This window comes from Dasypus novemcinctus, chromosome 18 (assembly GCF_030445035.2).
Source record: "Dasypus novemcinctus isolate mDasNov1 chromosome 18, mDasNov1.1.hap2, whole genome shotgun sequence".
In the NCBI taxonomy this organism is placed as follows: Eukaryota; Metazoa; Chordata; class Mammalia; order Cingulata; family Dasypodidae; genus Dasypus; species Dasypus novemcinctus.
The window spans coordinates 87,151,496-87,295,674 of NC_080690.1; the positions used below are offsets into that span (position 1 = coordinate 87,151,496).

At 41.8% G+C, this 144,179-nt stretch overlaps 1 protein-coding gene, 1 long non-coding RNA gene, 1 other non-coding gene and 2 pseudogenes across 3 annotated transcripts; 3 read left to right on the forward strand and 2 right to left on the reverse strand.

The window, feature by feature from the left end:
* Positions 1 to 19,076: 19,076 nt before the first annotated feature.
* On the reverse strand, positions 19,077 to 39,977 carry ZNF329 (zinc finger protein 329). Its single transcript, XM_004484717.3, has 2 exons — positions 39,875 to 39,977; positions 19,077 to 24,218 (listed from the first exon to the last, which is right to left on the reverse strand). The coding sequence occupies exon 2, from the start codon at positions 24,208 to 24,210 to the stop codon at positions 22,582 to 22,584; it is 1,629 nt and encodes a 542-aa protein (XP_004484774.1). The 5' UTR covers positions 24,211 to 24,218; positions 39,875 to 39,977; the 3' UTR covers positions 19,077 to 22,581.
* LOC101442407 (sorting nexin-5 pseudogene) lies at positions 33,676 to 34,842 on the forward strand (annotated as a pseudogene).
* Positions 39,978 to 40,705: 728 nt separating the features above from the next.
* Positions 40,706 to 98,865, reverse strand: LOC131274226 (uncharacterized). The gene is made up of 3 exons (XR_009181433.2): positions 97,952 to 98,865; positions 48,008 to 48,137; positions 40,706 to 42,982 (listed from the first exon to the last, which is right to left on the reverse strand). It is a non-coding gene; the product is annotated as an uncharacterized lncRNA (long non-coding RNA).
* LOC111762226 (U6 spliceosomal RNA) lies at positions 52,239 to 52,344 on the forward strand. Its single transcript, XR_002795394.2, has one exon. It is a non-coding gene; the product is annotated as a U6 spliceosomal RNA (small nuclear RNA).
* Positions 98,866 to 128,315: 29,450 nt separating the features above from the next.
* Positions 128,316 to 128,763, forward strand: LOC101443303 (ribosomal protein uL24-like pseudogene; annotated as a pseudogene).
* The last annotated feature ends 15,416 nt before the right edge of the window (positions 128,764 to 144,179 follow it).

Here is a 144,179-nt window from a genome sequence, read left to right on the forward strand (position 1 = left end):
CAATTGGTAAGCTGACACATAGAGGAATTGCACTGAAAGTACTTGGTGGAAACTAGAAAAAGAAAAGGGAGGTCAAGACAGGGCAACGCGCATATTGCGAAGGAGGTGCTGATATTCATAGTTTTGTTAAATGCCCAATCATTTGAATTATTAAAGGCCCATGCTCCATTAGAAATAGTTGCATTCATTACTATGAATGGGTGAAGATCTAAGCATGCGTTTGCACCACAAAGAGTCCATCGTCCAAAAGCTGTATGTTTAGCAGTGATAGGATCACGGTGAAAATGCTTTTGTCCATATATAGGAAGGGATGGGCTGGACGCCCAAAGGTATTTTGTAATGGGGTCTGGTCTGCTCCAAGAAATACAGTTGTCCCAGTTATTTTCTGGGGACAGCATGGTACGATAAGGTGGACTACTAGTTGGGAGGAAGGGGCATCTAGTCCAAGGGAGAGTTTTGGGAGTTGCAGTATTATTGACATTGCATGGATATCTGTTGCCCCAAGTGGTGAGGGGAAAGAAACCTGAAACTGCTTTGAAGGAGCCATGGCGATAAGAATTGTTACTAGACTTATTTTGATAGAAGTCACCAGTTTCGTAGTGAAGTAATTGAACTTGTTGTGGGAAGTCAGAGGAATTACAAGTGGTGTTTGTTCCCTGGGGATAGGATGCCACAGAGATATTTAGGGTGGTAAATATAAGAGTTTTGGGGCTCATGACATTAACATTAGAACTCCAGTTGGTTTGGAGGACCTCTGTTTTTATGCAGGGGAGTCCAATAGTGCAATTATTGGTAAGAATGGCAGGAAATTGAAGCGAGTCAGCATCTAGAGAGGGGAGTTTCTGATAGTGGCCCAAAGCTCTTCGCTGGAGGTACCATGGAGCTGTAACATGAAATAAAAAAAAGAAAAATAGGGGTTTAGCTGCACTCCGGAAATAGGAGAGGTGTGGTTCGGTTCTGTTTCGAGGCGTCTGGTCGTTATGAGATGACATCATTCTTGTCCGCTGGTCGCCAAGACCGGCTAGGGACCCAGATTGGCTGTTCTACAGTTTCTGGAAAGACAAGCATATCCTTGTCCTTTGGTTAATAGGGGATGAGGTCCCTTCCAGGTATTTGTAAGTAGATCTTTCCATCTAACTAATTGTAAGGGGGTGGGGGCATTTCTTAGTCCTCCCCAGTGTCGGATGGCTGGGGTGCAACGTTCACTGTCAAATGTGAGAAAATCTATAGTAATTAAGGCTTTGTTTAGTATATCTTGGGGAGTGTCTCGGGGATATTCTCCCTTTAATTTTTTAATTTGTTGTTTGAGTGTGGAATGAGTGCATTCTATGACAGCTTGACCTTGGGGATTGTATGGGATACCTGTTTTGTGTGTGATGCGCCATGAGGCACAGAAATCTTGGAAAATTTTGGAAGAATAGCAAGGTCCGTTATCAGTTTTTATGGTCCATGGTATGCCCATTAGATTAATAGCCTGAAGACAGGCAGTAATGACATGTTTTGCTTTTTCTCCTGTAAGGGCAGTGGCGAAGGTGAATTTGGAAAAGGTGTCCACTATGACATGAAGAAATTTATTGTGGCCAAAAGTAGGAACATGAGTAACGTCCATTTGCCAAATAGCGTTTGGACAGAGACCGCGAGGATTTACTCCTTGGGGTTGAAGAGGGCCTATGGGGAGGAGAGGGCCACATTGTTTACATGTGCGGGTGAGGTGTTTGCACTGCTGTTGTGTCAATGAGGGGAAGAGCTGATGGAGAGAATGAGCAGACATGTGAAACTTTGCATGAAGGGCTCTAGCTTGGTCTAGATCTGTGATTACTAATCTTATTATGAGCAAGGAGTCTGCCAAGGCATTACCACTGGCAAGAGGTCCTGGGAGCCCAGTATGGGAACGAATATGTTGAATGAACCAGGGATGCTTGCGATTTTCAAGAAGAGATTTTAAGGAGAGCATCAAATCATCTTGGATGGTTGTTTTATTTTTAAAGACAGCATGTGACAGTGCACGGATAGTATTGGCTGCATATGCACTGTTGGTGAAGATATGGATGGGAATGGACTGATGGTGTAGGAAAGCCAGGAAGAGGGTATATATTTCTCCCTGTTGGACAGACCTAGTATGTCGCTCAACATGGATAGAATCTGAAGTACTGGGGGTTTTTACAACTATAGAACTATGAGTTTTATTAGCATCTGTAAAGATTACAACAGCGTGAAGAATGGGAAAAGTTGTAGTGAAGGAGTGAGAGGAGAGAACAAAGGGAAGGAGAGTCATGGCAGTGATAAGTTTGTCTTTTGGCAGGTGGTTGTCAAGGTGACCTGTGAATCCTGATATGAGAATTTGCATATTTAAATCAGTTTGAATAAGATGTTGTATCTGTTCGTGAGTGAAAGTAGGACTAAAAGGTCAGGTTCAAGGCCGTATAACTGAAGAGCTGTTTTTCTGAGTTTCCTTCCAAGGATGCATATGGTATTACAATGAGAAGTAATTTTGCCCATATGACTAAGGGATAAATGTACCCAAAAGAGGGGGGAGTTTTGGTATAAAAGACCAGTGTGGTGGAAACAGACTTGGCCCAGTGGTTAGGGCATCCGTCTACCACATGGGAGGTCCACGGTTCAAACCCCGGGCCTCCTTGACCCATGTGGAGCTGGCCCATGCACAGTGCTGATGCATGCAAGGAGTGCCATGCCACGCAGGGGTGCCCCCGCATAGGGGAGCCCCACGTGCAAGTAGTGCAACCCGTAAGGAGAGCCGCCCAGCACGAAAAGAAAGTGCAGCCTGCCCAGGAATGGCACTGCCCACACTTCCCGTGCAGCTGACGACAACAGAAGTGGACAAAGAAACAAGACGCAGCAAATAGACACAGAGAACAGACAACTGGGGGAGGGGGGGAATTAAATAAATAAATAAATCTTAAAAAAAAAAAAAAGACCAGTGTGTGTCCCAGGGGTATTGATGATCAGAACAAGATGCGGGAGGTCAGGCTGAAAACAGGCTAGGCTGAGATTTTTCATTTTGTCATTCAAGAGTTTGAGACAGTTGCGTTCCTTTTCACTGATAGTACAACTACTGGAGGGATCAGAGTCACCCTCCAGGAGGTTGAAAAGAGGTTTAAGTTCATGGGTGGTCAGGTTTAGGTGTGGACATAGCCAACTGATATTGCCACACAAACGTTGGAGTGCAGTAAGGGTACATTTTTGTGGCAGTTGTAATACAGGAATGGCAGGTTGGATAACCTTTGTAATGGTATAGCCTAAAAAGGTATAGGGTGGATATTTCTGCACTTTCTCAGATGATATAGTGAGACCTAGTTGTTTGAAGTTGTACAGAAGAGATTGCAAACATTTTTGTAGATGAATCAAGTCTGCATGAGCAATAAGAATATCATCCATATAGTGAACAACCTCACAAAAGGGTAAAAGAGGATGAGTGTCTTCACTAACAAACATTTGGCATATAGCAGAACTGTTTTTCATTCCCTGCAGGAGGACTTTCCATTGAAAATGTCATTGAGGGACTGCATTATTTGTAACAGGCACAGAAAAGGCAAAGTATTGACAGTCATCCTCATGAAGAGGGATGGAAAAGAAACAGTCTTTAAGATCTACCGCAATGATGCGATGATCGCACGTGATGGCTGATGGATGAGGAAGGCCCGGTTGAGGAGAGCCAGTTTTTGTCATTTGAGCATTAATGTTTCTAAGGTCATGTAATAGCCTCCATTTGCCAGATTTTTCTTTAATTACAAAGACAGGTGAGTTATGAGGACTGGTGGAGGGTTCAATATGCTGTAAATTTATTTGTTCTTGCACAAGGACTTCCAATTATTACTAATTTAGTTCAAGGCAGTGGTCACTGGTCTGACCATATAGGTTCTTGAGTTTTCCAAATAAGTTTGATAGATGCAGGTTTATTGATGGTGAATAATGGTGGAAGACCAGTGGCCTTTATGCTTGGGGGTGCTCCTGAGAGGATGTAGAAAAGATGGCTCCTAGCTTTGGAAGAACATCACGCCCCCACAGAGTTTGTGTGATACTTGACAAGACAAGGGAATGGAACGTTCCTGTCCTACCGCCTGGGTCGGTCCATGGAGGGGATCCACAAATTGATGTGAGGGTCTTAATCCCCCTACACCTTGGACCAAAGGGCCTGGTTTAAGCTGCCAGGAAGGGTCAGTGTCAGACGGGCTAAGAACTGACAAATCTGCGCCCATGTTGATTTGTCCTGTAATGGGCTTTACTTGAACAGTAAGGGTGAGGAAAGCTTTTCCTTGCATAATGGGAATTGTCCAAAATATGGTAGGTGAAGTTTCCTCTCTTATTTGCGGGGCTGAGAGGTGCCCCTCACCTCGTTTAAAGGTGGGAGAGGATTGCCCTGAAAATCGGTTTTTGAGCAACAATCTCTTTTCCAATGCAAGCCCTTATGGCATCTAGGACAGATTGATGGAGGAGTGTTTGATGGTCTAGATATTTTGGATTCTGGACAGTCCCTGGTGAAGTGGCCAGTCCTATGGCACTGGTAACAAGTTCTATTTTGTGTTTGGAGGCTCAACTGATCAGCTAAGGCCGGGGCAAGAATTGTCGCAGAGTTGGTGGTAGCTGCTATAGCAGATGCGGAGGTAGAGCCAATATCTCTACAAATAAGGACCCAATCATCAGGGGATTTATTGCGAATGGGCGTAATTGTTTGTCGACACTCAGTGTTTGCGCCTTCCCAAAGGAGATCTTTTAAGAGAGCATCTGCTGCAGCAGCATGGGAAACTTTTCTATCTACTGTTTCTTTGACTCGACTATAAAAGTCAGAGAAATGTTCATTAGGACTCTGTAAGAGTTTGGCAAGGTGTACAGGTTTACCCTGTGGATTGAGTTTGTGAAAAGCAGATTTGGCTATGGTCAGACACTGATCAAAATATGGGGCAGGACATGTGGCTTGGATTGTGGGGAGGGCCCATTGCCCTTCTCCTTTCAAGGTGTCAGGAGGGATCGTGGTAAGGTTGTTGGTGAGATTACAGGCACCAACTGTCTCAGCCTCATCATAGTAGAGTGCTTCCCAAGTAACATAATCCCCAGGAGTTAAAATAGCATGGACAAGACTCTTCCAATCAGCAGCACAATTATGTTCAAGGGAGAGATTATCTAGTAACATCTGTGCATAGGGGCTGTTAAGGCCATCCTCTTGGACAGCTGTGTGGAGATTAGATATAGTTTTATGATCCCATGGATACCAGTTATAGGGGGCAGCTTCTGAAGGGCCAAAATTCACAGGGAAGGCATGCACCAGCAGATAAGGAGGATGAATGGGAGTGGTTGGGGAAAAAGGGGAAGCTAGAGGAGGAGGGGTGGAATGCATGGGGAAAGGGGAAGTAGAGGAGAAAATGGCAGACAAGGATGAAGCAGAAGGTGAAATGGCAGACGTGGGTAGATTAGGTGGATTAGGCTTAGGCCTAGAGAGAAATGGACAGAGGCCACAAGGTGGCAGCCTGTCTGGCTTCAAAGAGATAAGTTCCTTTTCTTCCTCAAAGGAGGAAGCAGGGCTTTGGTGGGAAGATGCATCAGCAGGAGTAGAAGGAGGAGCTGGTGGTTTCAAAGAGGAAGGGCTGAGCTGTTTTTCATGGGAACGATCAGCCAAGGAGAGGGGAGACTGTAAAGGGAGAGCAGCAGGAGATGGAGAAGAGAGGGAATCAGTATTGGAAGCTGGATTAACAAGTGGAGGATATAGAGGTTCAAGATGAGGAGGTTCACATGGTGGGGCAGGAGTAGAGAGAGAAGAGGCTAGATCTTTGAGGGGAATGGGGGAAGGTTTTTCTAGAGGGGCGCCAGTAAGACAGGCATGGACAGCTAAAAGGGCAGGAATAAGACCAAGGGGAAAGGTCTTACCCTCATGGACTTCAGCTGAGCGAACGCGCTTAAGCAGCTGTGCCCATGTGGCAGGATCCCAAATTGTGGCTGTAGAAAGCCATGGATTAAAATGTACAACAATACTGATTGTGTTCCTTTTCAGATATTTTGATGTGTCAGCTCGCTAAAAGGGTGTGCAGTGCACGGGCTTGAGGGGCCTTCTCAGGTGAGGAAATATTCCCCATACTGAGGGTCACCTTACCGACTGCAACAAGAGTCATACTCCATGACTCGCTGTGAGATCGTCTGGAAGCTGGATGCCCCATGTTGGGCGCCAGCTGTCATTGATGGGGTCTGGCCAGCAGACCCCCTCAGCTGGATGGGTAAGGATGGCAGAGCAAGGAAACACACACAGTGACTGCTCTGGAGATGCAGGCTGGTGGTGCAGGTCTGGTTTATTGAGGAAGTGCAACAACTTTTATGGGTGGCTGGGGGGAAGCTAGGCATCATGCAAGCACCCAATTGGTTATGCTAATTCAGCGAGGCTGGTTGGCTCATGGGATCTTGTTGCTGAGGACTGGGGAAGAATTAGGAGTGGCTCACAGTTGTTTACTGCGAGGCTCGGTGCCATCTTTAAGGAGTGGCACCTACAGCTCACTCACACATCCCTAGTATAACTGATAAATCTTTGTTGATTATAATATATAGTTAATCTAATCCACATTTTTGTTAATGGTGGCCCACCAGAACAAGAATGATTCAAATCCTGCAGCTACCTGATTTCTAGCTTTAATTTCATCTGGGACTCCCTGGGGAACTCCTGTACTATCTAGATAAATTCAATCATCAAATGAACCAAGTAAACCCCTTTTCTTTCTCTTTCCCTGGTTTTATGTTTCTTCCTCTTTTTCAAATGCCAGGGTGAATGGGATGGTCAAGTGAACCAGAGCACAGCTTCCTCCCCACTTCTCAGGTAACACCGGTCAGAGGATACCCTTTCTGCAGTCCCACTGAAGGTCTGCTCAGGATATGGCCAAACTGGAGAAATTGCCAGTACTATCCTCACTTGCGGTGGCTTGCTCGGTCGGTAGAGGTGGGGTCTGGCTGCGGACGAGGGGTTGGTCCAGCTCTGGACGAGGGGTCGGTCCCACTTGGGATGAGGGGTCGGTCCCACCTGGGACGAGGGGTCGGTCCAGCAGCAGACGAGGGATCGGTCTCACAAGGGGTTGCGCGGTTCGGCTGACGGGGTCGCCCGGCGAAGCCGGCGACGAAGGGGTCACCCGGCGAAGCTGACGATGAAGGGGTCGCCTGGCGAAGCAGGCGACAAAGGGGTCACCTGGAGAAGCAGGCAACGAACTGGGGACAAGGGAGGCCAGGCCCTTGTCGGGGGCTCTCATGACTGGAGGGCGCACGGCAGAAGAACTACCGTGGAGACAAGGTAAACACGCAAGTCCACTTTATTGAGGGAGAGGCAACAGTTTTATAGGGGCTGGGGAAGGCTGATTGGTCGAAGCCACGCCCTGTTCTGATTGGTTGCCGGCGAAAGGTCAGTGGGTGGTACTGGAAGGGGGAGGGGTGGTGATTAGGGATTGGCTGTCGCTGTTGCTGGGGGAAGGGGCAGGGTTTAGGGATTGGTGGCTGCTGTTGCTGGGGTGGAGGGCAGACTTGAGTTTCCTGCCCACGCCTGGTTGTTGCTGCTGTTGGGGGAGGGGAAAAGGGCAGACTGGAATTTTCCGCCCTGCGCCTGCGCAGGAAGAAAGAAGAAGAAGGGTGCCGCCCTACAGGCATCGTGTGGCGCCATCCGGGAGGAGGGCGGCCGCGGAAGCATGGCTGCCGAGAAGGGGAGACCCGAGGGCACTCTGCGCCCATGCCGAGCTCCCTTCAGGGGTGGTGGTGAGTCCGACCAGCCACCCTATTATGGGGGCAGTGGCTTGGCCTGCCACGGCTGCTCCCCTGCCAGGCCAGCAAACCACACTTCAGCCCGAGGGGTGACCGCACTCACTCATGTTCCATACTCGTGTACCCAAGACCATGGTCCCAAGGTCCTGGAGCTGTTTTCCTCATCTAGACAGACAGGCAGAGGGACTTCCTGGACCAAGGCAGGAAGCAAGTATGGCTTTGATATTTTCCTTTTTGACAGGAGAGAAGAGAGAGAACAACATATTACAATTTTCACCAGGAGTAGCATTCTGGATGAGAAGCACCATGCACTTAAACTCCCTTTCATGCTCTTCCATACCTAACAGAAAGGGCACGGTATAAGCAGTGAGCCAGCCTGTTCCACAGGCATAACAGTTGCCTTTGTTCAGACTCTGGACTGTACATTTGACCCATTCTACCCAGAAATTTGCATCCCTGTATCCTGTCTCTAATTCTGTGGTCTGCTTAAATCTTCTGTCTTAAGCATCCTGCTTTGGGATCATTCTGCATCGGAGAAATGGCCTTTGGTGGGTTTTCCCTTGGTCTTTCTGAAGTGTTAGCTGGAGGGGACATTGTTGACATATCCACAGGGGGAGGAAGGATTCAAATACAGAACCTCTGCAGAGGGTCTTTACCTGTAACATCCACCCCCATCCCACAGACTCTGTCAGGGGAAGAATAATGGTTGTTTTTGCTAAATCCGTCTGCCTTTCTAATGGCTATTACCACCAGGTTACCCTGGAGGAGGTTTTTGCAGTCTGGTGGGCTATTACCTTTATAAAAGGCTATCTTGTCCTCTACTGGTTTCCAGTAAGTATGACCTCCTCCATTCCCAGCGGTCCACCCCTTGTACTCAGTAGTCCACCACACAAAGCTCCAATCAAGATGGGGGGGAGGTTGAGATAACCTCTTGTTGACTTTGGGCATAGATATTTACTTCACCCACTCAGCCACCACTGCTGTCCTAAATCTCCACACCTTATCACTTGGCAGGCATCAAACTGCATGGTCTGGGACTCTAGGCCTTCAGTTACATTTACTATCAATTTAACGAGGCTTGTCATGACCTGAATCTGAAACATCATAGTCAGTGTAATTATTCTAATTTTCAGAAACTTTAAATCCCTCATCTACTAGTCTATTAAGGCACTAGACAATGTGGATATAGGTAATAGCCTTCCCTCTAAGTGGAGGGATATTTACCACAAAGTTCACTAATATAGAGTCCAACCAGTCCCTTCCATTTTCTGATATAACCTCCCAACTATTGCCTTCTCAGAGTGATCCTTAAAGGATCCAAAGTTGGAGTTATCTCCCAGGACTCAGAAGGTGTTGTTGGGTATTTATCACCCAGGTCAGGTATTGGTCCTTTTACCCGAGAGTAGTGGGTCCAGCCTTTTTCTGCTGTCCAGACTGCAGTCTCAGTTGTCAACAAGACTTGATAGGGCCCTTCCCAGGTAGGCTGAAGTTTGGACTCTTTCCACGATTGGATTAGGACCCAACTGCCAGGTTGTTGATGGGCAGTGAATTCAAGAAGTGGGGTCTGGGCCATGATGCCTGAAGGATGACAAAGTAGAGGACAAATCCAGTATATAATTCTTAAGGAAGAGATCCTTTGACTCTAAGGAAGGAAGGTCTCCAATCCTCCTAGGAAAAGGCAAGCCAAAAAGCATTTCATAAGGAGAGATTCCCAATTCTTTCCTAGGGGCAGTTCTAAACCTTAATAGGGCTATGGGTAAGCACTTAATCCAGGGTTACTTTGTTTCTAAAACAAATTTAGAAAGATGCTTCTTTAAAGTCTGATTCACTCTCCCTGAAGATGGTGGGTGCCAAGGTGTATGGAAGTTCCATGTAACACCTAGCTCTGCATAATATTCTGGATACACGGGAGGTAAAGTGGCTACCATTGTCTGAGTCTATATTTTCCAGTAACCCATAATGAGGAATAATTTGAGGATAATTTTAGAAGTTCTAGATTCTATAGCTAAGGCCAGAGGATATGCCTCCACCCATTCTGTCAGGTGATCTGCAATAAACAAAACATACTTTAGCCAACTCATCGGTGGCATTTCCATGTAGTCAACCTGAATACTCCGGAATGGCCTGAGGCCCGTCTCCTGTCCCCCTTGTTCTTGCTTTCTTAAGACTTTCTTATTAACCTTTTGGCAAATTATACATTGATCACTTATTTGTTTAGCTACAGTATAAAGGCACACACATCTAAAATACTTAAGAACCAGATCACACATGGCCTGTACCCCACGCCCCCATGACTCCCTTGGTGTAAGACTGCTAATACCTCTCTCATCGCTTGTTTAGTCAACATTTGCCTATCATCTGGGAGGAGTCATCTCCCTTGATCATCTAGGGTCGCTCTTAACTGCTCCAGCTCTTTCACCTCCTTTTCAGAGAATGTGGGGACTCTGAACTCTTTGGGCATGGAGGATATTAAGATCATCAACTTCAAAGGGCAACTAAGAGAGGCTTCCCTAGCCTCTTCATCAGCTAACCTATTGCCCTTTGCTTCAAATGTATGACTTTTCTGATGTCTGTTTATATGCACCATTGATATTTCCCTGGGTAAAAGCAGATTGGCCAATACTTGTTTTATTACCTCCCCATGGACCAACCCTTTTCCTTTGCTGTTAGTCAATCCCCTTTCTTTCCAAATTTTTCCAAAGGTGTGGCCTACCCCATAGGCATACTTGGAGTCAGTGTAGACTGTACCATCTTTTTCCTCTAATAATTTGAGGGCTTGGTTTAATGCATAGAGTTTGCAGGCTTGAGCTTACCTGTCATTGGGCAATCGGCCAGTTTCTTTCACCTCACAAGTTAGTCCATCCACAATTGCACAGCCATTGTGCCTCCTTCCTTCTAGGACTCTGGAAGACATGTTTATGAATAATTTTTCTCCCGAGTGCAGGGGAAGGTCCCTGAGGTCAGATCAGACTCGATACTGATAATCAGGTCTAAACAATCATGCTCAGGAGCCTCCATTTGGTCAGGTCCCTTCCAAAGGAAGGAGCCAGGTTTAGGCTATGGTCTGTTGTCAATACCAAGTCATTTTTTTCCACTAGGATAGCCTCATACTTCAGAATTCAGGAGTCGGTCAACCACCTTCCTGCTTTCTGAGACAGAATAGTTCTGACCTGATGAGGGGTGCTAACAACTAAGGCTCCTCTGAAAGTCAGCTTCCTGCTCTTTTCTAGCAGGACAGCAGTTGCCACCACAGCTTGAAAGCAGCCCGGCCATCCCCTGGAGACAGGATCCAGGATTTTGGAAAGGAAGCTTACAGGTCTCCTTTGACCTCCCCAGATTTGGGTCAGAACCCCAAAGGCTGTCCCTTTGTCTACTGTAACAAACAGGTGGAAAGGTTTCTCAAGGCAAGGGAAGGCTAGAACTGGGACCTGCACCATTGCTCATTTGAGCCCCTCTAAGGTCCCTATTTTCCATTCTTTACATTTTAATTTGTCAGGCTCTTCTTCCAACAGTTTTTGATGTAACTCCTTAGTTTGGGATGCGTAAGTCTATCCATAGTCTACAATACCCTACTAATCCCAAGAATTTCCTTAGTTCTCTTTTTGTCCAGGTCAGAGGTAATTCAATTATTGCCTGAGTTTTCTCTGGATTTTTAATTTTTATTTATTTATTTTTATTTCCCTCCCCTTCCCCACCCCACTGCCACCATTGTCTGCTCTCTGTCTGTTCTGTGTCCACTTGTATTCTTTTTTTTAAAAGATTTTAAAAATTTATTTCTCTCCCCACCCCCCCAGTTGTCTGCTCTCTGTGTCCATTCACTGTGTGTTCTTCTGTGACTGCTTCTATCATTATCAGCGGCACCAGGAATCTGTGTTTCTTTTTGTTGCATCATCTTGTTGTGTCAGCTTTCCATGTGTGCGGTACCATTCTTGGGCAGACTGCACTTTCTTCCTCACTGGGCAGCTCTCCTTATGGGGCACACTCCTTGTGTGTGGGGCTTCCCTATATGGGGGACACCCCTGCATGGCAGGGCACTCCTTGCACGCATCAGCACTGTGCATGGGCCAGCTGCACATGGGTCAAGGAGACCCAGGGTTTGAACCACGGATCTCCCATGTGGTAGGCAGATGCCTTATCCATTGGACCAAGTCCCTTTCTCCTGCTTGTATTCTTGATAGCAGCACCAGGAATCTGTGTCTTTTTTTGTTGCATCATCTTGCTGCATCAGCTCTGTGTGTGTGTGTCACCATTCCTGGGCAGGCTATGCTTTTTCACATGGGGCTCTCCTTGCAGGGCACACTCCTTGCACGTGGGGCTCCGCTATGCGGGAGACACCCCTGTGTGGCACAGCACTCCTTGTGTGCAGCAGCACTGTGCATGGGCCAGCTCACCACAAGAGTCAGGAGGCCCTGAGTTTGAACCCTGGACCTCCCATGTGGTAGGCAGATGCTTTATCAGTTGAGCCTAATCTGCTTCCCTCTCTGGATTTATCTTCCTCTTCCCCCCACTAATGAGATGGTCCAGGTACTTGACTTCCTTTTCTACAAATTGTAACTTACTCTTTGATACCCTTAACCCTTGAGCTCCCAAAAAGTTCAATAGGTTCTTTGTGGTTTGGGCCACCATCTGCCTTTCTTCACCTGACACTAGTAGATCATCTACATATTGTAAAAGGACTATTTCAGATGGACTTGAAACTTTCTCCAATACTTTCTCTAACTCTTGCCCAAAGAGGTTGGGGGATTCTGTGAAGCCCTGGGGTAGGACAGTCCATCTGTACAGCTGCCTCCTTCCCATGAAGGAATGCTCCCATTCAAATGTAAACAAATCTCTACTTTCTGGGACAAGGGGACAAGCCCAAAAGGCATCCTTTAGATCTACTACACTAAACCATTTATGATGATAGGGGACCTTACTGAGGGTGTAAGGGTTAGGAACTACAGGGTGCCGAACTTGGACAATTTGGTTAATGGCTCTCAGGTCCTGCACCATCCTCCAACGACCGTCCAATTTTTGAACAGGTAAAATAGGAGAATTAAAGGGGGACATAGAGGTTTCTAAGAGCCCATCTCGAATAAGACCCTCAATGACGGGTTGAAGTCCCTGTCTCCCTCTCAGGGGAATGGGATACTTTTTCTGACAAACAACCTCCCCTTCCTTTTTCAATTTGATCATAATAGGAGGAATCTGCATTCCTTCACCCACACCTCCTCCTTGATATCCTTTTCATCTTCTTCAGTAAGTTGGGCTAAAGCCACTTCTATCTGCCCATCCTTCACTCCCAACTCCAGCTGCATAAGTATTATCAGGTCCCTTCCCAACAAATTACTCCCAGCTTCTGGGATGTACAACAGAGGGTTCAGAATTTGAGTACAGGTAGGCTCAAGAATGGAAACTTTAAACCCCTCCCCCCCAAGGCTGTGAGGGAACTACCAGAGTTTGCTTCCCATCAGGAAGTGGTTCACAGAAGATTGAGCTGCTCCAGTGTTCACCAAAAATTTAATTTCCTCTTGATATGGGCCCACCTTTAGATTTACTAGAGGCTCTCGGTGGACCCTTGATATTAGGAGCCTCTGACTCCCCTAGTCCTCAAAATTCATCAGGGGTATGACCCAACCTTCTTTCTTTAAATTTGGACACTCCCTCTTAAAATAAACAGGTTTCCCACAGTAATAACACCCTGCAGAGTCCTGCACTCTCTTAGCTCCTTTATCCCAGCTAACTCAGCCTACTCCCCTTTCTCTTCTCTGCCTTCCTTCTCCTGTCTCATCATGACTTTGGCCTTCTGCTTCTGCTCTCCCCCCTCCATTCTCACAAACACCTTATAAGACTCTCTCAGTAACTCTGCCAGTGGCTTATCCATCCATCCATTTTCTGGATCTTTTTCTGAATGCCTGGCCAAGACCCCTTTACATAGCTGAACTTTAGCATTCCCAGGGTCATCAGGGTCCATTCCTGAATATTTCCTCATCTGGTCCCCTGATCTTTGCAGGTAAGCAGAGGGAGTCTCATCTTTTTATTTTTTAAAGATTTATTTATTTCTCTCCTCTCTCCCCCCCACCCCGGTTGTCTGTTCTCTGTGTCTATTTGCGTCTTTTTCTTTGTCTGCTTCTGTTGTTGTCAGTGGCACAGGAATCTGTGTTTCTTTTGTTGTGTCATCTTGCTATGTCAGCTCTCCATGTGTGCGGTGCCATTCTTGGGCAGGCTGCACTTTCCTTCACACTGGGCAGCTCTCCTTACAGGGTACACTCCTTGTGCATGGGGCTCCCTATACGGGGGACACCCCTCCGTGGCATGGCACTCCTTGTGCGCATTAGTTCTGCACATGGGCCAGCTCTACATGGGTCAAGGAGGCCCGGGGTTTGAACCATGGACCTCCCATGTGGTAGATGGATGCCCTAACCACTGGGCCAAGTCCACTGCCTCATCTTTTTCTTTTTTTTTTTTTTTTTTTTTTAAAGATTTATTTATTTATTTATTTATTTATTTAATTCCCCTCCCCCGGTTGTCTGTTTTCTGTGTCCTTTTGCTGCGTCTTGTTTCTTTGTCCGCTTCTGTTGTCGTCAGCGGCACGGGAAGTGTGGGCGGCGCCATTCCTCTGCAGGCTGCTCCCTCCTTTGCGCTGGGCAGCTCTCCTTATGGGTGCACTCCTTGCGCGTGGGGCTCCCCTACGCGGGGGACACCCCTGTGTGGCAGGGCACTCCTTGCGCGCATCAGCACTGCGCATGGGCCAGCTCCACACCGGTCAAGGAGGCCCGGGGCTTGAACCGCGAACCTCCCATGTGGTAGACGGACGCCCTAACCACTGGGCCAAAGTCCGTTTCCCCTCATCTTTTTCTTGATTCACCTCAAAGGCCTTATTTAAAATTTGGGATTTAGACTTGGCCAATTTTATCCCCTGTATAATGAGGTCTCTAAGATCCTTCATTTGTGCTCTATCACCCTGATCATTATTATCCCAGTTAGGGTCTACATTAGGGAACTTTTGCTCAGCTGCCTTTACCCCTTGTCCTGGTGGGTGCTGCCTTTCCTACTCTTTCATAGCCACCCTCCTTACCATGCCCCTTTCTTCTCCTATCAAGAGGATACTCATTATAGGCATAAGTTCAGACCACGTATAGAGACTTGTGCCTAGGAATTGATCCACTTGCTTAGCCAGCCCTGCTGGATCTTGCGTTAATGACTTCATCTCCTTAAAGTTTCTGACTTCTGTACTTGTCAGTGGGGTATTTACATACCTGATTTCTTCTGGCCCAATTGGTACTTCTCTCAAGGGGTAAAGAGGCTCAATGGGATTATGTTCCCTCACCCTCTTTTCTTTGGAGGCCTTGGAGAAGGAAAATTTCTGTATATCCTTCCTACATTGTTCCAATTCCTTCCTTAACTGCTGCTGAGTCATAACCATTGGGGCAGTGGGCACCGATTGGCTCTCTGGCTCGCTGGGGTCTCGGTTGGGTTCTGTTGGACCTTCCGAGTTCCTGCCCTGGGAGGGGAGGGGAAACATAGTGGGGAGGAAGGCTCAATAGGAGGTCCCAGGTTTTAGCTTCTTCAGACTTAGTTGCTAGGTCTGGAGTCTTGGCTTTCATGGGATAGAGAATGTTCTCTCTTCCCTTCACCAGCACATGGCAGAGTCAGACCCCTCCTTGGAAAATCATTTTTTTTCATTAACATAAAGTACAAGGTCAGCACAGAGTCAATCCTCAACTGCCCCATATTTTGGCCAAAATACATCAGGCAGTAAAATGCTTTCTTTGGCCCAAATACAACAGCAATATTTAATCTTTTTTTTTAATCCTTTCCCTTAGTCCAATCATTATCAGTCCAATATATCAACATCCTCCCTAACAGACTATCTGGAGGAATGTCCCTGGGGGACTTAACAGGTAACCCCCTTCCTTTTTTCCTGGCTGGCCAACTGCCCCTATTCCCCATTCTGAGTCTTGTCTGGGTTTCTTTCTCTCAAACCTTTTTGCTTCGCCCATCTCCACCCTTTTCCCTTGCAGAAGGGAAACGTGAATTGAAACCCCACACTCGCTTCCTGCAGTATGTTGCACATCTTAGGTACACACAAGCAACCCCAGACTCAATAGAACTTCCCCACCAAGGCAATACTTAGTAGTCCCCTTTCCTTACCTTGGCCCATGCACAGGGTTTCCTGGTAATTGAGAGGCAGGTTTTCCCTTCCCCTTTTCTCATCCACAATCAGCAGATCCAAGAAGCATCTGGTCTCAGGTCCTTCCAGTTGCCAAGGCAGGCCCCCAGTGGTGGAGTCTGAGACCACTCAATCAGTGGGGCACACCTTCCCCTCAACTGCCCCAGGAGTCCCCCTCCAAAGCTTTGGATGCTGGACAAGCCCCCAAGATTATTAGAAAGAACGCTGCACCTAAAGAAAACAAAAACTCACCTGATTGTGGAGGAGAAAAGAATGAAATTAAGAACAGGCGCTCCACCTGGACAAAATGGCCAGCAGGCCAAACAAGAAACAGTGATATTTATACCCTAAACCTAACACACGGGTCCCTCCCATTCCCCATTGATTGGGTACTTCGGGGGTTACAGCCTATCCAAGAAATCGAACTAACTTTCCTGGTTCCCGTTCTGATTCCCAGCTCTCATGTTCCCTACACTCCCACTGGCTGGGCAGACTTGGTGCCACTTTCACTCCTGGCCCCACCCCCAGCACTCACCTTTGGCTTTCCCTGCTCTAGCCCCGCCCCCAGCACTCACCATTGGCCCTCCCTCATTTCGGTGCCACTTTTCAAATTCTTGGCACACCAAAGTCACTGGAACCCCTACCCTCTCCCCTCGAACAGCATAGCTGGCTCCAGCTTCCCTTTGTGAAAATTAAACTTGACCCTTTCCCACACAGGGAATTTTTGTTTGTTGTTGGACCTGATCCACATCTTGACCATGGTGATGATTACACAATGGTATATTTGTCAAAACTTATGGCACTATTCACTAAAAGGGTTTTTACTGTCAGTGAATTATACCTCAATCGATAAACCTGACTGGAGAAAGGGAAAAAAAAGTCTTACGAGACTCCTTCATACCAACAAAACGTTCACAGAAGGATTTGTATTAAACATGGTGGTAAGTTATGAGTATTTCCACACATTTCCCTATGGGGCATGAGAGCATATTTGGAGCTTCCACATACATTTTCAGGCTCTAGACCTTTTTTTTAGGAGGTATGTGGATTGAACCTGGGACCTTGCATGTGTGAAGCAGTCCTCAACCATGGAATTACACCCTCTCTGCAAGACCTTCAGGATGTGAAAAATACTTTTTTTTTTTACATATAAATTTTTATTTTTTTAATGTTACATTAAAAAATATGAGGTCCCCATATACCCCCCACCCCTCTCGCCCCACTCCTCTACCCATAACAACCTCCTCCTCCATAATGAGACATTCATTGCATTTGGTGAATACATCTCTGAGCACCACTGCACCTCATGGTCAATGGTCCACACCATAGCCCACACTCTCCCACAGTCCACCTAGTGGGCCATGGGAGAACATACAATGTCTGGTAACTGTCCCTGCAGCACCACTCAGGACAACTCCAACCCCCCAAAATGCCCCCACATCACATCTCTTCCTCCCACTCACTACCCAGCAGCCACCATGGCCACTTTCTCCACACCAATGCCACATTTTCTTCGATTACTAATCACAATAGTTCATGAATAGAATATCAGTAAGTCCACTCTAATCCATTCTCTATTCCTCCATCCTCTGGACCCTAGAATGGCCATGTCCACTCCACATATATATCAAGATGGGGCTTAGATTCCACATGAATGCTGGGTGCAATGCTCCTGCTTTCAGTTGTAGGCATTCTTGGCTCCCTGGTGTGGTGGTTGACCTTCTTCAGCTCCATGTTAGCTGAGTGGAGTAAGTCCAATAAACCAGAGTGTAGAAGCTGCAAGTCTGTTGAGGCCAATGGCCTGGCTATCACATGGTCAGTCCAGAGATTCAGGTCCCTTGGGTATACATTAAACCCCAGTGCCAACTACAGTTCTGGTATAAGTAATAGGAGAGGCTTGTGGACAAAGATCAGATCTGAGTCCAGCTCCATCACATAGAAACACAAACTCCAAAGTAGGGCCAACTGACATGTCACTGAATTCCATCTGCCATGACCATAGAACCTGTGGGTCTCTGCAGCCCTCAGAAGAACCAATACCTGGGGTTGCATCTACTTTTTTCTGTTTCTGGGACTCTGCTCAGGTGTGCATAAGGGCAACCCCTCTGATAACCTCCTGGCTCTTTTTGGAGACTCATAGCCATATAAACTCATTTGTCCTTTCCAATTTCCATTTATTCAGGTCAAAAAGCAAAAAATACCTTTCTTTTGACTAACCAAGGGGACCAGAGGTGGGAGTAGAGGACTGTCTCTTCCTTTTCTAAAATTTCAATAATGGCTGTTCTTTAATAAGACATTATCCATGATATAGAATTTGGGACTGTATAGGTACTCTACATAAGGGCACCCAACTGAGGCAAGCCATGTCCACTCTTAAAAAATTAGGGACCACCAGAAGGTTGAGTGGTGGTGGTGGGGCTTGTTTTTAAAAAGCTGATTTATTAAAATGCCAGGAAAGGGAATAGGTACCAAGTACTTCACAGAGGTTTGAAAGAACTAGAAAGTATATTAGCTTTTTATGGCTGCTGTAACAAATTACCATAAAGTAAGTGGCTTAAAATAACATAAATTTATTCTCTTACAGTTCTGGAGAACAGAAGTCTGAAATCAGTTTCCCTAAGTTTAAGTCAAGGTGTCAATAGGGCTGGTCCCCCCTGGAGAATTCATTTTGTCTTCTAGGGAAGAACCTTTTCCAGCTTCTAGAAGCTGCTAATATTCCTTGGCTTGTGGCCCTTTCCACCATCTTCAAAGTCCCCATCACTTGAATTTCTGCTCCCACTGTCACACCTCCTATGACCTTCTTCTTTTTTAAGTTTTATTGTGGTAACATAAAACATAAGCACTTTTAAGTATACAATGTAATGGTATTAATTACATTCACAATGTTGTTCTACCATTAACAAAATTCTTCTTCACCCCCCAAAAAACTGCACCCATTAAGAATAATTCCCTCTCCCCCCACCCCATGACCCTGGTAACCAGTAATCCACTTTCTGTGTACTTGCATATTATACGTATTTCAGATAAGTGAAAACTTTTAGGTCTGGCTTATTTCACTCAACATGATACCTTCAACATTCATCCATGTCATAGCTTTATCAGAACTTCATTGCTTTTTTTGGCTGAGTAATACCCCATTTGTCTTAGTCTGCCAGAGCTGCTATGACAAATAACAATCAATGGGTTGGCTTAAACAATGGTAATTTATTGTCTCGAGGTTTTGGAGGTTAGATATCCCAAACTGAGGCCTCGACAAGCCCTGCTAAAGTCTATAACATTTTGTTGTTGGCTTGCTGTAATCCATGTGGTTCTGTAGCTTTCATCTCACAAATTTTTCTGATTTCTGTGTCTGAACTTCCTCTCTAAGTTATAAGGCCTACTGTCATACAGATTAAGGCCCACCCTGATTGTTTGGCTTCTTCGAAAATAGGATCTTTGTTTACCCTATTCTCAAATAAGACTAAACCTTAATAGCACCTTCAAAGATCCTGTTTCCTTGGGATTCTCTGCCCCATCATGAGGCAATCTCCCTCTCCTTGTGACTGCTTGTTTCCACAGTCTTCCGGCTCCTCCCTGTGGCCTCCTCTAACTTCTGGTTTCTTCTCTTGATAAGGTTTCCAGTAATGTGGATTAAGACCCACCCTGATTCAGCTGGCCACACTTTAACTAAAACTAACATTTTCAAAGGGTTCTATTTACAAATGGGCTCACATCCACAGGAATGCAGAGTAAGAACATGTCTTTTGAGCAGGTGAATAATCCAATCTGCCAGTCTGTAAGGGGCCAGTGCCCCAAGTCTTTTATAGTCCATTGGTCTCTCACAGTCTCAGCTGTTAAGAGCTGGTGTGCATGACACCCAGCTCTTGGCATTGTTGTCTCCAAAGCAAGGGTTGCGACAAGTGCAGTTTTCCTTCTGGCAGAGCCCCAAATGGTCTGTTTTTCCAGTCTTGATATGGAAGTTTTTCCAAGCTTGATATGGGCTGACAATGGTCCTGCTGGAATCTCAGGAAGAAGTAGCCTATAAGAGCACAAGATTCCCAGAAGAGGAAAAGAACAGTCAAGACTTTCCTTTAATGTATCTGTTAGTTTTCTATTACTGCCATAACAAATCACCACAACCGTAGCAGCTTAAGACACAAATGTATTACCTCACAGTCCTATACATCAGAAGTCTGGGTAGGTTCAGCTACAGTCAAAGTGTTACACAGCCTGGGATCCTTTCTAGAGGCTCTGAGGAAGAATTCACTTCAAACCTCATTCAAGTATTAGGCAAAAAATTTTTCATGCTGAGTTAAGGCTGAGGTTCCATTTTCTTGCTGGCTGTCAGCTAGTGTCATTCTGAAATTCTAGAAGCCACCAACATCTGACTCATAGTACCCTCCATTATCAAAGTCAGCAATGGTACACTGAGACCTTCTCATGCTTTGATTTGCTCTGCTTCCTCTTGCTGCATCTGACTCAACGGGAGAAAGTACTTTGCTTTTAAGTGTTGATGTGATTAGACTGGCCCACCTCTCTATACCATGTTCCAATCATGACAGGGCCTCACAATCCCAACTGCTGAGGCTACTGTGGATCACATCTAGAACCCAGTTCACATCTCGGTTTCCTCTTCAGTCAGGAGTTTTCATCCTTTGTAATTTAATCCTTTTCATTATAAAAGTGATTTCAGCTCATCTGAGAAAACTATTAAAAGAGAAAGAGCAAGAAGAAAACCAATTCACACAAAATCCCATGGACTAACTCTGATTTTATGGTTGACACACTTCTTTGGTGTGTTTCACCTCTGGCTACAACTGGTCTGGAGATGAGCCCCTGCCCTGGAATCTGAAAGGTAGAACCAAGAGCTAAAGATACCACCAGCCAACATTCACACCAAGAAACAAGTACAATTTACTTTAAAGGCGCGATCACCAAAAGAGAATGCCTAGCCCTGCCCCAGTGTGGGGCAGTTCACTGTATGTGTGTGCCATGTGATATATGTATTAGAGACACAGATGGATAATTTATAAACAAGTACACGTATCCTGGGAATGTGAGGTAATTTTTTTGAATGGTGGGATTTGTTCTTTTAAAAGCATAGTTAAGAAGCACATACATCTCAACCTCAAGGCCACACTGAGGACACAGGCTGGGCCAGTACTACTGATAATGTGCCATCTTCTTTCTCATCCCCACTCTTCTTCCTCTCCTACCTCTTTCTGGCTTGCACATTTAGGGAGAGGTCAGGCCATTTACAGAGAAGGGGTGCACTTGGGGAGGAATGGATTTGGTGGGGTGGACAAACTTAACAACATTCCTTCAGTTAACAGTGCCTTGGAAGAGATCACATGGCAAGCAGTAAAAAGATTGAAATTAAGCATTATACTTTCTCAAGGATATTCCCTTTTGAGGAACTGAAAAACATGTGGGTTAAGGATGATACCTTCCCAAGAACCTTCCCTCTTGAGGAACTAGAGGTTCAGAATTCTGGGCTTTGATTCTGTCCTAATGAACCCATCCATCCTGACAACTGGCCTGTGGCTCTGATCTAGCCCATATGGTCAAGGAGGTTCAAAGAAACCCAAATTTCATCTCTTTTTGACTTTACTTTTTTATTCATCATCAAATTATTGTAGTAATACTGTATGATTTCCAAGAGGAAAAAAACACACACAATTCCAGATGTCTAAGAAAATCACCGTACTGAGTTTGCTGTCATCCACTTCCGATCTACATGCATATGTGAACACTTCTTTACATGCCTGGAATGATAGCAAACCTTATATTTTGTGACTTCTCTTTGTTGCCTGCCATATTATAAAGTATTTTCAATGTGGCAACAAATTCTTTATAACTATGGTTGAGAGTAGCTGCACCAAAAAAATTAGTAGTGTGCTAAATGAACAAGAAAGAGAGGATGATAATGTAAACATAATGACTTGATATTTTTTTCTTTCAACAACTAAAGTAACACGTTACATTCTTGGCAGCAGTCCTTTCTATCTTAGTACAAACCTACTTTAGTCTTTCTTAAGAGGACTGACTTCACTGGTTATTCACAACCAACTTCCTTGTCCACTTGCCCCTTCTAAAATGAGTCAGTTAACATTCTGGCAGGGTTATAACACAGGCAGACACTGTACAGAAATACATTCAAACAGTTAAATCTGTGTTTTTGTGGGATTTCTCATCAGTATGCTTTCACTGATACAGAAAAAACAGTAAGAGCTCTTGCCAAAAGCTTCTCTTACCAACTACACTTACAAGGTTAGATTCTAGAAAGAGTTTGCTTATGTACAATAAGATGAAAACTCCCTGTTGAAGAATTATTCATGAATATCTCAATGAAGACATTCACAGGTTTTTTTCCAGTTTAAGCACTTGGATGCAGAAGTGGGTAGGTATCTCCAAGGAAGTATCTTCCTCATGTTCACAGATTTTATTCCAGTGTATGCACTGTCAGTTTGGTGGTACAGGCTGAATCATTCCTGAAGCCTTTTCCACACTTATTACCACCCTATGTTCTTCCCAGGACTTCCCTAATCCTAATGTACAGACTAACAATGCAGCTAAGCAATGCCTCACATTCATCAATTCACCAAACAGCTTAAGGATTTCTTTCCTACTGACCACGGAAGAGTTAAACCTGAAGACAAGCCTCCTTCATGTTAGTTTTTGACAAGTTAAGAGAGTATGGCCCATGTTCATTAGGTTTCTACGAGTTTCTCTCCAGAGTGTGTTCTTTGATGTCGGATAAGGGATGAGTTCCGCCTGAACATTTTCCCACACTGTGGACACTGGCTGGGCCTGTCTCTGTTATGGAGTTTCTGGTGTACTGCCAGGTGAGAGTTCTGCTTGAAGGACTTTCCACACTCTGGACACTGGTATGGGGTCTCTTTAGTGTGAATTCTCTGATGCTTGGTCAGACAGGAACTATCTCTGAAAGCTTTGCCACACTGATTACATTCATAGGGCTTCTCTCCAGTGTGGGTCCTCTGATGCCGAATGAGGCCAGCAATGTTTCTGAAAAGTTTTTGACACTGGTTGCAGCCATAGGGCTTCTCACCAGTATGAATCCTCTGGTGCCTGATGAGGTAAGCACTTTCAATGAAAGTTTTCCCACACTCTTTACATTCATAGGGTTTCTCTCCAGAATGGATTTTTTGATGTACAATGAGGTGCGAGTTGCGGTTAAAGGATTTTCCACACTCTGCACATTCAAAGGGTTTCTCTCCAGTGTGAGTCCTTTCATGCTGGGTGAGGTATGAGCCATCTCGGAAGGCCTTTCCACATTTGCCACATTCATAGGGCTTCTCCCCAGTGTGGATTCTGAGATGCACAGTGAGGTGAGAGATGTCAGTAAAGGGTTTCCCACACTCATTACATCTGTACGGTTTTTCCCCTGTATGAGTTCTTTGATGCAAAATAAGGGATGAATTTCGGTTGAAGGTTTTTCCACATTCTAGACATTCGTAAGGTTTCTCCCCAGTGTGAATTCTCTGGTGCTGTGTCAGAGCTGACCCATCACTGAAGGCTTTCCCACATTTATTGCATTTATAAGGTTTCTCTCCAGTATGGATTCTCTGATGCACAATTAGGTTGTAGTTCTTGGAGAAGGATTTTCCACACTCATTACAGGTGTAAGGTTTCTCTCCAGTGTGAGTTCGGTGATGCAAAACAAGAGAAGAGTTCCGTTTGAAACATTTGCCACATTCAGTACATTTATATGGTTTCTCTCCAGAATGACTCCTCCTGTTTTCATTAAGAGATGAACTTACAGCAAAGATGTCCCCAAAGTCTTTACCTTCATAGAGTTTCTTGCTTCTTTTCATTATTTTCTGTTCACCAAAGGAAGTAAAATGGTTGAAAGATTTAACATTTTCAGGGTATTTATAGGGCTTTTCACTTGTTTGATTTCTTCCAAGTTGAATAACTTCCATGGAATGGCTGAAGGCTTTTCCACAGGCATTATTTTCTCCAGTTCTCTTAGCTGCATATCTTTTCTGACAACTAAGTAAGGCTGGGTTACAATCCAAACTTTTAACGTCTGAGTTGTGTACATGAAAACCATTTGTTGTGGGAATTCTCTGAGATGGTGGAAGGACTGAACCCACGCTCAAATGCTCCACAAACCCAGGATATTCACAAATTGTTTCCTGAGCCTTTGGCTTCTCCTGAGATACAGCTGTTTGCCTCAAATGTCCCTCCCAGTTCTCAGAGTCCCAATTGTTGCCAAGAGGGGAAAAATGGGGACCTTTCCTCATAAATCCTTCCATTTCCATGTCATACAATAGTTCTTCCTCAGGAATATTCTGAGCTGTCATTTCCAGTCTCATGTCCCAGGCTGGAAAGAAAGAAAAGACAGATTTAAGTAAAATAAGCTATTAGGAGAAGAAGAATGGAAAATGATGACTACCCAGGTTATGTGGGTGCATATTTTTCCTTTCTTTTTTCCAAATTCACATCTGGAGGCAGAGTGTGAGAGAGGGATGGAGCCAAGAACAGGCTCAAAAAATAGCCACATAATGTTTTCATGCTTCTAGAGATTGAATTACAGTGTCTGGTCCAGAAAAAAGAAAGGACAGGGGGAATGATATTTGAGGGAAATATCACCAAAATGATTGGCCTGAGATGTGGGAGATCAGTAACCAGATGTCATCACTCACAGTGGAACATCATCTCAGTAGGCACATTCTTGTCTCCATTACCCACTGCTCAAACTGACACCCAGTCCATCTTTCTAAATCCCTGATTTCACACCAAAAATATGATAGCAATGAACAAGCAGTTCTCATCTCCGCTCTGTAGTCAGAGTTCTGCCTTCATGTATGGGAGATGGCAAGTCATGGTGATCTGAAAGTTCTGGGTCTGAGTCCCAGATAAGCCAATGACCACACTGCAGTGTTATGAGAATTAGATCATGTCTGAGGAGGTCTCCAAGACTAGAAAACGACTGGCACTCTAAAGAATTGCCACTATCATCATCATCAATTTTTTGTCATACCATCATCTCAAATATTCTTTGACTTCATAATATTAAGTCACTGAACACCAGAGCACCATTCTTCTCCCTCTTGTCATCTCTTCAACTTCTCCTGGCCACACACAATCACTTCTGTTCTGCCATCATCCATGTACATTACACTATAGACCATCCTTAGCTCAACATCCTAATTCTCAGTGCCTCCTAGGGTCTACTCACAGTCCTGAGGTTGGCAAAGCAATCTTTGGACATCCAAAAGGAAGGAAAATGGTTGAAAGATTTAAAATTTTCAGCTAGATTGCCCTGGCAATCCAGTCCTGTGGTCTACTCTTGACTAATCAGACCAGGGGCCCAGTTCTCATCTGGACATTCCATCCCAATCCTCTGTTCTCAACTCCACTGGCCACAGAGCTCTATACTGGGGCACACCCCTGAGGATGCAGTTTCAGAATTCCAACAATGGAGACTTCAAACCAATTTACTTGAGTTCTGGAAAACTGGATAAGTACTCCTGAAAGAACAGTCAACAACAGAAAATGACCTTGTAATGAGAAGTTGCAGAAGGGAGAGACTTTCTCGTGGAAAATGTTGAAAAACACTTCGGTTATGGAAATACTAAACGACTTTGATGCATCAGCTCTATCCCCCTCAGCTAAGGCCTCCTTACACTTTTCAGCCTGTTTAGCCATCTCATAGTTCCAAATGGCTTTCCCTGACTCACTGTCTTGTTAAATTGTGCTAATGGTTGTAGTTATAGTATCTAACGTGAGTCAAGTATTTCCTTGGCACAGACACTAGTAACATTTTCTGTTCATATAGAACTCCATGGTACCACTGACTCAGAAACCATTACTCTCCTTGTTTTACACATGAAGAAACTAAGGCTCCGAGCAGGTGAGCAATGCAACATAGTGAACAATTTGCAAGCAGCAAAGGTTGCCATCACCACTGCATAACCCCTTCCTGTGCAGTCTCACAGGTGATCTCTGAGCTGAACCTTCAAGTGTTTTCTTAGACAACACAACACCCTCTGGCTTAACCCTATGTTCTGGTAAAATGGTGACTGCTTCTCACACTGCAATTAGATCTCAGCAGGCACCTGAGTGGCTCTGCAGATTGCTCACTCAAGTCTTTATTGCTTATCAAGTCTTGGCCTGGCAAAGGACACTGATGGGAAAGACTCCCTTCCTGCCCCAGAGTGCCTCATCTCATTGATGAAAAAGACATCCTGGAGCAGGCAAGGAAGGCTGTGTACTGTGAAAAGGTGGGCAGCACTTGGAGAAGCTACAAGCAATGTGTCACCAGAGGTTCCAATGTAAGAAAGAGTTGATCCCACCAAGAAAAGCCCAGGCTCAGATGGCTTCAGTGGTGAATTCTATGAAACATGTAAAGAGAAAATAACACCACTTCTATACAATCTTTCCTAGAGAACAGAGAGAAGGGAACTCTTCTCAACTCATAAGACCAAGATTACGCTGATACCAAAACCAGACAAAGAAATCATACACACACAAAAAAAACAACTATAAACCAAAATTCTTTATGAATATAGATGCAGAAATCTGCAGCAAAATACCAGCAACAGGAATACAGCAACATATAAGAAGAATTCTACACCATGACCAAGTGGTTTTATCCCAGGAATGCAAGGTTGGTTCAACATATGAAAATTAATCAATGTAATACACCCTACTAATAGAAATAAAGGACAAAACTACATAATAATCTCAAGAGAAGCAGAAAAATCATTTGACAAAATCTAACACCCTTTCAGGATTAAAACACTCTGGAAACTAGGAATAGAAGGGAACTTCCTCACTTAATAAAAACATCTAAGAAAAAAAAACAATTCTTTCCCCCTAAGATCAGAAACAAGACAAGGATGCCCACTCTTGCTCTTGGGGTCCCTCCTCCTTGCTGGAGGAAGCATACCTCCAGGCACCCTGGAGAAAACTCTGTGGAAGTTGAGCACACTTGTGCCCCAGAAATGTCACTACTCCATTTATATTCTGAAGAAACTCTCACTCTCAGTATAAGGGTACAAGTATGACAACAACCTCCATGCAGCCTTTAATGGTGATGCTGGGAATCAGTTGAAGACCTGTCAGTAGCAGAACAGATGGATAAGATGTGGTCTATTTACACAATAGAATACAATGCAGTAGCTATAACAAATGAAAATCTGATATAAGAGATGATACTACTTAGAGAAATTTTGAAAACACAGAAAACATTCTGGAATTTAAAATATAGAAATAGGGGAGAAGGTGTAGTTCAGTAGTTGAACACCTGCTTCAAATGTATGAGGTCCCGAGTTCAATCTCTGGTACTTCCTAAGGAGGTGAGGGGTGAATTTATATATATTTTTAAATGCAGCTCAAGCATTTGGGTGCCCACCTATCACATCGAGGCCCTACCACATCGGTGGTTCTGGGTTCGGTTCCCAGTGCCTCCTAAAGAAGATGAGCAAAACAGCAAGCTGACATGATGGGCTGGCACAGCAAGCTGACACAACAAGATGATGCAACAAAGAGAATCAATGAGGAAACACACTGAGAGACACAAAAAGTGGGAGAGGAGGTGGCTCAAACCATTGGGTACCTCCCTCTCACATGGGAGGCCCAGTTTCGGTTCCTGGTTCCTCCTAAAAAGAAGATGAGCACACAATGAACAGACACAGAGAGCAGACAGTGTGCGCAAAACAACAAGGGGTGGGGGGAATAAATAAAAACTTTAAAAAAATGTGTTTAAGCTAGTTGCACCATGTAGAGATATGCATGGAGCCTGAAGGGCTGGTTTCTATTTTGAAATTTTCTGAGCATTTGCTTGAGTCATTATACCTATAGATTCTTTCTGGATGTTACAAGCCCAGGGATTGAGAATATTAAAAAAAATTTTTTTTTTCCTAACTCCAGAAGGGAGAATATATATATATGTACATATGTGTGTATATATATACATATATATATATGTATGTATATGTATATGTATGTATATATACAAATATCTGCTTGTATGTGTGTCACAGATGTGACTGGGGGCTTTTTTGTTTTTTTATACTTTTAAAAACTAAAGTTATTCACAAAGAATGTTACATTAAAAAAACGTAAGAGGTTCCCATATAACCCACTCCCCACACCTAACTGGAGGCTTTTGGAGACCCAGGTCCCAAGCTGCTCTGGGGCCAGGACTGGGAGCTGAGGAAGTAGGAGGGAGCCATAATTGCTTCTCCATATTCTTTCATCTATTTACATTTTTGAAGCCATCTGCATGTTATTTTTTCCAAAACTGGAAAATGATTAAAAGAAATCAAAGTAGAAACCAGGTTCCTGGCAAAACACTTCAAACAGGAGGCAGAGGAAGATCCAAGTGGCTCTGCTCTAGGTCCTGAGGGTACCTGCCAAGTAGGGCCCCTAATGGCATTCTGGGTGACCATCCTGCCATTCCAGGAATCTCTAGACCCCGCCATCCTCCAGGGAGGCCTTTTGGGGGATTCTGGGCAGTAAAAGCAGAAGGGACCCACAATTCCAGCCACACAGAAAACAGAGCCTGGAGATTTCTATCCCTCACCCCTGCAGAGCTGGGTGCAACACCTGCACACCTACAGAGACCAGCTGCAACACCTGTACACCTGCCATATGGCTGTTGGTGGGAATCAGGGATCATCTCCACCCAGGTGTCCAGTAAATTCTTTAGGAGGTAGCAGTAAAGACTCAGAAACCAGGAAGTCAGGCTGCCCTTGCTGTGATATATGCAGCCAGTTTCCAGGAAAGGGCTGGTTCTTGTCACATGTGAGATCACTACTGAGGACACCCCTAGGATTGCCCAGAGAGGCATCAACCTGCCAGAGGTAAGGGGCCTGATGGGGTTGCAGAACACAAAGTGTCACATTAGGATCTGAGCTGAGTTTATGAACTTGGAAGATGATTTTCTGCATCTTTGAACTGGGGATACTGACTGAGTCCCTGGTCTGCAGCCAAGTTGTCTGATGCTCTGAAAACCCTGATGACCAAAGTCCATCTGACTCTCTGGGTGGGACCCTGTATTAGGGTATTTACAGGTCAGGATTCCTTTTGCCTGCCACAGCTGCCTGTTACTCAGAGGTGGGCACTGCAGGGACAGCTCCCTCTACAGAGCACACAGCAATAAGAGTACAATAGGGGTTAAGAGTGGTCACTGCAGGCTACCCACCCAGCCCAGAGCCACCACCACCCACTGGCCAGGGGACTCCTGCAAGCTGCCTAACTCCTCTAAGTCTCAGGTTTCTGCTCTGTAAAATAGGCGAGCACCTATTTTGTTAGTTCAGTTGTGCAAAGTGCTGAGCACACAGGGAGTGCTCCCTAACCACAGGTATGCTCTGCCACTGTGGGAAAGTTCCAGGCAGCCCACCAATTGGCAGTACCAGGAAGGTCCCCTCTGGACCTCCAATCAGCAAGTGGCTTTCCTGGAGGCCCCAGACACCCACAGGGTCAGCAACATTTGCCAGCAATGGATCCTAACTAAATCGTGAGAAAATGGAACAGTTTAAAGAGAAAAGGGAGAATCATGAACTCTACTAAGAAACAAGGAAGATAATAAGGATCAGAAAGGAAGAAACATTGTCATTAAGTGCAAAGGCTGACTTCCTACTCAGACACCAGGGAATTAAGCACCTGGCTGTAAGGAAAGGGCAAGCCAAGGACCTCCAAGTTCCCTCCCAGGCCTGAATTTGAATGAATTTATGAGCATCACTTATAAAAATAAAATCCTGCCACAACAAAAGCAAAGGTCATGGTTCAATTGGCAGTGTCACTATTTTTCACCAAGTCAAAGTAAAATTTAACACACAAGCCATTAAGATGTCTTGGAAACCAAGAATTTATGATTGGTTTATAAGCAGTGAGAATTTTCTAGTGTCTTGCAGTAGTGACTGACTGTTTTAGTCTGGTTTTCAATTGTCCATCTGTTGTAGGCAGGCTCTGAGATGGCCCCAGTGATTCCTGCCTCATGGCACTTACAGCCCCCTGGGTTAGGCTTACTAACTCTCTTTGGATGTACAGATTATGACTGTAGTTACATGTTACTTCCACGACGAGATAATAAAGACTCTGGTTTCCTTTTCAAGAATGCTTGCTTGTCCTCTCCTCTCTCAGATCTCACTCTGGAGAAGCCGGTTGCCAGGTCGTGCAAGCAGCCTTATAGAGAGACCCATGCAGAAGGAACTCAAGCCTCCTTCCAACAGCCATGTGAGGAAGTTTGGGAGAGGATTCTGAAGCCCCTTTGGATGACTGCAGCACTGCTGACAACGTCACTGCAATATCATGGGAGACTTTGAAGCAGAACCATTCAGCTAAGTCTCTTTTGGATTCCTGGTGCTCAGAAACTGTGTGAAATACTAAAATATCTGTTGTTTTAAGCTGCTAAGTTTGGGGGTGATTTTTATACAGCAATAGGGCATTATTAGGTCCACAGAACCCCAGCTACATACCCACCCACATTTAAGCTTTCAAGACTGGCACTAGTGATGCTAAGGCCAGACTCTGTCCAGTGTTGGACAGGGGAAAGTATCACTCAGCCTGACCAGTGGCTCTCAACCTTGGCAGTACTCCTCCTGGGGGCAGCTGGAAATCTAAAGAGCTTGTCACAAAGACGGGAAGGGGTGGGGGATATGGGGGCACTGCTAACATCTGATGGGCTTGGGTTGGGGATGCTGGATTTGCTACCATGCTTGGGAACACCCCACATGATGTTTGAACAGCCTGCAGACCAAAGTCCCTAGGTGTTTACCTGGGGTCCTTTAAGACAGAATGATACTAAATATACTGCAAGTTAGGGAAAAGTCCCGTTTGTTCAGAAGGAAGCGTACAGGCAATGACAATACTATCCAGGATTCATGGAGTCATCCCCACTCTCTCCTCCCTGACACTAGCTATTACACTAGCGCCCTCAGCTGACCAAGTTCTGGTGCCACAGTGAGGCTACTGCCAAAATAACAGACGATGACAAGTATACAGAAGACATTAGGACCTATTTAGGCAAAATTAGAGCATTCTGTGCAGGAATCTCACTGATTTTTATTGTTTTGGGTTTTTTTAAAATCTCATATTGTTACTGTAGCAGTTTGGTATTATTTATGAATTCCAAAGACAGATATTAGGTTATGTTTGTAAACTGGTCTGTTCCTCTGGATATACTAGATTATATTAACTTCAGAGGTTTCACTTTTACTTGATTAAATTATGATTAGCGCTCTGATTGGGCCACATCGGTAGGGGGTGGGGACTCACAGAGAAAACTACATGGTAAAGGACTCAGTTGGAGTTTTCGCATGCTGGGACCCTGGGAAGTAAATACAGAGAAGCCAATATGTGAAAGCTCGGATAGACATGGCCAAGGCCCAGGGAAGAGAGACAAGCTGTTCACCTGATAGTCTTCAGCTGACCTTGTGGAGAGAACAGAGCAGCTGCACCCGAGAGAAATGATCCCCAGGAGAGAGACAAGCCTTATCCCAGCATACAGCTGATATTGGAAAAAGCTGGGAACATGGAGCCTTAGGAGGATGAGGAAGCCTGAACCCTTACAGGCGTCAGCAGCCATCTTGCTCCAACATGTGGCAAAGGACTTTGGTAAGAGAAGTAACTTACGCTTCATGTCTGGGAACTGTAAGCCTCTACCCGAAATAAATACCCTTTATAAAAGTCAACAGACTTCTGGTATTTTGCATCAGCACCCCTTTGGCTAACTAATACAACTACCACCCTCCTATATAGTTATATATTTTCAGCAGAAGAATGGCAAGAAAATTATGTTGTAAAAACTCCACATTGCTGTTCATGTATTTTGGGGGTTCTGTTTTTCCCCCCAATCTTTCTCTGTGCCTGCCTCCAGACATCCACCATAATATTTCTTTGAGGCCCCCAGTATTACACAGTCTTTCACCAACCTCTCCTCCTCTTCTCCATTGCCAGCAGAGGAGGTAGCCTCCAAGACCTTTTACACGCTGACTGTTGCTCATCACATGCTAGGACTTCAAAACTGGAGAACAGTTTTCTCTGCCAAAACACCCCAATGCTGTGCCAGGTCATAAAACAGAGAGTGACTGACCTCCACCCATAAATGGGACCCAGTTCATCCATACAGGATGCTCTGCCTTACTATTTAGGTGCTCAGAACCTGCTCCTACCAAGGGACAACCTCTCTCCCTTTGGTCCTATTGAATCCTCCTGGTTTGTGTCCACTCACTCCAACACTCACTGTTAGAGAAGCATCCACCCATACCTCGCCTTGTTCAGTTTCACTGAAGATAACAAATTCTGACTGTCCTATTTCTCTTACTCCAAACTTAAGAGTTTTCAGCACTTGATTACTTCATTGTGTCTTTTACGTTAGCTGTACCCAAGCATTTAAATACAGGAATATGTATTAAGATTTTTCTTTTCATTGATTCTTTACATTACACGTACAGCCTTATAATTTTTAAAATTATACGAGGAAGAGGATTTGGCTCAACTGACAGAGCATCCGCCTACCACATGGGACGTCCAGGGTTCATGCACAGGGCCTCCTGGCCCATGTGGTGAGCTGGCCCACAGTGCCAATGCGCACTGGGAGTGCCGTGCCATGCAGGGGTGTCCCCCACATGGGGGAGCCCCATGCACAGGGAGTGCACCCTGTAGGGAGAGCAACCCCACGTAAAAAGAGTGCAGCCTGCCCAGGAGTGGCGCCGCATGCACAGAGAGCTGATGCAGCAAAAAGAGACACAGATTCCTGGTGCCGCTGACGAGAATGCAGGCAGACACAGAGGAGCACACAGAGAATGGACACATAGAACAGACAACTGGGGGCAGGGGAGGGGAGAGAAATAAATTAAAAATAAATAAATCTTTAAAAATTAAAGTAAAATAAAATTATATGGATATTTAATGTTATCTATAAAATTCCGCTCAGGAGGAGTTGGTAAAAGGGACATTGTAAAATACTGGTTAAAAAACTGGGATAATTATACAGAAATTAACTCAAAATAGATCATAGACCTAATATAAAGAGCTAAAACTATAAAGCTCTTAAAACATTGAAATTATGGCTTTACATTAGGCAAAGCCTTCTAAGATATTATTACACCAAAAGCATAAGCAACAAAAGAGAAATAAATTGGACTTCATCATCAAAATTAAAAACTGATGTTTCTAAGGATGGCACCCAAGAAAATGAAAAGACAACCCAGAGATTAGGAGAAATTATTTGCAAATCATATACCTGATAAGGGCCTGGTATTTAGAATATATAAAGAACTCTTAAAACTCAGCAATAAAAAGACAAATAACCCAATTAAAAATGGGCAAAGGACTTGAACTGACATTTCTCTAAAAATGATACATAAATGGCCAATGAGCACATGAAAAGATGCTCAATATAATTGGTTATTAGGTAAATGCAAATAAAAATCACAATGAAATATCACTTCATATCCTGCAAGGTGACTAAATCAATTTCACTCCTCATTTTATAACCAAAGAATTAACTCACACATGCACATGAATGTTCATAGTATTTATTCAAAATGCCCAAAAAAGTAGAAACAACCCAAAGCCTGTCAATTAATGAATGAACAGACAAGCTGTGGTACATCCATAAAATGGATAACTATTCAGCCTTAAACAGGACTGAGGGCTGCTGGAATGGTGGCAATCCTGAGGCCTCACACTGCTCTAGGATCAAGGCATTGTGCAGAGGCAGTGTGGAAGCCACCCGAGAGGACCCCAGTGGGGGTGGCAGTGGCTGTGGCAGCAACCCAGCCTTTTCTTTCATGGCACAGCCCCTGCTCAAGGCCCATGTTGCCATGGCCACAGTTCCCAAGTTGCTGCTGCAGGAGGAGGATGCGGCAAGCTGAGATCTGTGTCTGTGGACCTGAATGTCAATCCCTCGTTTCAGATTGATACACCTGACACAATCAGTAAAAGAGGTGAGGTCAAATTTACAGTCCACACCAAGACCACACTGTCCACATTTCAGAGTCCAAAGTTTTCTTTATGTGGCAACATGAATGAAGACTTTGTCTGACTACATGATACTCTTACTGAAACAACAGATTATGCTGTACTTCATATTCTACCTGCTTCCACAAAACCCAACTTTGATGGCCCTTGGGAGAAGATGCAGAACCTGAGAGAGGGTGAAGGGTCTATGAGCAAAAAAGAACTTGCCAAAATGAAGCAAGAACTGGAAGCTGAATATATCACTGTCCTTAAGAAGATGATATCCTCCCATGAAGTCTTTCTTCAGCAGCTTTCTTCTTACCCTGTTCTCAATAAAGATCACAACTTTCATGTTTTGCTGGAATATAATCAGGATCTAAGTGTTAGGCAGAGAAATACCACAGAAATGTATAGTGAAAGTCCTGATGAAGTCCTTTTTTCCTGGAGTTGAGGTGAATGACTTTTTTGAGCAAGAGAAAAATTTCTTTATTAACTATTATAATAGGATCAAGGATTTGTGTGCAAAATTTGACAAAATGACCAGATTTCATAAAGACTGTATTCATGCTGCAGCCTGCTTGTATGGTCTGGCTTTAGAAGAGGTCCACCACCCCACTCCCAGACATGAAGAAGTACCTTTTAAAGTTTGCTAAACTATTTGAAATCTAGGAAAGTAGAGCATCCAGTTTCATTGGATGAAGATTTTTAAAGCTCACAAAGCTCCTCCAGTGCTCAACATAAAGGCTGCTATGGATCTCATATACAGATGGCAACAAAGCCCTCACTGACTACAGAAACTCAAGCAAAGCTCTAGATAAGGCACAGCTAAGATGCAGTCACCAGCAGGAGTGCTGCCAGAAATGTGAACAGCTTATTGAATCTGCAAAAAAGAAGAAATGACCAATTTCAAATGGAAGAGAGTGGCAGCATTTATAAAGAATCTAACTGAAATGTCTGAACTGGAAATAAAACATGCCAGGAACAATGACCCCCTCTTGCAAAGCTGCTTTGACTTATTCAAGAACAACTGATCCGCCTTTATCCTAAATGAAGTAAAGAAAATGAACATGAAAGCCAGCATCACTTGCACTTAAATCACTAGTCATGGATGTTTACCAATTTTTACTTTAGTTTAAAATTTTGTGAATATTTTGATTTCTAAGAAATCTTAACATTAAACCATATTGATTTAAAACTATTCTTGGGAAGCGGACTTGGCCCAGTGGTTAGGGCGTCCGTCTACCACATGGGAGGTCCACGGTTCAAACCCCGGGCCTCTTGATCCGTGTGGAGCTGGCCCATGTACAGTGCTGATGCGCACAAGGAGTGCCCTGCCACGCAGGGGTGTCCCCCGTGTAGGGGAGCCCCATGCGCAAGGAGTGCGCCCTGTAAGGAGAGCCACCCAGCGCAAAAGAAAGTGCAGCCTGACCAGGAATGGCACTGCACACAGAGAGCTGACACAACAAGATGACGCAACAAAAAGAAACACAGATTCCCGTGCAGCTGACAACGACAGAAGCGGACAAAGAAGAACACGCAGCAAATAGACACAGAGAACAGACAACTGGGGTGGGGTGGGGGGAATACAATAAATAAATAAATCTTTTAAAAAAATTTAAAACTCTTCTTGTTATGGTACCTGGACAAAACCAATTTTTTCCTTAGGCATTTAATACCTCAAAGAGGACAGAATCTAAGTACCAGGTTTTCCTGTCATTTGTCTTTAGTTATTAAGAAACAGTACAGAAAACATGTGCCTTCTGGAAACAAGAATAAGAAATTGCCTGGCACATGTTAGTCTATGTTGTGTGTCTATGTCCCCAAAAACCAAATACCTTAGGGTAAAGGGCAGTCACAACAAATTATTCAGCTCCTTGTTCAGGTAACAGATATTCTATTCCTTAACTAGCATTTTTTTCTTGCCTGTTAATCTCATAGTTCTGTAGTCACCTCAAATGTTTGTACTATAACGAAAGTAAGAACATCTTATCTGTCTTTATACAACTTTTGCAACTCCATATTTTGTAGCTGGGATAAAAATATTTGAATGAGATAAAGAAAATAGCATACACGCACACACACACAAAAGATATTTGAGGAGAGAAGTAGCTAAGGGCAGAGAAACAATATGGCCTACTTTAGAAAATGGCCAGATGTACATTCGGAACAATGTAAGCACCTCCCTAACTGGTAGTGGAGGCATATATGTGTTTAGGCTTTTGGCTTTTATAAATTATATAATAAAATGATGAATCATGCTTAAAAAAAAAGAGCAAAATACTGATACATGCTATATAATACAGATGAACCTTGAAAACATGCTAAGTGAAAGAAACCAGGCAAAAAAGGTCACATATGTATGATCCCATTTATATGAAATGTCCAGAATAGGCAAATCCAGAGATAGAAAGTAGATTAGTTGCTAAGGATACTGACAACTAATGGGAATAGGGTTTCTTTCTGGGGTGATGAAAATGTTCTAAAGTTGATGAATTGATGGTGGATCATTGCACAATCTTGTGAATATGCTAAAATCCACTGAATTGCATACTTTAAATGGGTGAATTATATCTCAATAAAGCTGTTATTTTTTTTAAAAAGCAGGCCTTAAGTCTGTCAGGGTCAGAACTACTGGTCTGACACTGTTCTGGCACTTTAAGACTTCATGAGAACTAAGTTTTTTAGGATGTGCTAAATGTGTGTCTAATTCCACTCTGGGGTACTCACTCCAGGCAGGCTTTACCCCCAGTCCCTGCTGAGAGATCCACTCCAGCCCACTGCCCTACATGCACAATTGTCCTGGTTACCCAACATCAGTAATGTAAAGCTGCAGTCACCTGTCACCCTCCACACAGTTCCCACCATCTCTGTGGACCACCTTTGAGTGCACTTACTGGATTGTTCAAGTGATGTACTTCTTTACCAAGAGTTCTCACCAACTTTAGCCCTGTTCTAATACAGTCACTGATGTGATTACCAAGTGTGACAATCTGACTCCATCTTTGATGTTTCACTGCTGACAGCTTTCAAGCTCCCGCCCATTGTTCACCTACCTCACCTGTGGGCAAGCTGGTGAGAAAGCCTGGGAGCTCCCTCATTTGGCACTGATAGGAAGTTCAAACCATACAAGCCCCAGCCCCACCTTCTAATCACAATAAAAGCTGAGCCAATCTCCTTCCACAACTCTGTCCAGCCATTTTTGGATCAGCTTGGGATCTGCCTTGCTTTCCCCAGAAAGTCTCGTTATGTTAGTAATAAACTTTTTCATATACTTTTTGGGGTATGAAAGTCTTGATATCCAAACCAAATTTTGAGGTGGGTGGGTGGGGTCCATCCTGTGTCTGCAAGATGGTCACACCATCTAGTCATACATTTTCTACTTCACATTAAAGCAAATATACATATTTATTTAGTTATTTACTTAATTGCTTATTTAATTGGCAGGTTCAACAAGGTTAATGGATGCCCTGGGTGATAAACACATCTGGGCAGGAGTTTGGGTTTGTTCACAATGTAGCTCAGGCACCCAGCACAAAGCTTGCATTGTAAGTGGTGCAAAAACATTTGCTGAATGAATAAATGAATATCAATACACAAAACCAGTTCCTTTCTAAAGCAATAATCAATTGGAAAATGTTTTTTAAAATACCATACAAAATAGAAAATAGACTTCAGGAATGCACAGCTTAGAGAACAAGATTTACAGAAAACAGGACAAGAAAAAGAGGCCCAAGTTCTGAACAGTTTCAGAAAAGTTTCCTTCTGCCTCCATGTTCCAATAACAGAATTTGCCTGACAAATTCCACTTCCTTTATTGGGTGGGAGGGGGCCTATACAGTCCCAAAGCCCCTCCCCTCAAACAGTTTGGAATACGTGTTTTTACTTTGTATTGCTTAATTAGCGAACTGTTACAGATAAAGCTCTTTTCTATTTGTAGTAGCAATCCTTTTGACAATGAAGAGAACTTTAAAAGTTTACTGACGATGGGGGAGTGGCTGTAGCTCAGTAGTTGAGCACCTGCTTCCCATGTACCAGGTCCCGAGTTCAAACTCCTATACTACTTTAAAAAAAAAGTTTATTGAGGACCTCCAAGGACAGCTGTGTTAAGTGGGGAGGGACCCAGTACATGCATGAGGTCCCAATATTAAAACCAAAACAGCTCTCAACAGACTAACCTATAAGGTCAATGCCATCCCAACTCAAAAGCTCAAATTTTACCAGAACATGACAAACATTCTAAAATGTGCATGTAAGAGGAAAGCGTCTGGGATACCCAAAACAACTCTTCAACAAAACAAAGAGGAAGGAAGGAAGAGGAGCTGGACTTTGCTCTGCCAAAAACAGGACCCTTCCTAAAGTTCTGGTAATCAAGTAGCCCAGTGCAGCTGGGGCAAGAACACAGTACCAAAGAGACTCAGGGAGCATATGGGAGTTTGGTAGGTGGTAGACATATCCTCACACATTAGGAGAGCACAGCCACGGGCTACTTTAAAATTGATATTCATGCTATTGGCTTTCCAGGTGGGAAAAAGGTTTTAATTCTTAATTCTCACATATATACTCACACATAACAGTGCATGTGTATGTATGCTTAGGACTGGGAGGGGAGAAAGCTGAAGTTAATGTGGCAAAGTGTTAAGAATCTAGATGAAGGTTTTACAAGTGCTCACTGTAGTATTATTGCAACTTTTCTATAGGTTTTAAACTTTTCAAATTAAAGAGTGGGGTGGGAAGGAAGAGAAGCAATACAATGGAAGTCACTTGGCTGCAAAAAAAAAAAAAAAGCTTAGTATTCAAAACATAATTTTACAAGCCCAAGTCCCTAAGAAAAAGACAACTAATCAAATTTTTTTAATCAGAAAAAGGATAAGGGATCTTTCTAGGGTGATGGCAATTTGGATGAAGGTTTGGATTGTATTTGTCAAAACTCATCCAATGGTCCATCTGAAATTTGCACATTTCACTGTAAGTCAACTTAGTCTCAAACAAACTTTTTAAAACAGCAAGCAAAACTGAACTCTAGTTCATGTCAAACATAGTAAGGTATCTAGGGGGAAGTATAGCAATGCCTGCAACTTACTTTGAAATGTATCCAAAGAAAAGATGGATTAGTCAGGGGTTCTTAACAAGGGATCAGTGAGCTTGAATTAAAATTTTTTAAAAATATCATTCTTGTGGGGGATTGTTGGTGCAGATGTGATATATTTATTAAATAATACACAATATAGTGTGGCCTTAGTAAAGGGTCCGTGGTTTTCACCTGATTGGCAAAGGGGTCTGTGGAACCAAAAAGGTTAGATGATTAGGATGGACAAAGCGACCAACATGGGACACAGCCCACGTTAATGGGTCGGTATCAGGTATTCTGCACAAGTCCTCGACTTTTCCATAATGTCTCAAAGCTTTTATTATAAAATGTTCGGGGTGGTAGGAAATTGGACAAAGGAAATGAACCAAGTAAAAGGAAAGTGAAACAGCTGCTGAACAGCGCAGGCCTCTCTGGGAACAGTAACAAGGTCTGATTTTGCAGGCGCTAAAGGAAGAAAAGGAAATGCCAAGTGGTCTGACACCTGCGGGACCCCGTGGGAAGCCTCAGGCCCATAAGCGCAACGCGGCCAGTGCGGTCCAAGACGGAGCACCCACCCCTCGCCCCAGCACACCCGGAGACCCGCGCGTCTCCCCGCGACAGCCCACCTGGGGCACGCCGAAAGGCTCGGGCAACAAGGTCCCTGCGGAAAAACCGGTTTGAGGACCCGGGCCGAACCTGGGACAGAAACCACGGACTGCAAGAACCAGGGTGGCGCCCTCACCCCCGCCGGGGAGCGCCCACACACGCCGGGGGTCGCCCACACACGCCGGGGGTCGCCCGTACACGCGGGGGGGCGTCCGTCCCCTCCGGGTTCGCCCATACACGCCGGCGAGCCCGGCACGCCCACTGCCCGCGTGAAACTCGCCCTCAGACGCGCCGCTGGCACTAACAGCTGGGGCGGGCGGACTTCCCTCCCCACTCCCTCTACCGGGAGAAACGGAGGCCCGAGGGCCGAGGGGCGCGGCAGGACTCACCACCGGCGGCCGGCGGTGGCCATGTTCGGGCGGGGGCGCATGCGCCGAAGCCCGCCTGCGCGCGTCCCAGAAGGCTCCGCGGTCGCCGCGCCGCGCGCACTGGGCCCTTCCTGCGAGAGGGTCTCGGCCGCTTCCCACCGCTGCCCGCTGCGCGGGGTCCAGTCCTCGACCCCCCGCCCGCTCTGCGCCGGCCAGGTGGTCCCGGCCCACCACCTCGGACCCTCCTGCACTCGGGGCTCCGCCCCCGCCCTCCCCACTCCGGGCGGCGTGGGCGGGTCTACTGGTCTAAGGAAGCTACCCTTTTTCTCCCATCTGTTTGTTTATGTTTGGACCAACGGGTGTTCATTTTCTTCTATGGGTTTCGGCCCCATACCATCTTTTATTTTGTTGTAGAATCTATTTTTATTTACTGCCTAATTTGCCATAGCTTTCTATACCATAATTTTTTATTTTGAGAAAATGTTTTTTTAAATTTCAGGTAAATATAAAGAATAACAAATCGATACCCATATTCCCACCATCAAGCATTAACAACGTGGGGGGAGATGGGGGCTGGGGCCAGGATGCCCCAAGGCAGCCTGGGTCAGAGGTCAGGAAGTGATTCTCTTAAGAATCTCTCAAATTCATTTATCAATTATAAAGGCCAAAGCAGTACCTTTACAGTGGTGAAAACTGGCAGGCACCATCTTAACCAAATTATCAAGATTCAGATCACCCACGATAAAACATGTGGTTATACATCCTGATATGCTCTGAGAAGGGCACATCACTTCTACTGTCGGAGTCTTAGTCGGTGACCCGAGGATATCGGGAACGAAAGACAAAGAGAGATTGGGTTCAGGGGATCTGAGAGCATTGATTTCTCAAGCTCATCAGACAACTTTATTGAGTTGAGGGGCTAGTATATATACCCCTAACATACGTGACATTCAGCACAAAATCAAGTTACCTATTACCCTTACCTCATTCTATATTAACTAGTGATTGATGAACACCAACAAGTGATTGATGAACACCAACAAACTTTACTGGAACTATTATTATAAATTAGTAACTATACTCATAAATCTTGTTATTCAGGTCATTCTGTTCTATATGTTATTGTTCTGCCTGCAGGTGTGCTTTCCCTGCCAAGATTGTGATCTGCACCGATAATCACAAGGGACAGCTTGACTCAGTGGTCAAGGAAGTAACTTGTTTCCATGGAAACAACATGCCTTTGTTTCCAACATTTCCCCCTTTTTGTTTTAGGCAGGGTGACTGTGCCTGTCTTAGGTTGCCCCCCAGGGGGTCTTACCCATCATTGACTACCAGCCAAGCTCACTGACTTCGGGGTACTATTGTAGTGTTTTAGCAAGTACTAAGTTATTAGCCTGTCCCATTGTGTCCACACGGTGCAATCTTTGGCAAACACCTTTACCCAGGCAAGCGACAACCATGAGCAACAGGATTAATACACATATCCCTATTCCTACGGCAGATAAGAAATGCTGAGACTTCCACCAATCAACAGGATTAAACTTATTTAAATGTGAAATCAAATCATTAAAGATGTCTTTATCATATCTACGTATATCTGATTATGAGACATTTTAAAAATCTTTTTCTGCAATTCCTCATTTTCAAATGACATATTTCCTTTGTGTCCTAACAAATGATTTCTGATCTTATTCCATTGAAACATAGAAATGTTATAATCCAAAGGAGTAATACAAAAATTACTTTCATTCCAATCACATTTCAATCCTCTTAACAAATTCAAATTATAAACTTGGTCTCCTAAGTGTAAAACAGCAGATTCCAAATCACTAACTCTGTCATTAAGTCCTTCATCAATGTGCTCCTGACTATGCCATAAGTCACTTGCATTTCTGTGCCAATCATGCACATATTGCTGTGTTTGCACCATCTCATGCAATGCAACAGCAATAGTGGCGGCAGCAGTGATGACACCAATGAGGCCAAGAATGGCAGCTATGAGAAGTCCCAAAAATCTCTTAGATCATTTCAACAGTCCTTGAGCCAGGTGGAAAAAAAGATGACTTTCAGGAGATGACTGCCACATCCGATTCATTTTCACCGGATCCACACTCCTCGTCTTCGGTGAGCCATGGTGGTAATATCCCCATTCTGTAAAATATTCTCAGACAAGCAAGTATACAAAGCCCCATCCTTATAAAAGAAAGCATTTTCAGTAATGGTAGCCTTCCCTACCACAAACACATATGGATCTCTGACACATGATTGAAAATGATGAATTTGATCCAATTGTAAATATTGTCCATCCGTGCTTTTATTACCTTTCCATTCAGAAGTAGATGCCACTCCTAAGAAGACTTTCCATATTTGTTTTTGATCATGGACTCCAGTGCTATTGCACCATGGGAAAGGAACCCACTTCCCTATATTTTTCCAATCACTATTATTTTTAGTAAAAATTATTTTTTCATCCAAATCAAGGGATTCATGAAAGGGATACTGCATATTACTAATTTGTTGTCCCATGCTATTTATACCATACCAAATAAATCTGCCCTTATATTTGTTGGGATTCCCCATAGGGGCACTTTCCCAAACTATTCCATAGGAATCATTAAAAACGACAGATCCTCTTCCCATATGGCATTCATACCATCTTTGCATATCATCAGCATTCCTCTTAGGACAACTCTAACTTGGATACTTATATTCTTGGTATTGATAGAATGGGAATATAGTTACCAAAGATTTAGTATTATTATGGCTAAAATTGATCATAGTTCTATTTTTCACAGCCATACATGGTGGGTGATTGCCAATGCAAAGAGGTCGGAAATCAAATGGAAGAAGGAGATTATAAATCCTTTGTCCTTCTTCTTGTGGCTTAAGTGGTAGTCTATCATCCACGGGTCCAGGAAATATATGAGTTTTATTCAAATAGACAGGAAAAGAAGGATCTTTCCAGGTTAACACTCAAAGTAATGGAGGATTAGGGATATAAGCCCAATATGTGTAATTACCATTGCCAGTTTCACTCACTATCAGTAGGATCCATATGTGTAGAAGACTCCACTTCTTCAGTCCTAGGTTTAATCCTTTTTGCCAGAAGCCAGATTTCTTCTCCATTTTCTGAAATGATAAGAGCATAACCTCGCCCCCATACTTTAACCCTGCCTTTCTTCCATTCATTTCTCAAATGTCTTTCCAAAATACTGGTTGATTCTCAGAATCTGCAATTTCTGTGGATTTTTGAGAATGGCCAAAATGACATTCAGCCAGTGTCATAGAATCATAAATGTTAAGAAAATTTAAGGTAAATAAAGCTTTAGCCAATTGATCTTTAGGTGATATCATACCATCATGTCCCCCTTTTTGTTTTAAAAGCATAGTCTTTAGAGTGTGATGGCATCTTTCAACAACAGCTTGACCTGTAGGATTATGGGGAATGCCGGTAACATGTTCAATAGCATATTTCCCACAAAAGGAAGCAAAGGATTTACTAATGTAAGAGGGTCCATTATCAGTTTTAATTTTTAGAGGGCATCCCATCACAGCAAAAGCAGACCAGAGATGTGAGCAAACGTGATGAAACTGTTCCCCACTCTGAGCAGTAGCCCACATGAAATTAGAATAAGTGTCAATACAAACATGAACATATTGTAGTTTACCAAAGGATGGAATGTGAGTAACATCCATCTGCCATAATTGATTAGGAGTCAGGCCTCTGGGATTAGTTCCAGCCTGAAAAGGTCCACAGGTAGGACAAGTATGAATAATTTCCTGTGCTGTAGTCTTGTTCACTTTTGATATTTATTTCACAGGCCTTTAGCATTAATGTGAGTTAAAGCATGGTAATCATGAGAACTTTGTAAACACCCCACTAATAAATCAGCTCGAGCATTACTTGCTGTCATAGGAGCAGGCAAAGATGTATGAGAACGTATATGTGTAATGTAAAGAGGATGCTGTCTTAATCTAATGAGATGTTGCAAATCAGCAAAAAGTTGAGATAACTGATGAGTAACAAAGACATGAGCCATTTCAATATGCTTAACAGAAGGCATACATATTCAGAATCAGAGAAAATATTCAAAGGTTCCTTAAATATTGTTAACACCTTGATGATGGCAGCAAGTTCAGTACGCTGAGCAGACATGAATGGAGTCTGCCAAGCCTGTTCTTTCCCTTTGGTAACAAATGCTGCTTTCCCATTACTACTGCCATCAGTGAACACTGTACATGCATTTTCTAAAGGTAGAGATTTTATAATCTTAGGTAATATCCAAGTAGTTTTTCATAAGAAAGTAAGTAATTTTGAAGTAGGAAAATAATTATCAATAATACCTTGAAAGTCACTGATAGCTATCTGCCATTGAGGGTTGGTTACATATAGATGATGAATTTCTTCCTGTGATAACTCACAAATAATGCGATCAGGGTCAGACCCTTTAAGTTGCATTAAGCGCACATGTCCTTTTGCCAATATATTAATGATTTTTTGTAAATAAGTTTGTAATATCTTTTGTTTATTATTAGGTAAGAAAATCTACTCCAAAACTCCCTCCTGCCACAGTAAAGCTGTGGGAGATTGCCCAGTGGAAAATATAATTAAATCTACAATTTTTCCAAGGTCAATTTGTGTCAACTGTCCTTGTGAAATTCTTTCCTCTATTAAATTTAATTCTTGTTCTGCTTCCACAGATAAAGAACGTGCACTAGTAAGGTCTGAATCCCCCTGCAGAGTTTGGAATAAATGAGTTAACATATAATTAGGAATTCCTAATATAGGCCTAATCCAATTAATGTCTCCTAAAAGTTTTTGAAAATCATTAAGAGTGTTTAATTTATCTCTATGAATTTGTACCTTTTGAGGTGTAATACACCCTTGAGACAATTTCATGCCTAAATAAAAGAATGGAGCTTCTTTCTGAAATTTTTTCTGGGGCTATTTGTAATCCATATTCTGGTAAAATTTTTTCTGCCATAACAAATAATTGTTGTAATTTTTCATCAGAAGCATGAGCGAATAATATATCATCCATATAATGGATAATCATAGCTTCAGGAAATTGATCATGTAACTTTTGAAGAGGTTGGTGTACAAATAATTGACACATGGTTGGACTACTCATCATACCCTGAGGTAAAACACACCATTGATATATTTGCATAGGTGCCTGATTATTAAACGAAGACACAGAGAAAGCAAACTTTACCTTATCAGCAGGATGCAAAGGAATAGTGAAAAAACAATCTTTCAAATCAATTATAATAAGAGACCAATTTTTTGGAATCATTGATGGTTGGGGAACTCCAGTCGTAGTGCTCCCATAGGACTCATGACCTTATTTATAGCTCTTAAATCCATCAGGAGTCTCCATTTTCCAGATTTCTTTTTAATAACAAATACGGGAGAGCTCCAAGGACTATTAGAAGGTTCTATATGCTTTTGCTCCAACTGTTCTTTAACAAACTATGTAGGGCATTTAATTTTTCTACTATTAGGGGCCATTGATCTATCCATACTGGTGTTTCAGCAAGCCAGGTAATTGGGACTGCCCTTTCTTTCAATGGCCTCTAAGATAAATTTGCTTGTTCAGGATCTGATGAACTGGAAGAAAATCCAATTCCCCTCCTATCTCCTTTACTTCTAGTATTATATTGCATATCCATATATAATGTTTTAGCCTGCTCCGATAAGGTAGGAATATGAATGAAAGCACCCCATTGACTTAACAAATCATGGCCCCACAAATTAATTCCCACATCAGTCACATATGGTTGTAAAGTAGATTTTTGTCCATCAGGGCCTAAGACATCAAAAATATTAGTGCTTTGATAAACATCAGTCATTGTACCAACTCCAGTAAAAACTGTAGGTACTTTTTGCAAAGTCCAGGATTGAGGCCAATAACGTTTAGCTATAATAGATACATCTGCTCCTGTATCTATTAAGCCAAAGAACACTTTTCCATTAATTGTAATTGTAGTTTCAGGTCTATCATCACTTACAAAAGTTTGCCAATACGTATTTTCTCCAGTTGATCCAAATCCCCCCTTCCTTTTAAAAGGAAGAGTAGCTGGTTTATTATAAGGAAGCAATAATAATTGAGCAACTCATTGTCCTTTTTGTATTTGAATAGAATTAACAGCTTGAACCATTATTTTTATTTCCTCTGTAAAATCACTATCTATAATTCCTACTTGCACCAACAATCCCTTCATAGTTAAACTACTTCTTCCAACTACAACGCCTACTGTATTGTTAGGTAAAGGCCCTTTTACTCCTGTAGAAATTGTTTGAATGCCTCCCCCTGAAGTTATCAATTTAGTCTCAGGAGATGGAAGATCAACAGCAGCACTACCTTGAGTAGCCACTCTTAATTCTGAGACTGGGATGAATGACACTGACCGCTGCTGACAGGAAATTGGTCGGCCAGGCTCATATTTTTTGTCTGAGGGCCCTGAGCTAGGCCCACAAAGCAGTTCCCCAATTTTAAAGGTGTGCCTTTCCAGTCTATTTTTGATCTACATTCATTAGCCCAGTGATATTCTTTACGGCACACTGGACAAATTTTTGATGGAGTACGAGGTCCTTTTCCTGCTTGATTAACATAGGACCGACAACTCTTTTGAAAATGTCCAAATTTTCCACACTTAAAACAATTCCCTTTCTTTTTCGGGTTATTTCCTCCTCTCATAGCTGAAGCTAACACTGCCATCTGGTGGGTGGTTGAACCAATGTCCTGACAAGTTTTATATAATCAAGGACAGACCCACCTGCGGGCTTAAGAGGCCAGATAACTTTCTTACACTCACTGTTAGCTTGATCAAAAGTGAGCGTTAGCAGGATTAACTCTCTAGCTTCAGGAATTTCAATAGTCTTAGTAAGCATATCAGTCAGTCTGGCAATAAATTCCACATAAGTTTCATTAACACCTTGAATCACTTTAGCAAAAGACTGTGTAGGCTTTCCTGGAGTTGTAATCCTTCTCCATGCAGCCAAGCATGACTGCCTCACTTGATTAACAGCCTGATCTTCATAATGAAGTTGACTTTCAATACCTGCCCAAGCTCCAGAGCCTAACAGTTGTTCAGCAGTAATATTAACAGGTGGATTCTGAGCCCTATTTCATCGTTCTCTCATAGCAGATTCATCTGTCCATCAAGTCTTAAATTGTAAGAACTCAGCAGCACTCAATACTGTTTTAGTCAGCATATCCCAATCCCAAGGTATTAACCTGAAGGTATTTGCAAGTCCTTCCACCAATCCATTAGTATAATGACTCTGAGTACCATATTGAGTACATGCCTGTTTGATGTCCTTTAATACTTTAAAAGAAAGAGGCTCATGATGAGCATAAATTCCCCCTTGTGGGTGTTGAGCATCAGGAGGAATTTGTTGAATAGTTACAGGAAAAGCTGCTACAGCTTGCATAGCCAGAGGCTCACCTTGACTAGATCCCGGTAAAAGACATCTCATTAATGGAGTAACAGGCACAGGATTTGGCTTAAAGCTGCTACGAACGTAAGGCAGGTCCGTAGAGAAAAGTCCGCTAGGTACTTTTCCAGGTTCTGGAGGTGCAGAAGGAACCGCATGAGTCAAATTAGGATATATGTTTGCCTTAGAAATATTTAGTTCTGACATGGATTTAGTTAAGAATGGATTTGTGTCTTTAACTTCAAATAACTCCTCTTCTTCCTGATCCTCCTCCAAATTCCTGTCTTTACCTGTATCATTCATAGCCATTTCCTCCCTTGAGAAAAGAACAATCTCTTCTTCTTCATCAGACTGCAAAGGATCTAATGCAGCAGCAATATGCTGTCCTAAGGCCCAAACTGATACAGGTATATTCTCTCCTTTCTGATATGCTCTCCGCAAAGCTTTCATTACTTGCTTCCACTGCTTAACATTCATCAAATTCTTTCCTTGAGGTTGAAACCAATAATAATGCTTTTGAACCAAAGCAAACAATTCTAACAAATCTGCAGTCTTAACTGTGACACCTACACTGTGCAACAGTGTTTTCAAAACCTGTGAATATTCTTCCAAGCGTCCTGGTTGATTACCCATACCCTGATGCTAGTGGAAAGCAAAACTTAGTAATATGAAGCAGCAATCTACCCGAGTTAATTAATTTCGACGCTCCTTACCTTAAAAAAGGCTTTTCAGCTTTCTGCGTTCCCAATCCAGAGGTGGAAGATTCTATGCTGCCGTGTCTTGATGAATCCTCTGCCTTGGGCCCCACGTTGGGTGCCACCTGGCGGAGTCTTAGTTGGTGACCTGAGGATATCGGGAACAAAAGACAAAGAGAGATTGGGTTCAGGGGATCTGAAAGCATTGATTTCTCAAGCTCATCAGACAACTTTATTGAGTTGAGGGGCTAGTACATATACCCCTAACATACGTGACATTCAGCACAAAATCAAGTTACCCATTACCCTTACCTCATTCTATATTAACTAGTGATTGATGAACACCAACAAACTTTACTGGAACTATTATTATAAAAATCAGTAACTATACTCATAAATCTTGTTACTCAGGTTGTTCTGTTCTATATGTTTTTGTTCTGCCTGCAGGTGTGCTTTCCCAGCCATGATTGTGATCTGCACTGATAATCACAAGGGACAGCTTGACTCAGTGGTCAAGGAAGTAACTTGCTTCCATGGAAACAACATGGCTTTGTTTCCCACATCTGTAGTATTCTTCCCCAAAATGCATCACCTCAATCCAATAACTAAAAGTCACTCAAATCCGTGAGAGAAATTCTACAAAATAACTGATGAACTTTAAAATGAGGATCACCTTTCCTCCAGTTTCTAATAATTGTTTCATTATTTACTTCTCAGACTTCATCAGAAGTCTCTTTAGTGTCCATATTCCTACCAACAGTTTCTTTAAAGCAATCTATGCCTTTTCTATTGAGCATCTCACAGTTCCTCCAAAAAATACCCCTCACCCACTTATAAAACTGTTCCAGCATTTTTGGTAATTGCAAAAGCGCAACCCCACTCTCCTGGTGCCAAATTCTGTATTAGTCAAAGGGGTGCTGATGCTAAGTACCAGAAAATATCCTTTTATAAAGGGTATTTAATTGGGGTAAAAGCTTACAGTTACAAGGCCCTGAAGAGTCCAACTCAAGATACAAGAAGAAGTGCTTTCTCACTAAAGTCTGTTGCCACAGGTTGAAGCAAGACAGAGGGTGATCTCTGCCTGGTCTCTCGGGCCTTCTTCCTCTTAAGGCTACATAGGCCTAGCTTCTTATGATTTCAGCTGTAGGCTGGCATAGGGCTCATCTCTCTTCCCTGGGCTTTCGCTGTTTGAGCCTTTTCCTTTCTGTCACATGGCAGGACTGAAATGATCAAGCTTTCTCTCTTCCTGTATCTTCTTGAGTGAATGTCCAGTTATGTCAGCCCACCAAAGGGGGAGGACTCAACCCTGAGGCATGCCCTACTGATTTTGTCAAATCAAAGCCCTAATCTTAGCAGGTAATTTAATCAAGATATGTCAGCTGAATCTAAGGCATCAAAAGGGATCACACCCAGGGGAACAGACAAGTTTATGAACACACAGTCTGTTATTAACATAGCCACTTACAGCTTCATTTTATTAGTGCTTGCAAGGTGTACTTTTGTTGACTTTCTCTTCTGTTTTGTTCCTCTGTTTCCCCTTTCCTACTTCAGATTGTTTTAATATTTTGTAGTATTCCATTTTAATCTATCTTTTGGTGTTGTGACTATTTATCTTTATAATTTGTTTGCGATTGCTCTAAGAATTGTGATATACATACCTAACTTCATTCTACATAGAGTTAATATCTTACACTTCAAGTACAATGTAGAATCCTTACAAGCACATAGATCCCTCTACCCATAACTATTACATCTATATACTTTGAAAAACCTTCAGGCAATTTTACAGTTTTGCATATTTTAAAGAATTCAAGAGAAGGAAATAGTTGTAATATTTACCCAGATAGTTACCATTTCTGTTGCTCTTCCTTCATTCCTGAAGTTCCAGATATCCCATCAGTATCATTTCTCTTCATCCTGAAGAGCTTTCCTTAGTATTTCCTATAGAACTGAGAGTGAATTCTCATAATTTTCTTTATCTGAGAATGTCTTTCTTTGGTTCATTTCTAAAGGATATTATTGCTGGATATAGAATCTCCATTTGATAGTTTATGCTTTTATCACATTAAATATGTTATTCCTGTCTCTTCTACCTTCCATAGTTCCTAAAGTGAAACCCACCATCATTCAAATTGTTCCCTTACACAAATATTAGAGATTTTCCTATTGTTGCACAGGTCCCTGAGGCTCTGTTCATTTTAATTTTTTTCTTTCTGTTATTCAGACTGTATAATTTCTATTGTTCTATGTTCAAATAAATTCACTGATTTTTCCTGTCTTCTCATTTTGCTATTGATCACATTCAGTTAATTCTTTATTTCAGACATTGTATTTTTCAGTCCTAGAGTTGTGCTCTTTTGTAGTTTCTATTATCTACTGAGAATTCTACCTTTCCACATTTCAAATGTGTTTACCTTTACCTCAGGGAGCATAGTTATAACACCTCCTCTAAAGTCTTGTGTAACATTTAAAGTCAGGTTTAATATTATCAAGAAAGTGAAAAGACATACATAATGAGAGAAAATAGTTGCAAATCATATATTTGATAAGGGCTAGATACTCAGAATACATAAGGAATTTCTATAATTCAGCAAAAAGAGAACTCAATATGGGCAAAATACTTGAACAGGTGTTTCTCCAAAGAATATATACAAATGGCCAGTAAGTACATGAAAAATGCTCAACATATTTCATCATTAGGAAAATGCAAATAAAAACTACAATGAGATGCCACTTCATGCCCACTAGGGTGGCTAGTATTTAAAAAGAAAAAGGAGATGAAAATAACCATTGTTGGTGAGGACATAGATAAATTAGAGCCCTTGTCAATGTCAATGGGAATGTAAAATGATGCAGCCACTGTGGATGACAGTTTGATGGTTCCTCAAAAAGTTGAACATAAAATTACTGTATGAGTTTTCCACTCCTAGACATATACCAAAATAATTTAAAACAGGTATTCAAGCATATGCTTATATGCCAGTGTTCATAAAAGCATTATTCACAATAGCCTAAAGATGGAAACAACCCAAATATCCATCAACAGATGAATGGATAAACAAAATGTGATAAAGATGTACAAGGGAATATTATTCAGTTGTAAAACAGAATGAAATTCTGATATATGCTTAAGTTCTGATATATGAACCTTGAAAATATTATGTTGAGTGAAATAAGACCAAAAGGACAAATATTGTATTCTACTTATGTGATGTAGCAGTTTGATTGCTTATCAAATTCCAAATACAGACTTTGGAATATGTTTGTGAACTGGACTTTTCCTCTGGGTGTATTAGATTACACTGGATTCAGAGGTTTCACTTTTACTCGATTAAGTAATGATTAAGACTTTGATTAGGCCACTTCTGTAGGACCATCAAGGGGGCAGGGACACACAGAGAAACCACACTGCAGAGAAGGGAGGTTGGAGTTTTTGGTCCTGGAGCCTGGGAAGAAACATGCTGAGAAGTATATATGTGAGAAGATTCCATTAGACATGGCAGAGGCCCCAGGGAGTGATATGAGACTTATCCCAGCCTACAGCTGATATTGGAAGAAGCTGGGACCACAGAGACTTAAGAAGAGGAAGACAACAGCCAAGCCTGGAGAGAAACAAGCCCCTGGAGAGAGACAAGACTTACCCCTGCCTACAGACAATGTTAGAAGGAGCTGGGCCCATGGAACCTTAAGAGGAAGAGGAAGCCTGAACCCTTGCAGATGCCAGCAGCCATCCAACATCTGGCAACAGACTTTGGTGAGGGAAGTAAGTTAAGTTTTATGACCTGGTAACTATAAGCTTCTACCGAAAATAAATACCCTTTATAAAAGCCAACAGATTTCTGGTATTTTGCATCAGCACCCCTTTGACTGACTAATACATACAAAATGTCTAGAGTAAGCAAAATCATAAGAACAGAAAGTAGACTGGAGTTTACTAGGGACTGGGAGGAGAGGGGAATAGAGAATTATTGCTTTATGGATACAGAGTTTCCTTTTGAAATGATGAAAATATTTTGGGAACAGATTGTGGAGATAGTAGTACAATGTTGTAAATGTAATTAATGCTACTAAATTGTGTGCTTAAAAGTGTTCAGAATTACAACTCAACAACAACAAAACACAATTTAAAAATGGACAAAATATTTGAATAGACATTTCTCTAAATGAGATACTTCAATAATCAATAAGCACTTTAATAGATGCTCATCATAATTAACCATTAGGGAAATGTAAATCAAAACCACAATGAGTGCTTGCTTTGGCAGCACATATATTAAAATTGGAGCGATACAGAGAAGATTAGCATGGCCCCTGTGCAAGGATGATATGCAATTCATGAAGCATTCCATATTTTTAAACCCTGGGCCTCCTTGACCCATGTGGAGCTGGCCCATGAGCAGTGCTGATGCACACAATGAGTGCTATGCCACACAGGGGTATCCCCCATGTAGGGAGCCCCACGTGCAAGGAGTGTGCCCCATAAGGAGAGCTGCCCAGCATGAAAGAAAGTGCAGCCTGCTCAGGAATGGCACCACACACATGGAGAGCTGACACAACAAGATAACACAACAAAAAGAAACACAGATTCCCATGCCACTGACAACAACAGAAGCGGACAAAGAAGACGATGCAGCAAATAGACAGAGAACAGACAACTGGGGTGGGAGGAGGGAAGGGGAGAGATATAAAAAAATAAATCTTAAAAAAAAAACACAATGAGATGTCACTTCACATCCACTAGTATAGCTATTATTAAAAACAATGGAAAATAAGTTTTGGCCATGATGCAGAGAAACAGGGGCCCTCATACATTGTTGGTGGAAATGCAAAATGGTTCAAACACTGTGGAAAACAGTTTGGTGGTCTCTCAGAAAGCTAAACATGAAAATACCATATGACCTGGCACCCCCACTTCTAGGTGTATGCCCAAAATAATTAAAAACAGATATTTGTGTACCAATGTTCATAGCAACATTATTCACTATGATGAAGTATCCAACAATAGATGAATAGATAAATGTGGTATATATAGATAATGGAATATCATCCAGCTGTAAAAAGGGATGACATTCTTATACATGCTACAACATAGACAAATCTCGAAGGTATTGTGTTGAGTGAAATAAGCCAGACACAAAAAGACAATTATTTTATGATTGCAGTTTTGTGAAATACCTAAAATATGTAAATCAATAGATATAGAATGGTGACTATAGGTAATCAAGGGCTATAGGTTAGGGAACAGGAGGTAGAGAATGAGGAGTTATTGTGTAATGAGTGTTATTAGTCAGCCAAAGGGTTGCTGATGCAAAATACCAGAAATGGTTTGGTTTTTATAAAGGGTATTTATTTGTGGTAGGTGCTTACAGATACCAGGCCATAAAGCATAAGTTACTTCCCTCACCAAAGTCTATTTCCATGTGTTGGAGCAAGATGGCTGCCGATGGCTATGAAGGTTCAGGCTTCCTGGGTTCCTCCCTTCCAGGGTCTTGCTTCTCTCTGGGCTTAAGGTTCCTTTCTCCCAGAGCTTGCTTTTTCCTGGGATTGGCTTCTCTTTCCTCTGTGAGTTTACTTCCCAGGGCTCCAGTTTAAGGCTTCAGCATCAACTCTCAACATCAAAATTCTGACATCAAAAATCCTTGACTCTGTCCTTTGCCATGTCTTTTATCTGTGAATCCCTACCCACCAAGGGGTGGGGACTCAATGCCCTAATAACATGGCCCAAACAAAGCCCTAATCATAATTTAATCACACCCACATACAGACCAGATTACAAAGATAATCCAATATCTATTTTTGGAATTCAAAACCATATCAAACTGCTACAATGGGTAAGAGTCTCTGTTTGGGATAATGAAAAACTTTTGATAATGGGTAATAGTGATAGTATAATATTGTACATGTAGGGAAGCAGACTTGGCCCAGTGGATAGGGCATCTGTCTACCACATGGGAGGCCCACAGTTCAAACCCCAGGCCTCCTTGACCCTTGTGGAGCTGGCCTACACACAGTGCTGATGCATGCAAGGAGTACCCTGCCATGCAGGGGGTGTCCCTGCATAGGGGAGCCCCATGCCCAAGAAGTGCGCCCCATAAGGAGAGTCACCTAGTGCGAAATGAAGTTCAGTCTGCCCAGGAATGGCACTGCACACTCAGAGAACTGACACAAGATGATGCAACAAAAAGAAACACAGATTACCAAGCCACTGACAACAAAAGAAGCAGACAAAATAAGAATGCTCCGCAAATGGACACAGAGAGCAGACAACTGGGAAGGGGAAAGAGGAGAGAAATAAATAAAATAATCTTAAAAAAATACATTATACATGTAATTAATACTCTTGAATTTTACCTTGAAACAAGATATTTTGTGTTGTGAATATATATCACAATAAAATAATTTTTAAAAGAAATAAAGTAACAAATTTTATGATACATATATGTGTTAACATAATACAATAAATTTTTTAAAAAATCTGTGTGATAATTCCAACATCTGGTTCATCTTGTGCTTGGCATCTGTTGGTAGTCTCTTCTTATAGTATTGTTCATATTTTCTTGTTTTTTAATACATCAAATAATTTTGGACTGTGTCCTGGATATTTTGAATACCCTGTTGTAAGACTAGGTACTGTTTGGAAAATGACTAATTGTTGGAAGCTGAGGCACAGTGGCCTCTAAGGAGAGATGTGCTGTCTCCGTGGCTACGCTTGCAACCTAAGGAATGTAGTAATTAGGAGTTCCCGGCAAATGGGATGAAGCTATTAAAGGCTGAAAGAAAAGATGAGAACATATCTTTTGTAGTGAATAGAACACTTAGACTTTGTATCTTGAGATAAGATTTTTAAAAATTCCTTAGACTATGTGTAATGCTGATAGTTAATACATGTTGCTCCTTAATGTCATGTACGCTATGTTTGTGCTATGTTTGTGCTTATTGGCACGTAGGCTACCTATGCCTGCTTCTTGGCACACACACTGGGGTATATAAAGAGCCCCTTGTAAACAATAAAGTTGTCTGAGGAGTTATTACTCGCAGATCCCCTGATCCCAGCTCTCTCGTGCGTTCCTTCTTCTTTTCTCTTTCTTTCCTTCCCAGTATCCTTCGGGTCCAAATCTCCAACAACTAATTTTTTGCTTTAGCAGGCAATCAACCCAATTAAAGTCAAACTGCAAGTTCTGGCTCACCTGTGGGTGGTAGTTTCAAAGGTCAGTTTTCAAAGCCTTTGTTAAATTCCTTTTTTTTTTTTTTTTTTTAGATCTTTATATTGTTATTACAGGGTAACTGTCAAAATCAAATACAAGATGAAAAAGAAATCTTTGAAGATGAAGTGAAATAAATACTTCCAGACAGGTAAAAACTTATAAAATTTGCTGTCAGCAAATAATTTCAAAAGAAATGTGAAAGCATGTTCTTCAAGAATAAAGAAAAGGGAAGATTGAAGATACAAGGTGGATTGAGAGCAATAAATATTTATCAAACTCATATATCGAAATGAATATTGAATGAATAAAGCAATAATAATGTTATCTGTGGGCAAGAATATTAGTAAAGTATTAAAACACACCATAAAATAATATGTATATTGAATAAATGGATATAAAGTATTTTAAAATACATTATTTCAGACATTGATAAAGAATAATTAACTTCATATTTGACAAGACAGGCAAAATATAATAACTCAGATAAATTCTAAAAGAACTTTAAATAATGTTTCTCATTCAAATAAAAGGGAAAAAGTTAATAAAAATTATCAAGAGAAGGCATTTAGGAGAAAAAAACATTAATAGAAGAAAACAAATAGCAAATGAAAATGTCAGATTTAAATTCAGTAATTATATAAAATTATATTAATTATATTTATATTTAACAGTAATTGAATAGAAATGTTCCTTTTAAATAATCAAAATTTTAAGTGGATTGAAAAAGAAATATATCTATACAGATATATAGATCTGAAAAACTCATCTAAGACATATAGCAAAATTGACAGTAAAAGGTACAAAAATATACCATGTAATCATTTTGTGTGTGTGTGTTTTTGTCTTTATTCATTTTTTAATATTACATTCAAAAAATATAAGATCCCCAAATACCCCCACTCCCCTCACCCTACTACTCCCCCCATAGCAACATTCTCCTCCATCATCATGGACACATTCATTGCATTTGGTGAATACATCTCTGAGCATCGCTGCACCTCATGGTCAATGGTCCACATCATAGCCTACACTCTCCCACATTCCATCCAGTGGGCCATGGGAGGACCTACAATGTCTAGTAATTGTCCCTGCAGCACCACCCAGGACAACTCCAAGTCCTGAGAATGCCTCCACATCTCATCTCTTCCTCCCATTCCCCACACCCAGCAGCCACCATGGCCACTTTCTCCACACCATTGCCACATTTTCTTCGATTACTAATCACAATAGTTCATGAATAGAATATCAGTAAGTCCACTCTAATCCATATTCTATTCCTCCATCCTGTGGACCTTGGATTGGTTGTGTCCACTCCATATCTATGTCAAGAGGGGGCTTAGATTCCACATGGATGCTGGAAGCAATCCTCCTGCTTTTAGGCACTCTTGGCTCCATGGTGTGGTGGTTGACATTCTTCAACTCCATGTTAGCTGAGTGGGGTAAGTCCAATAAACCAGAGTGTAGGAGCTGAATTCTGTTGAGGCTCAGGGCCTGGCTATCATATGGTCAGTCCAGAGATTCAGATCCCCTGGGTATATATTAAATGCCAGCACCAACTACAGTTCTGGTAAAGTAGCAGGAAAGGCTTGTGAAAAGAGATCATATCTGAGTCCAGCTCCATCACACAGAAACACCAACTCCAAAGAAGGGTCAACTGACATGGCACTGAACTCCATCTGCCATGACCATAGAACCTGTGGGTCTCTGTAGCCCTCAGAAGAACCAAAACCTGGGCTTGTATCTACTTTATCTGTCTCTGGGTCTCTGCTCAGGTGTGCATAAGGGCAACCCCTCTGATAACCTCCTGGCTCTTTTTTAGAGACTCATAGCCATGTAAACTCATTTATCCTTTCCATTTCCCCCTTGATTTAGGTCAAAAAGCATTTTTAACTCCTTTTATTATATGTAGACAGAGATATTATGCTGGTCCGAGTTGAACCTTTTATTCAAGGTCATTTTCTAGTTACATCATCAGCTGGTACTTGGTAGTAATCCCTCAGCACCAGGGAAGCTTATTCATGGGAGTCATGTCCCACACTGGGGGGAAAGGCAATGCATTTACATGCTGAGTTTGGCTTCGAGACTGGTCACATTTGAGCAACACGGAGGCTCTTGGGAGGTACCTCTTAGGCACACTCCGCTCTAGACCTTGTTCTTATTTCAGGAGCACAGGTTCACAAGCATAGTCATTAGTATCATGGGCTCATTGTTGGACCTTCATTCTTTTTTTGGTCTTTGCCATTGCACTTGGGGGATTGTTGCTGTTCCTTTCAGGACTGTGATAGAGCTCCCCTGGCTAGGAACTCAGCACTCTCTCAGTTGTTGTTTTTAATTGTTTCCACTATGAAAATATCCAAACATTTTTATGTACCCTGGATATATGCCCTGGAGAACTCCCTGCCAACCATGTGTCCCCTGTCAATAACATCCCACACCAGTATTCCTTCGCTGCCATTGTTGAACCTCTCTGTGATCCACAACTTCCTGAAAAGTGAAACCCAATCTATTGCCATGTTCCCTTAATAGTAAAATGGAATATAGTGATGAGTTTAAAGGTTAGATATAGAATACATATTAATTTGGAAAAATTCTACATCCTATCTTTTTCTTTTCTTTTTTCTAATTATTAAGCTTATCTTCACAAGTTTTAGATCACAGTAATTCATATATACAATATACAGTACTCCCACATATCCAACATAAAACCTTTTCCCTTCCACAGCAATAATCTTTTTACATATTCATACTATATTTACTGAAACTGATGTACACATATTGAGACAATAGCTTTCAAACAAGGTAACATTTATGTTTCCATTGTGGTTTATATTTTAGACTATACAATTTTCTAAATTTTTAGTTACCTTATGTTTTACATTATGATTTACAATTTAGCCTATCAGCCCCTATATATTTTTGTTGTAATTTTACATGTCTTATATCCATCCTTGCATACTCTTGTGAAACACTTCTATTGCCCACACAGTTACATTGGCTCCATCTATTCAATATCTATTTCCCCCTCCCCATAGGGCCCACAGTGACAGTCAATCTTCATTTCTTGAAGAGTCATGTTCAGAGATACTTGCAACAGTGTTGAGGGCTTGACATGCTCAACTGCCCGAATGCCCTGGGAGCCACCATTTCTCTAAGAGATACAGTTCCCTCTATTTGATGGCATCAGTCCTCTCCAGGATGTGGTTTACCTTCACTCTCATTATATGGGTCTCTACCCAATGATAGAACCGACTTTGGCAAAATGAGCATTCACATATTCCCTAGGAGTCTGTCCTGCACCAGATTATCCCCTTTAAGTATCTTAAACAGGTAACTTATTATATTTTTGAAAAGGTTTTCTCAGCATTATACTCTCAATGAAATACCTGACAATCTCCTATGTTCATATGTTGTCCCACCCTCCCCCCAATTTCTTGGGCAATATTACCCATCCTCCCATCCCTAGCCCCCAAGCCTGCAAAGCCCCACCTAAATGTAACCCTATGCCCCCATTTTATCTCTTCCTTGTACACATACTTATCTCCAGCTTATCATAGATTTCACCCATGTAGATGTCAGCTCACATTCTTCCTCTACCCCCTGATTACCTGTAAGCCTATCATCCAGTCTCTAGCTCTCTGAGGCAGCTTGGTTTACTTATTTCATATCATTGAGGTCATGTAGTATTTGTTCTTCAATGCCTGGGTTGCTTCACTCAATGTAAGGTTCTCAAGATTCATCCATGTTATCACGTGTGTTTGTAGTGTTTTTGTTCTTAAAGCCAAGTAGTATTCCATTGTAAGTATATGCCACGTTTTATTTATCCATTCATCTGTTGATGGGCATTTGGGTTGATTGCAACTTTTGGCGATAGTGAACAATGTTGCTATGAACATTGGTGTGCATATATCGGTTTGTGTCCTTATTTTCAGTTCTACTGGGTATATTCCCAGCAGTGTAATTTCTGGGTCATATGGCAAATCTATGGTTAGTTTTTTGAGAAACTGCCAAACTGTCCTCAGAATGGCTGGATCCTTCTGCATTCCAACCAGCAGTGGATGAGTGTTCCCATTCCTCCACATCCTCTCCAGCATTTGTAGTCTTCTGTTTTTTTCATAGCTGCCAATCTTATGGGAGTAAGATGGTATCTCATTGTAGTTTTGATTTGCATTTCCCTGATAGCTAGAGACTTGGAGCATTAATTCATGTGCTTTTTTGGTCATTTGTATTTCTTCTTTGGAGAAGTGTCTGTTTAAATCTTTTTCCCATTTTTTAAATGGGTTGTTTGTCTTTTTCTTTTCAAGATATGGGAGTTCTTTATATATGCAAGTTATCAGTCTCCTATCTGATATATGGTTACCAAATATTTTCTCCCATTGTGTAGGCTCCCTTTTTACTTTCTTGACAAACTCCTTTGAGGTGCAGAAGGCTTTAATTTTGAGGAGCTCCCATTTATCTATTTGTTCTTTTCCTGCTCGTGCTTTTGATGTGAAGTTCATGAAGCCATTTCCTATTACATGGTCCTGTATGTGCTTCCCTACTCTGCTTTCCAAAGTCTTTATGGTCTTGGCCCTTATATTTAGGTCTTTGATCCATCTTGAGTTGATCTTTGTATAAGGTGTGAGATGGTAATCCTCTTTCATTCTTCTACATATGGCTATCCAGTTCTCCAGGCACCATTTGTTGAATAAGCCATTCTCTCCCAATTGAGAGTGTTTGGTGGCTTTATCGAATATTATATGGCTATATATATGAGGATCTATATCAGAACTCTCAATTCGGTTCCATTGGTCTGTGTGTCTCTCCTTGTGCCAATACCATGCTGTTTTCACTACTGTAGCTTTGTAGTATGTTTTGAAGTCAGGTAGTGTGATTCCTCCAATTTCGTTTTTCTTTTTCAATTTGTCTTTGGCTATTTGGGACCTCTTTCTTTTCCAAATAAATTTCATAGTTAGTTTTTCTAGTTCCTTAAAGAATGCTGTGTTGATTTTTATTGGGATTGCATGAATGTGTAGATCAGTTTTGGTAGGATAGACATCTTAATAATATTTAGTCTTCCTATCCATGAACAGGGAATATTCTTCCATTTATTTAGGTCTTCTTTGATTTCCTTGAACAGTCTTGTGTAGTTCTCTGTGTATAAGTTTTTTACATCTTTAGTTAAATTTATTTCTAGGTATTTGATTTTTTTATTTACTATTTTAAATGGTATTTGTTTCTTGATTTCCTCCTGAGCTTGCTCATTATTGGTGTACAGAAATGCTAGATTTTTGTGCATTGATGTTATAACCTGCAACTTTACTAAACTCATTTATGAGTTCTAGAAGATTTGTTGTAGACCTCTTAGGGTTTTCTATGTATAGGATCATGTCATCTGCAAATAATGAAATTTTGACTTCTTATTTTCCAATTTGAATGCCTTTTATATCTGGTTCTTGCCTCAGTGCTCAAGCAAGTACTTCTAAGACAACGTTAAATAGAAGGGGAGAGAGTGGGCGTCCTTGTCTTGTTCCTGGTCTTAGAGGGAAGGATTTTAGGATTTCACCATTGTAAATGATGTTGGCTGTGGGTTTTTCATATATACTCTTTATCATGTTCAAAAAAATTCCTTGTATTCCAATCTTTTGGAGTGTTTTTATTAAGAAAGGGTGCTGTATTTTGTCAAATGCTTTTTCTGCATCTGTAGATATAATCATGTGATTTTTTCCCTTCAATCTGTTTATATGGTGTATTACATGGATTGATTTTCTTATGTTGAACCATCCTTGCATACCCGGAATGAATCCCACTTGGTCATGGTGTATAATTCATTTAATGTGTTGTTCAATACGGTTAGCAAGTATTTTGTTAGGATTTTTGTGTCTAGGTTCATTAGAGAAACTGGTCTGTAATTTTCCTCTCTTGTGGTGTCTTTGTTTGGCTTTGGTACTAGGGTAATGTTGGCATCATAGAATGAGTTAGATAATGTTCCTTCTGTTTTGATTTTTTGGAAGAGTTTAAGCAAGATTGGTGTTGGTTTTTTGGGAATGTTTTGTAGAATTCACCTGTGAAGCTGTCTGGCCCTGCTCTTCTTATTTGGGAGGTTTTTAAGGACTGATTTTATCTCTTTACTTGTGATTTGTTTGTTCAGATCATCAATTTCTTCTTTCATCAATATAGGCTGCTTAGGGAAACGGACTTGGCCCAGTGGTTAGGGCATCCGTCTACCACATGGGAGGTCCGCGGTTCAAACCTCGGGCCTCCTTGACCCGTGTGGAGCTGGCCCATGTGCAGTGCTGATGTGCACAAGGAGTGCTGCGCCACGCAGAGGTGTCCCCAGCATAGGGGAGCCCCATGCACAAGGAGTGCACCCATAAGGAGAGTCGCCCAGTGCAAAAGAAAAGTGCAGCTTGCCCAGGAATGGCACCACCCAAACTTCCCGTGCTGATGACAACAACAGAAGCAGACAAAGAAACAAAATACAACAAATAGACACAGAGAACAGACCACCACGGGAGGGGGGGAAATTAAATAAATAAATAAAATCTTTAAAAAATATATAGATATAAAGGCTGCTTATGTGTTTCTAGGAATTTGTCCATTTCCTCTGAATTGTCATTTCTGTTGGAATATAGTTTTTCAAAATATCCTCTTATGATAGTCTTTATTTCTTTGGGGTCAGTGGTGATATTTCCTTTCTCATTTCTTATTTTGTGTATTTGCATCTTCTCTCTTTTTTTCTTTGTTAGTCTCACTAAGGTTTGTCAATTTTATTGATCTTCTCAAAGAACCAGCTCTTGGTCATGTTTATCTTTTCAAGTGCTTTCTTATTTTCTATTTCATTTAGTTCTGCTCTTATCTTTGTTCTCTCTTTCTTCTTCCTGTGGGATTACTTTGTTGTTTTTTAACTAGTTCCTCCAAATGTGCAGTTAGTTCTTCAATTTTTGCTCTTTCTTCTTTTTTGATGTATGAATTTATGGTTATAAATTTCCCTCTCAGTACTGCTTTTGCTGCATCCCATAAATTTTGGTATGTTGTGTTATCATTATCATTTGTTTCAAGGTAGTTATTAATTTCTTTTGAGATTTCCTCTTTGACCCCCTGTTTTTCTAAGAGTGTGCTGTCTAATTTCCATATCTTGGTGTAAAATCTGGGCCACTGTGGTCAGAGATATTATTTTGTATGATTTCAATCTTTCTGAATTCATTAAGCCTTTCTTTGTGGCCTAGTATATGGTCTATCTTGGAGAATAATCCATATGCACTTGAGAAAAATGTATATCCTGCTTTATTCAGGTGTAATTATCTGTATATGTCTATTAGATCCAGCTCCTCTAATATAGCATTCATATATTTTGTTTCTTTAGTGATTCTCTTCTGAGATGTTCTGTCCAAAGTTGATAGTGGTATATTAAAATCTCCCACTCTAATTATAGAGGCATCTACTCTTTCACTTAGTTTTTCCAGTGTTTGCCTCAAGTATTTGGAGGTGTCCTTGTTAGGAGCATAAATATTTATGATCGTTTGTTCTTAAGAGATTGTCCCTTTCACTAATATGTAGTATCCTTCTTTGTCTTTCACAATTTTTTGCATTTAAAGTCTATTTTGTCTAATATTAATATAGCTACTCCTGCTTTTTTTTTTGGTTATTGTTTGCTTATAAGATTGTTTTCCAACCATTCACTTTCAACCTCCATGAATCCCTGGGTCTAAGATGTGTTTCTTGTAGACAGCATATAGATGGGTCATATTTCCTTATCCAGTGTCCCAGTCTGAATCTTTTGATAGGTGAGTTTAATCCATTGACATTCAGCATTATTACTTTCAAGGAATTATTTATGCTAGCCATATTTTGATTGGACTTGTGTTTGTCATATTTTGTTTGTTTTTTCCCTTCTCTTTTTGTCTTTTTTGTTGCTCTTACACTCTCCTCCAACTCTGCCTCTCCTGTTTTTTCCTTTCTTCCTGGAGAACTCCCTTTAGTATTTCTTGAAAGGGAGGTTTCTTGTTGGCATACTCTTTCAATTTCTGTTTATCTGTGAATATTTTGAACTCTCCATCATTTTTGAATGCTAGTTTAGCTGGGTAGAGTATTCTTGGTTGGAAATTTTTTTCTTTTAGTACCTTGACTATATCATCCCACTGCCTTCTTGCCTTCATGGTTTCAGATGAGAAATCAGCACTTAATCTTATGGAGCCTCCCTTGTATGTGATGGTTTTCTTTTCTCTGGCTGCTTTTAGAAGTTTCTCTTTGTCTTGAGCATTGGATAATTTGACAAGTTTATGTCTTGGGGTAGACCTGTTGGGGTTTATGATGCTTGGGGTGCGTTGTGCTTCCTGGACATGTACATCCATCTCTCTCAGTAGATTTGGGAAGTTTTCAGCCATTATTTCCAGCAACACCCCTTCTGTCCCCTCTCCCTTCTCTTCTCCATCTGGGATGCCTATAATATGTATGTTTGTGTGTTTTGCAATGTCATTTAGGTCCCTAAGTCCTATCTGGATTTTTTTCTATCTTTTTATTGATCAATTCTACTATCTGTTTGATTTCGGATGTACTGTCTTCCATGTCACTAATTCTCTCCTCTGCCTCTTCTAACCTGCTGCTATTTGCTGAGAGTGTATTTTTGATTTCTTGAACTGTGGTGTTCATTCCCATCATATCTGTTATCCTTTTGTGTATTTCTGCAATTTCCTCTCCAAGTGTTTTCTTCATATTGTTAATATCTTCCTTTACTTCATTAAGTTGGTCTATAATATATCTTTTGAGATCTTTAATTACTTGTCTGATGTTCTGCTCCCCTTCCTGGTTTTTAGTTTGTTCACTGGATTCAGCCATGTTTTCCTGATTATTGGTTTGGTTTGTAGTTTTTTTACTGTCTGGTCATCATTTTATCTTGACGGGTTTAATCAGTTCCTTAGCTTCTTTGTCTAGTCTTGGGGATTAATTAGTTGTTGTTCATGCATGTTATGTCTTCTCTTTGTCACTTTGTTCTTACTCTATTTTCTTGTTGTTGGCTAAGTTCACTTTGAAGGAAAATATTAGGGTCAGGGAAAGGAAATTGTGTAAGAAAAGAAAACGTGTAAAGTAGTATTGGTAATAAATGTTAACAGAGCAACAATGTGAGAGCTGGGAGAATGGATATTAGACTCTTGTAAGTTTTGTAGGGTTATAACAGTAAGTAGAGTACCTATAATGAGACAGTCAACTGAATATGGGGAGGAATATAGTATGAATTAAAAAGCCAGTGTTTTCATGAGAGAGGGAAAGAGAAAAGAAAGACAATAATATCAAGAGTGGATAAGAGACAGAAAACAGAACAAAGGTATTAGAAATTAAATATCAGACAATTTGGGGACCAAAGAAAGGGAGGTGGAATGTAAGAGAAACAGTAGATGATGGAGGATAGCAAGATGTGGGGTAAGAGGATAGTGTAGGTGGCCAAAATCAACTCACACAGAAACGAGGAAATGGAGGATGAGGAAACACAGCAAATGTAAAGCACTCCCTGCAACACCTATTGTAGAAATAAAATAAAATAAAATAAAATAAAATAAAATAAAATAAAATAAAATAAAAAAGAAGAAAAAGAGAGAAAAGAAAAAGGAGAAGAATAAAGGGGGTGGGCAAAGAAAAGGGAGGGAAACAAGCAAGAAAAAGAAAAGAAGAAAAAAAACTATATAAATGAAAAAGGACCTTGGGGGATACAATGGGACAAAAGACCAGGAGATAATGCAATATCAGCAAACAAGACAATAAAAAAGAGGAAAAAGAAAAAGAAAAAAAACACAAACACTGAGGGTTAGGAAAATCAAGGACCTCAGATGGACCTCAGGGTGTGGTGGATTCAGGGATGGGAAGTCTGTGATATTGCAGATTCAAGAGGTGTGAGTCTCTGGAGTGTTGGCCACCAGGGTTTAGGGGACACAGACCTGGGAACCATGCATCCAGTTAACAGGGAACCTGGGAGCACCACAGCACAACACAACCTTCAGGGATCCCTGCAGCTGGATACCAGCCCTAGGGGGAGGGGTCACACCCGCAAAGTCTGACCTCTGTGTCAGAAACCCAAAATTCCACCTCTCACAAGAGTCTCTTCTATCACTGTCTCACCAAATCAACTTCCAGACACCTCCCTCCCTACAAGCCCCCGAAACAGCCTGCTGGGGGTGCCGCTGCACTACAAACAATTCAGGGACCACTGCAGATGGGCCGCCAGCCCTAGGGGGAGGGGCTACAGCCAGGAGTTCTGACCTCTGTGTCAGAAACCCAAAATTCCACGTCTCACAAGAATCTCCTCCGTCACTGTCTTACCAAATTGACTTCCAGACACCTCCCGTCCTGCAAGCCCCTGAAACAGCCTGTTGGGGGCGCTGCTCTACTACAAACAGTTCAGGGACTGCCACAGATGAGCTGCAAGCCCTAGGGGAAGGGGCTCTAGCTGGAAGCTCTGACCTCCATGTCAGAAACCCAAAATTCCACCTCTCACAAGAATCTCCTCCGTCACTGTCTCACCAAATTGACTTCCAGACACCTCCCACCCTGCAAGCCCCTGAAGCAGCCCACTCAGGGCTTGGAAACTCCCCAGTGCAGCAAAGCCTCCAGGAATTTCTGCTGCTGGGCCACCAGCCCCAGGGGGAAGCATCCCACGTGCATCCCCGATCTCCGTGAAGGAGACCCAAAATTCTACCTTTTACAAGATCATCTCTGTCACCATCCCACTAAATCGATGTCCAGACACCTCCTGCCCTGAAAACACCTGAAACAGCCCAAATCCAGCAGGATTCCAACCCTACTCAACCACTTCTTTGCAGGAGAGATTATAAGGTGCACTCACTCAGATGCCATCTTGCCCTGCCTCCTTCTGTTAAATTCTTTTGGCCTGTTTTCATATGTGCACATCTTTTTTAAAAAAGATTTTTAAAATTTATTTCTCCCCCTGCTACCTCCTTGTTGTTTGTGCTCACTGTCTGCTCTGTATCTGTTCATTGTCCATATTTGCACATCTTGAGATGGGTGTGGAACTTATATTGGTTCATACACAGAATTTGAATATCTCCTTCAGCATCTCTTTCCTTATCAGGATTTCCCCCACTTTTTGGATCCCACTGGTCCTTTTCCCTGGTTTCTTTGACCAGGAAGATGGATTTCTCTCAGAGTTTTAGCTTCCTGTGCTGTCATACTGATATATATAGCCTGTGCATGAATTCAAAATTGTTTCCAAGTGTACCTAAAAGTCCAAATAAATAATATAGGCCCTACAGTCTTTGAAAGTTCAGAAAGGATGTAAGACTAAATGTGTATTCAAGGTTGCATCCAGATGGAACGTGGAAGATATGCTCAATCCAAGCTGTGGAAGATATGCTAAATCCAAGCTGGCTTGGAATGTGGGGAATATGCAACTCACCTGGAGGAAATAACCTATCTGATAACACTCAGATCAAACACTGAAGAAACTAACCAAAGGTCTGTTTGCATACCATCACCCTCTGTCTCCCTAATCTTAAACCTCTGTATAAAAGGGACCAAAAAATGCTATTTGGGGCTTGGTTTTTATTAGGACAAGAGTCCTTTGAGTCCGGCTGGTCAAAATAAGCCAAATTCCTTCTCAGAGTTCTCGTGTCCTGGCCTTCAATACCATGCACACCTCACTTCTCTACAACATTTTGGGGGCTCGTCCAGGATTGTGCTGAGAAGGTCAGAGGTGGCAACTGTTGTTTGCCCCTCCCGGATGTCTCCAAGGAGGCCGGAAGGACCCGGGTGAAACCCAGCCCTGGGCACCCCTGGACACCCCATTTGAGTCCAGAAAGAGGTTGTAGTCTTCACTGGAGCCCTCCTGGATGAACCGGAGACACCAGAAGGTTTGAGAGACCCTGAGAACGAAGCAAGGAGCTCCACACATCGGACTGGTAAGACCCCCGGGGGCATAGTGCAGGAAAAGCCCAATTCTAAAATTAGGAGGGAGCCTGATCAACTATCTAAAAGGGGAGGCCCTAGTACTCCTGAGAGTCCAGGAGGAAGCTGCCTCCTCTCCAGGTTCGAGGAAAGGAAAGGGGAGTGGTTGTGTACATGTGCTTGTGGCAACTGAGTAAGACACAGGAAATCACTTCTGTGGGGCGAGTGTGGAGTCCTGATCTGTGGTTCTGTGGTGACCTCATATGATCAAGGGTGGTCTGGGGGGTCCCTGCAAAGGGGCCCGCTTCCATATCGGGGGCTTATACCGATCCGCTAAGGTTAAGAGGTGCCAAAAGCTCCTGCGAGGGTCGCGGCCAGAGAAAGATGAAGCATAAGGCCTGAGTGACTGTTGTGCACTGTCGGCACAGGGTGGAAATGGGAAACACACACAGTAAAACCCCATTAGGTTGTATGCTGAAAAACTTCCCCCGTGCATTCCGTGAAGATGTGTATGGCATAAAATTTCAGCCAGGAAAGCTTAGGATGCTTTGTAAATTAGTATGGCCAACTTTCAGCGTGGGCTGGCCCTAGGAGGGCACTTTGGATCCCTGGATCATCCGTAAAGTCCATGATGCAGTAACTGGAAATCCAGGGCATCCAGACCAATTCCCCTACATTGATGCTTGGGAAAACGCTGTGAGCCAAAACCCACCTTGGTTAGGGAAGTGCATGACTAAGGAAGCTAGAATTTGCTTAATACAGAAAATGAGGAGTGCCATCCTGAGGGACCATTTACTCCCTGGCAGGCACAGGTGTGGCTGACGAGTCTGGCAGAGTCCAAGGTTTGAGATGAAAAAACGTCTCCCTTGAAAGGTGTCAGGGTTGAGGTAGGTCTCATCGCCTCCCCTGGAGCCTACCTCTGTACATTTCTGCTGTCTCATCCACCCTGACAGCCTGCTGGGAGTAACCGGCCTTCAGAAATCTAACCTCTCCCCAGCAACTGCCTACAACAACCAATTAGATGCATAGCCTACAAAATCACCCCCACACCCTGGCAACTGCTTACGGTAACCAATCAGAAGCCTCTAGCAGTTAGCCAATAAGCAACGTACCCGCCCCTCTAAACCCTATAAATCTGTAAGCACTTCCGCAATAAAGCAGACCTGCGCCATCAGCCAGTCTCCGAGTGTCTTCCTTCGGTGGCCTGATCAACCTCCTCCAGGGGGCTTCTCGTCGGTCTTACCTCCCGCGCGGCCCGGCCTCACCATCCCAGGGACCAGACCAAACAATCACTATGCAAAGGGCCCAGAGAAAGTGCGCCCCAAATCCAGTGCTGATCCGCCTATTTTAGAAGGGCCATATGAACATGAATTTCTGCTGCCTTATGTGATGACTCCCACCCCGGCAGTACTAAGGAATGAAAATGACAGTGGCGGACTTGGCCCAGTGGTTAGGGCATCCATCTACCACATGGAAGGCCCGCGGTTCAAACCCTGGGCCTCCTTGACCTGTGTGCAGCTGACCCATGTGCAGTGCTGATGCGTGCAAGGAGTGCCATGCCACGCAGGGGTGTCCCCACACAGGGAAGCCCCATGCACAAAGAGTGCACCCCATAAGGAGAGCCGTCCAGCGGAAAGAAAGTGCAGCCTGCCCAGGGGTGGCACTGCACACACAGAGAGCTGACACAACGAGATGACGCAACAAAAAGAAACACAGATTCCCATGCCACTGACAACAGAAGCAGACAGAGAAGATGCAGCAAATGGACACAGAGAACAGACAACCGGGGTGGGGGTGAAGGGGTGAGAAATAAATAAATAAATAAATCTTTAAAAAAAAAAAAAGGAAAGAAAATGAGCTAGTCTCCCTAAGCAGTGCCCAGTTTTCATCATCCACGTGGGGAAGTGTGATGCCCACACCATCCCCGCCACTGCCTTTATCGCCATCTGCACCTGAGAGCCCTATGCCATCCCCACAGCAGCTTTTACCATCTCTGCAGCAGTCTTTGGCACCTTCCACAAGGGAAAATGCAGACCAGCTGCATTTTCAGCTGGTTGCCCCTGGCAATGCCGTTGCAGCGCTGCCCATCAGTCAGGAAGGAGATGCTGAGAGGCAGCAACTCAAACCACACGGAGCCCTGGGGTCAGAGGGAGCAGAGAGAAGGGCTGCCTTCCAGCTACCTCTCTGTGAAGCCCTGACCCCAATCTTTTATGATGAAGATGGCCAGGTTCAGGGGGGAAACCAGACATTCATCTATCAGCCCTTTATGACAATGGATCTCTTTAACTGGAAAAGCCACACCCCACCCTTCTCAGAGAAGCCTCAGGCATGACAGACCTTTTCCAGTCCATCATACAGACCCACAAACCCACCTGAGCTGATTGTAAACAACTTATAATGACTTTATTGAACTTTGAAGAGAGAATGCGTGCCATGCAGGGAGCTCTAACCTGGCTTAGAGAGCATTCACCTGAGGGAACTTTGGACAGTGATCAATATGCCCACTTGCAGTTCCCAGAGGAGAACCCTATGTGGGATCCGAATAGCACAGTCAGGCTCAACTGACTAGAAACGTTCCATAGGGTCTTAGTTGAAGGATTTAAGGCAGGGAGCTGCAAGGCAGTGAATATGGCAAAGACCAGTCAAATTCTACAGGCTCTGGATGAGAGACCTGCTCAATTCTATGAGAGACTGTGCAAAGCATTTTGTGTATACACACCCTTTAACCCAGATGCTCCAAAGAGCCAAACAATGGTAAATGCAGCATTTGTTGCCCAATCACAGACTGACATCCAAAGAAAGCTGCAGAAATTGGATGGGTTTGCTGGAATGAATATCTCTCAGCTCATAGAAATAGCTACTAAGATCTATGCCAACTGTGATGTAGAAACAAGAAGGGAAGAAAATAGAAAAATGAAATAAAAGGCAGATCTTTGGCAGCGGCAATTGTGGAAAAATCCATTCCTGTGTCAATGAAAGTAACCTGGCAAGCCCCAGCCCCAAGGAGAGGGAAAGGCCCATGTCTACGGTGAAATCAGTGTGCATACTGCAAAGAGGATGGGCATTGGAAGCAAGAGTGTCGCAGCTGGCCACATGATCCAGCCTCTGCAGCCAAAACATTAGCCAGAAAAGCCAGTGGGGCATCACAACCCAAACGCTGGGTCCAAAGAGGTTCAGAAAAAGAACCTGCAGGTCAGCTCATTGGGCTGGCAGGAATGGAGGACTCTGATAGAGATTATTAGGACAGACCAGGCTCCTATTCTCTCAGCCCCACGGAGCCTATGACTGGAGTCCAAATTGGGGGCCACACCATACATATGATGGTTGACACTGGGGCTCAACATTCTGTAATGACCAAACCAGTTGGGCCTCTATCAAAAAGACAAGGGGCAACTGGCAAAAGTGCCCAACAGCCCTTCCTTCAAGTCAGGACCTGCAACATTGGGGGAAAGGTCACTCACGAATTCCTTTATCTTCCAGAGTGCCCAGTCCCCCTCCTGGGTCAAGACCTGCTGTCTAAACTGCAGGCTCAAATTACCTTTGATGCCACAGGGCAATCCGCACTGACACTGGGGCCACAAGACCCTCCGAAAATAGTGCTAACCCTTCCTCTGCAGGAGGAATGGAGACTGTTTTGCCTCAGTGAGACTGGCCAATCCATGGCCATGCAGCTCCCCTTTGAAGATATACCTGAAGTATGGGCAGAGGGTAACCCAATGGGGATGGCACATGACATTCCTCCAATTATTATTGAAATAAAGCCTACGGCCAGTCCAGTAAGCATAAGGCAATATCCAGTTCCATGCGAAGTGCAAGAAAATGTCCAGCTACATATTCAGAGATTATTGAATGAGGGCATATTGAGGCTGTGCCAGTCTCCGTGGAAAACCCCACTCTTCCCAGTTAAGAAGGCTGATGGAGATTACCGCCCAGTCCAGGACTTACAAGCAGTTAATTTGGCAGTAATAACGCTTCATTCTGCGGTTTCTAATCCTTATACTCTTCTCAGCTTAATACCCTCATTGGCAATCTACTTTTCATGCCTAGATCTTAAGGATGCCTTCTTCTGCATTTGGGTAGCACCCCAGAGCCAGCCAATTTTTGCCTTTACATGGGAAAATCCAAACTCAGGTGGAAAGCAGCAGCTAACATGGACGTGATTGCCTCAGGGATTTAAAAATGCACCCATTATTTTTGGACAAGCCCTGGCCAATGATCTCAAATCCTTTAAAGCAGGAAGCCATAACTGTTTTCTTCTCCAATATGTAGATGACCTCATTCTCGGAAGTCCCACCTATCAAGACTGTGCTGGTGGAACCCATGCTCTTTTAAAGCATCTACAGCAAAAAGGCTATTGGGTGTCTAAGAAAAAAGCCTAAATCTGCCTACCTCAGGTCAAATATCTAGGTTATAAAATAACGCAGGGGCACCGTGAATTGGGATTTGAAAGAAAGAAAGTGATCTGTAGTATCCCTGAGCCCAATACCCACCAGAAGCTGTGAGAGTTCCTTGGGGCAGCTGGATTCTGCCACAATTGGATCCCCAATTTTGGGGTCCTCACACACCCTTTATATGAAGCCACAAAGGGGGGAGATTGTGATCCACTGCTCTGGGAAAGCCCACAGAAAAATGCTTTCACTGCTCTCAAACAAGCTCTAATGGAAGCACCAAGCCTCGGACTTCCAGACCTCACTAAGCCATTCTACCTCTACGTTCACAACCGCCAAAGCATGGCAGTAGGAGTATTCACTCAATACCTCGGTTCCTGGCAAAGAACTGTAGTGTATCTATCCAAACAACTGGACACTGTAGCCCAGGGATGGCCCTCATGTTTGCAAGCCATAGCAGCTGCAGCCATGCTTACAGTAGAAGCTATAAAATTAACTCTTGGGAAACGGACTTTGGCCCAGTGGTTAGGGCGTCCGTCTACCATATGGGAGGTCCGCGGTTCAAACCCCGGACCTCCTTGACCCGTGTGGAGCTGGCCATGCGCAGTGCTGATGCGCGCAAGGAGTGCCGTGCCACGCAAGGGTGTCCCCCGCGTGGGGGAGCCCCACGCGCAAGGAGTGCGCCCGTGAGGAAAGCCGCCCAGCATGAAAAGAAAGAGCAGCCTGCCCAGGAATGACGCCGCCCACACTTCCCGTGCCGCTGACGACAACAGAAGCGGACAAAGAAACAAGATTCAGCAAATAGACACCAAGAACAGACAACCAGGGGAGGGGGGGGGGAATTAAATAAATAAATAAATCTTTAAAAATAAAAGATTAAAAAAAATAAAATAAAATAAAATTAACTCTTGGGCAGCCTATAATTGTCCAGGTCCGCATGCAGTATTCACAATCTTAGAAGCCAAAGGAACACATTGGCTTACTAACAGCCGCCTGGTTAAATATCAAACCCTATTATGTGAAAATCCATCCATCCAGCTGGAACTTGTGAAAAAACCCTAAATCCAGCCACCCTGCTACCCGTGGAGCCAGGGGTTCCGGCCCATAACTGCCTGGAAACATTGCAAGAGGCATATTCCAGCTGGCCAGACCTTCAAGACCAGCCACTGGCAAATCCTGACGTGAGAGATGGGAGTAGCTTTATGCAGGGCAGCAATCAGTGAGCAGGATAGGCTGTAGTAACATCTGAAACCACAGTAGAGGTGCAATGCCTCCCAGATAACACATCAGCACAGAAAGCTGAACTCATCGCCCTCACCTGAGCCCTGCAACTTGCAGCTGGAGCCAAAGTTAACATCTACACAAACTCCAAATACTCCTTTCTTACCCTGCATGCTCTTGGAGCCTTATACAAACAAAAGGGACTCATTAACTCAGGAGGGAAGAGCATTAAATATGGCACACAGATTCTGGAGCTACTAGAAGCAGTTTGGGAGCCTGTCAAAGTGGCTGTAATGCACTGTAAGGGACACCAGACAAGCCACAGCCCCATTGCCCAGGGAAATCGAAGGGCAGATGCTGAAGCAAAAAGAGTGGCATGGGAAGGATCCCTATCTGAAAACCTGGCCACCACTCTCATTTCTCAACTTCTTAATTATCAGAACCTCCAGTATACAATGCCTGCTCTCATCCTGCAGCCTCTGAGTCACCAAGAGCTGCAATATACTCAAGCTGAGAGAGAATGGATACTCTCTAAGGGTGGGACACAAGGAGAAAATGGATGGTGGACATTGCCTGATCACAGAATAGTTGTACCACAAATATCAGCAGCAACTGTAGTTCAAGACTACCATGAGAACACACTCTTGGGAAAAACCCATCTTAAGGAAGTGTTAGAAAGATTCTTCTACATCCCAAGACTAGTCGCTATCACCCTTGCTGTATGCCAATGGTTTGTGACATGTGCAAAGAATAACCCTTGCCAGGGGCCCACAGGAGCCCCAGGGGTCCAGAGAATTGGCAGTATGCCTCTTGAAGATCTAGAAGTTGATTTCACTGAAATGCCACAATCCAGAGGCTATAAATATCTCCTAGTCTTTGTTTGCACGTTTTCTGGCTGGGTGGAAGCCTTTCCCACTGGAACAGAAAAAGCTAAAGAAGTAGCTAAGGTTCTCCTCAGGGACATCATTCCTCACTATGGGCTACCACTCTCAATTGGCTCTGACAATGGACCTGCCTTCGTCTCAGAAATCACTCAAAAGATTGCAAAGTCACTGCACATCCAGTGGAAACTGCACACCGCTTACCATCCTCAGAGCTCAGGAAAGGTAGAGCGAATGAACCATACAATAAAGACTTATATTGCCAAGATTTGCCAAGAAACTGGGCTAACATGGGTGCAAGTATTTCCAAGTGCTCTCCTACAAGTTTGAGCCAGCCCAAGCTGAAAACTAAGCCTAACCCCTTATAAAATCCTCTTTGGGAGGCCTCCTCCCTTAATCAGAAATATAGAAGGAGATCTCAGAGAAAGAGGAAACTTATCAATAGCTCAGCAGATGATCACCTTAGGAAAAACCCTACATAACCTGCATCAAGGGTCCAAGAAAGGACCCCCATTAGCTTAAACAGCTCTGTACACCCGTACAAGCCAGGAGATACAGTTTGGGTCAGGGACTGGAAGTCAGCTCCACTAACCCCTCAATGGTGAGGACCCTATCTTGTAATTTTATCCACCCCCACTGCAGTTAAAGTAGCTGAAATCACCCCATGGATACACCATAGCTTAGTCAAGCGAGCTGCCCCAGAGTCCTGGACCTGTATTCCAGATACCCACAGCTCAACCAAACTCATCTAGCAAAAACGGGGAACACCAAGCCCTGCTCCAGTCACACTCCAGAAGCTGACTGGTTCACGCACGGCTGAAGATTGAGGACGGAACACCAAGACCTCCTCTAGTCACACCTCGGAAGCTGACTGGTCCACGCATGGCTGAAGATTGAGGATGGAAAACTGAGCTCTGCTCCAATCACACCTTGGAAGCTGGTTGGTCTATGCACAGCCAAAAATTAGAAATCCAGTTTAATCCATTACAATGCCCCTTCGACTATATTTCCTACTTCTAGCCCTAACCCTCCCCTGGCCCCAGGCCGACACCACAGAGTGTGAGCCATGTATTCATAAGGTGCATACAGGGGCCCATGTCAACACCACATTAATATATCATAGTCATTACACCTGCAAGGGCCACATAACCACCTGTCAGTTTCAGGGAATCTCCTATAGTGTCTGTAATGCATCTGGCCAAATAACCTGCTATGACCCTAGACCTCCAACAGTCTCCCATAAATGGAAAATAAGAGTGCTTGATCAAAATGGAGAGCTACTTTCCTCAACCCCAGTCACTAGCCAGAACCAACGAGTGTCCCTCCTATTTGACGCATGTCAAGTTATAGACTCCGGGATATCATGGAACACAGATTGTGGAGGGCTCAGCTGGGAGCAGATGTATACTCATAACAATAAGTATATGTGCACTCCAGATTTAAAAAGTGCAGCCCAAGGGGGAGGGGGCTTTTGGTGCAAATACATAGGTGCATACCCCTGCCCCTACTGGTCTTGTGTCACCTAGGTCACCTGGAACACAGACATAGCTAAACAAATGGCTATCCTTACCAAGGGTATGGCCCCAGCTAACTGTCCACGTGGTCAAGGTAACCCCTTAAACCTTACCATCCTTGAGCCTGAATCATGGCAGACTCAGAGAGTCCAAATGGGCCTCTGCATTGATGGTAAAGGAATAGACCCAGGAGCCTACATCTGGGTTGGGTATCAGGAACACCCACTCACAAGTAAAGCCCATTCTGTGTTCCACTCCTATGAAGAAATGGAAAAGCCCTTTTCCATTCCACAAGCAGCAAAAAACCTCTTTATAAGCCTGGCTGAAGTGGTAGGGGCAGCCTTAAATGTCTCTTCATGCTACATATGTGGAGGTACTAATATGGGAGACCAATGGCCCTGGGAAACCAGGGAATATGATTACAGCCAACCATATAATGCAACTGATCTCCCAGCTGTCCCCCGAGATAGTATGTGGCCCTTGCAAACTTCTGTCATAGGAAAATATTGTGCTTCAAGGGTCTACCTAAGCTCCTCTACAGCTGTTGGAAACCTAACATGTACAGGGGGAAAATTCCAAAATTATACTACAAATACAACAGAGCCTTAGGGAACATGAAACGAATCTGACCTCATTCTCATAAATCGTACTTTCCCCAAATTAATCACAGTGTGGACTCCACCGCAAAGGGCCCCTTTACTGGCCCAAGTGGTTTGTACTGGATTTGTGGGAAGGTTGCATTCTGAGAACTTCCATGAAACTGGTGTGGAACTTGTATGCTTGGTATAATAAAACCCTTCTTCCTCCTCACTCCCTTAACAGAAGGAAAAGAACTAAGCCAGCCAGTATATCAAAACATAAGGGAAAGAAGGGCTGTCACTACCTGAGGAGGTGAAGAATGGCCCTCTGAGTGTATAATTCAATGTTATGGGCCAGCAACTTGGGCAGAGGATGGCATGTGGGGTTATCAAACCCCTATCTATATGCTAAACCAAATCATCTGCCTAAAAGCTGTGGTAGAGATAATAACTAATGAAATTGCCCATGCACTAAACTTACTAGCCCAACAGCAAACTAAATTCAGAAATGTTATCTATCAAAACTGTCTTGCCCTAGACTATCTCTTGGCAGCTGAAGGGGGAGTTTGTGGAAAATTCAATCTCTCTAACTGCTGCCTTGAATTAGATAATGCTGGAAAGGTTATTGATGAAATTACAAGCAAAATAGTAAAAATTGCTCATGTCCCAGTGCAAACCCGGAATGGTTGGAATTTAAATAATTGCTTTGGAAGCTGGCAGTCAATAGTAAACAATTTCAAGCTTCTACTGGGAATAATTGCCTTCTTCATAGGAGCATGCACCATCCTTCCTTGCCTCCTCCCTTTCATCATAAACAGAATGCACACCCTAATAAATGGTATAGTAAGAAGGCAAACAGCTGCCCATCTCATGGCTCTATATACATATCAGTCAGTCCAGAGGGACTCAGACAATAGTGATGCCGAAGCTTAATAACATAAGCTTGGCCTCAAAGGGGGGAATATGATATAGCCTGTGCATAAATTCAAAATTGTTTCCAAGTGCACCTAGTCCCTAAAAGTCCAAATAAGTAATATAGGCCCTACAGTCTTTGAATGCTCAGAAAGGATGTAAGACTAAAGGTGTATTCAAGGTTGCATCTAGATGGAATGTGGAAGATATGCTAAATCCAAGCTGTGGAAGATATGCTAAATCCAAGCTGGCTTGGAATGTGGGGAATATGCAACTCACCTGGAGGAAATAACCTATCTGACACTCAGATCAAACACTGAAGAAACTAACCAAAGGTCTGTTTGCATACCATCACCCTTTGTCTCCCTAATCTTAAACCTCTGTATAAAAGGGACCGAAAAATGCTATTCAGGGCTTGGTTTTTATTAGGACAAGAGTCCACCGAGTCCGGCCAGTCAAAATAAACCAACTTCCTTCTCAGAGTTCTCGTGTCCTGGCCTTCAATACCGCACACACCCCACTTCTCTACAACAATACAGTTCTTTACTACTGGTGCTACCTATTTGTTAAAGCAACAAGAGGGAAAAAGAGAAAAACAATTGAGATTCTCCTCCACACTCTTGAGACAATAGTGGCCCACCTTCCTAGTCACTCTGGCCAGAGAGACAGTTTTCTTTCAAGATTTCACAATCCTGTTCTGTTGTGTAGTTCCATGTAACTGGACATGCCTTTAGGGAGAAAGGGTGGGAAAAAAGAGTGAGACAAAAGTAATAGGATTCCCCTAAAACTCTGAACAACTAAGGCCTCTTTTCCCATCCTTTGCCTAGAAATAGGCATTTTTGTTTTCTGTGCCTGTTGCAGTTGCAGGATTTGGGGAAAAAGGTAAGACAAAAACCCACAAACTTCACTCCTGTTACAGATTTTTATTCAAGTTAGATTCCAGTACCAAATCCACCTGCTACAGTGTACATTTCAGAGTTTTTAGGTAATTGTATTTGTATTTTAATCAGAGATTTCAGTTGTAGTCAGTGGGAGAAATAGACTGTGGTCAGCTTACTCTACCTTTACCAGCACTAGAAATGATATGAAATTTTAGAAAGGAAAATATTAAAGTGACAGAAAGCAGATCAGGGTTGCAAAGGTCAGTGGGGGTGAGGAGTGGTGGTAAGAAGGGATAAACTACAAAAGAATACAAGGGTACTGTAGCAGTTTGATATGGTTATGAATTCCAAAAAATAGATATTGGATTATGTTTCTAAACTGGTCTGTAACTGGGTGTGATTAAATTATGACTAGGGCTTTGATTGGGCCATGTCAGTAGACATGGCAAAGGACAATGTAGGAGTTTTGCTGTTGGAGTTTTTGATGCTGGAGTTTTGAGCTGGAGCCCAGGAAGTGAACACACAGGAAAAGTACAAAGAAAAATAGAGACAGCACCTTCCACATGGCAGAAGCCCTGGGGAGAGAGACAGAGCTGTTTGCATGATTGTCTATAGCTGGCCCTATGGAGTGAACACAGCAGCCTAGAGAGAAATGCAGTTGTGGGATGGCAGATGTCAGCAACCATCTTGCCCCAACACATAGTGTGTTAGTCAGGATTCTCTAGGGAAACAGAATCCACAAGTGATATGTCCATAGTATGTGATTCTATAAGAGTCTCTCACACAGCTGTGGGGATGCACAAGTCCAGGTTCCACAGGCAGGCCACAACCAGGAGCTCCAATGAAAGTCCAATGAAGGTTCTTGATGAGATCTGGGAGATGTTGGCTGTCCAAAGATGAGCTGGGAAATTCTCTCTCAATGCTGGAATCACTTCCCCTTTTAAGACATTCAACTGATTTGGTTAAGCATCACTCATTGCTGATGGCAATCTCCCTGACTTATGTAATTATAACCAGCTATCTAGGATTTACCACTGCAGTAAAGTCAATGGTGACTAAAGTCCATAAATGTCCTTGTATTACAGTTAGCCCAGTGCTTGCTTGACCAAACAACTGGGCACAATTACCTGGCTGAGTTGACACAATAGCCTAACCATCACACATGGCTTTGGCAAGGCACCCTTTGGCTGACTAATATAGGTACTTTTAGAGTGATGAAAATGTTCTCTATCTTGATTGTGTTGGTGGTTATACAATTGTTTACATTTGTCAAAACATATTGTACAGTTAAAATTGGTTACATTTGTTCATAAATCATACCTCAATAATGCTGAATTTTTAAAAATTATTATACAATTTGCACCCATCAGAATGGCTAAAATCAAAAGGATTTCACAGTATCTTTGTGTTGACAAAAATGTAGAGCAATTGGAATTGTCACATACTGCTCATGGGAGAATAAATTAGTATAACCACTTTGGAAAACTGTTTGGCTATATCTACTAAAGCTCAACAATAGGATAATCTATTCCACTCACAGGTATATCCCCAATAGAAATACATGCCTAGATGCTGCAAAAGATTTATACAAGATTATTCAAAATTGTCCCAAAGTGGAATCAACATGTCAATCAACTATAGAATGAAGTGAATTTGACACTTCCATTCAATAGAATACAAAAATAAACTGCTGCATACAGTGAAATGGATGAATCTCACAAACAGATGGATGCACAAAAGAAGGCAGACACAGAACTCCATATATATAAAACTGAAAACCTGGAATACGGAATCCATAACAATAGAAGCCAGGGTAGTGTTCACAAACCTTTGGAAAAAATGGAATATTGATTAGGATGGAATGCCAAAGGAGTGTCTGAGTTACTGTTAATGTTTTATTTCTTGATTTGCATGGTGGTTCATGGAAGAACTCTGCTTTACTTTGTGGTTGTGCTTCCCAAAGGATGGTTTTTGCCCAATGCTCATGTTAAAGGTAGAGATATTAGAAACAAATTATTTACTTTTCACCCTTCATACCAAAATCATTCATGAGGATCATCCAGCTGGCCAAGAGTATGGACCAAAGGAATTTTTGTAGCAACAGCAATAACTCAGATATCACACATCATGTGCCAGGCACTGTTCTAAGTATCTTACATATATTAGCCCAAATAACTGGCCCAGGTTGGTACCAATACATTGTTTTCACATGTTGTCAGTTTCGGTATAAATTGGTATAATCTGTCTTGCAGGTGGTTTGGCAATCACTTTCATATTTAAAAACACACCTTTGGACCAACCAATTTCATGTCTAGAAATTTCTTCTATAGTTATACTTAAACACAAGATATGGCAAGAGTATTTACTATAACAACTATATTTGTCAGTACAAAAGACTAAAGCCCACCTACATATTTATGAATAGGGAGCCAATTAAACAAGATATTATATTCCACATGATGGAAAACCACATAACCACAAACCACATAATGAAGCAAGGAAAATAGGCATATGCTGAGATGAAAAATCAAAGGCACAGGCCCAAGTTAAATACACTAATACTCCTGTGCTTCCCATCTCCTTTTGGTATTCTAAGTTTTGGGCTTCTCAGGCTTGGTAAACTTTTAGTCTCTTACTATTAGCAAAAAAAAAAAAAAAAAAAAATTCTCATGCCAGCCCTGAAACTGTAGATCCTTTAACTGTGGGGAAAAGGAAGGAAATGTTCCAGTTACAGAGGGCCAAAACATACTATTCCATATCAAAGTCAAAGGAATCTTACTACTCCTCCCACCTTTATCTTTTTTTAAGATTTATTTTATTTATTTCTCTCCCCTTCCCCCCCCACCCATTGTCTGCTCTCAGTGTCCATTCACTGTGTGTTCCTCTGTGCCCACTTGCATTTTCAGTGCCACTGGGAATCTGTGTCTTTTTTTTTTCTCTTTATTTTTTAATGTTACATTCAAAAAATATGAGGTCCCCATATATCCCCCACCCCCCTCACCCCACTCCTCTACCCATAACAACAACCTCCATCATCAGACATTCATTGCATTTGGTGAATACATCTCTGAACACTGCTGCACCTCATGGTCAATGGTCCACACCATAGCCCACACTCTCCCACAGTCCAACCAGTGGGCCATGGGAGGACATACAATGTCTGGTGACTGTCCCTGCAGCACCACCCAGGACAACTCCAGCCCCCCAAAATGCCCCCACATCACATCTCTTCCTTCCACTCACTACCCCCAGCAGCCACCATGGCCACTTTCTCCACACCGATGCCACATTTTCTTCGATTACTAATCACAAAAGTTCATGAATAGAATATCAACAAGTCCCCTCTAATCTATTCTCTATTCCTCCATCCTCTAGACCCCAGAATGGCCATGTCCACTCCACATATATATCAAGAGGGGGCTTAGATTCCACATGGATGCTGGATGCAATGCTCCTGCTTTCAGTTGTAGGTACTCTTGGCTCCCTGTTGGGGTGGTTGACCTTCTTCAGCTCCATGTTAGCTGAGTGGGGTAAGTCCAATAAAACAGAGTGTAGGAGCTGCAAGTCTGTTGAGGCCCAGAGCCTGGCTATCACATGGTCAGTCCAGAGATTCAGGTCCCCTGGGTATACATTAAACCCCAGCGCCAACTACAGTTCTGGTAAAAGTAACAGGAGAGGCTTGTGGACAAAGCTCACATCTGAGTCTAGCTCCATCACATAGAAACACAAACTCCAAAGTAGGGCCAACTGACATGTCACTGAATTCCATCTGCCATGACCAAAGAACCTGTGGGTCTCTGCAGCCCTCAGAAGAACCAATACCTGGGGTTGCACCTACTTTTATTTGTTTCTGGGACACTGCTCAGGTGTGCATAAGGGCAACCCCTCTGATAACCTCCTGGCTCTTTTTGGAGACTCATAGCCATATAAACTCATTTGTCCTTTCCATTTCTCCCTTTTATTCAGGTCAAAAAGCATTTTTAACTCCTGGTATTATATGTAGACTGAGATATTCTGTTGGTCAGAGTTGACCCTTTTATTCAAGGTCATTTTCTAGTTACATCATCAGCTGGTACTTAGTAGTAATCCCTCTGCACCAGGGAGGCTCATTCCTGGGAGTCATGTCCCATGCTGGGGGGAAGGCAACACATGTACATGCTGAGTTTGGCTTTGAGACTTGCCACATTTGAACAACACAGAGGCTCTCCAGAGGTAACTCTTAGGCACCCTGCAGCTCTAGGCCTTGTTCTTATTTCAGGTGCACAGGCTCACAAGCATAGTTATTAGTATCGAGGGCTCATTGTTGGACATTCCTTCTTTTTTGGTCTTCACCGTTGCACTTGGGGGATTGTTGCTGTTCCTTTAGGGACTGTGATAGAGCTCCCCTGGATAGGAACTCGGCACTCCCTCAGTTGTTTTTTATTGTAACCACTATGAAAATATCCAAACATTTTAATGTACCCTGGATATATGCCCTGGAGAACTCCCTGCCAACCATGTGTCCCCTGTCAATAACATTCCACACCAGTATTCTTCCCCCGCCATTGTTGAACCTCTCTGTGATCCAAAACTTCTTCAAAAATGAAGCCCAATATATTGCCAGGTTCCATTAATAGTAAAATGGAATATAGTGATGAATTTAAAGGTTAGATATATAATACATATTAATTTAGAAAAATTAAGGTAGAAATAAATTGGGCTTTCAAAAAATTAAAAGATGCTTTGTTTTTGATGTTTTGCCTCCCATCACTGCAATAAGTGTTGCCCTGTATGCAAACTGGCAAGGCAACTTCTTCTGTCTTTTCCTCAGTGTCTATGTCCTTTCTTTTTCTTTTCCTAATTATTAAGCTTATCTTCACAGAAGTTTTAGATCACAGTAATTTATATATACAATATACAGTACTCCCACATATCCAACATAAAACCCTTTTTCCGTCCACAACAATTATCTTTTTACATGTTCATACTATATTTACTGAAACTGATGTACAGATATTGAGACAATAGCTTTCAAACAAGGTAACATTTGGGTTTACATTGTGGTTTATATTTTAGACTATACAGTTTTCTAAAGTTTTAGTTATCTTATGTTTTACATTATGATTTACATTTTAGCCTATCAGCCCCTATACATTTTTGGAGTAATTTAACATGTCTTATATCCATCCTTGCGTTATCTTGTGAACACTTCTATTGCCCACACAGTTACATTGATTCCATCTATTCAATACCTCTTGCCCCCTCCCCTCAGGGCCCGCAGTGACAGTCAATCTTCATTGCTTGAAGGGCTATGTTCAGAGACACTTGCAACAGTGTTGCGGGCTTGACATGCCCAACTGCCCTAATGCACTGGGAGCCATTTCTCTAGAGAGATACAATTCCCTCTATTTGAGAACATCAGTCCTCCCCAGGATGTGCGTATACCTTCACTGTAATTATATGGGTCTCTGTCCAATGATATAATCCACTATGGCAAAATGAGTACTCACACACTCCCAAGAAGCCTGTCCTGCATCAGATTATCCCCTTTAAGCATCTTAAACAGGTAACCTTCCTTATTATATATATATTTTTTAAAAGATTTATTTATTTATTTAATTCCCCCCCCTTCCCCGGTTGTCTGTTCTCTGTGTCTATTTGCTGCGTCTTGTTTCTTTGTCCGCTTCTGTTTGTCGTCAGCGGCAGGGGAAGTGTGGGCGGTGCCATTCCTGGGCAGGCTGCACTTTCCTTCGCGCTGGGCGGCTCTCCTCACAGGGTGCACTCCTTGCGCGTGGGGCTCCCCTACACGGGGGACACCCCTGAGTGGGGCGGCACTCCTTGTGTGCATCAGCACTGTGCATGGGCCAGCTCCACACGAGTCAAGGAGGCCCAGGGTTTGAACCGCAGACCTCCCATGGGGTAGACGGACGCCCTAACCACTGGGCCAAGTCCATTTCCCCTTATTATATTTTTGAAAAAAAGTTTTCTCAGCATTATACTCTCAACCCAATACCTGACAATCTCCTATGATCATATCTTCCCCCACCCTCCCCCCAATTTCTTGGGCAATATTACCCTTCCTCCCATCCCTAGCCCCCCTCAAGCCCGCAAAGCCCCACCCAAAGGTAACCCTATTCCCCCATTTTATCCCTTCCTTGTACAAATACTTACCTCCAGCTTATAGATTTCACCCATGTAGGTGTCAGCTTACATCCTTCCTCTACCTCCCAATTTCCTTTAAGACTATCATCCAGACTCTGGCTCTCTGAGGCAGCTCGGTTTACTTATTTCATATCATGAGGTCATGTAGTACTTGTCCTTCAATGCCTGGGTTGCTTCACTGAAAATAAGGTTCTCAAGATTCATCCATGTTATCACGTTTGTAGTGTATTCATTCTTAAAGCTGAGTAGTATTCCATTGTATTTATATACCACATTTTATTTATCCATTCATCTGTTGATGGGCATTTAGGTTGATTCCAACTTTTGGCAATAGTGAACAATGCTGCTATGAACATTGGTGTGCATATATCAGTTTGTGTCCTTGTTTTCAGTTCTACTGGGTATATACCCAGCAGTGGAATTGCTGGGTCATATGGCAAGTCTATGGCTAGTTTTTTGAGAAATTGCCGAACTGTCCTCCAGAATGGCTGGATCCTTCTGCATTCCCACCAGCAGTGGATGAGTGTTCCCATTCCTCCACATCCTCTCCAGCATTTGTAGTCTTCTGTTTTTTTCATAGCTGCCAATCTTATGGGAGTAAGATGGTATCTCATTGTAGTTTTGATTTGCATTTCCCTGATAGCTAGAGATTTGGAGCATTTTTTCATGTGCTTTTTAGCCATTTGTATTTCTTCTTTGGAGAAGTGTCTGTTTAAATCTTTTTCCCATTTTTTAAATGGGTTGTCTTTTTATTTTTGAGATATAGGAGTTCTTTATATATGCAGGTTATAAGACTCCTAACAGATATATGGTTACCAAATATTTTCTCCCATTGTGTAGGCTCTCTTTTCACTTTCTTGACAAACTCCTTTGAGGTGCAGAAGACTTTAATTTTGAGGAGCTCCCCTTTATCTATTTGTTCTTTTGCTGCTTGTACTTTTGATGTGAAGTTCATGAAGCCATTTCCTATTACATGGTCCTGTAGATGCTTCCCTACACTGCTTTCCAAAGTCTTTATGGTCTTGGCTCTTATATTTAGGTCTTTGATCCATCTTGAGTTGATTTTTGTATAAGGTGTGGGTTGGTAATCCTCTTTCATTCTTCTACATATGGATATCCAGTTCTCCAGGCACCATTTGTTGAATAGACCATTCTCTCCCAGTTGAGAGGGTTTGGTGGCTTTATAGAATATTATATGACTATATATATGAGGATCTCTATCAGAATCTCAATTCGGTTTCATTGGTCTGTGTGTCTCTCCTTGTGCCAATACCATGCTGTTTTCACTACTGTAGCTTTGCAGTATGTTTTGAAGTCAGGTAGTGTGATTCCTCCAATTTTGTTTTTCTTTTTCAATGTCTTTGGCTATTCAGGGCCTCCTTCCTTTCCAAATAAATTTCATAGTTAGTTTTTCTAGTTCCTTAAAGAAGGCTGTGTTGATTTTTATTGGAATTGCATTGAATGTGTAGATCAGTTTTGGTAGGATAGACATCTTAATAATATTTAGTCTTCCTATCCATGAACAGGGAATATTCTTCCATTTATTTAGGTCTTCTTTGATTTCCTTGAACAGTCTTGTGTAGTTCTCTGTGTATAAGTTTTTTACATCTTTAGTTAAATTTATTTCTAGGTATTTGATTTTTTTTTTATTGATTGTTGTAAATGGTATTTGTTTCTTGATTTCTTCCTGATCTTGCTCATTATTGGTGTATAGAAATGCTACTGATTTTTGCCCATTGATCTTATAACCTGTGACTTTACTAAACTCATTTATGAGTTCTAGAAGCTTTGTTGTAGACCTCTCAGGGTTTTCTATGTATAGGATCATGTCATCTGCAAATAACAAAATTTTAACTTCTTCCTTTCCAATTTGAATGCCTTTTATATCTGGTTCTTGCCTCAGTGCTCGAGCAAGTACTTCTAAGACAATGTTAAATAGAAGAGGTGATAGTGGGCATCCTTGTCTTGTTCCTGGTCTTAGAGGGCAATATTTTAGGATTTCACCATTATAAATGATGTTGGCTGTGGGTTTTTCATATGTACTCTTTATCATGTTCAGAAAAGTTCCTTCTATTCCAATCTTCAGCAGTGTTTTTATCAAGAAAGGGTGCTGTATTTTGTCAAATGCTTTTTCTGCATCTATAGATATAATCATGTAATTTTTTTCCTTCAATCTGTTTATATGGTGTATTACATGATTGATTTTCTTATGTTGTACCATCCTTGCATACTTGGAATGAATCTCACTTGGTCATGGTGTATAATTCATTTAATGTGTTGTTGAATATGGTTAGCAAGTATTTTGTTGAGGATTTTTGCATCTAGGTTCATTAGAGAAATTGGTCTGTAATTTTCCTTTCTTGTGGTGTCTATGTTTGGCTTTGGTACTAGAGTAATGTTGGCATCATAAAATGAGTTCAGTAATGTTCCATCTGTTTTGATTTTTTGGAAAAGTTTAAGCAAGATTGGTGTTGGTTTTTGGGAATGTTCTGTAGAATTCACCTGTGATGCTGTCTGGCCCTGGGCTCTTCTTACTTGGGAGGTTTTTAATGACTGATTCTATCTCTTTACTTGTGATTGGTTTGTTGAGATCATCAATTTCTTCTTTCATCAATATAGGCTGCTTATGTATTTCTAGGAATTTATCCATTTCCTCTGAATTGTCATTTTTGTTGGAATATAGTTTTTCAAAGTATCCTCTTATGATAGTCTTTATTTCTGTGGGGTCAGTGGTGATATCTCCTTTCTCATTTCTTATTTTGTGTATTTGCATCTTCTCTCTTTTTTATTTTGTTAGTCTCGCTAAGGGTTTGTCAATTTTATTGATCTTCTCAAAGAACAATCTCTGTTTTTTTTTTATCTTTTCAAGTGCTTTCTTATTTTCTATTTCATTTAGTTCTGCTCTTATCTTTGTTCTTTCTTTCTTTCTTCTTCCTGTGGGGTTGCTTTGTTGTTTTTTTACTAATTCCTCCAAATGTGCAGTTAGTTCTTCAATTTTGGTTTTTCTTCTTTTTTCATGTATGGATTTATGGCTATAAATTTCCCTCTCAGTACTGCTTTTGCTGCATCCCATAAGTTTTGGGTATGTTGTGTTATCATTTTCATTAGTTTCAAGGTAGTTATTAATTTCTTTTGAGAGTTCCTCTTTGACTCACTGTTTTTCTAGGAGTGTGCTGTTTAATTTCCATATCATGGTGTGAAATCTGGGCCTCTGGCCCTTGTAGATTTCTAGCTTCACTCCACTGTGGTCAGAAAAATTATTTTGTATGATTTCAATCTTTCTGAATTCATTGAGCCTTTCTTTGTGGCCTAGCATATGGACTATCTTGGAGAATGATCCATGTGCACTTGAGAAAAATGTATATCCTGCTGTATTCGGGTGTAATGATCTGTATATGTCTATTAGGCCCAGCTCCTCTAATATACTGTTCAAAGTTTTTGTTTTTTTATTGATTCTCTTTTGAGATGCTCTGTCCAAAGTTGATAGTGGTGTATTAAAATCTCCCACTCTAGTTGTAGAGGCATCTATTCTTTCACTTAGTTTTTCCAGTGTTTGCCTCATGTATTTGGAGGCGCCCTTGTTAGGAGCATAAATATTTATGATTGTTAGTTCTTCTTGAGAGATTATCCCTTTCCCTAATATGTAGTAACCTTCTTTGTCTCTCACAATTGTTTTGCATTTAAAGTCTATTTTGTATGATATTAATATAGCTACTCCTGCCTTTTTTTTTTTTTTTTTTTTTTGGTTATTGTTTGCTTGTAAGATTGTTTTCCAACCATTCACTTTCAGCCTCCTTGAATCCCTGGGTCTAAGATGTGTTTCTTGTAGAAAGCATATAGATGGGTCATATTTCCTTATCCAATGTCCCAGTCTGAATCTTTTGACAGGTGAGTTTAATCCATTGACATTCAGCATTATTACTCTCAAGGAATTATTTATGCTAGCCATATTTTGATTGGACTTGTGTTTGCCATATTTTGTTTTTTCCCTTCTCTTTTTGTCTTTTTTGTTGCTCTTACACTCTCCTCCAACTCTGCCTCTCCTGTTTTTTCTTTCTTCCTGCAGAACTCCCTTTAGTATTTCTTGAAGGGCAGGGTTCTTGCTGGCATACTCTTTTAATTTCTGTTATCTGTGAATATTTTGAACTCTCCATCATTTTTGAATGCTAGTTTAGCTGGGTAGAGTATTCTTGGTTGGAAATTTTTTCTTTTAGTACCTTGACTATATCATACCACTGCCTTCTTGCCTCCATGATTTCAGATGAGAAATCAGCACTTAATCTTATGGAGCCTCGCTTGTATGTGATTTTTTTTTTTTCTCTTGCTGCATTTAGAATTTTCTTTGTCTTGAGCATTGGATAATTTGACAAGTATATGTCTTGGGGTAGACCTGTTGGGATTTGTGATGTTAGGGGTGTGTTGTGCTTCCTGGACATGTACATCCATCTCTCTCAGTAGATTTGGGAAGTTTTCAGCCAGTATTTCCTCCAATACCCCTTCTGTCCCCTTTCTCTTCTCTTCTCCTTCTGGGATGTCTATAATATGTATGTTTGTGCGTCTTGCATTGTCATTCAGGTCCCTAAGTCCTAGCTGGATTTTTTCTATCGTTTTATCGACCAGTTCTACTATCTGTTTGATTTCAGATGTACTGTCTTCCACATCACTAATTCACTCCTCTGCCTCTTCTAATCTGCTGCTATTTGCTGAGAGTGTATTTTTGATTTCTTGAACTGTGGTGTTCATCACCATCATATCTGTTATCTTTTTGCATATGTCTGCAATTTCCTCTCCAAGTGTTTTCTTCATATTGTTAATCTCTTCCTTTACTTCATTAAGTTGGTCTCTAATATATGTTTTAGGATCTTTAATTACTTGTCCAATGTCCCGCTCCCCTTCCTGGTTTTTAGTTTGTTCACTGGATTCAGCCATGTTTTCCTGATTGTTGGTTTGGTTTGTAGTTTTTTTTTTTTTTGCTGTCTGGTCATCATTTTATCTTGACGGGTTTAATCAGTTCCTTAGCTTCTTTGTCTAGTCTTAGGGATTAGTTAGTTGTTCATGCATAAGTGTTATGTCTTCTCTTTGTCACTTTGTTCTTCTTACTCTGTTTTCTTGTTACTGGCTAAGTTCACTTTGAAGGAAAATATTAGGGCCAGGGAAAGCAAAATGAGTAAGAAAAGAAAATGTATAAAGTAGTTGTGGTAATAAATGTTAATGGAGCAACAATATGTGATCTGGAAGAATGGGTATTAGACTCATATAAGTTGTGTAGGGTTATAGCAGTAAGTAGAGTACCTATAATGAGACAGTCAACTGAATATGGTGAAGAATATAGTATGAATTAAAAAGCCAGTGTTTTCATGAGAGAGGGAAAGAGAAAAGAAAGACAATAATATCAAGAGTGGATAAAAGACAGAAAACAGAACAAAGGTATTAGAAATTAAAAGTCAGACAATTTGGGGGCCAAAGAAAGGGAGGTGGAATGTAAGAGAAACAGTAGATGATGGAGGATAGAAAGATGTAGAGGAAAGGGGATAGTGTAGGTGGCCAAAAAATCAATACACACAAAAAAGAGGAAATGGAGGATGAGGAAACAGCAAATGTAATGCACTCCCTACAGCACCTATTATATAAAGAAAATTAAATAAAAAAGAGGAAAAAGAGAGAAAAGAAAAAAAAGAGAAGAGAAAAGGGGGGGACAAAGTAAAGGGCGGGGGAAACAAACAGAAAAAGAGTAAAAAACTAAACAAATGAAAAAGAACCTTGGGGGAATAAATGGGAGAAAAGTCCAGGAGACAATGCAATATTAGCAACCGCGACAAAAACAAACAAACAAACAAACAAACAAAAAACAATGTTTCAAGCTAGGAATCCTCTTTACAGTTAAATAATACGCTTAGGGATCTGACCTTCCCCCTTTCTCCCTTCCTCACTTCTCTCTCTCCCAGGGCAGCAGCAAAGCTGCCTGAGAGGTCTGGTAGGAGATTCAAGTAGGTCCTTGTTGAACCAACTCAACATAGAAGACTAAGACTCTTTATTTCCAGTGTGAAAGCACCTACACCTCACCAGAAACCCCTAATATGCTATTGGAAGCTTGGATAGCACCTCCTACAGTCCCTCCCCCATAGGTGTGCTAGGGGAAGTCTAGTTGATTTTCTGACTCCACCTCCTCCCAGACCAAGTTTCCTATCCCAGGACATTTAGGTAAACTGGGCTTTCTCAGAAGATTCACCTCTCCTTTCTTCCCAGACTCTCCCCAAGTCAGCTGGTACACTCCTCCAAGCTCAAGGAGAGAGAGAGAGAGAGAGAAAAAAAACAACAACACCAGACACGGAGCACTAGGGTAATAAAAGACCTCAAATGGACCTCAGAGGATCATGGATTCAGGGATGGGAAGTCTGTGATATCGCAGACTCAAGGTGTGTGAGTCTCTGGAGCATGGGCCACCAGGGCTTAGGGGACACAGAACTGGGAATCACGCATCCAGTTAACATGGGACCTGGGAACACTGCAGCACAACAAAGCCTTCAGGGATCCCCGTGACTGGGCCACCAGCCCTAGGGGGAGGGGTCCCACCCACAACTTCTGATCTCCATGTCAGAAACCCAAAATTCCATCTCTCATAAGAATCCCTTCTGTCACTATCTCACCAAATCGACATCCAGACACCTCCTGCCCTGCAAGCCCCTGAAACAGCCTGCTCAGGATTTGGGAACACTGCAGCACCACAGAGATTTCAGGGATCTCTGTGGCTGCGTTGCCAGCCCTAGGGGGAGGGGTCCTGCTTATAACTTCTGACCTCTGTGTCAGAAACCCAAAATTCCACCTCTTGCAAGAATCTCTTCTGCCACTGTCTCATCAAATTGACATCCAGACACTTCCTGTCCTGCAAGCCCCTGAAACAGCCCACTCAGGGTTTGGGAACACTGCAACACAATAAAGATCCCAGGGATCACCACGGCTGGGCCACCAGCCCCAGGGGGATGGGCCCCACCCACAACCTCCAACCTCCATGCAAGAGACCCAAAATTCCACCTCTCACAAGAATCTCCTCTGTCACTGTCTCACCAAATCGACGTCCAGACACCTCCTGCCCTGCAAACACCCGAAAGAGTCTGGTTCAGCAGGACTCTAACCCTACTCAGCTGCTTCTTTGCAGGAGAGATTATGAGGTGCTCTCACCCAGATGCCATCTTGCCCTGCCTCCCTGTGTCTCTTTTTGTTGCATCATCTTGCTGTGTCAGCTCTTAGTGTGTGCAGCACCATTCCTGGGCAGGCTGCGCTTTTTTCACACAAGGTGGCGCTTCTTGCAGGGTGCACTCCTTTGTGGTGGCTTGCTCAGTCGGTAGAGATGGGGTCTGGCTGCAGACGAGGGGTCGGTCCAGCTTGGGACGAGGGGTCGGTCCCGCTTGGGACGAGGGGTCGGTCCGGCAGCAGACGAGGGGTTGGTCTCACAGGGGTTGCGCGGTTTGGCTGATGGGGTCGCCCAGAGAAGCAGGCGACGAACTGGGGACAAGGGAGGCCAGGCCCTTGTCGGGGGCTCTCAGGACTGGAGGGCGCAAGGCAGAAGAACTACCGCGGAGACAAGGTAAACACGCATGTCCAACTTTATTGAGGGAGAGGCAACAGTTTTATAGGGGCTGGGGAAGGCTGATTGGTCGAAGCCACGCCCTGTTCTGATTGGTTGCCGGAGAAAGGTCAGTGGGAGGTACTGGAAGGGGGAGGGGTAGTGGTTAGGGATTGGCTGTTGCTGTTGCTGGGGGAAGTGGCAGGGTTTAGGGATTGGTGGCTGCTGTTGCTGGGGTAGAGGGCAGACTTGAGTTTCCCGCCCACGCCTGGCTGTTGCTGCTGTCGGGGGGAGGGAAAAGGGCAGACTGGAATTTTCCACCCTGCGCCTGCGCAGGGAGAAAGAAGGCATCGTGTGGCGCTATCTGGGAGGAGGGGCGGCCACGGAAGCATGGCTGCCGAGAAGGGGAGACCGGAGGGCACTCTGCGCCCATGCCAAGCTTCCTTCAGGGGTGGCGGTGGGCCCGACCAACCACCCTATTATGGGGACAGCGGTTTGGAATAGGCCTACTGCAGCCACCGCCCCCCCCCCCCCAGGTCAGCAAACCACACTTCAGCCCGAGGGGCGACCGCACTCCTTGTGCATGGGGCTCCCCTACATGAGGACATCCCTTCGTGGCATGGCACTCCTTGCATGTGGCAGCACTGTGCATGGGCCAGCTCATCACACAGGCCAGGAGGCCCTGGGTTTGAACCCTGGACCTCCTATATAGTAGATGGATGCTCTATCAGTAGAGCTGCATCTGCTTCCTCTGTCTTTATCTTTAATGAGTCAATAATTCTGACTCCTCTTTCATGTAATAATTGCAGCACTGGGAATAATATTTTATTGATCTCTCTGTTTTCTAAAAGATGTTAATCCTCAGAGAATTCCCTTAAAACAGAAGAGGGTCACTGGCACTTTCCTTATCTTTTTTTTTAAAGATATATAGATCACAAAAAATGTTACAGTAAAAAATATGAGGTTTCTATATACCCCACATCCCACTCCATCCACTCTTCCCATATCAACAACCTCTTTCATCATTGTGGCACATTCATTGCATTTCATGAAAACATTTTGGTGCACTGCTGCACTGCATGGATTATATTTTACATTGTATTTTACACTCTCCCCTGTTTCATCCAGTCTGAAGTGTATCGAGAATGAATAACAAGAGAGAAGGGATCAGGGGATCTGTAAGTCAATGCCCACAGACAAGTTTATTTCTATTCAGCTACCTATATAGAGAGAAAGCTTGCATACTAAAAGCCCAAAAAGCAGAGACAGATTTATTGTTGTTATCTCATCTTTAGAAACAGGGACAGGCCATTTATATTTTAACTTTTTAGAGCAACTTTGTTCTTTCTACTAATCTGGCCTGTTGACCTAATAGATCTTAACCAGAGACATTCCTGTGCTGTTGACCAAGGGAGTTTCAATGAAGAACATTCTTTTCTTGTTCTGTTTCCTAGGTTACACCAAGTCTTACTTTCTTCAGCCAACAAGTCATTACTTCCTTCACTCCCCCAGTCCATTCAGTGGGTTATGGCATGATATATAATGTCCACATCTGTCCCTGCACTATCATTTAGGACAACTTATAAGGATCCACAAAACACCAAAACGAAGTGTATTAGTCAGCCAAAGAGGTGCTGATGCAAAATACCAGAAATTGGTTGGTTTTTATAAAGGATATTTATTTGGGGTAGGAGCTTACAGATACCAGGACATAAAGCATAAATTACTTCCCTCACCAAGGTCTATTTCACATGTTGGAGCAAGATGGCTGCTATGTCTGCAAGAGTTCAGGCTTCCTGGGTTCCTCTGGGCTCAGCTCCTCTGTTTTTTCCAGAAGGTCAGCTGTAGACTATGAGGCTCTCTAGGCTTTGCCTCCCTCCACAAGGTCAGCTGTAAACTATCACACAAATGGCTCTGTCTCTCTCCCTGGGGCTCAAGCTTAAGGCTTCAGCATCAAACTCCAGCATCAGAAACTCCAACATTAAAAGCCCTCAACTCTGTTCTTTTATCTGTGCCTTTTATCTGTGAGTCCCTACCCACCAAGGAGTGGGGACTCAATGCCCTAATCATAACTCAATCATGCTCAGGTACAGATCAGATTACAAATATAATCCAATATCTATTTTTGGAATTCAGAACCATATCAAACTGTTACAAATACCCTTTATAAAAACCAGCCAATTTCTGGTATTTTGCAGCAACACCCCTTTTGCTGACTAATACAATTGCTAATGAGGAAAAAGCTACAACAGCAAAGAAGAACATAATAATTATGAAGTATTATTAAGATGAAAGGACTAATTTACATACAAAATGGACAATTCTCCAAAAAGTAAGCTGTGACATTGTGAACATAATGAAATAGCACTGACATATATTTGAATGTTAAAGGGGGAAATTTTAGGTTGTATAAATGTTACTAGAATAAAAATCTTAAAACACAAAAATGAAAAACAGAACTATACAGCACATTGAACCCTAAATTATATACCTTACTTAATAGTGTAGGGAGCCATCCGCTGTGAGACCTATCTACAGCCTCCCACAACATGGCGGGTCTCACAACATGGCGGAGTTCACAAATCTGCCCTGTTATTTCCTTATTCTTCTCCTCCCTGCTTCTTTGTTCTCCCCCTCCCACCACTACTCAGGTGACCACAGCAATACACATGCGCAAGGCACAAAACTCCGCAGACCCGGTGCGAACTGTCGGCCAATCCCCTCCTTGGACGTCTGCCACCCACAAGACCAGCCTATCACCTATGTACACGTTCCCTTCCCTCTCTATATATCCCCGTGTTTTACCCCCAATAAACGAGGCTTGATCAGAACCCTGTCTTGCCTCCATTCTTCTCTCAACTCCTGCCCCACCCTGCTTCTTCCCACAGGTCCCTGGACTTGCCCCCGCCAGTTTCGGGCATAATAGTACAATTACAAAAATGTTCTTTCGTGAACTGTAACAAATATACCACACCAATGCAAGGTGTTAAAAATAGGGTGGTGTGATGGTTAGGCTATTGTGTCAACTCAGCCACGTAATTGTGCCCAGTTGTTTGGTCAAGCAAGCACTGGGCTAACTGTAATACAAGGGCATTTATGGACTTTAGTCACCATTGACTTTACTGCAGTGGTAAATCCTAGATAGCTGGTTATAATTACATGTCAGGGAGATTGCCATCAGCAATGAGTGATGCTTAACCAAATCAGTTGAATTTCCTAAAAGGGGAAGTGATTCCAGCATTGAGAATTTCCCAGCTTGTCTTTGGACAGCCAATGTCTCCCAGAACTCATCAAGAATCTTCATTGGACAGTCATTGAGCTCCTGGTTGTGGCCTGCCTGCAGAACCTGGACTTGTGCATCCCCATGGCTGCATGAGAGACTCTGATAAATCTCTTACTATCAACAGATATCCCTTGTTGATTCTATTTCCCTAGAGAACCCTAATACAACTGGTATATGGGAACTCTGTATTTCATATGATTTTTCTGTAAACGTATAATTTCTCTAATATTAAAAAAACAAGCTGCACACTGATCCATATGATACAATTTACATAGATATAAAAAACACCAAATCTATATGCTATACAGAGATGGCCACACACGTAGTAAAGGATAAGAACATGGACTAGAAAGGTACCCTCCAACCTCAGAAAAGTGGTACCTTATATGTTGAGTGTAAGGGGAATGAGACTAGCAAGAGATAAAGGGGACCCCAACTATACCACAGTGCTTGATGTACAAGCCTGAAAATGTTCAAAACCTGAAAATTTGGGAAGTGGATTTGGCCCAATGGTTAGAGCATCTGCCTACCACAAGGGAGGCCCAAGGTTCAAACCCAGCGCCTCCTGACCCATGTGATGAGCTGGCCCAAGTGCAATGTTGATGCGTGCAAGGAGTGCTGTGCCATGCAGGGGTGTCCCCCACGTAGGGGAGCCCGACGCACAAGGAGGGTGCCTCATAAGAAGAGCCACCCAGTGCAAAATAAGCGCAGCCTGCCCAGGAATGGCACCGCACACATGGAAAGCTGACACAGCAAGAAGATGCAACAAAATGAGACACAGATTCCAGGTGCCACTGAGAAGAATATAGGTGGACACAGAAGAAAACACAGTGAATGGACACAGAAAGCAGACAACGGGGGGGGGGGGGGGGGGGCGGGGCACGGAGGGGAGAGAAATAAATAAAAAATAAATCTTAAAAAAAAACACAAAACCAGAAAATCTGACATGTTAAAACAGGTAAAAAAAATCTCAATGATGGGTATTTATTCTAATATTCTCTGAACCTATTTGCAAGTTGCAATACTTCATAATTTTAAAATGGAAACTGGGAAAAACACAAAAGTGATAAAATTATCATTTACAATATGATAGTGGGGATAACTTGGGAATTAATTAGCAAGAGTAGTAAAGGTGCTTTATGAAAAAAACAAAAAGTCTTATTAACAGACCTAAAGTAAGTTCAGAACACAGACATCCCTTATTCCTGAATAGAAAGTTTTAATATAAAAATGTCAATCTTTACAGAACTACTATATAAATTTTGGCAATTTTGATTCTGAAATCTTTTTTTTGTTGTTGTTGTTGTTTTTCTTACTAAATAAAAGTATTTTAAAGTTCAAATGGAGGGGGAAAAAAGCCCCAAAATATCTGGTTTCAAAAAGGATACAGAAGGAAGCAGATGTGACTCAAGCAATTGGATTTCCACCTACCACATGGGAGGTCCCAGGTTCAGTTCCCAGTGCCTTCTAGAGAAGGCAAACTGGTGGGACAGGCAGGCATGGTGAGCTGATGCAACAGGATGATGCAAAAAGGAAAGACAATGAGAGACACAACAAATCAAGGAGCTGACATGGCTCAAGCCATTGAGTGCCTCTCTCCCATATGCGAGGTCCCAGGTTTGGTTCCCGGTGCCTCCTAAAGAGATGATGAGCAGACAAAGAGAGCAGACAGTACCCACAGACAATGGAGGGGGGATAAATAAATAAGATAAATCTTAAAAATAAAAAAGGATATAGAGGTACCTCTTGTCTTACTAGATAATAAGAAGGGGGACTTAAAGTAGGCTCAAATAGGTACAAAGAAACAAATATCAGAGGAAGAACAAAAAAAAAAAAACAAGCAGAAAGAGATGAATAAAACTTAAAATAGGACAAGAATGTTATTTCAGTTTAATGGGAAAGGGATGCTTTATGTGTTGAATAGTGCTGGCACAAGTGTAGATTCTTCTAGGGTAGGGGTCAGCAAACTTTTTCTGTAAAGAGCCACAGAATAAATATATTCAGCTTTGCTCATGATAAGCTCTCTGTAGTGACTACTCAACTCTGCCAGAAAGCACCCATAGAAGATACCAAATGAATGGGAGTGGCCATGTTCTAAAAAAACTTTATTTAAAAAACAGGAGGCCCAGTAGGCAATAGTTTGTTAATACTGTTTAGGGACTGTCTGACCTTGGAGTAGACTTTCTAAACCAAATAGGTAGGAGTCCCAGAAACCATTTAGAAAACAATATCTTTAATTCTCTAAGAATTGTAATATTTTGCATGCAAAATATAAAGAAAACATATAATACACATCACAGAAACATACAAAGTGCTTCTAGAAACTGATAATAGAATGGATCCAAAGGCTCTGAATGGGCACTCAAGGAAGAAGAAATCTAAATAGCTACTAAGCAAATGAAATGCTGCTCAAGTGCACTGAGAGCAAATAAAATGCAAACTAAAACAGTAAAGAGAAATACATTTTTACTCATGCTATTGGTAAAAAATAAAGAAGAGCTAATATATAAAGCTGCAGTGGTTGCTGGTGGCTTGGAAAATAATCTGGCAATATCTTCAAATATTAAACACACATATCCTGTAGACAAGGCACCCCACTTTTATGTATCCATCCTTTGAAACAATATATGCTCAAGGTAGTTTATTACAGTAATGTTCATACTGTGGCTCCTATATGAGATATTGTGATATATCCACAACAGGAATGAGGATGCACCAATTTTAAAGAATGAGCTGTCTCTTCACCTAAAAATACATTCATGATATACCAGTGCCTCAGAAAAGTAATTTGAGAGAATTGGTGTGGTGGTTTGAGATTTATGAATCCCAAAAAAGAGAAGGATTACATCTGTAAACTGGTCTGTTCACTTGGATATGATAACCTTTGATTGTATTAGATTCAGCTGAGATGTCTTTGATTAAATTAAGGTTTTGATTTGACCACTTCAATAGGGTGTAATTCAACTAAGTCCCAGACCCCTTGGTGGGCTGATATGAACCAGTACTCACTCAAGAAGACACAGAAAAAGATACAAAGGAAAAGAGAGCTCCACAGACACCGCAGAGGAGAGAACTTTGGTCCTGCAGCCCCAGGAAGAGAGATGAGCCATTCACCTAATAGTTTGCAGCTGATCCCAGAAAGAAACAAGCCCTATGCCAGCCTGTAGCTGAGAGGAAGGCTGAACCCTTGCTGAGATCACCCACCATCTTGCTGCAACACATGGCAACAGACTTGGGTGAGAAAGTACCTCTTATGGTACCTGCCTCATGCCCCTAAAGATGCCTTTATTTAATAGAGAGAGGCAATATATGTTCTAAATACTCTGGGTGGTCCTTTTTAAACTTTATTTTAAAAATTTTCCCCCCTTCCCATCCTCCCACCCTGCTATTTTTGTTGTCTGTGTTGTCTTCTCATTTTCTCTCCTCTAGGATTCACCAGGATTCCATCCTGGGGACCTCTGACGTGAGGAGAGGTTCCCTATCAATTGGGCCACCTCAGTACCTGGTTTGTGCTGCGCCTCACCTTGACACTCCCCTTGTCTCTCTTTTGTTGCATCATCATCTTGCTGCACGACTCACTTGCGTGGGCACTGGCTCCCCACACGGGCACTTGCATAGGCACTAGGGTGGTCCTCTTGAGCTTACAGGATTCTTGCTTGTAGTCACCTCTTCTCCTTCTCACCCATCCTGCACATACTGACAGTGTTGACTTTAGAATACGTAAATCCATTATCAGACCCGTCCAATACTTAAAAGCCCTCAGGGATTCCTCTTCCATGTACAGACAGGTGTAGCCTCCTCAGGAGGGCACTCAAGGCCATTCGCGCCTGTTCATCATCACGTCTCTTCAGCCTTCACCTGCCTGTGCAGACCTCTTCGGCACCAAGGGATGGTTGCCAACCAGGTCACCCCTATCCTTCTGCCAGGGAAATAAGATCCTTGTCCAACCGCCTGAGGAGGCCTCTTTTTTCCCGGTGTCTTCTTGCAGGAGGTATTCCCGGATGCCCCAGTGGAGCCGCCTCCATTCACTTACTCGCAGCTACTGAATTAAGCACTCCGCGCGAAAGGAGTCCCCGTCCTCCACCTTTGCTGCAGGAGGCAAGGAGGGTCCGGGGACAGCGCAGGTCGAGTCGGGTGCCTGAGGGACGGCACCGGGAAGGCGGGGACTGGGGTGGGGGGCCCATCCCACTTGCAGGGGGCAGGCGGTGGACATGGCAGGCACCGGGGACAGAGGGAAAGCCCCGGCCTTTGGGCGTCGGCGATCACCCGCACGGCCCACCGCCAAGCCGCGGGGCCTCCACCTGCCAGCCAGACCTGCCAGTCCAGTCCCGAGCCTGCCCCGCTGCACCCCCCGCCGCGGCCCGAACGCGCCTTGCCTGGGCATTGAGTCGCCCGCGCACACTCAACGAAGCCCACTCGCAACGGCGCCCGCCCGCCACTGCGCATGCGCCCCCCTCAACCATCCCGCCATCCCCGGCGTCCGCGCGCCCCCTCTGGCCCGGCTCTTTGCGTGTCTTCCGGCCGCCCCGCCTCCTCGCTTGGCGCAGCGCCGCCTACACTTCCCAGAAGGCCTCGCGGCGCGGGGCTCTGCCGCCTTCCGCTGCAGCGTTTGGTAGCCGAGAGGTCGGCGCCCTCTTCTGGCAACGAGGGGAGATAATATCGGGTCGTGGGTGTCTAGATCTTCAGGGTGCCGACCCCAGGGCTTTGAAGAGACCCGCAGGTGAAAGGAAAAAGCATCTGCGGTGTTCAGGTTCGGGCAACAGGCAGACAGGAAGGAGGCTGCTGACAAGAACCGCACCGTGAGTCTCACATTTCAGATACAGCGGAGAGCACCCAGCCTGACCTCGAGGGTGCGCTAGACGACTATGTATCTTGCTACTGAAATTTGTCTTTTCCAGTACTGGGAAGAAAATAAATGACTTACAGAGGCTTTGTCTAGAAACTGCTGAGCGGCAATCGCTCAGCCAGTGGCATTTATCGGATTTATTTTTCCTCAACGCTTTAGCAATAAATTTTTCAAACCTGTAGAAAAGTGTAAAGAATTGTGTGAACATCATAGGTTTGACAATTAACATTTCAATATACTTTATCACTATGTACATAGCCATTATTGGGTTTATTTTGATGGTATCCAAATAAGGGGTTAAGAGTGTGACTTTGAATTCAAAGAATTAAAAACATGACTTTTACCTCAGATTAGCTCACATGCTTTATAGCTCTCCCTGGCATTCAGGAAATCCTCAATGCAAATTCGCTATTGCTTCTAAATACTAAGGCACTCTTAGGAAGAACTGATAGAAGTGGAATTTAAATGCACACTTTTAAATAGTTTCATTTATATATTATAAAAATTCCCTTCATGCCCCAACCACCAGCAATGTGGGGAAGGCCATTGCCTTCCATGTTCACCAACAAGGACTCTGACATTCTTCAATCCTTTCATATCTGTTTCATTTCCTGTTGCTAATTACCACAAACTCAGTGGCTTAAAACAGCACTCATTTATCATCTCAGTACCTGTGGGCAGGAGACTGGGCACAGCTTAACTGGATCTTTTGTCTAGGGTCTCTGAAGGCTGCAACGGAGGTGTTGGATGGGCTGCATTCTCATCTATAAGGTGGACTGGGGAAGAATCTTCTTCCAGACTCACTCAAATTGTTGGCAAAATTCAATTTCTTGCGTTGTTACACCCACAACAGCTTTTTTCTTCCAGAAAGCTCACTTTTATTTTTCATTTTTTAAATTATTTTCAGGAGGTACTGGGAATTGAACCCAGGATCTGGTACATGAGAAACAGGCACCTGCTTCCCAAATGTCCTCTATTAAAGGGTTCCAAATGACCAAGTCAGGTCCACCTAGGATAATCTCCTTTCAGATTATTTTAAAGTCGACTGAATTTGGACCTTAGCCCCAAATCCTTTATCTGCTATATCCTATATGCCTATTTATTAGCTACCCATTCTATTTTGGGACAGGAAACACAGTGCCCAGGACTCATTCTTTCAATGTTTCCATTTCTTTTAAAGTCAGAAGAGAAAAGTGAATATAAACCAACTTAGATAATAATCCTCTTTATACCAACACAGTAGTAAAAAATAATTTTTTAATCACTTTTTAAACGAGTGAAAGTGCCTTGGGCCCAGGAATGTTGGTGCTACTCTGAACTGAAAGCAGACCCCTCTGCTGGGAGCATTCTCCTCTCCATATCTTCTTAAGGTTAGTGCCTCATTTTCCAGATTTTCTATTGCTGCTGACCCCAAATTTATACCCTCAAAACAGACTCTCCCCTAAATTCCAGACTAAAATAGCTATCTGGCTCCTTGACACTCCACTTGAGAGAGGTCTATTGAACAGCTTCAATGTATCATGCCCCAAACTAAACCCCATGTTTCCCTTGCTTGTCTCACAGCCTTGCCTGTCTCAGTCACCAGCACTTCCATTTTCCCCTTGCATAGGCTAAAGCCTCATTGGTGTCCTGGACTCTCTTTGTTCATATCCTGCTTGTGATTGGGCAGCAAGTCCTGCCAGCATCACACTCAAAACTTACCCAGAATGCAATCTGTTCTCACTGCCTGACAGCTGCCACTCTGATCCGAGTTGCCAGCATCTGTAAGAGATGACAGTCTCTTACAGATGCTGTAAAAGTGACAGTCTCACCATCCTTCTTGCTTCCACCCTTGCACCACAGCAGCCTCTCTCCTCTGTTCAAAGCTCCCAAGCATTCCTACCCCCCCACCCCAGAGTGAAAACAAAAGTCCATACCACAGGCTGCAGGGTCTGGTAGGGGGCTCATCATCTACTCCTCTCCCCCTGCTTCACTTGGCTCCAGCCACACTGGTACTCTCACTGGTCCTCATACTAGCCCAATAACCTGCATCAGGGCCTTTGCACATGCTGCTCACTTTTCCCAGAACACTCTTCCTTCAGATCCTGCCTGGCTCAGCTCCTCCCCTCCTTTGGTCTTTATTCAAACATCACCTGCTCAGTGAGGCCTCCTGTGGCCTCTCTTTCTAAAATTGCTATGTCTCCCTACCCCTGGCTCTGCCACACCCTGCACCCTTTCCCTGCTTTATGTTTCTTTATAGCAATACCTTGTCACCATCTATATACTTCTTTTACTAATTTTTATGGCTGTCTTCGTACTAGAACATAAGTTCTATGAGGTAAGAGGTTTGTGTTTGTCTTCTTCACTGCAAATTCAGCACCTACAACAGTGTCTGGCACATAATAGTGCTTGAAGCATAGTCGTTCTTTAAAAAGCAGACAACTGAATTATTGGACCCATTTTCACTGCCCTCCCTAAAGTGAGGGTTTATGTCTGCATGTGTCACCAGAGCCTTCCAAGGAGAGACTGGGTACAGTAAGCCTAGCTATTAGACTGGGTTTGACCGCTGAAATTAGATCGGAAGTGACATCTGCCATATTCAAGCAGGAGTTTTATGAGTCTTAGTGTGGTTTCCCCTCCCACTCTTTTTCCTTGTCCTGGATCAGCAGCCTGAATTCCAGAACTAAAATAATCCTGGAGCAGAGACAGGCAGAACACAAGCAGGTACATGGATGATACGTGTACCAAAGAAGAGCTAAAGCCCTTCTGTGGTAATCTATTGTGATTTCAGGATTGTTACTGCACCGTAATCTAACAAAACCTGACCAATGCAGACATTTATTCAACATGGATGAAAAGGAAAATGAAGATAAAGTGAAAATATAAGTGGGTATTAATATTTAGCCTACTTCACTGCTCACTCACCCTAGAAGGATTAAGGGCAATGATGTGTCTGACCTGCCTTCTCTCAGGCCCACCACCTGCACTGGGTGGGTGAAGTTCTTAACTTCTCTGGGACTCAGCATTTCAGTAGGAAAAGAAGAGAATGAGCTGGGTGGCTTGTGAGGACAGAGTCAATTATTTCACAGCATCTCTATCCATTAATGAGTGCCGGTTGTTAGGAATTTGAAAATCTGCACTTTCTTTACTGTCTTCATCTTCTCTAACTCTGCAATTTTTTAGAATTCCCCAGAGCTGACTAACAAAGCTTGAGAATTCTCATCCCACGAAAAGGAATCCCCATGAAAATTCTCTGCAGGCCCTGGAAGCCAACCTAGACAGAGAAGAACTAGAATTCACTGGATCTGCTGAATCAGATCACCTCTTGAAATATGCAGATGATTCATTGCTGTACCAAGAACTGACCCAAGTGTCCATTAGTTGAAGACTGGTTGAAGACTTTTGGTATGGCACCACAGTGGAGGAACACAGGAACAAAACAGAAGACAATCACTACACAGTGCTCTGGAAGGATTTCCAGGAGTGATTACTAAGTCAAAAAAGCAAGTGCAGAAATGTGGGTGTATGATGTTACTTTTTGCGTAAGACAGGAGGGAATATGAATTTGAATCTGAAATATACATTCATATATAAATATGCATATACGTATAAAAGAAAGCAAGAGAGAAAATGATGGAAAAATAAACCAAAAACTAATCGAAATTATTTATGCACATGGGGTAGGAGCTACCATAGTGGAAAGGACAAGGATGGAAAGTGGACTTCTCAAGGTACATTGTTTTGGGAAGTGGACTTGGCCCAGTGGATAGGGCATCCATCTACCACATGGGAGGTCCAGGGTTCAAACCCCAGGCCTCCTTGACCCATGTGGAGCTGGCCCACACACAGTGCTGATGTGCACAAGGAGTGTTGTGCCATGCAGGGGTGTCCCCCGCACAGGGGAGCCCCATGCGCAAAGAGTACACCCTGTAAGGAGAGCCGCCCAGCGTGAAACAAAGTGCGGCCTGCCCAGGAATGGCACCGCACACACGGAGAGCTGACACAGCAAGATGATGCAACAAAAAGAAACACAGATTCCCATGCCACTGAGAACAACAGAAGTGGACAAAAAGAAGAACACGTAGCAAATGGACACAGAGAACAGACAACTGGGGTGGGGGGTGGGGATGGGGAGAGAAATTTTTTAAAAATTACATTGTTTTATAATTTTGACTTTGCCACTGTGTAAATGACTTACTTTAAACTTTTAAAAAGACTTATCTATGAGAAAATACAGTTTAATCTTCCTAAATTAGTGTTCTTTAAGATTCATTTAAAAATGTTTGGTAAAAAGCAAAAAGTGGGGAGGAAATTACCCAATGCTTTTCCCAAGGAAGACCTGAGGGGAATCTAATCTAATTGGCCTCCTCTGATGACACCCCACCTCCCAGCATATCAATCACATGACTGTTTGGCAAGCTGCCATGAGAACATGCATAACCCACCTTCTGATTGGTACACGTAGAGATGTCTGACCTTCACTGGGCCAAGTTCCCCAAGGACTATCCATTAAGAATAGGGAATGTGGCAGACAGACAGGCTGGGGCCCATTAATGCTGGTGCTATCCTCACAGAGTCCATAAGTTCTACCCACTGAAGACTGGGAGGTGCCTTTGCTGTAGCTAAGTTTGTCTATGCTTTCTTGGGTCCCATGACACATTCCTTTCTTTCTTCCATTACTTATGGTAAAATTTTACTACTGATAACTAAAAGATCCTTATTTGGAACTTTATCTCTGTGAGTATTTTGGCATATTTCCTTTTAGGAATTTCCTACCTCTTTTGCGTGTTTTATTTTGTTTGCCCTGGTTAAATTCATATCAGAGAATTTGTCTTCATCATATATCAAGATGAAAAATGATGACCATTCCATGTTTTGACAATGAGCCAAAGGAAAAAGCTCTTGTTTATATTGTTGCTAGGAATGTATATCAGTCAATTATTGCCACAATAATACTGTGCAACAAACTGCCTGAAAAATTCGGTGGTTTGAAACAAGTCATTTATTCTTGCCCAAAACTCAGTGGTTTGAAACAATAGGAATTTATAAGTGATAGTCATTTATTCATGTAGTCAGCTGGAATTCTGCTGTTCTCTGCTGGCTTCAAATGAGCTGACCATCAGGTTGTGGATGGAGATCAGGTCTCCTGTTTCTCATCCTCCTAGGACTAGATGTATGCCAGGCCATAGCATTCTTTTTTATTGAGGTACTGGAAATAGGGATTGAGCCCTGGACCTCATATTTGGGAAGCCAGCACTCCACCACTGAGCCACACCAGTTCCCCTGAGTTGGTTTGTTTGTTTGCTTGTTGTTTGTTTCTTCACTTTATTTATTTATTTTTGGAGGCACTGGGAACTGAACCTAGGACCTCTTACGTGGGAAGCAAGCATTCAACTGCTTGAGCTACATCTGCTCCAAGTCATTGCCTTCTTATGGCTATGGCAGAAGTGCAAGAAGGCATATCCAGTTACATAAGCACATTTCAAACCTCTACTCACATCACAACTGCTAATGTAATATCCCATATGCCAAAGCAAGTCTCATAGCATAACCCCAAAGTCAAGGGGTAGAGAGATAAACCCTGTGTTAGCTATCCATTGCTGTTTTTAAAAAATTACCCCTGAAATATAATAGCTTAATCCAGGAACTGACAAATTTTTCCTGGAAAGGGCCTGATGGCAAATATTTTAGGTTTGGAGGGCTATATGGTCTCTATTGCAAATACTCAGTTGTAGCAAGAAATCAGTCATAGAGAATATATAAGTGAATAGATAAGTAAAATAAAACATTATAGACACTGAAATTTGAATTTCATGTCATTTTCATGAGTCATAAAATATAATCCCCCCCTTTTTTTTTGTACCTACAGGACAAGCATTTATTTATCAAGGAACTCAAAGCATTTGTTAGTAGTTATTTTCACTAGAGTGCTGGAAAATCTTTCCATCAAAACCAACTTACTCCTGAGAGACTCCGTGTTGCTTAAATGTGGCCACTCTCTACGTCAAACTCAGCATATAAATACATTACCTTCTGCCCAGAATGGGACATGACTCCTGGGGATGAGCCTCCCTGACACCAAGGGATTACTACCAAGCACTGGCTGGTGATGCAACTGGAAAAAAAAAACTTGAATAAAAGGGGGAACTTGTAAAGACTAATGAGTTTATATGGTTAAGAGACTTAAAAATGAATTGGGAGGTCATCAGAGAGGTAACTCTTATGCATGTCTCAGGAGGATCTCATAGACAGCCAAAGTAGATGCTACCCCAAATAGTGGGGCTCCTGAGGGCTTGGGAGACACCCAGGCCCTACAGTCATGGCAGATAGCTCTGGAGTTTGGTGCCTCACCAGTGAGCCCTACTTTAGAGTTTGTGCTCCTGAGTGTGACAAAGTTGGACTCAGATGTGGCTTCTTTAGACATGCCTCTTCTGTCCCTTTTATTGAACCTATAGTTGGTGCTGGAGTTGGTAGGTGTATGTCAAAGAGACTTGAATCTCTGGGCTCTTCATGTGCCAACTGGGCCCTGAGCCTCAGCAGAGTTGCAGCACCTACTCTCCAATTCATTGGACTCACCAAGGACAACTAAAAAGGAGGTGAGGATGGACAATTGCCACAACAAGGAACTGAGAGAATCTACAACTGCAAGCAAGGGAGTCCCATCCATCAGCCATATGGGATTGAAGCCCCCTCTCAATTAGAGGTGGAGTGGGCATTACCATCCTAGAATCCTCAAGATTGGGGAATAAAATATGGACTAGAGTGGATTACTGGTATTCTACTATAGACTTATTTGTGATTCTAGCAATGGAAGAAATTATATCATTGATGTGATGATAGTGGCCACTGAGGTTCTGAAGTCAGGGAGAGGGAAAAAGAGGTGTAATATGGGGGCATTTTCAGGACTTGGAATTGTCTTGAATGACAGTGCAAGGACAGATACAGTACATTATATATCCTGCCATAATTACAGAATGGAGTGGGTAAACTATAGTCCATGCTGTGTGGCAATGCTCCAAAGTGTGTCCATTGGTTGCAATGAATGTACCACACTAAAGAAAGAAGTTGTTAATGTGAGAGAAAGTGGGAGATGTGGGGAGTGGGGCATATGGGAATCCCTTATTTTTTTTTTTTATGTAACATTTTATGTAATCTAAGTATCTTTTAAAAATAAATTTAAAAAATATATGTAGGGAAGTGGACTTGGCCCAGTGGTTGGGGTGTCCATCTACCACATTGGAGGCCCACAGTTCAAACCCCGGGCCAACTTGACCAGTGTGGAGCTGGCCCATGTGCAGTGCTGATGCGTGCAAGGAGTGCTGTGCCATGCAGGGGTGTCCCCGCGTAGGGGAGCCCCACGCACAAGTAGTGCTCCCCATAAGGAGAGCTGCCCAACGTGAAAGAAAGTGTAGCCTGCCCAAGAATGGCACTGCACACACAGAGAGCTGACACAACAAGATGACACAACACAATAGATTCCCATGCCGCTGACAACAACAGAAGTGGACAAAGAACACGCAGCAAATAGACACAGAGAACAGACAACTGGAGGGAGGGGGAATAAAAATTAAAAATAAATAAGCAAAAAAAAAAATCTTTAAAAAAATATATATGTATATATAAACCAACTTACTCTGTCCCAAACCCCTGCCCCAATCGTCCCACATTTCCTTCTTTCTTAAATTTTTCTTGTGCATTTCTTCCTTTGTTGTATTTTTTATTGTTATTAAATATTAAAGTAGGACTTAACCTATCCTCCTCCATTTGTTTAATGATCTCTATCCCCATCTTTGCACAGCAAACCCCTTGTATTCATGCCATGAAAACAGAGTCTTTATTTCTCTACTCATGCTTTTGTATGAAAATAAAGATTATATTTATATTCTCTGCTTACTGCCTGCAAATATAAACATGACCTTTAATTTCTTTTAGCAGTCTTTTATAGTTTTCAGTGTACAAGTCTGTGGTGGTGTGAGTCTTTTGTGGACTCCAAAAAAGTATTTTTTTTTAATTTTTAATTTTTTATTTTTTTTAATTGATTTTGTAAAAATGTTACATTAAAAAAAATATATATATATATATGAGGTCCCATTCAGCCCCACCACCCCCACCCCACCACTCCCCCCCCCCCCCCAGCAACACTCACTCCCCTCATCATGACACATCCATTGCACCTGGCAAGTACATCTCTGGGCATCTTTGCACGTCATGGTCAATGGTCCACATCATGGCCCATACTCTCCCACATTCCATCCAGTGGGCCCTGGGAGGATTTACAATGTCCGCTGATTGCCCAGAAGCACCATCCAGGGCAACTCCAAGTCCCAAAGGCGCCTCCACATCTCATCTCTTCTGCCACTCCCCATATCCATCAGCCACCATGTCCACTTTTCCCACTCCAATGCCACCTTTTCTCTGTGGGCCTTGGATTGGTTGTGTCCGTTGCACCTCTATGTCAGGAGGAGGCTCAGATTCCACATGGATACTGGATGCAATCCTCCTGCTTTCAGTTGTAGGCACTCTAGGCTCCATGGTGTGGTGGTTGTCCTTCTTCAACTCCATCTTAGCTGAGTGAGGTGAGTCCAATAAATCAGATTGTAGGAGCTGGAGTCTCTTGACGCTCAGGGCCTGGCTATCATATTGTCAGTCCAGAGATTCAAATCCCCTAAATATATCTTAAACCCCAACACCAACTACAATTCCAGTAAAGTAGGATGAAAGTCTTATGAAAAGAGATCCCATCTGAGTCCAGTTCCATCACGCAGAAACACCAGCTCCAAAGAAGGTCCATCTGACATGGCAGTGAACCCCGTCTGCCATGACCATAGAACCCGTGGGTCTCTTTAGCTTTCAAAGGAACCAATACCTGGGGATTGTATCTACTTTATCTGTCTCTTAGACTCTGCTCAGTTGTGCATAAGGGCAATCCTTCTGACAGCCTCCAGACTCTTTTTTAGAGACTCGTAGCCATATAAACTCATTTCTGCTTTCCATTTCCCCCTTACATTAGGTCAAACAGCATTTTAAAGTCATGTTATTATATGTAGACAGGGATATTCTGCTGATGCGCATTGAACCTTTAATTCAAGGTCATTTTCTAGTTCCATCTTCAGCTGGTATTTGGTAGTGATCCCTAGGTGCCAGGGAGGCTCATCCCTGGGAGTCATGTCCCACGCTGGGGGGAATGCACTGCATCTACATGCTGAGTTTGGCTTCGAGACTGGCCACATTTGAGTAACATGAAGGCTGTCAGGAGGAAATTCCCAGGCACAGTGCTGCTCTAGGCCTTGTTCTTATTTCAGGCATATAGGCTCACAAGCATAGTCATTAGTATCATGCTCTCACTGTTGGAACCTCATTCCTTCCTGGTCCTTACCGTTGTACCTGGGGACTGCCGCTGTTCCCCTAGGGACCACGACGGAGCACCCCCGGCCAGGAACTCAGTACCCCCCCCAGCTATAGTTTTTAATTGTTGCCACTATGAGTAAATCCAAACATTATCATGCACCCTGGGCATATGCCCTGTACAGCTCGCTGTCAGCCATATATCACCTGTCAATAGTATCCTATACCAGTATTCTTCCGCTGCCATTGTTGAACCACTCTGTGATCCAAAACTTCCTGAAAATTGAAGTCCAGTGTAATGTCAGGGTCCCTTACTAGTAAAATGGCATATAGAGATGGGTTTAAAGGTTAGATATAGAATACGTGTTGACTTGGAAAAATTCTACATCCTATCTTTTTTTTTTCCCCCTATTTATTGAACTTCTCTTCACAAGATCCCTAGACCACAGTAATTCATATATACAATATACAGTACTCCCCCACATCTACCATTAAACCTTTTCCCTTCCACAGCGATATTCTTATAACTTATTCATATCATATTTACTTAAAGTGATGTACAGACTCTGAGACAATAGCTTTCAAACAAGGTGACATCTGTGCTTACATTGTGTTCCATACTTTAGGATATACAGTTTTCTAAATTTTTAGTTATCCTATGTTTTACATTATGGTTTACTTTATTAGTCTGTTGTCCCCTATATGTTTATGGTGTAATATTACATGTTTTATATAAATCCTTGTGTACTCTCGTGAAAGTCCTCTCTTACCCCACATTTACTTTGGTTCCACACATTTAACATCCATTTTCCCATCCTCTTGGTGCCCACAGTGACAGCCAGCCTCCGTTTCCCAAGGAGCCCCGTCCAGAGACACTTGCAACATTGTTCAGGGCCTAACTTGCTCAATTACCCCAATGCCCTGGGAGCCACCCTTTCTCTCGAGAGATATAGTTCCTTCTATCTGATGGCATTAGTCTTCCCCAGGATGTGGATCCACCCCCACTCTCATTACTTAGGTCTCTACCCAATGGTACCACCCACTCTGGCAAAATGAGCATTCGGACATTCCCCAGGAGCCTGTCCCACATCCGACCATCCCCTCCGAGCATCCTAAACAGGTAACCCTCTTAATTATATTTTGATATGATTTTCTCAGCATTTTACTCTCGACCAACACCTGACACTCTCCTATGTTCGTATGCTACCCTTCCCTCCCCCCACTTTTTGGGCAATATTACCCATCCACCCATCCCCAGCCCCCCTCAAACCCGCAAAGCCCCATCCAAAGGCAACCCCTTACCCCCATTTTATCTCTTCTTTGTGTTCATACTTACCGCCAGCTCATCATAAATTCCACCCCTGCAGACGTTGGCTCACATCCTTCCTCCACCCCCCGATTTCCTGTAAGCCTATCGTTCAGTCTCTAGCTCTCTGAGGCAGCTTTCTTATTTCATATCATTGAGTTCATATAGTATTTGTCCTTCAATGCCTGGGTTGTTTCACTCAACATAAGGTTCTCAAGATTCATCCATGTTATCACGTGTGTTTGTAGTGTATTTGTTCTTACAGCCGAGTAGTATTCCACTGTGTGTATATACCACATTTTATTGATCCACTCATCTGTTGATGGGCATTTGGGTTGATTCCAACTTTTGGCGATAGTGAACAATGCTGCTATGAACATTGGTGTACATATATCGGTTTGTGTCCTTGTTTTCAGTTCTGCTGGGCATATACCCAGCAGTGGTATTGCTGGGTCATATGGCAAATCTATGGTTAGTTTTTTGAGAAATCGCCAAACTGTCCTCCAGAATGGTTGGATCCTTCTGCATTCCCACCAGCAGTGGATGAGTGTTCCCCTTTCTTCACATCCTCTCCAGCATTTGTAGTCTTCTGTTTTTTGCATAGCTGCCAATCTTATGGGAGTAAGATGGTATCTCATTGTAGTTTTGATTTGCATTTCCCTGATAGCTAGAGATTTGGAGCATTTTTTCATGTGCTTTTTAGCCATTTGTTTTTCTTCTTTGGAGAAGTGTCTGTTTAAATCTTTTTCCCATTTTTTAAATGGGTTGTTTATCTTTTTATTTTCAAGATATAGGAGTTCTTTATATATGCAAGTTATAAGTTTCTTATCAGATATATGGTTGCCAAATATTTTCTCCCACTGTGTTGGCTCCCTTTTTACTTTCTTGACAAACTCCTTTGAGGTGCAGAAGACTTTAATTTTTAGGAAGTCCCATTTATCTATTAGTTCTTTTGCTGCTCGTGCTTTTGGTGTGATATTCATGGATCCATTTCCTATTACAAGGTCCTGTAGATGTTTCCCTACACTGCTTTCCCAGGTTTTTATGGTCTTGGCTCTTATATTTAGGTCTTTGATCCATCTTGAGTTGATCTTTGTATAAGGTGTGAGATGGTAATCCTCTTTCATTCTTCTACATATGGCTATCCAGTTCTCCAGGCACCATTTGTTGAATAGGCCACTCTCTCCCAGTTGAGAGGGTTTGATGGCTTTATCGAATATTATATGGCTATATATGTGAAGTTCTATATCTGAGCTTTCAATTCGATTCCATTGGTCTGTGTGTCTGTCCTTATGCCAATACCATGCTGTTTTCACTACTGTAGCTTTGTAGTATGTTTTCAAGTCAGGTAGTGTGATTCCTCCAATTTCGTTTTTTCTTTTTCAGTATGTCTTTGGCTATTCGGGGTCTCTTTCCTTTCCAAATAAATTTCATAGTTAGTTTTTCTAGTTCCTTAAAGAAGGCTGTGTTGATTTTTATTGGAATTGCATTGAATGTGTAGATCAGTTTTGGTAGGATAGACATCTTAATAATATTCAGTCTTCCTATTCATGAACAAGGAATATTCTTCCATTTATTTAGGTCTTCTTTGATTTCCCTGAACAGTCTTGTATAGTGCTCGGTGTATAAGTTTTTTACCTCTTTAGTTAAATTTATTCCTAAGTATTTGATTTTTTAATTTACTATTGTGAATGGTATTTGTTTCTTGATTTCCTCCTGATCTTGCTCATTATTGGTGTACAGAAATGCTACTGATTTTTGCGCATTGATCTTATAACCTGCAACTTTACTGAACTCATTTATGAGTTCTAGAAGCTTTGTTATAGATCTCTCAGGGTTTTCTATGTATAGGATCATGTCATCTGCAAATAGTGAAATTTTGGCTTCTTCCTTTCCAATTTGAATGCCTTTTATATCTGGTTCTTGCCTCAGTGCTTGAGCAAGTACTTCTAAGACAATGTTAAATAGGAGTGGAGACAATGGGCATCCTTGTCTTGTTCCTGAGTTTAGAGGGAAGGATTTTAGGATTTCTCCATTGTAAACAATGTTGGCTTTAGGTTTTCAATATATATTCTTTATCATGTTAAAAAAATTTCCTTGTATTCCAATCTTTTGGAGTGTTTTTATCAAGAAAGGGTGCTGTATTTTGTCAAATGCTTTTTCTGCGTCTATAGATATAATCATGTGATTTTTTTCCTTTAATCTGTTTATATGGTGTATTATGTTGATTGATTTTCTTATGTTGAACCATCCTTGCATACCTGGAATAAATCCCACTTGGTCGTGGTGTATAATTCGTTTAATGTGTTGTTGGATACGATTAGCAAGTATTTTTGCGTCTAGGTTCATTAGAGAAATTGGTCTGTAATTTTCCTTTCTTGTGGTGTCTTTGTTTGGCTTTGGTACTAGGGTAATGTTGGCATCATAGAAGGATTTCGGCAATGTTCCTTCTGTTTTGATTTTTTGGAATAGTTTCAGCAGGATTGGTGTTAGTTCTTTCCGGAATGTTTTGTAGACTTCACCTGTGAAGCCGACTGACCCTGGGCTCTTCTTAGTTGGGAGATTTTTAATGACTGATTCTATCTCTCTGCTTGTGATTCGTTTGTTAAGATCATCAATTTCTTCTTTCATCAATATGGGTTGCTTATGTGTTTCTAGGAATTTGTCCATTTCCTCTAAATTGTCATTTTTGTTGGAATATAGTTTTTCAAAGTATCCTCTTATGATAGTCTTTATTTCTGTGGGGTCAGTGGTGATATCGCCTTTCTCATTTCTTATTTTGTGTATTTGCATCTTCTCTTTTTTTCTTTGTTAGTCTCGCTAAAGGTTTGTCAATTTTGTTGATCTTCTCAAAAAACCAGCTCTTGGTCTTGTTTATCTTTTCAAGTGCTTTCTTATTTTCTATTTCATTTAGTTCTGCTCTTATCTTTGTTATTTCCTTCCTTCTTCTTCCTGTTGGGTTACTTTGTTGTTGTTTTTCTAATTCCTTCAAATGTGCAGTTCTTCAGTTTTTGCTCTTTCTTCTTTTTTGACATATGAATTTATGGCTATAAATTTCCCTCTCAGTACTGCTTTTGCTGCATCCCATAAATTTTTGTATGTTGTGTTATCATTATCATTTGTTTCAAGGTAGTCATTGATTTCTTTTGAGATTTCCTCTTTGACCCACTGTTTTTCTAAGATTATGCTGTTTAATTTCCACATCTTGGTGTGAAACCCGGGCCTCTGTCCCTTGCAAATTTCCAGCTTGACTCCACTGTGGTCAGAGATATTGTTTTGTATGATTTCAATCTTTCTGAATTCATTGAGCCTTTCTTTGTGGCCTAGCATATGGTCTATCTTGGAGAATGGTCCATGTGCACTTGAGAAAAATGTATATCCTGCTGTGTTTGGGTGTAATGATCTATATATGTCTATTAGATCCAGCTCCTCTAATATACTGTTCAAATGTTTTGTTTCTTTAGTGATTCTCTTTTGTGATGTTCTGCCCAAGGTAGATAGTGGTGTATTAAAATCCCCCACTATAATTGTAGATGCATCTATTGTTTCACTTAGTTTTTCCAGTGTTTGCCTCACGTATTTAGAGGCACCCTTGTTAGGGGCATAAATATTTATCTTCTGACAGATTTTCCGTTTCACTAAAATGTAGTGTCCTTCTTTGTCTCTCACAATTGTTTCACATTTAAAGTCTATTTTGTCTGATATTAATATAGCTACTCCTGCCTTTTTTTGGTTACTGTTTGCTTGTATGATTATTTTCCAGCCATTCACTTTCAATCTCCATGCATCTCTGGATCTAAGATGTGTCTCTTGTAGACAGCATAAGGATGGGTCATATTTCCTTATCCAATGACCCAGTCTGACTCTTTTGATAGGTGAGTTTAATCCATTGACATTCAGTGTTATTACTTTCAAGGAATTATTTGTGTTAGCCATATTTTGTTTGTATTTTTTCTTCTATTTTTGTATTTTTTTGTTGCTCTTATACTCTCCTCCAACTCTGCCTGTCCTGTTTTTTCCTTCCTGCAGAACTCCCTTTAGAATTTCTTGAAGGGGAGGTTTCTTGTTGGTATACTCTTTCAGTTTCTGTTTATCTGTGAATATTTTGAACTCTCCATCATGTTTGAATGCTACTTTAGCTGGATAGAATATTCTTGGTTGGAAATTTTTTTCCTTTAGTACTTTGATTATATCATACCACTGCCTTCTTGCCTCCATGGTTTCAGATGAGAAATCAGCACTTAATCTTATGGAGCTTCCCTTGTATGTAATGGTTTTCTTTTCTCTTGCTGCTTTTAGGATTTTCTCTTTGCCTTGAGCATTGGATAATTTGACAAGTATGTGTCTTGGGGTGGGCCTGTTGGGGTTTATGACTAGTGGAGTGCGCTGTGCTTCTTGGATATGTACATCTGTCTCTTTCAGTAGATTTGGGAAGTTTTCAGCCATTATTTCCTGCAACACTCCTTCTGACCCCTTTCCCTTCTCTTCTCTTTCTGGAATGCCTATAATACGTATGTTTGAGCATTTTGCATTGTCATTCAGATCCCTAAGTCCTAGCTGGATTTTTTCTATCTTTTTATCGACCCCTTCTACTATCTGTTTGATTTCTGATGTACTGTCTTCCACATCACTAATTCTCTCCTCTGCCTCTTCTAATCTGCTGATATTTGCTGCAAGTGTATTTTTGATTTCTTGAACTGTAGTGTTCATTCCCATCATATCTGTTATCTTTTTGCGTATGTCTGCAATTTCCCCTCCGAGTGTTGTCTTCATGTTGTTAACCTCTTTCATTACTTCATCAAATTTGTCGGTGATAAGTGTTCTGAAATCTTTCATTGCTTGAGCGAAGTTCTGCTCCCCTTCCTGATTTTTAGTTTGTTGATTGGATTCAGCCATGTTTTCCTGATTGCTGGTTTGGTTTGTAGGTTTTTGTTGCTGTCTGGTCATCATTTTATCTTGACGGGTTTAATCAGTTCCTTAGCTTCTTTGTCTACTCTTGGAGATTAATTAGCTGTTGTTTTTGCATAAGTGTTATGTCTTCTCTTTGTCACTTTGTTCTTCTTATTCTAATTTCTTGTTGCTGGTTAGGTTAACTTTAAAGGAAAGTATTAGTGCTGGGGAAAAGTAATTGTGTAAGCAAGGAAAAAGTGTAAAGTAGTATTGGTGATATATGTTAACAAAGCAAGAATATGAGATCTGGGAGGATGGAGGTTAGATTCATGTAAAATTGTGTAGAGTTATAGCAGTAGGTAGAGTACCTATTATGAGGTAGCTGACTGAATATGGGAGGAATATGGTATGAGCTAAAAAGCTATTGCTTTCATGAGAGAGGGAAAGAGAAAAGAAAGGTAATAGTTTCAAAAGTGAATAACAGACAGAAAACAAAGCAAGGGTATTAGGAATTAAGAGTTAGATACTTTGTGGATCAAAGAAAGGGAGATGGGAGGTGGAATATAGGAGAGACAGTAGATGATGGCGGATATCAAGATGTAGGGGAAAGGGGATAGTGTAGGTAGCCTAAATCAGTTCACATAGAAATGAGGCAGTGGAGGATGAGAAAACCCAGCAAATGTGAGGTGTTCCCTGCAGCACCTATTGTATAATTGAGTTAAAATAAAATAAGTAGAAAATGAGGGACAAGAGGGAGAGTGAAAACAGAAAAAGAAAAAACAAAAAATGAAGAGAAAAAAAGAAAGAAAGAAAGAAAGAAGAGAAGAAAGGAAAAAAGAAAAAGGGGGATGGGCAAAGGGTGGGGAACAGGTAGGGGAAAGACAAAAACAGATATACGCGAGCCACAATTGCAACACCAACTGCAACAACAACAACAACAAAAAAAACCCTAAATACCGGAATAAAAAAAAAGACTTTGGGGAATACGCTAGGAGAAAAGGCTAGGGGATAATGCAATATTAGCACTCAGGACATTAAAAAAAGTAAAAAATAAGATAAAATGAAAATAGAAACAAAACAAAATGAAACGGTTAAGAAAAAGTGCAAACGTTGAAGGCTAGGGCATTCAAGGACCTGAGATGGACCTCAGGGCGTGATGGATTCAGGGGTGGAAAGTCTGAGATATTGAAGACTCAAGAGGTGTGAGTCTCTGGGGTGTGGGCCACCAGAGTTTAGGGGATTCAGACCTGGCAACCTCAAATCTGGTCAACAGGAAGCCTAGGAGCCCCACAGTGTAGCACAGCCCTCAGGGATCCCTGAAGCTGGGTGCCAGCCCTATGGGGGAAGTCAGATCCGTAGACTTTATATTGTGTCTGAACCCTGCAATTCACTTACTCACTAGGGTTTATTTATGTGGATATTTCATCAATTCAGCTATCTAATTCCATTGCAGATCAGCAGCCGGACCTGTGGGGGTGGGCAAAAAAAGTATATTCTTAAAGTCAATCCATTCCATGGGTGTGGATTCATTGTAAGTAGGATCTTTTGGCAAGTATGATCTTTTTGTTTTTTATCACTTTTTTTTTTCATTTTATTTATTTCTCCCCTTTCCCCATGTCTGTTTTCTGTGTCCATTCACTGTGTGTTCTTCTGTGTCTGCTTGTATTCTCATTAGGTGGCTCCAGGAACTAATCCTGGGGCCTTCTGGAATGGAGAGAGGAGATCATTCTCTTCCACCACCTCAGCTCCCTGATCTGCTGCATCTCTTATTGTCTCTCCTCTTTGTTTCTTTTTATTGCATCATCTTGCTATACCTGCTCTCCATGTGGGCCAGCACTCCTGCATGGGGTGGTATTCTGTGTGGGTCAGCACTCTGTGTGGGCCAGAACTCTGTGTGGGCCACCTCACCACATGGGCCAGCTTGCCTTCACCAGGAGGCCCTGCTCATTGAACCCTAGACCTTATATATGGTAGATGGAAGCCCAATTAATTGAGCCACATCCACTTCCTGGCAAGTATGATCTTAATTTAAGATGTGCCCCACCTCATTCAGGGTAGGACCTAATCATTTTACTGGAGTCCTTTATGAAAGGAGAACTAAGAAGAGACACACAGGAAAAAAGTCACAGAGAAGCCAGGAGAGACATGCACAGCTGCCATTTTACCCTGCCAGGTAAGAGCAGACTACAGGATCACCAGCAGCTGTAGCTGTGTGGAATCAGCAGAGCAGCCCAAAGCTGAAGCAATGAGCCCTAGAGAAACCTATGCCTGATCGCCTACCACTGAGCTCAGGGAGAAGTCAGCCTGGAGGGGAGGCAGAGACCAGTCACCTTTTGCCTTGCCACATGGCAGGAATCCAGGACAGTCAGTGGCCAGCTTTTGGTGAGACAGCATCTGGTGATGCCTTGATTTGGACAGTTTCACAGCCTCAGAACTGTAAGTTTTTAACCTAATAAATTACCATCAAAAAGCCAACCCATATCTGGTATACTGCATTGGCAGCCTTTGACAAACTGAAAGAAAGTCTGTCACATTCTTGGTTAAAGTAGTCCAAGATTCTTTACTCTTTTAGATGCTGGGTGTTTTTGGACTGTATCCCAGAAAATCAAGTTTTTGTTTTGTTTTGTTTTGTTTCATTTTCATTCCAGGCACTTTATTTATTTATTTTTCAAAAATTTAAAATTAATTAATTAATTTATTTTTTGTTTTTTCTTTTAAATGTTATATTCAAAAAATATGAGGTCCCCATATATCCCCTGCCTGCCCCCCCCCAGAAAATCAAGTTTTAAAAGCTCATCTATTGCTATGGGTGTAAACCTATTATAAGTAGGACATTTTGAAGAGGTTATTTCAGTTATGGCATGACCCAGAGTGGGTCTTAAACCTCCTACTAGAATCCTTCATAAATGGGATGAAGAGAGAGAGAAAGCCACAATAGCAAGAGGATGAAAGCAATGAAACCTAGAAGAGAAGGCAGAGACCAACAGATGCCGCCATGCACCTTGCCATGTGGCAGAGGAGTCAAGGATTGCTGGCAGCCAGTCTTCAGAAAGAAAGCATCACCTTGATTATGCCTTGATGTGGACATTTTTCTCAACCTCAAAACTGTAAGCTAATAAAATCCCATTGTTAAGCTAACACATTTCATGGTATCTGCTTTCAGCAGTCTGGCAAACTAAAACAGACGCTATTGTAAATGAGTTGTTTTTGATTATTCATTGCTAGTGTAAAGAAATACAGTTGATTTTTGTATGTTGATCTTGCACTCTGCACCTTTCTGAATTTGTGTATTACCTATTGTAGATTTCTCATGAATTCCTTTGGATTTTCCATATATAGGATCAAGTTATCTGTAAATAGAGATAGTTTTACTTCCTCCTTTCCAATATGGATACCTTTTATTTATTTTCCTTACCTAATTGCTCTGCCTGGAAGGTATAGTACAATATTCTAGAGCAGTGGTGAAGTGGACATCCTTGTCTTTTTCCTGCTCTTAGAAGGAAAACTTTCAGTCTTCTACCACTGCATATGATATTAGTTGTGGGCTTTTCATATATGTCCTTTATCATGTTGAGAAAGTTTCCTTCTATTCCTAGCTTTCTAAGAGTTTTAATCATGAAAAGGTAATGAATTTTGTCAAAAAGACTTTTCTGAACCTATTCTGATAATCCCATGGGATTTTTCCTTCATTCTTTCTCTGTGAGGTATAACAATGATTGATTTTCATGTTTTAACAATCCTGGCATTCCCAGAATGAATCCCATTTGATTATGAAGTAACCTTTTTGATATGCTATAGGATCTTTTTAAAAAAGATTTTATTTATCCATTTCTGTCCCCTCCCCCCCACCCCAGCTGTCCGTGCTCTTCATCCATCTGCTGCATCTTGTTTCTTTTTCCGCCTCTGATGCTGTCGGTGACACAGGGATCTGTGTTTCTTTTTGTTGCATCATCTTGCTGCATCAGCTCTCCGTGTGTGCGGCACCACTCCTGGGCAGGCTGCACCTTCCTTCGTGCTGGGCAGCTCTCCCTACAGGGCACACTCCCTGCATGTGGGGCTACCCCATGCGGGGGACATCCCTGCTGGCACAGCACTCCTTATGCGCATTAGCACTATGCATGGGCCAGCTCCACATGGGTCAAGGAGGCCCAGGGTTTGAACCGCGGATCTCCCATATGGTAGACAGATGTCCCAACCACTGGGCCAAGTCCGTTTCCCATGCTATAGGATTTTTTTTAAAAGATTTATTTATTTCTCCTCCCCTCCCCCCATTGTCTACTCTCTGTGTTCATTCACTGTGTGTTCTTCTGTGTCTGCTTGTATTTTCATTAGGTGGCTCCAGAAACCAATCCTAGGAACTTCTGGAGTGGGAGAGAGGTGATTACTCTCTTGCACCACCTCAGCTCCCTGTTCTACAATGTCTTCTTATTTTCTCTCCTCTGTTCTCTTGTTGCATCATCTTGCTGCCAGCCAGCTCTCTGCATCAGCTGGCAACTCCTGAGTGGGGTGGTTTTCCCATACAGGGTAGCATTCCCATGGAGGGTGGCACTCCTGTGCAGGGCCACATTCCCATATGGGCTGGTACTCTGTGTGGGCCAGCTTGCCCTCACCAGGAGGCCCTGGGCATCAAACCCTGGACCTCCTACATGGTAGATGGGAGACCAATCGGTTGAGCCACATCTGTTTCCCTGCTATAGGATTTTAATTGGTAGTGTTTTGTTAAGGATTTTTGCATGTATGTTCATAAGGGAAATTGGTCTGTAATTTTCACTTACTTCTCCAGAGAAGTGAATTAGGAATTTTTTTTGAAGACTGAGAAGGATTGGTGTTAATTCTTCTTTAATGTTTGGTAGTATTCACCAGTGAAGTCATCTAGTTCTGGACTTTATTTTGTTTGTAGGTTTTTTATTATTGATTCAATATTTGTGTTTACTATAGGTTTGTTCAGGTTTTTTTCCTTCTGAGTCAGTATATGTAATTTACTTCTAGGAATTTGTCCATTTCATCTAGATTATCTAATTTGTTGGCTTACAATTGTTTTTTAGTATTCTCTTGTAATTAAAAAAAATTAATTTATTGAAATGTATCACCCACACACATACATAAACAATAAGTATATAGTAATAGTTGTGAACTTACAAAACAAACATATATATCATCATACAGGACTCTCATAACTCACTCTACCGCCAACACCTTACATTGTTGTTAAGCCTTTTTAACTAATGATTAAAGAGCATTGTCAAAATATTACTACTAACCAAAGTATTTTCCCCCAACCCTCCCTACTGTCTTTGTGTCATTTATATATGAATATACATAAACAAGTGTATAGTAAAAGTTGTGAACTTAGAAAGCAAACATGCATAACATCATACAGGGGTCCCATACATCAACCCTCCACCAACACCTTGCATTGTCATGAGATGTTTGTTACAAATTATGAAAGAATATGGTCAAAATCTTACTACTAATCATAGTCCTTATCTTACATTTGGTGTGTTTTTCCACCAACACACCTTATTATTTTTTAAATATATTTTTTATGACAGAAGTTGTAAACTTATAAAACAATCATGCACATATGCAGAATTCCCAAAACACCCCCTATCAACACACCACACTGTGGTGGAATATTTGTTACAGATAAGATAATATCATCTGATTGTTACCATTTCCATAGTGTACATTTGGCTCACATTTTCCATATTGCCTCTTTATCAACACAGTACATCTTTCATATAGATGGATGAATATTATATTATTACTACTAACCACAGTCCGTAGGTCACTCCAGCTTTCCCATGCTTCTCCACATTCTCAACACCCTGCAGTACTGATATACATTTGCTCTAGCTCACAAAGGACACTCTTGCATCTCTACCATCAACCACAATTCTCATCCACCTCTTGGTTTACTGTACTATTCAGTTCCTAGATTATTCTCTAGCAGTCTGTGAATTGGCATTTACATCCCTAGACTACAATTTTCAGCCACATCCCTATTTATAGACAAGCCATTACTATTTTTACCATCCATTCTATACATTTCCACACTTTTACAGTAAAGTTAATTAAAACTTCTACATACATTAAACATCAGCAGTCCATTGCAGTCCTTCTCATCTCCATCAACCTACCACCACCAGGTCTTGAAGATATTTTCCTATAATTTCTTCTAGAAGTTTTATAGTTCCTGCTTCTATTTTTAGGGTTTTCTTTTTTTCATTTTGAGTTAATTTTTGGATAAGGTGTGAGATAGAGGTCCTCTTCCCTTCTTTTGGCTATAGATATCCAGAATGGACTATTCTACCCGAGTTGTGTGGATTTGACAGGCTAGTCAAAAAATCACTTGACCATACATGCGAGGGTCTGTTTCTGAGCCATCAATTTGCTTCCATTGGTCTATGAATCTGTCTTTATGCCAGTCCCATGCTGTTTTTATCACTATAGCTTGGTAATATGATTTAAAGTCCAGAGATGAGGGTTCACTTTTCCTCTTATGATGCTTCTGGCTATTCAGGACCACTTACCCTTCCAAATAAATTTGCTAATTGTGTTTTCAATTTTTTTAAATGCTGGTGGAATTTTTATCAGGGTCGCATTGAATCTGTATATCAATTTAAGTAGAATTGACGTCTCAATGATATTTAGGCTTCCATCCATGAGTCTTCCAGTTACTTAGGACTATTTTTATTTATTTTAATGTTGGGTTGCAGTTTTCTGAATACAAGTGCTTTATATCATTGGTTAAGCTTATTCCTGACTACTTGAGTTTTATCTGTCATATTTTATTTTCACCACTCTTTTGACACTTTTAGTTACTTTTATCGATATAATCTTCATTCGTTCATATAGGCTCTCTTCCAGGTTTCTCTCTCCTGTCTTTCATTTTCAGGCTCTAGCACACCTTTTAGTATTTCCTGAAAATCTGGTCTCTTGCTTAGAAATTCTCACAATTTCTGTTTATCTGTGAATATTCTAATCTTGCCCTCATTTTTGAAAGACAGTCTTGCTGGATATAAAATTCTTGGATGGAAGTTTTTCTCTCATAGTATCTTAAATATATCAGACCACTGTCTTCTTGCATTCATGGTTTCTGGTGATATATCAGCACTAAATCTTACTGGGTATCCCTTATATGTTATGCATTGCTTTCCTCTTGCTGTTCTCAGAATTCTCTCTTGTCTTTGGCATTTGACATTCTGATTAATATGTGCCTCAGAGTTGATCTATTTGGCTTTATTTGCATGGGAGTACATTGTGCTTCTTGGACATGGATATCTATGTCCTTCAATAGGGTTGGGAAATTTTCTAACATTACTTCTTTAAATATTCCTTCTACCCCTTTTCCCTTCTCTTCTCCGTCTAGGACACCCATGACACATATGTTTGCACATCTCTGGCTGTCATTTCGTTCCCTGATACCTCGTTCAATTTTTTTCCATTCTTTTCTTCATCTGTTCTTTTGTATGTTCACTTTCAGAGGTCATTTCTTCAAGCTAACCAACCCTTTCTTTTGCTTCCTCAAATCTTCTATTATGTGATTCCAATGTTTTAAAATTGTATTTGTTGCACCTTTCATTCCCATAAGATCTGTTATTTATCTATGCATGCTTTCAAATTCTTATTTGTGCTCATCCAGTGTCTTCCTTTTTTTTAAAAGATTTATTTATTTATTTATTTATTTCTCTCCCCTTCCCCCCCCCACCCTGGTTGTCTGTTCTCTGTGTCTATTTGCTGCATCTTCTTCTTTGTCCACTTCTGTTGTTGTCAGCGGCATGGGAATCTGTGTTTCTTTTTGTTGCATCATCTTGTGTCAGCTCTCTGTGTGTGCGGCACCATTCCTGGGCAGGCTGCACTTTCTTTTGTGCTGGGTGGCTCTCCTTATGGGGTGCACTCCTTGCACGGGGAGCTCCCCTATGTGGGGGACACCCCTGTGTGGCAGGGCACTCCTTGCATGCATCAGCACTGCGCGTGGGCCAGCTCACCACATGGGTCAGGGGGTGCTGGGTTTGAACCCTGGACCTCCTATGTGGTAGGAGGATGCTCTATCAGTTGAGCCAAATCTGCTTCCCTGAAGTTAGGTTATTTGGGGGCACTCTGAAAAAATAATCGAATATCATTGTGCATAAGAAAAAAAAATCCTCAAAAAATACTTATTGAAAGATATACCTTGTCTGTCAATGAATCATGATTCCAGAAAAGATATATTCACTGTTCTCCAAAACAGTATTGCAGAAAATCACAGCATTAAGTAAGGTTTGCATATTACTGGCCTTATTCAGGAAGCTCATGGGAAACAAATCTGATTGTATGTTCTTGTCTTTGTCTGAAATCCAGAAGAATCCATTCACAATATTCTGTACATTTATGGTCACTGCTCTTTAGGAGAGATGTGACAGGCCTAGAAAAGATCCAAAGACACACAATAGAATAAAAGGCACAATGAGTGCATTGACCTTCTTTTATATATATATATTTTTTAAAGATTTATTTTATTTATTTATCTCCCCCCACATTGTCTGCTCTCATGTCCATTCACTGTGTGTTCTTCTGTGTCTGCTTGCATTCTTGGCAGCACTGGGAATCTGTGTCTCTTTTTGTTGTGTCATCTTGCTGTGTCAGCTCTCCATTTGTGCAGTGCCACCCCTGGGTGGGCTGCGCTTTTTTCACGTGGGGAGGCTTTCCATGCGGGGTGCACTCTTTGTGCATGGGGCTCCCCTATGTAGGGGACATCCCTTTGTGGCATGGCACTCCTTGTGTGTGGCAGCACTGCGCATGGGTCAGCTCACCACATGGGCCAGGAGGCCCTGGGTTTGAACCCTGAACCTCCTATATAGTAGGCAGATGCTCTATCAGTTGAGCCACATCTGCTTCCCTATTTTTTATTTATTTTTAAAAGATACAAAGGTCACACAAAATGTAAGTTACATTAAAAAATATAGATGTGGAGCAGGTGTAGCCCAGTGATTAAGCACCTGCTCTGCATGTGTGAGGTCCCAGGTTCATCCCCCACTACCTCCTTAAAAAAAATCTTAAGTTTGAACAGTGAGATTCAAGCCATAGTCTCTTTCTTTCTACAAAGTTGCTGCTCTTTTAGCTCCTCATAATTCCTTTGGGAAGCAGATGTGGCTCAAGTGATAGAACTTCTACCTACCATATGGGAGGACCCAGGTTTGATCCCTGGGACTTCCTGGTGTAAAAAAAAGAAGAGAAAGCATGCCAGCTTGGCAAGCCAGTGCCCACATGGTGAGCCAGTGCCCATGCGGTGAGCCAGTGCCTGCATGGCGAACCGAGTGCCCATGCAGTGAGCCAGTGCCCATGCAAGGGAGTCATGCAGCAAGATGATGATGCAACAAAAAGAGACAAAGGGCAGGGTCAAAGTGAAGCACAGCAGAAATCAGAAACTGAGGTCATGCAGCTAGCAGGGAACCTCTCTCCACATCAGAGGTCCCTATGACTGAATCTCAGTGAATCCTAGAGGAGAAAAAATGAGAAGAGAAGACCAAAAGAGAAATAGATGCAGAAGATCACACAGCAAATGAATACAGACAGCAAAAAGAGCAGGTTGGGGAAGGAGAAAGGGGAAATAAATAAATAAATAAATCTTTTAAAATATATATAGAGGGGAGGCAGCTGTGGCTCAATCAGTTTGGCTCCTGCCTACCATATGGGAGGCCCTGGGTTCATGTCCCAGGGCCTCCTTGTGAAGGCAGCCTTACCCACATGCTGTGGAGAGCTGCCAGCCCACAAGTGCCAAGGAGTGCTGCTGGCCCACAAGTGCCACAGAGAGCTGACTCAGCAAGGTGACGTAACAAAAAGGGAGACAAGTGAAAAAAAATACACACACAGAAGAGCACACAGCAAATGGACACAGAGAGCAGACAGCAAGCAAGCTGCAAGGGGGGGAGAATAAAAAAAGCAACCACGGGAATAAAAAGCATTAATATATATATATATATATATATATATATATATATATATATATATATGAGATTAATGTGCTGACCTTCTTTATAGATATTTTCACATTCAAGAATTACTACTGACTCAGGATCACTTACAAGGAGTGAGATGCACTTTTCCACAAAATACTAGGCTTCTCACTTTCATTGCTGCTACACTGGGACCCCGCCTGCAGGCAAATCCTCTTTCAGGCATGCTTCTTTTGAAAGATGAGTTTCTGGAGCAATTTTGGGTGGGTGCAGAGCAGCAGCAGCACCCACAAGCCCACAGAGTGGTGCTCCCTTCCATGCAATCCTTTGCTTTGGAGCTTGCTGGGCTGGAAAAGTGAAATGATTTGGGGGTAGAGTGGGGCAATGGAAGCAGAAAGATACAGATTTGCTGTATATTTAAGATAGACACAAATTTGGTGATTGGTTCAATGTGGAGGTGGAGGGGTCATTTGCTTCTGGGTTGATGGCAATGCCAACCACTGATAGGGAAAACCTGGGGGAAGAGCAGATGGGTTGTGGAGTGGTACTCAATTTTGATAGATTATGGTTGTTGGGTGAATGGATGGAAATTACCAGGAGATAGTTGTATGAGCCCAATGCTGAAAAAGGAAACTGAGATGAGTTCCCAGCTTGCAGTCTGCCCTATGGAATTTGAACCATCCCCACAATCACATGAGACATTTCTTAATTTAAAAATCTCATAATATTTACATACATATCCTGTCCATTCTGTTTTCATAGAGAACCCTCATTAATACAGAAGAGTTAACCAGAAAGTAGAGCATTTCTGTTTTGTAGCTATGCACAGTCCTAAAAATGGAAAGATTCACCAGGTATGATCTCCATCCCTCCATATTCAGAAAAGACTGAGAATGTGAGGTCCACTTAGAGAAGCAAAAGGAGAACCAATAGGAGATGGGTGGAACAATGGCTCTTGAGGTAACAAATTCAGGAGAGAGTCTGCAAAGCAATGGAATTTGTGGATTAAACTCCTCACTCAGAAAGCACTGATTGGCAGAATGGATAAAAGAGCATTGAACAACTATATGCTACTTACAAGAGACTCACATTTAATTCAAAGGCACAGGTAGGCTTAAAGTGAAGGGATAGAGGGAAGTGGCTCTGGCTCAATCAGATAAGCTCCATCTACCGTAGGCGAGGCCCTCGGTTTGTGTCCTGGGGCCTCCTTGTGAAGGCAGGCCCACCTGCATGCTGCAGAGTGCTGCCCGGCCCACAGACACCACAGAGAGCCAACTCAGCAAGGTGACACAACAAAAAGAAGGGACACAAGTGAGAACACAGAAGAACCCACAGCAAATGGACACAGAGAACAGACAGCAAGCAAGCCACAAGGGGGAGGGGAAATAAATACAGACACAGAAGAATGCAAAGCAAATGGACATAGAGAGCAGACAGCATGCAAAAAGTCACAAGGGGGGGGGGGTGGATAAAAAAATAAAGTAAAAGGATGGGGAAAATAGTAACCAAAAGAGTGCTGGGATAGCTATACTAACTTCAGATAAAATAAACTTTAACTAAAAAACAATTACAAGGGACAAAGAAGGTTACTATATACTGATAAATGGGTTAATTCTACAAGAAAACATAAAATTATAAATATATTGCACCTAATGGCAGAGTACCTAAAAATATGAAGCAAATATGGACAGATTGAAAGGGAAAAATAGTTCTACATTTATAGTAGGAGAATTCAACACACCACTTACAATAAAAGATAGAACATCTAGACAGAAGATAAATAGGAAACAGAAGACTTGAAGAATACTAAATAAACAACTACACACAAACACACACACATATATATATATATATACAAAGTACATATAAAACACATCACCCAACAGCAGCAATATATTCATTCTCCTCTGGTGCACATGAATCAATCTCCAGAATATACCATATATTAAGTCATAAATCAAGTCTCAGTAAATTAAAAAATATCAAAATCACACTATGTGTCTTCTCCATAATGGAATTAAGCTAGTAATAACAGAGGAAGAACTGGAATATTCACAAATATATGGTAATTAAACAATGCCCTCTTAAACAACCAATAGGCCAAAGAAGAAATCACAAGGGAAATAAGGAAATATCTAGAGGTGAATGAAAATGAAAACACAACATACAAAAATTATGGGATACAGCAAAGGCGGTGCTGAGAGAAATTTCTAGTTCTAAATGCTTACATTAAAAAAGAAGAACGGTATCAAATCAGAGACCTAACCCCAAACCAGGAGGATCTGGGAAAGGAAGAACAACCTAAACACAAAGCAAGCAGAAGGAAGGAAATAAAGATTAGAACAGAGAAAAATGAAATAGAGGTTTTTTAAAATAATAGAATCTGGGAAGTGACTGTGGCTCAATCAGATGGGCTCCTGTCTACCATATGGGAGGCCCTGGGTTTGCATTCCGGGGCCTCTTTGTGAAGGCAGGCTCGCCCACATACTGTGGAGAGCTGCCAGCCCGGGCACCATGAAGTGCTGCCTGCCCTGCAAGTGCCACAGAGAGCTGAGTCAGCAAGGTGATGCAACAAAAAGGAAGACAAGCAAAAACACAGAAGAGTGTGCAGCAAATGGGCACAGAGAGCAGACAGTAAGCAAAAAGCTGTAAGGGGGTGATAAAATTAAAAAAACAGCAATAGAATCAACAAAACTGAAATTGGTTCTTTGAAAAGATCAATAAAATCTACAAAAACTTAGGTAGATTGACAAAGAAAAAGAGATGACACAAATAAATAAAATCAGAAATGAAAAGGTGGATATTACTACCAATGTCACAGAAGTGAAAAAGTATTGTAACAGTATACTATGAAAAACTGTATGCCAATAAATTACACAACCTAAATGAAATGGATAAATTCTTAGAAAAACCTAAATTATCTACACTAACTCAAGAAGAAATAGAAAAACTTAACAAGCAAGTTAAGAGATTGAAATTGTTCTAAAAATTTTTTGTGGTGATGAATGCTCAACATTGTGATTATGCAAAAAGCCATTGGTTATAAACTTTGGATTGTATGGTATGGGAATATATCTCAATAACTCTGCTTAAAAATAAATTTTAGATGTGCAAAAATAGCCAGAAATAGCAGCTATGTACCACAGGGGAAGCATAGAGAAATTGAGAGGTGAAGAATTTTCTTGTTTGTCTGTTTTTTGTTTATTATTATTATTGAAATAATGAAAATATTCTAATAATGATTGAAGTGATGAATACATAACTGTGATTATACTAAATACCAATTGATTGTACCCTTTGGATGAATTGTATGTTTTATTGATATTATAAATTGATTTGTCAAAAAAAAAAGATTATCAGTTATCAAAACCTTCCCAACAAAGAAAAGCCCAGGACCAGATGGATTCACTGATGAACTTTACCAAGCATTCCAAGAATAATTAATACCAACACTGCTCAAATTCTCCCAAAAAGTAAAAAGAAAAGAAAAGGGAATACTTCCCAAGTCATTCCATGAGACCAACATCACCCTAATACCAAGGCCAGATAAAGATAACAGAGGGACTGGCCTCAACTGGCACCTGTCGGTCACCATGAAGTTCAACCCCTTTGTGACCTCGGACCGCAGCAAGAACCGCAAACGCCACTTTAATGCCCCTTCGCACGTAGGAAGGAAGATCATGTCGTCCCCACTCTCCAAGGATCTGCGGCAGAAATACAACGTCTGCTCCATGCCCATCCGCAAGGACGACGAGGTCCAGGTGGTTCGAGGATACTACAAAAGTCAGCAGATTGGCAAGGTAGTTCAGGTAGACGGAAAGAAATATGTCATCTACATCAAGAGGGTGCAGCGTGAGAAGGCATTTGGCACAACTGTCCATGTGGGCATTTACCCAAGCAAGGTGGTTGTCACCAGGCTAAAACTGGACAAAGATCGGAAAAAAATTCTTGAACGCAAAGCCAAATCTCAACAAGTTGGAAAGGAAAAAGGCAAATATAAGGAAGAACTTATTGAGAAAATGCAGGAATGAATACATCCTGATGTGCAACCAGTTTAACTGTATTATTTAGCCCAGTGTTGTGTTCCTTTGGACTTTTTCAAGATGTCTCTGGAATGTTTCATTTCCATCTTGTTTTGTTATTGATATATGGCTGAGTAAATCTACTTTTGCAATTTTCATTAATAATTTTATGAGTAAAAATTGAAAGTTTAAAAAAAAAGATAACACGGGGAAAGAAAATTATAAACCAATATCCCTTATGAATATAGATGCAAAAATCCTCAACCAAATACTAACAAACCAAATTCAATAGCACATTAAAAAAATTATACACCGTGCTTAGGTGGGATTTATCCCAGGCATGCCAGGGTGATTCAACATAAGAAAATCAATTAATGTAATACATCACATAAATAGGATGAAGGGAAAAAACACATGGTAATCTAAATTGATGCAGAGAAGGCATTTTACAAAACCCAGTAAAAACACTTAGAAACTAGGAATAGAAAGAAGCTTCCTCAACATGCTAAAAAGCATATATGAAAAGCCCAAAGCTAATTGTCATACTCCATGGTGAAAGACTGAAAGCTTTTCCTCTAAGATTGGGAATGAGGCAAGAATCCTCACTGTCACCACTGTTATTCAACATTGTATTGGAAGTTCTAGCCAGAGCAATTAGGCAAGGAAAAAAATAAAATAAAAGCCACCCAAATTGTAAAAAAAGAAGTAAACTTTTCCTATTTACAGGTGACATAGTCTTATATGTAGAAAATCCCCCCAAAAAATCTACAACCAAACTACTACATCTAATAAATGAATTCAGCAAAGTGGTGGGGCACAAGATGAAAACATAAAAATCAGTAGTGTTTCTGGAAACCAGTTGTGGCTCAAGTGGTTGAGCTCCTGCTTCCCATGCACAAGGTTCTGGATTCAATCCCCAGTACTTTCTAAAAACAAATGAGAAAAGCTACTCTCATTGGAAAGTGGATGTAGCTTAGTGGTTGAACACCTGCTTCCCATGTAGGAGGTCCTGGGTTCAATCCCTGCTACCTCCTGAAAAAAATCAGTTGTGTTTCTACATACTAGGTATGAAAAATCTAAAGAGGAAATTAATAATAACTCCATTCATAATTTATAATAGCAACTAAAAGAGGAAAATAGAAATAAATTTAGCCAAGGATGTAAAGGACTTATGGAGAAAAATACAAAATGTTACCAAAGAAATCAAAGAAGACCTAAATAAATAGAAGGACATACCATGCTCATGGATTGGAATGCTAAATATTATTGTAGTAGTTTGATATAGTTATGAATTCCAAAAATAGATATTGGATCATGTTTGTAAACTGATCTGTACCTGGGCATGATTAAATTATCATTGGGGCTTTATTTGGGCCACATCAGTAGGGTGTTGAGTCCCTGCCCCTTGGTGGGTGGGAACTCACAGATAAAAGGCATGGGAAAGGATAGAGTTGGAACTTTTTAATGCTGGAGGATTTTAATGTTGGAGTTTTGATTTGGAGCTGGATGCTTGAGTCTTGAGTTGAGCCCTAGGAAGTAAGCACAGAGAGGAAAAAGAAGCAGGCTCCAGAAAGAGAGGACCTGAGCCAGGAGAAGAACACAAGGGAATAGAGATGGCTCCTTAGATACAGCAGAAACCCAGGGAGAGAGACAGAGCCATTTGCCTGATAGTCTATAGCTGGATTGTGGAGCTAGAAAAAGCCTAGAGATCCTCATAGTCTATAGTTGATCTTGTGGAGAAAACAGAGGACCTGAGCCCAGACAGAAGCAAGACCTGGGAAGATAGGAACCCAAGAAGCCTGAAGCCTGAACCCTGACAGACATTGGCAGACATCTTGTTCCAACATATGGAGATAGACTTTGGTGAGTGAAGTAACGTATGCTTTATGGCCTGGTATCTGTAAGCTCCAATCCCAAATAAATACCCTTTATAAAAGCCAACAGATTTCTGGTTATTTTGCATCAGCACCCCTTTGACTGACTAATGCAATTATCAAAATATCAATTCTACCCAAAGCAGTTCACAGATTCAAAGCAACTCCAGCCAAAATTACACCAGCCTTCTTTGTAGAAATGAAAAAGGCAATCATCATATTTTTATGGAAGAGAGAGCAGATGTGGCTCAAGTGGTTGAGAGCCTGCTTCCTGGGTTTAGTCCCTAGTGTGTCCTAAAAACAAACAAATAAAAAAACAAGCAAACAAATGAAGAAAGAAAACCAAGACACTCAGGGGAGCTGATGGAGTTTGGGCACTGGCTTCCCACATACAAGGTCCTGAGGTTCAATCCCCAGCCCTAGTACCTAAAAAAATAAAATAAAATTTTCTTGCCCCTCCTCTAAGTGACATTAGCTAATGTTTAAAGACAATTGTGGTCATCACAAATAGAGGCTTGTTTTCATAGGCATCTAGTGGGTAGAGGAATGCTGCTGACCATCTTGCAGTGCACAGGACAGGTCCATACAACAAAATGGTAATAGTGCCAAGGTGGAAAAACCATGATCTAAAGAAAAATAAAGAGCACAGATTATCTCCTGCTGAAGTTATGCAGGTTTTCTTCAAGCTGTTAATTATTGTCATTACTATGTTTTCAAATGTGAAAATATGAATTATCATTGCATCAGCAGAATAAAACATAGTGTTTTTACATTAAACCTAGTATTTTTATACTTAAAAGAAATTATATGGAGGAACAAGGATTCCTGAATAGCCACACACACAAAAAAAAATCTTTTAAAAGAATGAGGTTGGAGGACTCAACATTTTCCAATTTTAAAACTTAGTATAAAGCTACAGTGGTCAAAATAGCATGGTCCTGGCACAAGAGCAGATTTATAGGTCAATGGAATGAATTGAGAGTTCAGAAATGGACCCTTACAGCTAAGTCCAATTGATTTTTGACAAGGGTTTCAAGTCCATTCAATTGCTAAAGAATAGTGTCTTCAACAGTGGTTCTAGGAAAACTTGATGTCCATATGCAAAAGAATGAAGGTGGACCCCTATCTCACACCATATATAAAAATTAACTCAAAATATACTGTGGTGGTTTGGAGCTACATACTCCAGAAAAAATGTTCTTAAACTTAATCCATTCCTGTGGCTGGGAACTCTTGTAAAGAGGACCTTGTGATGAAGTACTTCAAATAAGGTATGGGCTAATAGTTGAACATCAGTGGAACCTGGAAGAGAAGGGAGAAGCCAGGAGAGACCACCATATGCTTTGCCATGTACATAAAAGTCAAGGACCAAGGATCACTGGAAACCAACCCCAGAATTCCAGTCTTCTAGGAGAAAGCATTGCCTTGATGATGTCTTGATATTGGATTTCTTCTAGCCTCAGAACAGTGAACCAATAGATTCTCCTTGTTTCTATCAGCCCATTGCATGGTATTTGCTTTAGCAGCCAGGAAACCAAAACATGGATGAAAAACCTAAATTTGAGAAGTAATACTATGAAACTCCTAGAGAAAAAGTAGGGAGGAATCTGCAGGACCCTGTGTTAGGCAATGGTTTCTTAGACTTTACACCAACAGCACAAGCAACAAAAGAAAACATAGACTAACAGGACTTGATCAAAATTAAAAAACATAAAATAAAAAGTGTTGGAAAATATGCAGGGCAATTGTACTCCTATACACTGTTAGTGGGAATGTAAAAGTGGTCAGCCGCTGTAGAAAACAGTGTGGCAACTCCTCAGAAAGTTAAATGTAGAATTACAATATTGATGTGGGTTATGGGTGGGAGGCTGTTCATCCCTTTGCAGATAACCTAAACTGTATGTGTCCTGACTTGTGGGTGTGGGACAGTGAGAGGCTGCAGCCCTGCCCTTGGTGACCATGGCAATGACTCCAGTCCTGGAGAAACAGTTTAGCAATGCAAACTCTATAAATTTTAAATATTCAGGGAAAAGCCAAACCAAATGTGCTAAAAGCTTATCCAGAATGTATGAAATCCATGCTGAAAGCTTACCTAGGATGTGGAAGATATCTGCTAATTCAAGCCTATTGAGCACTAAAACAAAGAACCATTTGACCCTTCCTCTGTATAAAAGGAACTCAAAAATCTTGTTCAGGGCTCAGATTTTGGTATGAGAAGCTCTGAGCCCAGCCAGTTGTAAATAAATCATTTTTCCTTCCCAAAAATTATTCCTGAGACCTGGCCTTTCTATACGCAAATAATTGAACCTTTTGATTTCTGCAACATAAATGGGGCTTGTCCGGGATTGCAAACAAAGGTCAAAGATGGTAGAATTTTCTGCCCCCTCCAGATGCCTGAGGAAGCTGGGAGGACTCAGGTAAACCCCTCATCTGGGCACCCCTGGGTTAAATTTAATCCAGAAAAGATGTGGGCTCCACCGGAATCTTCTCAATGATAATCAGGGGTAATAGAAGGTCTGAAGGAAAATTCTGGGAACAAAAAGAACTCCAAACATGGAAGAAGGTAAGACTCCCCGGGGAGCATAGTCAGAAAAACACTAGCTTTAATTGACAGGGTGGGAGGCTGATCACCTCCCAAGAGAGCCCTAGTACCTCCAGAAATTTTGGGGGAAGCCATTGTCTTTAGGTCTGAAAAAAGGAGAAAAAAGGGAAGTATCTTGTGTTTTGGGTTTTTCTAACTGCATGTTAGAGTCTAGTACTGGTCTTGTCTCCACTGAAAAAAGTAGAGGCTTGATTATAATAAGAAAGGATGTTTATAGGTTTGAGTCCTAACATCCTGAGAAATTGGTCTGGATTTTGGAAAACTTGGTTACAGGAAAATGAATAGGCTTTTCTAGTGAAACTTGGTCTGGGTGTAAAGTTAAACAGTGAAAAAGGTCTAGCTGGAATCTTTTGTTGTGGTGCTGAATTGCAAATGAATTCACTTTATATCAGATGTTAATTTGAGTGTTCTCTCTTTCTAAAGTTTGTAATGGCTGCAGGGGCAGCCGTGCTGAAAAAGATATATGTAGAACTTGTGGGTCAGATTAATGACTTTTGTGCTTCTGTCTATGTCAGCTCAATGCTGGTGTTGGAGTTGTGTGGTTATGTAAAGTGGTGGAATTTGGTTGAGCTGGAACCCTCCCTTGCCACTGGCAAGGGGGTGAATTGATTATAAGGCAAAACTGCAGAGTCTGGATGTTTGCACATGCTCTGCTGTCTCATCTCTGGTCAGCCCCTTTGCCAGCACTTGGGGGTCATCCGTGTCAGTGCCATGTGCCCGGGTTTGTTGGGGTTGGCCCCAGTCAGGGTGGCTGGGTCCCTGGGAGGGGTGCCAAGTTTGAGTGGGTTCTTTTGGCCCATTTTGGTGGAGAACTGGAAAGGGGGAGTGGCTTGCCCCTTTCCAGTGAATCCATGCCTTCTATTCATAAGCCACATTCCTATTTGATCACTGTGCACCCAACTGCCTGGAAGGGGGGAGGTGAAGTGGATGCAGAGCAAGATCAAAATAAATGCAATAAGGTTCCCTCCCTAAGGTGTCAAGGGCCAAAATAAATTTGCATTCTGCCCAGGTTCTGCTTTTCTGACTCTCTCTCTGTGAGATGATGTAGAAATGCTTTGAAATGTTTCAAAGCTGTAAACTTGTCTAAAGGAAAGAGGCTATTTCTTGGAAACAATAGACCTCTAATCACTTGATAGGTTTTTTAATGGTCCAGCTGGGAACATCAGCAGTGGGGGTGGTAAAACTACAAAGGAAAAAAAAGGGGATAAACCTCACTTTAAAATCTGTGTTTGGCTTTTGTCAGTTGCTCGTGCCTAAGATTTCATAATAAAAGGTAGTTTAAAAATGAATCTTTATAAGATATAGGCTATAGTTACTGGCAATATTTTGATGATGCTCTACATAGTTTGTAATGATTCTTTTACAAAAATGCAAGGCATTGGTAATGTATGGGGGAAAAAAAAGAATCTTTAAATGCCAGTACTCTCATGCTGGTGAATTAAATGCATAACTTGCAGATGAAAACTTGTTCCATTACTAGGAAAAGGCAGAACTTCACAGAATTGTTACTAATAAAATTCTTGTAACTTAATAAAGGTATCCAATTCACGTTAAGGTAAAAACATAATGAAAACTGTAACTAAGAGTTAAGATTATTTATAGATGCATTTATATTATAAAACAGCAGAAGAATAATACCTGAAATTATAACTGGGTGAATTTAGCCTGAACCTATTACTGTAAGTGTAAATTCTAAACTAACCTTACCTTCATTTATGGTCACTTCAAGCCTAGCCTCACCCCTTGCCTTTGCTTATGGTTATTTCATAACAGTTTTTGCCCCTATAGTCCAGGGAAAAGCATATGTGGGCATCCCTGTCTCCTGTTCTATTGGTATTAGTAACCTTGCTTTCTCTCATGAAATTCAAAGTAAAATATAAGGTTCTGAAACAAATGAAAATTGTGTTAAAGCATTGGAAACATTTTGGTTACAAGCCATTAGTTAAGAAAAAAATTCTTGTGCAAAACTGCACAGTTATAGTGCAAATTAAGAAAAGACCTTTTAGAAATCTTCAATTACTTTGCAGTCACACTTGTTTTGTAAAAAAATGAAAGTTTTAAGTAATTAAGTTATGTTTCTGTGTCAAACTATTCATGTCTGCCTATTTGCTCAAATTGTTGGGGTTAAATATGCAGTTATATAAGCAATATATATTTCTAGAACCCAGATTAAACTTAAAAGGTATATAAAATAATGCAAATTACAAGTAATATCAATGAGTTTTGTTTCTGTGTCTAACTCTATTTGTGCCTGTTTATTTGCTCAGTGTATATCATCATACATCAGGATAATAATATCAAATTAACAAATGAAAATTCTTAGAAGAGCTCTATTCAAATTGGTAAAAACTAAATATGCAGTTTTATATGTGAATAAATATTCCTGGAGCCCAAATTAGACTAAGTAGGATGGAAAGGTCATATAGAAATCTGATTATAGGGACAATTTGGAAAGGCTCTTCTCTTTGCAAGAGCTTTGAGGGCAGGGCTAGGTATGGCAGATTAAACCTATCTGCTAGGCTGGGTAATTAAGAATCAGTTTGCCCAGTAATTTCCCAGTATAAACCTTTTAGCAGCCTTAAAATAAGGGTGGTTAATAATTCTATTACCAAATTTCAGTAAGTAAAAGAAAGTCCATAAAAACTATGGAAAGATCTTTCCTGGATTATGATTAAACAAATTATATGATTATAATATATTTCAGAACCTAGTAGTCATAATGCTTTTGAAATTATTCACAGTTTCAGAACTTAAAGAGATTTTAGCTTCCCATAAAGAAAAGAAAGAGAACATTCCTTGCATAAACTATAATGTTTTCAATTTTATTTAGCTTGGGTGTAATCTCCCTTAGTTTATAAATTACCCATTAAATAAATTACCATTATATGTACAAAATCTTTGGAGTAATGAAAATTGTAAGTTCATGTTAATGAAATTAAGCTAAAGAAGAAAATTGTAGATATGCTCTCTTAAATAAACAAACTTCTTTGGTTGGTAATTGTAATTTATTAAGTTTATTTAAATGTAAGGTAACTAGTCTATGTGGTTGTGGTCAATTATAAAGAGTTTGTAAAAACATCTTCCAAAGTGAAAACATTTAAATGGTTCTAGTTCTAGAAGTCATTGTTAACTAAAAACCTGGATTGGTGGCAAAGAATAACTTTCTGATAATAAAACCTATCTGAAGGCCACTGAAAGGTGCATATTTAAGTAAATAGTAATGAAAAGTTATCTTGATTCTATTGGGAATCTTCCATTTTCATTTTAACAATGAAAAATAGTTATTTTTCCCTTCTATTACTAAAGTAAAATACCTACAATTATCTTCATGGTAAAATTGTATAAGTAAACAAAGTCATTTGATATATAGTGTGTTGCATTACAATGTTTAAAATATATAAAAACAAGGCATAAACTTTAACATTGTCAGACTCTCTTGTGCATTCAAACCAGACCTTGAATACATTACAGGTTGCCTCTCCATGTGAGTTATTGGCTAGGCTGGTCACTGACCCCTCAAATAAAAATATTTGCTATATCAGCCTCTGGTTATGCTCCTGAAGTTGACAGAAACTATGTTGCAGTTTCAAGCTCCTGCAGCAGCCAATGATGACTCTGTACAGCTAAGCACACAATGGATATCACCTCCAGACTGGCACTATTCCATAGTGCCAGAGAGCACTATGCACCAGGCTGGTAGACTACTGGAAACTGAATAGATGGAACCAATGTAACTATGTGGGCAATTGAAATGTTTCACAAGAGTACTCAAGGGTGGATATAAGACATGTAAAATTACACCAAAAATATATAGGGGCTGATAGGCTAAAATGTAAATCATAATGTAAAACATAAGATAACTAAAAATTTAGAAAATTGTGTAGTCTAAAATATAAACCACAATGTAAACACAAATGCTACCTTGTTTGAAAGCTATTGTCTCAATATCTGTACATCAGTTTCTGTAAATATAGTATGAATATGTAAAAAAAAAAAAGAATACTGGAAACTCTCTCTAGGATCAACAATACTGTGACTTACTCGCTGTGTGAAGAACATGCTAAGTGGAGCCTGTACTGTAAGTAAAACTTAAACACAATTGGCATTATGGCCTGCTCCCATGGAGAGATAACATGTAAAATATTACAAACCTGAAACTTAAAACTATTAATTGCAACTCAGAATCCTTATGCATTAAGTAATACATTAAGTGCTGTACTTTTATCCCATACTAAATATATGCCCAATGATTATAAAGTTTATCTTTTCTATTCTGGATCAGGTACAAAAGTGCATTAGACATGTTAAATTCCTGGTAACTTCATTTTTTAAATAGTTAATAAACATGTCTATAAAATAAGGTGGTGGTATTAACTGGAAAACAATGGGGCCACCAGCGGCTTGCAGGTAGCTGGTTAATTGGTGCCAGGCTCAGCCAACCTACTATTCTACTGTACTCTACTGTGTAGCAAAAATGAGGCTTGCTTGCTAATAATGGGTCACCTATTGAACAGTCAAAACTACCAGAAATTGTACAGTTAAAACCAAAATGTAAAAAACTTTATTCTGTAGTTCTGATCATTCCCACAGCTAAAAACTAAGAGAATTTCCAACTTGGTGCACTAATCTTGAATGAAATCAACTGCCCAAAAGGTGCCAGTTCACTAGGAGCATCTGACAGCACATGAGGGCCAATTATTAAACAGCCTGAAATGCATCTTTAAAACAAAGCTAAGTATCTGTTGCAATTTCTCTCTGAAAATAAATAACTTTATATATATATATATATATATATATATATATATATATATATATATATGTATACACTGTTCCTACCAGCTTTTAAAAAGGGGTGCCATCTTTATAGGCACCTAACCTTGTCTACCTCTGCAATCCAATGTCCTCTTTTAAAAACGGGTATTCCAAAATTTTAATTAAGTTTGTTTCTTTCAGAATGAACATCTTATTAACCATATGAAAACTTCATCCAGCTTTGTACAGAATGTCAGATCCATCTTCCTCCAGTTAAAATAAAATAAAGGTTTTTTTTCCTTTTTTTAAAAATTATTTATTTATTTTTAAAAATTACATTCAAAAAATATGAGGTCCCATTCAACCCCACCGCCCCCACCCCCCACTCCCCCTACAGCAACACTCTCTCCCATCATCGTGACACATCCATTGCACCTGGTAAGTACATCTCTGAGCATCACTGCACCCATAGTCAATGGTCCACATCATAGCCCACACTCTCCCACGTTCCATCCAGTGGGCCCTGGGGGGATCTACAATGAAAATAAAGGTTTTACACCTTGTTAGGTAATGACTACAACCCATGGCCAACAGGCAGTAGTTACAGAAAAGAGATCATCTCCCTTCAGCACCCCTTTAAGATTAAAGGTGTAAACTCTTTAAGGGTAAAATAAAATTAATAGATGGATCTGAAGCCTGATGGAAAATCCACATAAGCACCAGTGGCCCACAGGATGACTGCTGGGGGGCCCTGCCCCCAGGATTCTACTGCCCAGGATGAAAACGTCTAAAACAGGATAAACCCTGGATGCTACCCAGGAACTTTGTTTTTAGGTAAAATTGATAAATGGAGTAATCAATCAAAACAACAAACAGCCACCCACCTCAAAACTCCAACAATAATTACACCAAAGCTTAGCGAGTTAAGCTTTGGCATAAGGGGGGAAATGATGTGGGCTATGGGTGGGAGGCTGTTCATCTCTCTGTAGATAACTAACCTGTATGTGTCCTGACCTGTGGGTGTGGGAGAGTGAGAGACTGCAGCCCTGCCTTTGGTGACCATGGCAATGACTCCAGTCCTGGAGAAACAGTTTAGCAATGCAAACTCTATAAACTTTAAATATTCAGGGAAAATTCAAACCAAATGTGCTAAAAGCTTATTCAGAATGTATGAAGTTTGTGCTAAAAGCTTACCAAGGATGTGGAAGATATATGTTAATTCAAACCTATTGAGCACTGAAACAAAGAACCATTTGGCCCTTCCTCTGTATAAAAGGAACTCAAAATTCTTGTCTGGGGTGTGGATTTTGGTAGAAGCTCTGAGCCCAGCTGGTCATAAATAAATCATTTTTCCTTCCCAAAAATTATTCCTGAGTCCTGGCCTTTCTATATGCAAATAATTGAAACTCTTGACTTCTGCAACAATATGACCTGGCAATTTCATTTGTAGGTATACACTCAAAGAAATGGAAACCAAGGATTCAAACAGATATATATTTTTTTATTTCTCTCCCCTTTCCCCCCACCCCAGTTTCAAACATATATTTGCACACATTGTTCATAGTGGCATTTTTCACAAGTGCCAAAAAGTGGAAATAACCCATGTCCATCAAAATATAAATGGATAAAAAATATGTGGTATATACATACAATGCAATATTATTCAGCTGTGAAAAGTAATAAAGCTCTGATACCTGTGACAATATGGATGAAACTTGAAGACAAGGTTGACAAATAAGCCAGATGCAAAAGGATAAATATTATATGACCTCACTTCCATGAATTAATTACAATATGAAAATTCATAGAGTCAAAAACTAGAATGCAGGTTACTGGGGCCAGGGTGGGGGAATGAGTCACACATGACAAACCCTACAGGTATACTGAAAGTGAGAAATTCTTTAATGGTATACACTGACATCAAAGAAGTCATACTGGGTAGAGACCATATGGATGTAATGAGTATGGAGAAATATTTGAACAGAGCTTAGCTATTTTCAATAATGAACAATGTCACACAAGGGACAAATCATAAAAATGTACTGAATGTGAGAAATTATTTAGGCTGACTTATTTAGTCCTGACACAGGACTCTCCTCTCCTCCTGAAAAATAGCTAGAGGATAGGCCAAAACAGCCTGGAAAAAGATCTTCTAGGATTTAGGACACCAGGAGAAGGCTGGACATCACCCAGAGGAGAAAGGAACAAAGGAGGGGGATCACTATGACAGAACTGTGAGTTGTAACTGGCACCCTCCCCCACACTAAAGACACTTTAGAATTCTCAGGCCTCTGGGCCTGTCACTACAGACAAAGGAGGCTCCAGGGAGCCACCAACCCAGAAAGGGGGAGAGGGACACAGCCTAAGGCTGACTCAGCTTTTGATTCACAAACTTTGTCTGCTGGGTCTCAGGAGCCCTTCCAGGCTGGGTGGGACTGTGCCATCGTTTGCCTTGGGAATCAGGAAGGGGCTAAAGACATATGACCCTCCCAATCTCCTCTTTACTAACTGGGACTGATTGTTGAGGACCCAGAAGGGAATGGAAATATTTCCAACCCAGGAAAAGGGAGGCAGCTGTCAGAAAAGGCTGGGGACTTGTCACTGAGAAAGTTTGAGTTACAAGGCTCAGAGCTTCTAGACAAGCTCTATCACATTGATCAGGTCTGTGTTGCAACAAATACTCTCCAACAAATACTCAGTTTCAACTGAACTGAGAACTGCCAAATAGCACTATCTGCTGGCAGACAAAAGAGGTGCACATGAGAAAATTAAAAATAAATAGAAAGAAGATGGAGTCAGAGTAAGGAGCTCCTGCAGTCAGCTCCTGAAACAGGTGGTCACCTAGAGCTACCTAAAGCACCTTTTAGAGGACCCAGAAGACCAGAGGAGTATCCTGCAACATGCTTGTCAGTGTGGAAGGGGGAGACTATTGATTTGCACAGAGAAATCATGAATAGAGCCCTCCACACCATGGAGGTCAGTGCCCGTGGTGTACAAGCTGCCTCGGGAGCTATTCCATGGCTGAAGTTAAAAGCTCCATTTCCCATAAATGGTGGAGGAAGAGACAGATGTCCACTGACCTCAGCTACTGATTAGTGGACTCAGCTGGCTAAAGTATAATCCTAGAGCCAGCTAGGGTCTGAGCTTGTCCAAGTGGGAAAGAATCCGGTAACTGCCATCTTTGCTCCACCCCAGGCTGACTGAAATCCAGTGAAGTTAGGGATGGGCTTCTATCCACCAAGATCAGACTGCAGCCCTAGCCTAGGCTCAGCCCCAACTCCAGTACAGAGGTAGTTGGCAGGACCTGCACCAGGCTCTCCAGGGAATTGCAAGTGCTCTCCACTGGCAGAGGTTGAATAGTCAGATACCTGGGGCTGCATCCCCACACCCCAAGAGCATAGGAGAGGAGCTGGGTATCCTTGGCCTCTCCAGGCAATGGCAGGAGCTTTCAGTTCACACAGATTTCTTGAGTGCCTTTGAGCCCATCTCAACCTCTGTCCCTCCACAGGATAGGAGGGGGCTGGTATTGCCTCAACCTCTCAGGGCAACAGTTTTGGGCTGCACAAGTCTGACTGTTAGGTACCTGTGGCTCCACCTCCATCCCCAAAAGGACAAGAGATGGACTGTGTTTGCCCAGCCTCTTTGGGTAACTGCAGGTGCTTTTGGCCCACACAATCTGGTTTGGTGGGTACTTGTGGATGCACCCTCACCCCCCAATAGGAAAGATTATCTTTTAAAAATGAGGGTGAGATTAGAATATTTACAGATAAACAGACACTGAGAGAGTTTATAAGAAAAAGACCAGCTTTGCAAGAAATACTAAAGGGAGTGTTACAACCTGAAAAGAAAAGACAGGAGAGAGAGGCCTGGAAGAGAGTCTAGAAATGACAACTGTATCCGTAACAGTAACTAAAAGTGTCAAATATAAAATGACAGACAAAGGGAAACGGACTTTGGCCCAGTGGTTAGGGCGTCCGTCTACCATATGGGAGGTCCATGGTTCAAACCCCGGGCCTCCTTGACCCATGTGGAGCTGGCCATGCGCAGTGCTGATGCGTGCAAGGAGTGCCGTGCCACGCAAGGGTGTCCCCCGCGTGCGGGAGCCCCACGCGCAAGGAGTGCGCCCGTGAGGAAAGCCACCCAGCGTTAAAAGAAAGAGCAGCCTGCCCAGGAATGGCGCCACCCACACTTCCCGTGCCGCTGACAACAACAGAAGCGGACAAAGAAACAAGACGCAGCAAATAGACACCAAGAACAGACAACCAGGGGAGGGGGGGAAATTAAATAAATAAATAAATCTTTAAAAAAATAAAATAAAATGACAGACAAAATGCAAAGATCAAAATGGATGAAATAAGAACTGCCTTTACAGTAATAACATTGAATGTTAATGCATTAAACCCTCCAATCAAAAGACAGTGCCTGGCAGAATGGATAAGAAAATATAAGCCATCTATATATTGACTGCAAGAGACTCACCTTAGACCCAAGGATACCAATAAATTGAAAGTGAAGGGTTGGAAAAAGATATTCCACACATGCAGTAACAAAAAAAAAAAAAAAAGCTGGGGTAGCTATACTTGTATCAGATGATATAGACTTTAAAAGCAAAACTGTTATTAGAGACAAGGAAGGACATTACATATTAATAAAGGGGATGATTCACCAGGAAGAAATAACAATCATAAATATATATGTACCTAACCAGGATGCCCCAAGGTACATGAGGCAAACACTGGCAAAACTGAAGGGAGAAATAGACATCTCTACAATAATAGTTGAAGATGTCAATACACCACTCTCAACATTGGATAGAACATATGGGCAGAAGATCAATAAATAAACAGAGAACTTGGATAATATGACAAATGGACTAAACCTAATAGACATATACAGAACACTGCACCCAAAACAGCAGGATATACATTCTTTTCAAGTGCTCATGGATTTTTCTCCAGGATAGACCATATGTTGGGACACAAAGCAGATCTCAAGAAATTCAACAAAATTGAAATTATACAAAGCACTTCCTCTGATCATAATGGAGTAAAGCAGGAAATCAACAAGCAGCAAATAAAGGGAAAATTCACATACATATGCTGATTAAACAACACTCTTACATAATCAGTGGGTCAAAGAAGAAATTTCCAGAGAAATCAATACATATCTTGAGATGGATGACAATGAGAATACAACATATCAGAACCTATGGGATGCTGGGAAGGCAGGGTTGAGAGAAAATTTATAGCCCTCAATGCTTACATTAAAAAAGAAGAAAGAGCTAAAATCAATGACCTAACTGCACAGCTGGAGGAACTAGAAAAAGAACAGCAAACTAATCCAAAAGCAAGTAGGAGGAATGAGATAACAAAGATCAGAGCAGAAATAAATGAAATTGAGAACAAGAAAACAATAGAGAAAAGTAACAAAATCAAAAGTTGGTTCTTCAAGAAGATTAAAAAAATCAACAAACCCTTAGCTAGACTAACTAAGAAAAATAGAAGATGCAAATAATGAAATAAAAAATGAAAAAGGGAACCTTACTACTAACCCCACAGAAATAAGGGAGATCATAAGAGGATACTATGAACAACCCTATGCTAAAAAACTAGACAATGTAGGTGAAATGGAAAAATTCCTAGGAATGTATAAACAATGCACAGTGACACTAGAAGAAATCAAAGACCTCAACAAGCCAATCACAAGTAAAGAAATTGAAATAGTCATCAAACAGCTCCCCAAAATGAAAAGCCCAGGACCGGACAGTTTCACAGGTGAGCTCTACCAAGCATTCAAAGAAGATTCAATACCAATCTTACTCAAGCTCTTCCAAAAAATTCAGCAAGAAGGAATGCTACCAAACACATTCTATGAAGCCAGTATCATCCTGATACCAAAGCCAGATAAAGATATTACAAAAAAAGAAAATTACAGACCCATTTCTCTAATGAATACAGATGCAAAATTCCTCAATAAAATACTTGCTAATCGAATCCAAGAACACATTAAAAGAATCATCCATCATTATCAAGTGGGTTTTATATACCAGGCATGCAAGTCTGGTTCCACATAAGAAAATCGATCAGCATAATACACCACATTAATAAATCAAAGAAGAAAAATCACATTATCTTATCAATTGATGCAGAAAAGGCATTTGACAAAATACAGCATCCTTTCTTGCTAAAAATACTACA

Excerpts from the sequence above, each read along its gene's own strand:
- ZNF329 (XM_004484717.3), bottom strand. The coding sequence starts at position 24,210 with ATGAGACTGGAAATGACAGCTCAGAATATTCCTGAGGAAGAACTATTG.